General features: G+C 40.8%; 9 protein-coding genes and 1 pseudogene across 22 annotated transcripts; 4 read left to right on the top strand and 6 right to left on the bottom strand.

The window, feature by feature from the left end:
* Window positions 1-2278: 2278 nt before the first annotated feature.
* Window positions 2279-11057, top strand: LOC103708365 (uncharacterized). 4 transcript variants are annotated; one of them, XM_026805142.4, is made up of 4 exons: window positions 2279-2554; window positions 3320-3423; window positions 8375-10646; window positions 10717-11057. In XM_026805142.4, the coding sequence occupies exons 3-4, from the start codon at window positions 8656-8658 to the stop codon at window positions 10883-10885; spliced, it is 2160 nt and encodes a 719-aa protein (XP_026660943.3). In that variant the 5' UTR covers window positions 2279-2554; window positions 3320-3423; window positions 8375-8655; the 3' UTR covers window positions 10886-11057. The 4 variants fall into 4 exon arrangements, with proteins under 4 accessions (XP_026660943.3, XP_026660941.3, XP_088561092.2 ...); XM_026805140.4 differs by having other exon boundaries at window positions 8372-10646; XM_088704966.2 differs by having other exon boundaries at window positions 3317-3423.
* A 1114-nt stretch (window positions 11058-12171) lies between these two features.
* On the bottom strand, window positions 12172-20485 carry LOC103708366 (plastidial pyruvate kinase 2-like). Its single transcript, XM_026805143.4, has 12 exons — window positions 19955-20485; window positions 19245-19532; window positions 18549-18714; window positions 17527-17661; window positions 17232-17342; window positions 17031-17119; window positions 15406-15468; window positions 14078-14253; window positions 13201-13303; window positions 12953-13101; window positions 12644-12752; window positions 12172-12508 (listed from the first exon to the last, which is right to left on the bottom strand). Exons 1-12 carry the CDS (start codon window positions 20204-20206, stop codon window positions 12401-12403), a joined length of 1749 nt encoding a protein of 582 aa, XP_026660944.3. The 5' UTR covers window positions 20207-20485; the 3' UTR covers window positions 12172-12400.
* Window positions 20486-24900: 4415 nt separating this feature from the next.
* Window positions 24901-41554, bottom strand: LOC103708367 (uncharacterized). Of its 2 annotated transcripts, none has more exons than XM_008793266.6 (14): window positions 40717-41554; window positions 40546-40632; window positions 36871-36980; window positions 36617-36667; window positions 34616-34787; window positions 34162-34482; window positions 33795-33998; window positions 33212-33700; window positions 32896-33105; window positions 31983-32171; window positions 29787-29950; window positions 28414-28566; window positions 27298-27376; window positions 24901-25663 (listed from the first exon to the last, which is right to left on the bottom strand). In XM_008793266.6, the coding sequence occupies exons 1-14, from the start codon at window positions 41149-41151 to the stop codon at window positions 25226-25228; spliced, it is 3102 nt and encodes a 1033-aa protein (XP_008791488.3). In that variant the 5' UTR covers window positions 41152-41554; the 3' UTR covers window positions 24901-25225. The 2 variants fall into 2 exon arrangements, with proteins under 2 accessions (XP_008791488.3, XP_088561091.2); XM_088704965.2 differs by having other exon boundaries at window positions 34616-34811; window positions 40717-41355.
* A 6029-nt stretch (window positions 41555-47583) lies between these two features.
* LOC103709018 (phosphoesterase) lies at window positions 47584-64115 on the bottom strand. Of its 3 annotated transcripts, none has more exons than XM_039131180.2 (14): window positions 63579-64115; window positions 63372-63467; window positions 62508-62570; window positions 62148-62420; window positions 61971-62036; window positions 61054-61116; window positions 60175-60246; window positions 59932-59988; window positions 56339-56415; window positions 54185-54266; window positions 53848-53964; window positions 53510-53637; window positions 52682-52751; window positions 47584-47903 (listed from the first exon to the last, which is right to left on the bottom strand). In XM_039131180.2, exons 1-14 carry the CDS (start codon window positions 63921-63923, stop codon window positions 47856-47858), a joined length of 1557 nt encoding a protein of 518 aa, XP_038987108.2. In that variant the 5' UTR covers window positions 63924-64115; the 3' UTR covers window positions 47584-47855. The 3 variants fall into 3 exon arrangements, with proteins under 3 accessions (XP_038987108.2, XP_038987109.2, XP_088561089.1); XM_088704963.2 differs by lacking the exon at window positions 47584-47903 and adding an exon at window positions 49213-49468 and having other exon boundaries at window positions 63579-64099; XM_039131181.2 differs by lacking the exons at window positions 54185-54266; window positions 56339-56415 and having other exon boundaries at window positions 63579-64099.
* A 2688-nt stretch (window positions 64116-66803) lies between these two features.
* On the top strand, window positions 66804-75579 carry LOC103709017 (calcium-dependent protein kinase 1). Of its 3 annotated transcripts, XM_008794172.6 has the most exons (8): window positions 66804-67917; window positions 70562-70705; window positions 70802-70954; window positions 71609-71724; window positions 71836-72003; window positions 72836-72963; window positions 73048-73147; window positions 75137-75579. In XM_008794172.6, exons 1-8 carry the CDS (start codon window positions 67215-67217, stop codon window positions 75218-75220), a joined length of 1596 nt encoding a protein of 531 aa, XP_008792394.4. In that variant the 5' UTR covers window positions 66804-67214; the 3' UTR covers window positions 75221-75579. The 3 variants fall into 3 exon arrangements, with proteins under 3 accessions (XP_008792394.4, XP_088561087.2, XP_088561086.2); XM_088704961.2 differs by lacking the exon at window positions 75137-75579 and having other exon boundaries at window positions 67067-67917; window positions 73048-73935; XM_088704960.2 differs by having other exon boundaries at window positions 67104-67917; window positions 70562-70954.
* An 825-nt stretch (window positions 75580-76404) lies between these two features.
* Window positions 76405-82588, bottom strand: LOC103709016 (protein ABIL1-like). Of its 2 annotated transcripts, XM_088704964.2 has the most exons (10): window positions 81958-82207; window positions 81639-81686; window positions 81244-81326; window positions 78770-78920; window positions 78594-78693; window positions 78414-78506; window positions 78230-78314; window positions 78047-78099; window positions 77807-77907; window positions 76405-76914 (listed from the first exon to the last, which is right to left on the bottom strand). In XM_088704964.2, coding segments are annotated over exons 3-10 (744 nt in total). In that variant the 5' UTR covers window positions 81246-81326; window positions 81639-81686; window positions 81958-82207; the 3' UTR covers window positions 76405-76755. The 2 variants fall into 2 exon arrangements, with proteins under 2 accessions (XP_088561090.2, XP_008792392.4); XM_008794170.5 differs by lacking the exon at window positions 81639-81686 and having other exon boundaries at window positions 81958-82588.
* A 4277-nt stretch (window positions 82589-86865) lies between these two features.
* LOC148702570 (uncharacterized) lies at window positions 86866-89038 on the top strand (annotated as a pseudogene).
* Window positions 89039-96119: 7081 nt separating this feature from the next.
* Window positions 96120-96806, top strand: LOC149752931 (secreted RxLR effector protein 161-like). The gene has a single exon (XM_089925671.1). It carries the CDS (start codon window positions 96120-96122, stop codon window positions 96804-96806), a length of 687 nt encoding a protein of 228 aa, XP_089781797.1.
* A 1820-nt stretch (window positions 96807-98626) lies between these two features.
* Window positions 98627-119294, bottom strand: LOC103709015 (S-type anion channel SLAH2-like). Of its 4 annotated transcripts, none has more exons than XM_089925600.1 (8): window positions 102615-103167; window positions 102338-102461; window positions 102051-102242; window positions 100983-101640; window positions 100492-100564; window positions 99794-100368; window positions 99399-99430; window positions 98627-99310 (listed from the first exon to the last, which is right to left on the bottom strand). In XM_089925600.1, the coding sequence occupies exons 3-8, from the start codon at window positions 102146-102148 to the stop codon at window positions 98980-98982; spliced, it is 1767 nt and encodes a 588-aa protein (XP_089781726.1). In that variant the 5' UTR covers window positions 102149-102242; window positions 102338-102461; window positions 102615-103167; the 3' UTR covers window positions 98627-98979. The 4 variants fall into 4 exon arrangements, with proteins under 4 accessions (XP_089781726.1, XP_088561084.2, XP_088561085.2 ...); XM_088704958.2 differs by having other exon boundaries at window positions 99794-100564; window positions 100983-101540; window positions 101620-101640; window positions 102615-103165; XM_088704959.2 differs by lacking the exon at window positions 102615-103167 and adding an exon at window positions 119075-119294 and having other exon boundaries at window positions 99794-100564.
* A 7914-nt stretch (window positions 119295-127208) lies between these two features.
* Window positions 127209-135610, bottom strand: LOC103709014 (S-type anion channel SLAH2-like). 2 transcript variants are annotated; one of them, XM_017843293.5, is made up of 6 exons: window positions 135504-135610; window positions 130287-130493; window positions 129374-129931; window positions 128174-128944; window positions 127902-127933; window positions 127209-127805 (listed from the first exon to the last, which is right to left on the bottom strand). In XM_017843293.5, exons 2-6 carry the CDS (start codon window positions 130476-130478, stop codon window positions 127481-127483), a joined length of 1878 nt encoding a protein of 625 aa, XP_017698782.3. In that variant the 5' UTR covers window positions 130479-130493; window positions 135504-135610; the 3' UTR covers window positions 127209-127480. The 2 variants fall into 2 exon arrangements, with proteins under 2 accessions (XP_017698782.3, XP_038987107.3); XM_039131179.3 differs by lacking the exon at window positions 135504-135610 and adding an exon at window positions 131905-132094.
* Window positions 135611-141834: the final 6224 nt, after the last annotated feature.

The raw sequence follows: 141834 nt of genomic DNA, 5'->3' as shown, positions 1-141834 counted from the left end.
GGTATACATGAAAAAAATATAATTTATAAGGATATACACATAAATAATAAATATACGATGATATACATATAATTTCATATGTTAGGCCAAACATTATTACAGCATAGTTCCAAGAAGAGCACCATGCAGGATGCATCCAGATACTTCACCATTTGAACTCTCCTAGTATAGGAATGTTGTCTTTTATCGCATTACACCTTTCCAGTGGAATGATTTCCATGTAATTAGTTGCCCTCGTCACCTGTATAATAATTTTCATCTCACACAATCCGTTCTCATATTACTTGATTCCTCATCCTTGAGTAATTTTAATTATAAGCCTGCTGGATATACCATGAGGGCAATTTACCGTAGTCTTTTCTCGAAGCTTTGCCGATGTGTAATAAATGTTATCTATACATGCACACTGAGTTTGGCATCGACATTTAGTGTTGCACTTTTTATATCAAAGATTGAAAATTTTCATAAAAAGATGGGACGACACAATTTATCTCACGATATGCACAGTGTTTTTATATGTATTAAATGAACAATGAGCTTCTCAAGCATGTGCCTATTGAGCACCACTAAAAATAGTAATTAGCATAACGTTTTAATCCATGTTAAGACTAAGGTGGCAAGTGTCTCCCGTGCAACAGACAGAACTTTTGAGTTTATACGAGGGTCGTTGCGCCGCCCACGATCTTTGCAGCAGATAGGCACGACCGAATGATCGGTAGCCATTCAAACTCTTCGTGGAGTTGAGGAGTTCATATGCTTGCGGAGTCGGCCATAACTTCACGGACTTATCTCTTTAAAAAAAGACAAAGCAGAAGGTTGTGATCATGATCTTCTATTCTAATTTTTTTATTTGGCATTGGACTGAAGTCAGCTGAAACTGCGGACTTTAATCCAAGATGCCCCTTTCATTATCAGCCATCAAAGCTGACAAAGCTTGACATATACCCGAGGGTGGGGGGCAACAAAGAGGGTGAGGATAAGCAGAGATCAACGAGTAAGCGAGGATTCGAGGCGCCAAGAAATAAAAATAGAAGAACGGCGAAAAAGAAATGGAAGAAACGGTGGGGTCGGCGCCAGTGACGCGCGGGCCCCACAGGCGGCGCACCACGGACGGTGACGAGCCGCTGCCGACGTGGTACCTGACATTAGGGACAACGTGTCGTGGCCTCGCGCTCCTCTCGCCCGATCGTATCGCCACGGCCGGGCCCCGCCGACACACCGTGATGAAGCACTACAAGGCCCCAACTTTGCTACTAAAAATGTCGTTGCTATCGCGGCTGATATTTTTTGATTGTAATCAGACAAAGCCCCATAAAAAGACCAGTGTGATTAGGTCACGTGGACAAGTGACATGTTGGTTATATGGTTGGGCTTCGTAGGACCGAACCGGGGGAAAAGCCGCGGGCTACAACGGACCGCTCATCCTAACGTGCGCGTCACCACCCCTCCCCCCCCCCCCCCCCCCCCGCGACTCCCGAGCTTGATCTTTGGGTGGTTCTATATACACCCCCCCTATTGCTCAGGACACCCCCCAAAAATTAAAAAAAAATTAAATACTCTCTACACCCCCCCCATTTGCTAAGGACACCCCTAAAAAATTAAAAATTCCTAAATTACCCCCCACCCTCCCCACCCCCTCACCTAAATTGCTCTCTACACCCTCCAAACCCCCCCCCCCACCCCGCTCTTCCCCTCCAAAACATCTCGCCAACGCCCAAAACCCCCCGTTCCCCCTTCTCCCTCTCGTCGCCGGCATTCTTCCGATCTCCGACCACCTCGCCGGCTTCTCCCGGAACCACCTCGCCGGCTTCTCCCGAAATTTTTTTTTTTCACGGTTCGTGCTCCGTTCGGCACTGGATCGCCGAACAAAAGGCTTCTGTTCGGCTGAACAGTGCCGGACAGAAGCCTTTTGTTCGGCGATCCAGTGCCGAACGGAGCACGAACCGTGAAAAAAAAAAATTTCGGGAGAAGCCGGCGAGGTGGTTCCGGGAGAAACCGGCGAGGTGGTCGGAGATCGGGAGAATGCCGGCGACGAGAGGGAGAAGGGGGAACGGGGGAGGAGGGGTTTAAGGGGGGTTTGAGGGGTGTTTTTTTTTTTCTTTTCAAAACGAAACGGAGGGGGGGGGGGGGGGGGGGGGGGGGGTATGAGAAAATTTCAAGGGCAATATGGTAATTACACTAAAGGTTAGTTTGGGTTTTTTTTTTTTTGGTTTTTGGGGGGTGTCCTGAGCAATAGGGGGGGTGTATATAGAACTACCCTTGATCTTTTTATGTTTTTTTTCGTGGTCCCTTCTGCCCCCCAACTCCATTCTCCCGCTTGCGCTCCCTCCTCCTCTCGCTATTTTCCCTCCCCTCTCTCTCTTTTTTTGTCTTTTTTTTTTCTTCCTTTTTTGGGTCCTCGTCCTCCTCCTCCTGGATCGCCTCCTTCCCTCTTCGCTCACTGCTGCACTCTCGTTCCCTCCACCGCCCCAAAACCCTAGCTCTCATCGCTCGCTTGGGATCTCGGCTTGCTGGAGTTCCTGAACTCGTTGCGCGTCGGGGCCTGCGATTCGAGGTGCGCGTCTTCGTGGCGTGTGGAATTATTGCTTTTACTCTTTAATGTGTTTTTATCGAAGATTTTACACGGTTCTGCTACTCCTGCGAAGAAATCTGTTTTCCATCGCATGTTTCTTTTTTCGATGAATTACTTGTTTTTGAGGAAAAAAATCTGATTTTTGCCCATTTTTCTTGAAAATTGATTTTTTTTGTTAATGGAATTCTCGGTAGCCGCTGGGGTTTTGATGCGAGAAGTCATTTAAGTTTGGATTTTTTTTTTCTTTATTCTTGATAGGTCATAACCCAATTCCTTTCAACATTTCGCTACTGTTCTCCTTTCCTTTATGATTCAAATATCAGAATTTGTTTAGTTTTTGTTTTTCGTCCAAAAGTGGAAGAATTTTGGTAAACAATTAATCTGGTTTTTGTACTGCTGTCTTTTGTTTTCCACTGTGCATACGTTTTTTGATACGGTTCATCTCCTTTTGCTTCTGAAATATAAGTTTTTGATTCATACTTTTCTTATTTTTCTATCTCTGAGTTTGCCCTTTGAAGAGAGTTTCCGAGGTGGCCTGTATGGCCGTTAATCTTATTGTGATTCAAAAGGGGAAGGTAGTAATATACATGGATTCGTCAACCTGGACGGTGTTTTGGTTTATATGGATGATATCTATGAAGTTAATAGGATCCAGCTAAGCTGTTCATTGCTTCATTGTAATTTGGTTTCATGAGCTAAATGATTTTAATGCACTGCCATTACTCATTCACTTGTTTTCTCCAGCAGTATAAATATCCTGCCTGTGATTCTGTATCCTTTCAACACAACCCTTGCACAGCAACAGAGCATCCCGAGGTCTGGGTGGCTTCCTCCATTTGATTCACACCTTGGTGCGTTCTGTTACACTAATCTCTTAACATGCTTATCTTTACACTAGTCTGTTAATGTGCTTCTCTTTTTCTTACTAGATTTATCCGATACGCTTAATGAGATTCGATTTTGTTTCAAAATTCTCACAATCATCCTGTAGTGATCTCTATGTTGGTTTGCCTCTCTTTCTTGTTTCTTCTTATTATTCTTCATTTTTTAAGGCATGGGTTCTGGATCGGGTTTGTCTTTGTTGCATTATTTTTTATTTTTGGCTTTTCCTAATGTTTTGTATGGGTTTTGAATTTTTGTATTTGAATGACTCGCTGGTTTCTGTTACATTTTTTTGTTAGTGGGATACTTTGTCTTTTTTATGTTAATCATTTTGAGGTTTGAATCAGTTGACACGAGTCTTATTTCTTTTTATTCATCTTAGAACACTGCAGTGTGTATGGTTTTGATAGCTCTATCACAACCGTGGTTCGAATGCTTCATTATCATCTATCTTTTTGTTGCTTGAGTATCATGGACCTGTGTTTTTTGATCTGTGGTGTTCTCTCTCGGTACTTTTGGTAATTGTGCATGTTGATAGTTGATCTTATTGAGTAGGTATATTGGTATATCAATTATCAAAAATTTCTATCAACTTTGTAAAAGACACTACAAATCGTACCCAGAAAAAGGGTGGACTTATGACCTCTTTTCTCAAAAAACAAAAACAAAAGAAAAGTAAATGCAATGTGGGTTCTACTTTGATTTCAGTGAAAAGTATGAACAATTCAAACCTTAAAGCGTGAAATTTTAGGGAGAAGTGGCACCAGGGTAAATCCTTAAAACTTTCAGTAGTCGTGTGATTCTTTTCAATCTTTTAGATTATGATTCTGTTTCCTTGTTAAGTGGACAGACACTCCATTAAATTTTCTAGATCTTATTGCAATTACTTTAGGTATTGTACTTCACAGTTCTTTCCCAATTTTATTAAACTAAGATTATATATTTTTCATCATGGATCCATATTCGCTTCCATATAATGCTAATTGTTCTACTTGCTAGATTATGCCTTTTTGATCATGTCGCAATTCCCTCCCACACCTCTTTTATCAAAAACCTTTTTTTGTCTTTTTTTCATTTGTTTCTTTTGTTGCAACATAGTTGGTGCTGTCTGTCTTATGTGATTTAAAATTTTCAATATGATTTAGAAAGCCAAGGGCATATAATATAAGTTAGAAACAAACAAAGCTGAAAGCATAGTTTTAACTCTTGGTTGATGCTCTGGCTTTTGGCTGGAATTGATGAAACAAGTGTTTGTTTTGGAGGTCGCTTCTAAAATATCATCAATTTTTTTCCCTTATCAAGCTGCTTAACATGTGCCTTCATGCATGCTTTTGCATTTTCTTTCCATGTTCCCTTGTATGATGATTGCAAACTCCAAAATGTCAGATGGCAAAGGGGTGTTGTAAGAGCATCAACTTTTATCCAATAATATGATAACTCCTTCCTTTCATCCTAATAATCCATAAACATCCTCTAAGCTGATGATTCTCAAGGATAATTGACATTATTTTTTATGCCATCAAAATCTGAAAATTGATGAGTATTTTGTAAAAATCTTGCAACAAAACATGTTATATTTCTGCCAAGGAGAAAGGAAATCTTAATGCTGGAGGAGTCTTCTTTGAACTTAAGGACAATACTTCTGAAGAGTTGAACTTGATGTCCACCAGAGTAGTGCATTTTGATATGGTTAGATCTGCAATGTGTCAATTACCGTTTAAATGGTGTATCTGGTTGTTTGTCTTTTCTAGAAGTGCTATTTTAGAGACTTATGTTAAATTTGAATTTTTGGAGATTGAAAGTTCTAAGTTTAATTAAGGCGCAGATTATTTCCAGGTTTATGCATTATGCTTGTTGGCATTTATAAACTTTTGTAATTTATTTGTTTTACAAGTCCTCTAGAGAAATCTACCATCCGGATCAAAAGTCTGAGGATCTTGAGTTGGTAGAAGTCTATATAAACTTTCAAGACAAGTAGCAGTCTCAGACATTGGATCTTTAATGGAATTTCAGATTTCAGTCGATTTGCATTTCCAACTCTTCTTTTTTTTCCTTGTTCTTTTTCCCTCCTCTTCTTTAATTTCTTTTCTATAGTCTTGGTACATCATATCTTAGCCTTATATTGGATTTTGCAAGGATTACTTAGTAGTTAAGTTTCTGTTTTAGTTTTACCCCTATGCTCTCAGAGCATAATCAAATTATTTCCTAGTGGCATTTACTGCTTGATCTGCCTTTATTATTTTCCATATTCTCAGGTTGATTAAGATATTCGCATACTTTGCCCACAATGTTTATTATATCCATACCTTTTATTAACCATTCTAGTTTATAGGCATAATTAATGGTCGGTGATACTGCTTGCAGTTTGATGATGGTCTTAGAATTAGTGGAACATAGTGTAGCACAAAGTGTAAAGTACTGGTACAGCTACCCATACAGGTAGCTTACTTTTATGGTATGATATGGACCCTGGACACATGATATGCCTGCTGGTGCCAGCATAAGATAACCGAGATGTCGTATTATGTGTCCGTACTGTATGGTGTTGTGGGCGTAACATTGTCGATACTTACCTATATAACATAGTATGACTGGTATGGGCCGGTATGCATTGGCACTTCAATCCATGGTGTAATTTCTGTATAATGAAGTTAATGCAAATTTTGAAGATTTATGTCTTTAAGTTATTGCCATCACACCGTTGAAGATATTCCATTACTAACCATCGTAATTTTTGTTTCATTTGTGAAGCTTTTGAAATATACAAATTATTGTTCTACTTTTGTGAAACTGGAAATATTCATGCTGTTTGATGAAATTAAAGGGGGTCTCTGTAGCTCGTATTAGCGAACCCATTTAATTTGGTTTTTAGCTGTCCTTTTTTTAAAAAATGTTTGCGAATGGTGTCCAATGCAAATAATCCTTGTGATATATTATTATTTTGTTGTTTCTTGTTCTGTATATCAAGTGTCAATGTATTTGACTTCTTCTATTGCAACTTGAAGTGATACCATTTTAGACATTTTGGTTAAAATCTAGTTTGATTTTGTTGTAACTGATAATTCTGATTCTTGCATTATTAAATTTTAGGATGTGTTCCGGTTTTTGATAAGAACTGCTGGCTCTTAATCTATTTTGCCTAGAAGGAGGGGTTTATATTTCCTCGCATAAAGGCCTGTATGCAAGTTTATGTTAGTTTATTTGGTAATCTTAGTTGTTTTCTATTGCACAACGTACCACATATTTAGGTAACCTGTGCCAATCATTGGCCAGCATGGTAAATACCTGTACTATACCATTTTTAGGTGTGGCACTGGGATGCATGACATGCAACCAAATGCATGGGCATGGTTTGTGCTGCAGGCTTACGTTATCTTTAGGTTTAATTTTAGTTTAGAGTTTAGACCATTGTAACCTCTTTTTAAGTGCGTTAAGAGTTGTTTTCTGGAAAAAAAGAAGAAACATTGGACAAAAGTAATCTACAAGATCCCAGCTCTGTTAATTATGGCATCTATGCAAGTTAATTGTTTTCCAACATGTGCATCACATAATTTAATATTTGATGCAAGACATCCATTTTTTTTCATGAACAACAAAACAAAACTGAAATACCAACTAGTAACTTGTACTGGGAGTAATACAATGAATGTACTGCAAATAAAGCAAGTTTACCACCAAAAGTTTCTAAGACTAGTAATACCATATCTAGACTACTAACACACTGGTGTACCAAATGAACAAGTTTAATTCATATGAAACTTTGAGCAATATCCATAAATCATTTAACAGATAATGATACATCATATGAGTATAATGTTTTCGTAGGAACATACCAGATGTACAACTACTCAATCTACTACTACTTTTTCTTCATGACATTGATATTCTATTATTGTTTCCATTTTGTTTTTAATCACATTAACAACATATACACATTAATGAATCCATATATCTGCTTGGATTTTGATGTATAAGCTTATGACAACCATGACCTAGTTTCATACATGTATAACTTAAAAAAGATTCATGACACACACTAATCGCACAAATAAAATTTGTGTGAAATAAGTGAGACTAATAATAGAGTGATGTTTCTACATCATGGACGTGTCTGATTCCTAGATTGAGCCTTCAAAACCTCAAATGAAGAGGCTTTAATTTTCAAAAGAGACCAAAATAAGCTGAAGTGGTTAAGCATAAAGAGGCTGCTTCACATTAGTCTGATACATATTGCACCACAAAATTTACACCATTTGCATTGTTTCATTCTAATTGACGGGCTACATATTGTACGAATAATACCAATACATACTGACATGACATTCCTAGATACTGGTCCACATGGCAGTGAAGCTATGTGCTGACTACAGAAATTTTGATTTATGTTGGAATATACCTCTTAAAGAAATTCAGTTGTTGGCATGAATCTTAAAAAGTGGCTTTACTTTCTCATAATAGAGAATGTTCTTTTCCTTTTACTTCAGTTTAGTTAGTTTTACTGCTACTGCTATCATTATCATTATTATTGCTGTCAAAGCACTCCAGGATTTAGTTGTACTATGAAATGGCAGGTGTAAGCAATGCCATAACTTGAGCGTGCTAACCAGTACTGTTGTTATCATTGCTGTTGTTCCTCTAGACCCCTGAATTTAGTTATACTTTAAAATGGTAGTTTTTTTTTGGAATAATTTATAAATATTGCAGGATTTCTATGTATTAAATTAATAAGCAAGCGTAGGTTGAGATAAGACTTGAAAGGTTTGATGGTGGGCAAGAATGCTTTTCTTTTCTCTCTGTGATATATTTTTCTTTTTCGGTTACATTCAGGGTTATTACTGAGCTAATGCATGCCCAAGGATTGATTGACCTTGATTTTATTTATGCTGCTAATTTGTCCTCCACTTGTTTGTTCTGCAGCAGGACTTCTTGGCTTCTCTGCTCTTGTTGATGATGATATCAGTGGCTGCGAATCATCATATATTGTAGCCTAACTTCAACAGCAAGTGCCAACCACATCGTGTTTCGTTTTCTGAAATGGATCGTCGTGATACATCAGGATTTGTTAGCGGAGGTGGCAAGCATCCCTTCAGATATTTCTAGCTTAGTTAAATATTGTTAGGCATCAGTCCCGGCAGTCACTCTAACTGGTTCTTCTCAATTAATATCTGGTTGACATAAGAGGTCTTCTGCTTGTAATAGTAATGAATGACAGCATTCCTAAACCAGGATTTGCTGCCAACCTCCTCTCTTTACATGCTTTTGGCTCTTGGAACAAAGTTCGATCTGGAGCTGAATCTTGCATGGATGTTACATTACGGCTTGATTCCCCTGGTACCTCCAGTCTGTATAGTTCCGACACTGAAGGGACAAAGAGGAAGCGGAGTGATATCAATGGATTAGAGGGTCCTGAGCACCCTTTACTTGCACTTGGTTTAGGGCGGTCACCGAGTTCCTCGGACATTAGCAAGGTTAGCTCAACAACTGCTTGCAACATGTCTTCAGCGAAGGAAACTGATGAGGAATCATCAGCAGATGTGGCTTTGAATTTGCAGCTTCATCTTGGCAATGAGAATATGCCCAGCCCTAAGAAATCCTCTGTTGCTACTCCTAAGGTATCGGGAACTGGGGCGGTGTATGATCTCCAGCTAAGTCTATCAACTGGCCCATCTGAATCTATTATCACTGGTATCACCCCAGTCTCAAATCAACTTCGGAGCAGCTTGGACACATCAGTAGTGATCAATCAAGTGCCACCAGTTGATGAAGGATCAGCATCATCTTGCTGGGTATTAGGAAGTTATATGGCACCGTCCTTACATACTTTAGAGCCAAGTAGCAGCTTTCCTTCCAAACAAAAGATTCATGCTCAAGCTGATCCAGTTGCAGTTGTCCCAGACCTCACATCAACCATTATACAAACAGTGAACAGCCCAGTTGCCTGTACTTCCGGGGCTACTCATCCGCAGCAATGCTACGCTACCACAAAAGCTTGTCAGTTCCAGGGATGTGGGAAACGAGCGAGAGGTGCTTCTGGATTATGCATAGCCCATGGTGGGGGACGAAGATGCCAGACACCTGGCTGTCACAAGGGAGCCGAGGGCAGGACCATCTTTTGCAAGGCCCATGGAGGTGGTCGGCGATGCCAATACCTTGGCTGCACAAAGAGCGCCGAAGGCCGCACTGATTATTGCATTGCCCATGGTGGCGGTCGGCGCTGCAGCCATGAGGGCTGCACCCGAGCTGCTAGGGGAAAATCTGGTTTATGCATCAGACATGGCGGCGGCAAGAGGTGTCAGAGGGAGAATTGCACAAGGAGTGCAGAAGGTTACTCTGGCCTCTGCATCTCCCATGGAGGTGGAAAGCGCTGTCAATTTTCAGGATGTTCGAAGGGCGCACAAGGGAGCACAATGTTCTGTAAGGCACATGGTGGTGGAAAGAGGTGCACATTTTTGGGGTGCACCAAAGGCGCCGAAGGGAGCACTCCTTTCTGTAAGGGACATGGTGGAGGGAAGCGCTGCTCATTTCAGGGTGGAGGTGTGTGTCCAAAAAGCGTGCATGGTGGAACCCAGTTTTGTGTTGCCCATGGTGGCGGGAAGAGATGTGCAGTTCCTGGGTGCACAAAGAGTGCCAGAGGGCGAACAGATTCCTGTGTTCGGCATGGTGGAGGCAAGCGATGCAAGCTTGAAGGGTGCGGGAAGAGCGCGCAGGGGAGCACTGAATTCTGCAAGGCGCATGGAGGAGGCAAGCGCTGCTCATGGGGCCATGTATGTGACAGGTTCGCTAGGGGCAAGATTGGTCTCTGCGCTGCAGATACCGCCCTTGTGCAAGACCATTGTGTTCATGGTGGGAGCACACTGGGATCTTCGGTTACTCACTGCCCAACACTGGTTAAGACTCAGAAAATGAAAGATATCACAGCTGAAGGAGATGTATTCTTTCAAAAAGGAGATGCATACTCAAGGATGGGCAAGGATGGAGAAAGTTTTGTAGGCTGGAGTGGTTCTGATATGAAAAATATTATGCCCCATCTGATCCCTTGCCAGTCTGGGTCAGGGTCGCTTCCAGAAGGAAGGGTGCGGGGAGGGAGTCTAATGGCGATGCTGGCTGGCGGCACAGGCCTCCGAAGCAACTGCACAAGCCAATTGGTTGGTGGCACCTCCGAGCAGGGTGTGTCGCATCCCAGGATGCACAGGTGGGTATAATGGCAAAGCATGCTTTCCTGTATTGTTTCTTGTATGAGGTTTTGATCTTAGTTCTGGCAGTGTGTGGTCGGCCTGGGTAATATTTGTTCAAAGTGACTCTGCTGCCTGGGATGGAGGAAGTCATTACTTCACATTCATGAATTGTACGTGCTTGAACTTTGATGTGATCCTAAGGCCCTCTCATGCAAAAAATAAAGGGAAAGTTAGGGGAGGAAAACTCCTAGTGTAGACTTGCTAGTTTTTCTTTCTTTCTTTCTTTCTTTTCCCCAGTTACTGTAAAAATGGATCTTATGCGTATGGATGTTTAACTTTGTCTGCTTCATGTTGAGAACATCTTACTTTCAGTGCTGTGTATCATATATGGAGTAGAGCTAGATAGTTATGATTCTTATTTATTTAAAGTGGTTGTTTTCAGTGCTGTGTATATGTTTTAAAGTGGTTGTTTTCAGTGCTGTGTATATGTGTGTGTGTATTTTCAATGCTGTATGTATGTTGATGTTTTCCGTGCTGTGTGCTGTGTATGTGCGCTCGTGTTGTGTGCATGTGTGCGCGTGGGTGTGTGTGATAAGTTTGATATGTGTATGTTCATGATATGTTGGTATATGTTTGGTGTGTGTATGTATGATATGTTTGATATATGTGTGTCAAATGTTTGATATATGTTGTTCAGTTTGTGTGTTTGATACCTGTTTCAAATGTGAAAAGCTCTAAACTAGGTAAGTCTGGCTCCTTAGCCAGACATGTTGTTCAGTTTGCACAAAGATTACAGCATTAAACCTTCAGCAGGAGGATTTTTTGAACCTGATGACGAGATGGCCTGTTAATTTTCTCCAGCAAATATGGTTCTTTACTTCTTTAGCGAATTCCAAATCCTTGTGTGTTATATTTTGATAACTTAATTTTCTTTTATGCATCCCGCATGAACAAACATAGTATCTTGCTGTTCCAGCTAGTTTAGTATGAGACCAGCAGCATTTCTTGCACTCTAGATCAAGAAAACATATCATTATGTTATGCTGAAGTAGCTGCTGTTTCCTGTCATGACTGGCATGCTTCTCTTATATTTGCTGTTCCAGACCTCCTTAATTTTTGCAAAAGAACTGTCTTTTTTTTACCTGAAATTATGTAGTATTCCCATGAGAGGAGCAAAAAAGTCTTCTTGGTCATCTTAGGAATGGTTGGCTAAAGAACAAACGGACGACATCAAGTATCACATAACCCCCTTCTACTTGGCTGAAGACCTTTATAATCCATTGCAGCTTACCACAGCAACCATAAGACGTTGCTATCTTCTGTTGGTTCAGGTTGAGTTTTGGAATGCCTCTAATATATGATATCCTGGTTTGATCTATTCTATTTTCTTGAGTACTTCTAAATGGTGAAGTCAAGGTTGGAGAGGTGTGTCCATCCTTAATTCATTCTCCTGCTTGTTCTAATGCATCATCTTATGGAAGTCCCTTATTGCAGTCTCATAGATCCCCTCTAATTAAGTAGTCATCAGTGCAGAAAGGAAAATTAGAAAATTAATAGCATTTATATTCATATGCACGTCTGAAATGATCACTCAAAATGAAAGCTGAAAATTGTCCACCCAATCAAAAAATCTGCAACAGATTCTAATGTAAATTGAACACGCTAATGTGGAAGAAACTGCCTTCGCACTGGGGTAACACTGGGGCATCACCTAGAGTTTTTGCAGTTTCTTGCTTAAGATATTGCTGATGGAAGCTTATAGTTCGTCACACTAGGCCTTCCTAACCTGGATGCTGTGTGTGGACTGGGACCTCCAGATGGGTCGCCTGCCACTCTGAACGAGAGCTACCTCTTCTCCTTCCTTTATCATACCTTGCTTCTGAATTGCATACAATTCAAGACATATCAGAAATTTGCAAGACTTGGATGCATAAAAAATAAAGATATTCTCTGCATAAGAAAAAGATAAACCAAGATCTGAAGAAGGAAATGGAAGAAAACCAGCTGCAGATACCTGCAAGTAAGATAAGGCATCGGCTAATGACTTCTCTGCATCATCTGAAAATTGCATACTTATGGAGCAAACGCCTTGGTACAGGGACAATCGCTGTCTCACTCTCTCCCTGAAATAGCCACCCATTGAGATTGGTCATTTGATTGACAAATTTGCATTAGTTGCTCACAGAACTAATACAATTGATTAGATTCATGACTTTCAGAAAGATGACAAAAATATAACTAGATGAGTAATGCTGCATTCTCATTTCCTATAAACAGTAGAATTCGCAACTATGAATTTAAATACTAAAGGTGCAGGACGCACTCATCTGTAAAGGCAAATATGGTCCCAGAAGGCCGAAAGTGGCTAAGTAGGATAGCCATGAATCCGGTCCTGGTGAAGACTACAATTGAGGTGCCAAGAGTATTTGACATCATTGTTGCATGATATGCAAACATTTCACTCATGTGATTCTACACAAGGCAAAAGCTCGGTTAAAGTCAAGGCCTAATCTAGATAAATGAATTGAAAACAGTAAAGAAACATAATAGAGAAGATGGTGAACTTGTAACCTTGAAAGCCTGTCCAAGATTAGCTGGTGTTTCTCCTCCGACCATAGTTGCTTCAGTCCTCAAAGCCACTGTATGCATCACCTTTACAGCTTTTAGTGGGTTTCTGCATGAGCATGAGCGCCATATAAGTAGCTGCTGATGAACATATTATAGCAACAACAAACTAGATGGTGAAAATCAATTTAATGATTCCTATAATTTTAACCTGCAAGCCTCAACCCATTTTATGCAGGATTGAATTGAGAAATAAATCAACTTAGATATTGAAAAATACTTTTTAGTTACATGAGAGTGCAGAAAGACTTTAAAGAGATTTCCCTGTTCTTGTAATGGTTATATGCAACAAACTATGATATGTAAGGCAATGAAATTAAAAATTGAACCAAGTGACTATGATAGAGAAATTTTTGCAGAACCATGTACACATCAGGCACAATCTGGAAAACCAGAGATTTTATTTAAATAGCATTATTGATGCTTTAGCTTATATCTCTGAAGCTGAGGAAGATTAACTAGGATTCAGAAAACAGCAGCCTCCAAAATGGACGATGCAGAATGCATGCAACAAGACAAGAAAGTGCGGAAATCAGTTAAAGTGTGTACACAAACCTCATAAATATTAGCTCAACATAAAATTTTATGAAAGAAACTAATGATATTCAATATAAAAGCATGATACACTTCATAGTTTTAATCAACTAAAGAATGTTCAAGTTAGAAAATGGTAGCAAGGGCAAGCTAAAGAGATCAGAGAAATTTGTTAGCTAAGTACTTGTATTAATCTTTATACTTTGTAAATGCCATGTACTGTTATCCATACTTAACAGAGACAGCTTAGCATTAAAAAGGAAAAAAAAGAGAGAAGGAAACCTCATACTTTCCATGAGCAGTTTCTCCAGAGAGCATTACTGCATCTGCACCCTCACGAACTGCAATGGCAATGTCTGAGACCTCTGCACGGGTGGGTGTAGGATGAACAATCATGCTTTCTAGCATGTTTGTTGCTACAATTACAGCTTTCCCCATACTCCTACACAGTCTAATTATTTCTTCCTGCAAAAAGAATTTGAAAGTTTCGTGTTAACATGGTCATGTATTATCAGATAATTTAGGTATCAACCCTAGAATTGATAAACGAAGTGTAAGTGTAAACAGAGATAGTGATGCTGCCATCTGCTATCATACTAAATGATGCGCTTCAACTATGAGGGGATTGGACCCCAAGAGATGTCATGGATAACAACATTTGGAAGATCGGATTGTCAGTTTGTTAGACAAGTCTGAAATACTAAAACATGCTATCTTTTGTAAAAGAGGAAAATGCTTTTAATGCATGGATGAATTTGTCTACTTGTTATGCATATACAATTATATGGATGAGAACAAAGCAGCAAGATCAGTCACTTGGACAGCAATTCCCTCCAACCCCCCCCCCCCCCCCCCCCCCCCTGCTGAAAAAAAAATCCACAACTACCTATATAGTATATAGAGAGAAATCTTGGTTCTCAATCTAGGCAATTTTTTCCTCCTCTTTCAAAAATGCTTGAATTGCTTGCTCTAAATGAATTTTATTAAAAAAAGTGGAGGTGAATTACTCATTACCATAATGTAGTTTGTCATCCAAGACTGCACTGTGACAATTTTTCGAAGTAAAATTGAGATATATTTTGAAGTACCAGTAGCACTTATTAAATGTAATCATAATTTTGTCAGTATTGATCAAATAATCTTGTCCCCCACCAAAAAAAAAAAAAAAAATTCACTGCCCCCATGATTTGTCATTTTATAGCTTTAGTGAGAAGCAATAAGCAATAGTTGGTGATCTATTAAAGAGAGAACTTTGTATGTTGAGCAAGTGCTTTGTTGATTTAAATTCTACTAAATGACAGATATAGATATTGCTTTTCTTGCTTAACTTGAGCAACTAATATAAGGGAAAACTATTCTATTAAGAAAACAATTATGCCAAAATAGACTGCCTATATAGTAATTTTTGTATATTTAAAAAAAGATTAAATATTCATTATAAGGACAATTGATTTTTTAATTTTGACCAAGACATCGCTTTTGCATTTCTGAATATCCACTGGAATTTTCTTTGGCATGCAAACCAATACATCGCTCAATCTTTTGCACAGTGACCAATTCAAACAATTAAGAAAGCACATAAATTGAGAATGCTGATGGACGATGGACAACAAATACCTGCAGCAGTGGAACCTCCTCAATAGGGAGTTCAGCTCCAAGATCACCTCTGGCTACCATAGCCTACAAAAGATTGTGAAAAACGAAAGTAAGAATAACACCAGAGTTTCCATCATGTAAAAAAAAAACAAAATACACAATATTTATGAATATGTCAAAGTTAAGAAAAGCAACCTGTGGAAAGGAACATTTGAATGCGCATGACATAATTAAACGTGCAAGTTAAGCTATGCACATACTGTGAGACTTTACAAATACACGATGACAGAATACAAAAAGAATGTGTTTTCTTTCTTAATACCAGCTTCCCTTGTATGTACACAGGTTTGCAGCATCCTATTTTATATCCCACATTGTTAGATTGTCTTTCCTTGAAAAATGGTTGGGTAGTATGATTCTCTTTTTATCTTTGTCAATGCTTTCACATGTTCTCTAAGAATTTTTATGCAAGGTGCTAAGCATGGTGTTAACTCTTTGTGCAACAATACTCCCAAAAAATTTTAAGCCTAATTTGGTTTCCCTTTATTCTTTTTCTAAATGTATCATAGGACCATGGACATAGGGAACTGTCATCTTGGATTAGAAACTTTCAGCATTCACCACGTTTTAGGCCCCCAAATTTGTTCTATGAGAGCTGCATTCAATTACCAGGGTACACATACATTTTTTTTTTTTTTTTTTTGGGGGGGGGGGGGGGGGGGTGTTGTTGGCTCATGTATTAAGGAGGAAGGGCATGAATGTAAAAGATACTTTCACTGTTGAATGCCACAGAGGACTAGAGAAGACCGGTGAATCATGAAAAATGATGGGACATGAATTTAATGGTTGGTTGTCCTTATCAGTAGAAAGGTGGTGACTAAAAGTGGCAAGCAACCTAAGATATATGGAAAAAAAATACTAGTTTCTAGGTCTTTGTAAGCCATGTGGAGTGTAGACAATATACTCTCCTCTAAGAATTCTATATTCTAAGCACCAGGATTGTAATCTATTAGGAGCATACAGCTTTTCGTGTGTATCAACTTCCAAACTCTTGCTCTTGCTGTTGTACATTATCAAAGTCTAGAACTACATTTTTCACCCATTGTAATTGTTTGCATGCTTAAGAGCGCTACCATGCAATCCTCTACCGAACTCCAAGATAGTATCTAACCAACACATATCCTTTTTCCTGCCATACATAAAGCAACCTGATCTCCAATCATAATCAAAAATGTCACTTAAGTACTGGTGTCCACTCCTACTTTCCACAAGGAATCTGAATTTGTTGCTTTGATCATTCGAAGTTGGCATAAATAATGCTTCATGGTCAAGAGCTTACAATTCCAAGTTATGGAGGCTGGCACAATAGACTGTGGCCATCCACCAAAACTAGGACCTCTTTATGTATGGATGGGAGTTATTGGATGTATCAAAGACCAGGCATTAATAATGTTAAGCGGACCTATCACCAAAAAAAAAAAAACACACACACACACACACACATCACATTCAGAGTATTTGAAGAGATATGCCAAATCAGCAAGCATTGTTTGTTTGCAGCATCCAGAAAGAGATTTTCCACGCTAATGGTTGCTAATTTTAGAACTCAAACAGCGTAATGTGAGTCACCACATTCAAATGCTTACCCCATCGGATGCAGTAATTATAGAATGCAGATTTGGAACAGAATCTGCACTTTCAATTTTCACAATCACATGTATATCAGCACCACAGCCTGGAAAAAAGAAACGAAAAGAAAACAAAGTATCATGCTTAGCTGCCATTTTGAACCACAATGTGGAGAGTCATGTTAGTTTAGACATAAGAAATCCTATTTGAGCAATTACTTTGGAGATAATCCTTCAATTCATGGACAACTTTTGCATCTTTGACAAATGAAACTGCATAAAAATCAACTTTGTTTTCCACTCCAAATTTTATATCATCCCAGTCCTTATCTGCAAGAGATATGGAAGGAAAGTCAAATGGACCAATAGAGCAGCAAGTGTCTATTTGGATAAAAAGCTTTGGTATGATAGTAAAACCTAAAAAGCTTGCATATAATAGTAAACCCCAATATATAGAAAAGGAAAATATAGTTATATCAGGAGAAGGATATAACCTGATTCATAAATTTCTCACCAGTAATTGATGGCAGGTTCGCACTCTTTCCTCGGACATTTAAATGCCGCCTGGACTTAAGTTCACCTCCATCAACAACTTCACATTTCACAGAATCTTCAGTCTTTGACTTGACCATTAAGGACATCATTCCTCCTGAAGGATGAAAAGGGATGTAACTAGTACTCAATTATCAAACCAACAAAACTCAAAGCTAATAAAAAGATCTTCAATTTATGAAGAAGTGCTTGGAATTAATTCTTGTGTCCATCCTTCCAGTTAGGAAGACCTTCATTTTCAGCTACCCAAGGACATTTCACAAGAAACCAATACTAGCGTTCCAGAGATAAGTACAAGTAAAACAACGAGTAACAGGTTAGTTGTGGTGTGGAACTAAATTATTAAACTTTACTCAACAGACCTTATTTCAACTATATGGTTGGCTTTCAGAACCGTTCTCTTCAGATACTTCCCAGTTAGATGTCAAATGCTCCATTAACATCAGCTTGTTAAACTTGTTTTACATGAGTTCCACCTGTGTAATTATAGGTATCCCCACCTATATTATGAATGCTATACTAAAGTTGCTAGCCTTGTCATATGAAAGTTCTCAGATATTATTGCACATAAAAAGTACATCAACAGTCTGGAAAGCATGTGTATCTTTGGTGCTCCAATAAACAGAGTGTTCTAATTAAAAGGACATTCGGTAATGAGTTCAGAATTTAATCTTTCGATAATAATTTCTATCTGCATATCATGATAACTTCCAATATATTCCAAATGAAACATTAAGTTTCATCCATTTATGTGCTATGAAATGGAGACGCATTATGATCTTCACAAATTCGATATAGATAGGGATCTGCACCTCATCTTTGTTTAGTGTCTTTGTTTTTTAAGCACTCTGGCATATAGACTTCCTCTTACCATAAAAATGATAAAAATCAGCCTAGGCCTATATATATGGATGGTTATGTACGTACATCTCTTATATTTTTATCTATTAATGACTGCATGGCAATGTAATCAATTTAACATACCATCCACAAGAAGCATATCTCCAACTTCTACATCATTGACAAAGTCATCGTAGTTTACACTGACACATGTCTCTGTGCCAACTCCTCTTGTTATCGTGAAAGTGAACTCCTGACCACTAGTTAATGAAATTGGCTGCGGCAAGTCACCGCTCCTAACCTCTGGGCCCTGAAGGATAAGATATGATGAGAGAAGAAAAATCATATTTGAAACATTGATGGGTATTATAAAAAAGAAATGTGGAACTAACTCTTTCATGCATTCATTCTTGGAATTATCATCGTTATGAGTCAAGTGAGAACATATAAATACCACCATAGTTATATTATTAGCCCCCATTTGAATGCATGGACACATGAACACTAAAACATGAAAATAAGAGGGTATTACCCTCATAGAGCATATCTTAGGATTTTACTAGGGACCCAAATTGCCCATCTCATCAATCTCAACAAATTCAAGAATTGTGAAAGAAGCTGGATAACTGTTTGGAGCTCATCTAGAAAAAAAAATCGAGAGCACAGTTTCTCTTCTTTTTTGCAAAATACTACGAACCAAATAAGTACTCATCCTTCAGGAAAGCACAGTATGAGAAGTACCCTAGTAATCTTGAACCGATGGTAGTGTGATTTCCGAACATGAGATCAGCTCCCCCATGTGGCAAACTAGAAATTCTACAAAGGAAAGATCAAGCTTACCTTGGTATCAAGCATGATTGCAATCACATTGTCTTTTGATTGAGTATTGTACTCTTTCACCAGATCAATGACCTTCTGATGGGATGCATGATCTCCATGAGACATGTTCAGCCGAGCGACATTCATGCCGGCCTCAGCAAGCTTCCATATCATCTCCCTTGTGTTGGTGGATGGGCCGATAGTGCAGATTATCTTTGTCTTGCGCCTCGCGTTCGGCTTGGACCATACTCCTTGCGATACCTCTCCTAACTGTTGAATGCTCTTCAGGTGCTGATATTTTGCTTCTTCCTAATAACCAACAATCACCATTATTCCTAATTATCTCGGAATCACTAAAATCAACAATAATAACAGGTTTCTTAATAAGGAAGCATATTTCCATTAAATTTTTCAGCAAGCAGATTGGTCAGATCAATGATTAAATTAGCCATACTCAAGTGAAATTTTCAAATTTTAAGCAGAAAATAGTTAATCAGAGAACACTGAGAACAGTGAATTTCACATCCATCAGAATGGAAGAATTATAAATAATAACAATTAAAAAAATTGTACCGAACTGGAGAAATCTAACAGATGAGAAAGAGGGCAGGCGAAAAAATCGCAGCTTTTAAGTAAAAAAGAAAAATGTTTAGTCAAAACTATTTAGAGAAAAAAAAAATCTAAACTTGTTGCAAGAAAGAACCGCAAGAAAAGAGAAGAGAACGAATCACCTCCGGGACATCCTCGGGAGTGACAGGAAGAACAATCGCCTCGTCCCGAGGCACCCGGCTCGCCACGGCAACAACTGGCGAACAGCAAGAACTGCCCTTGGTGCTCCTCCGCTCCTTTCCTTGGAAGAATCTCGCCGGGAGCTTCGAGGGCTTGATCTTATCGAGAGAGGGGCTATTCCGGGCCCCAGATCCGGAGCTGGAGCAGAAGAGGGCAGAACCTTGGACGGATCGAGTGGCTACCACCTGTGCCATGGCCACCAACTCCGAGAGAAGAACAGAAGGGTACAAGAAGAGAAGGAGAAGAGAGGGAGAGCTTTGGAGGCGTCAAGGCACGAGGTGGAGCTTTGGCTTTTGAGTACCTCTCTCTCTCTCTCTCTCTCTCTCTCTCTCTCGTTGGAGAGATCGCCGTCGAATTAGAGCTGGGATTTAAAGAAGGGGGCGAGGCTTCGGTCGTATCGAAAACCGAACGCCCCCTTCTCTCTCTCTCTCTCTCTCTCTCTCTCATCTGCGTCTCCGTCAGTTAACCTATTCAAAAATAATGACTCCATAATTACAGATATATCCCTAACATTCGAACGTTATTACGCCACTAATGTTTACGGTGTGCCGCCGGTCCCGTAGACAGCTCCACGTGGACACCGTGAAGTTTCGAACTTTCAAAAGGGTTGCCCGGCGCCGGTGATATCCACGAAAGGGGTACTGGAGAATATCCGAAGGACCGCCGGATCAGTGGATCAGACTAGTTGGTCCTGGGGAACAAGGTGATGGTGGAGCCCACCTAGAATCCAGAGCGGACGGTTCAAGATGGTTAGATCAGGACGGTTACGTTCCACTGTTTGGACGGTAGAGGGGAACTTTGGGCGGATCCAAAGCGTGATCAACGCCGTGCGGACAGATCGCCAGCCATGGGAATTTATTTAACGCATCCATGCGGTGGGGCCAAATCTTGTTAACGCTTAGTTTGCCACGCGTCACTCAAGCTTCGTGTTTCACGCCATGAACTCACCGGACGTGTCTCAAGTCACAAAGTCCTTGTTCCATGCAGCATGCAGAGAACCTCCCGCGTCGTGTTTGGACCTGATACCGTGTTCTCTTATCCTGCGTGGCAGCCCGCTTATTCGAATATAGCCGTTGTGTAGGAATCTTGTGTGCATGTCACGGATACAATTATTTTTTTTATAAAAGATAGATAATATGGAATGAAGTAGAGCAAATTTTGCAAAGAGGTATGGTTTATACATGTAAAATAGAGGTATGGCATCCAAATAATGTTGCAGATTTTGTTTAATGCCAGTGCCCTCTTGTCCTATGATTGATGCTAGTTTATAGCGCCGATCGGTGTGCGAGCAGTTTATATTTATATATGTGAACAATATCATATCGGCAATTCTGCCTTTGATTCTGATAATAAACTAATATTCTGTTTATTGTATGTCCCATGCATTAAATGTCACAGTCTCCTGTTCTTCTGAGAGAGTCTCGTGTACAGGTTGTTGGAGAGGTTTTGGTGTTGACATAATCGCTTTAGTAAATATTATGAATTTGTCTTATTAATTCATTGTAAGACAGCCTCAGTGCTTAAGCATTGTTCATCATTGTTATCAAGCATCTATAAATTCTCTCAGGTTGAGAATTTTTAACATCCTAAGATATGGTTTGTAACTGTTGCCTTATTTGGCTGGAAACTAGGAATTTCATGTAGAAGAGTTTTTTATGTGCAGGTTGTTGGAGATAACTTCTGAAGATTCTCTCATGTCGATTATGGAGGAGGAAGAGATAAAAAGAAGGAACTTGAGGGCCAAGGAACTTTGAACGCCATTCACAATTTAGTGGACCATTTACTTGCCTTCGTGGTATGAATTTTGGCCAACTGCGAGAAGGCAAGCGGGAATTATTTGCATTCGAGCCAAGCAACTGATGTTTAGCTGTCTTTGTTGTTGTTGTTGGTGTTCTTGTTGATATTACTCTTGTTATTCTTTATTGCTGTTAGGATGGCTCTGAGAGGCAATCAATTAATCTTCTGCATGCCCTCGGGAAATGGCTTGCTAAAAGTTCATAAGGTTCAGTGTGGGCCATTAGAAAGAACTTCATGGGATCATGGAAGCCTTTCTTTGCCAAAGGACAATAATTTGGACTCGTTATACAATTTCCCATTCAGTTTCTGTCAGGAGGCTGCAATGGTAGGTTTATTGAAGTAAATATTTTGCACTTCTTGGTCTTAGTTGCTCTGACCTACAGCTAATCAGTTTTGATGCAGTCCATTCTTGAAGATATCAAGAAGGAGCACAATCTTCGGAATGCTGATGCCATTACATTTTTTCAGGTTGCTTATTTTGTTTTAGCTTTGAATACCAGAAGGCCCGAAGTTCAAAGGCGAGAATAGAACTGAGGGTTTGAATTATGTCCTAAACTGCTGCATGTACTTGTTGCTTCAGACAAGTTTCGAGCAGAATTAGGTTATAACTACTTGTTGTGCTTAATGCTCCTTGTAGAGTTGTTAAATTAACTTGGATTTTCCATTAAAATTATACTCTTTAGAGAACTGCGACATCTTTTGTCACTATTCTCATCTCAATAAATGCTTGCTATTTATTAAGGACTTATAAAAGACTCTACACTTTGGGGGAGATTTTAATGCAAATTGCATTAGAGGAGGAAAAGAAGCATATAAATGTGGAATAATTTTTTTAGTTTACACTTTTCAGATGTTTGGTTGGTCTCTTTGTTTCAGTCATGATCTTGTTGGCCAAGGAGCACCCCGTAACATTTTGCTGCTGTGTTTTGTGTGTGTGTGTGTGTGTGTGTGAGAGAGAGAGAGAGAGAGGGTGTGTGGTATTCTGTTATATGAGGTCTAGAAAGTACTGACTTATTAACTTGTGTTTGAGTCTGCGTAGGAATGGGCATTGCTATGCAACAAGATATGATGGTATTTTTCCCCCCATTTATATGCTGAATCTAGTTAACAAATTGAGGATTTCTGCACTCTTCCAATACGTGAAGTCTTATTGAAAGTAACGACATCTTCAAAGAGCCTAGGTGATGCCTTACAGGTGTCGATGTTGGTGAAGGATGTTAATATTCTTGCTTCAGAACCTATGACAGCTGATTATGAGATTCCCGTGGTAGTTTATCTCATTTCGCTGTATCCATCATTAACTTTTCGAAAGCTTGCCTTAATCTCATTTCACTGTATCCATCATTAAGTTTTCAAAAACTTACCTTTATGGTCCATGTCCATCAACACTAAGAGTGTCTTTATCCGTAAAATCTTTATCCACAGTCACAATATTGAGGTTGACAATTAGCATGATAAAGCTGATTGTTTTGTCCTTCGGACGAGCTCTTATTCATCCATTTGTTTTATCTTTTTTTTCGATGTTATTTCCTAACAAGCAGAAGCCCTATTTATCTTTAACATGAACCTTAAGCTTTTAACTTTTTGAAACTTTATCCACCCTAAATCCTATCCCACCACTTGTATTTTTAATATAAACCCTAATCAAACTATTCATAGGCCTGTGCAGGAAGTGTGTGTTTTCTTGGACCAGCTAATTCTAATTTCAGTATAATAGACCAGTTTAAGAGGGTATAATGGTGTTTCGCCCCAGAGTTTATTAAGAAAGGACAGTCTTCTGGTCTACATTTACTGGGCAATATTTTTTTATCTTGCCAATGTCAGTTAAAAGACATCACTGATTTGCTATCTGTATCCTGATATCGGGAGCTCATTTCTTGTTTCCATGGTGGTTCGGCCGTGTACATGTGAAAAATTAGTGAATGTTAGTGAGATTTTCTAATGTTGTGAAAGAGGAGTCAATGAGAAAGCTGGTTCATTCAGTCTAACACTGATACAGCCATACTTATGTTAATATGTACATATATAGAACTTTTATTTATTTTTACATAGCATGTTCAAGTTGCAAATACCGGGCGCATGCGTACAGACACGTCCTCTACATGCGAGAGGTGGTGAAGCTAGACCGTGCCCACATCCGCCGGCGGTGGCCTTTTAACTCGCGAGAATTGGCGGGAACTGGAACTCTGTAGCTTTAGGCAATGAAAGCTTGCATAACCTCTGGCCCACAAGGAACAATCGAACAAACTAGGGAGATGGAGAAAATGGCTGTAAAGTATCAGTCAAATTTCAATCCCAAGATGTCGTGATCGTGCACTTACGTGTGGGAGAAGAGAACTATTTTTAGGCAGCAATCAAGATGGCCGTACCTGGTGTAGCTGTTTAGGAATTATGCCTACTTCTGTCAGCAACCCTTAGAAGATGCATGAGATGCTCGGTCGGTCCACGGCATGCCATGGTGATCTTTACACCGCAAGCTCATGAGACCAATAAAAGGAATAGGGGGCTGTCCAGGGGCCTTAGCATTAGTATGTCTCTTTTTTTTTTCTTTTTTTTTTTCTTTTTTTTTTTTTGAGTAGGCTGTTCAAATCAGTACCTAATAAAATCGTCTACAGCATACCTTCCATGCCTCCCGTGTGGTTGGCCACATAAGAGCATTAGTATGTCTTCAATGCTAGCAGACTAAACTGGAGTCTTTTCAGGAGAGGATTTTGTCGGATAAATCTTTGGACGATGGGATTTCTGAACACATCACAGCGGGATGAGCATCTCAAAGGCACAATCTGAGCTAGAAGTAGGGTGGAATAACTTCAGCAAGAAACAGTCCTAGTTCCTGCAGGCTTGGTGAAAGAATATTGTTATTACATTCAATGTCAGGAAATTCCCCAGTTGACTTGCCGTCACTCCGGGCATCTGGGATGCTACCTGGGAGAAAAGTAATAACACACTAGTGTAACCGCTAATCCGTCCCTACAGGTCCTAAAGAGACTTCAAGCATTATTTGCAAAAGAGACCCCTGCAGACTGGTTACAAATAACTGTACTGAATAAGCAAAAGGTCAAAAAAATCCAAGAGCCTCGCATGAACCCTATTTTGAAGAACAGAGAAGTTCTCCATTTGGGACAGCGAACCAAGTTCCCAAGGTCTGATTCATGTTTTCTTTTTTTTTGTTCTCCCTCTACCAGCACAGTAACAATGGAGTGGTAAGGAATGATATAATTACATCTTTAATTGCCATTGGATTTGCTCCAAGACTCAGCAATAAGAATACAATGCTGCAAAAACTAAAAACAAAATGAAAAAGAGTACAAATCTAATCACATTTGTGCACCCTGCAATAACTAGGTAGGGGGAAAACAAAAAATAGGAAAATGGGGAAAAAAGAATCATTAAAAGATTTGTATGGTAAATAATGATCAAAGAGTTCTCGTTGTGTTCAAATCACCAGTCTCCTCGCGTGGTGGCTTTATGTACTTTCCAAGGGTTTTTTGGTGTGCTCGCTTCCGTATTCTTCGAATCTTATCTATACTCCGCTGTTTCCTTCTTTCCTTCTGCTGCTGGCGCAAGTTTCGCTCCCTCTCATACATACCCTGCCAAAAGACTTCACCAGTTGAAGGCCACAGCCATCTCCGATCAGGGTGATCGGAATCTGATTCCTCTGCCAAATCCTCATCCATGCTCTTCAAGGTGGCATATGAGAACCATCTGATCCACATATGACCCCTCCGGTTCTTCAGCTTGTGTTGTTCATGCATTGCTCCAGTCTCAGGGTTCACAAATACCATCCGCCGTGCACTGTGGTATGCCCATACATTCACCAGAAGCTCTAGCACACGAGAATAGCAGTGGCGGTCCTGTAGCATACGGTAATGATATAATGAATTAAAGCTCCCTGACCTTTTGCTAAAACAAGTCATAACTTTACGCCAGGGGCGGCCCAATACATTTGGGGGCCTAAGGCGAATCCAATGAATGAGGCCTCTTTTTTTTTAATAATAAATTTTTGTAATAAGTATAAAATATTTAAAAAAATGATATGAAAATAGATAGCTATCAAGTACGCTATTTCAACAAAGATACATGAATCTAACAAAGATGGGCAAGAAACCTTTTTAATTTAATATTATTTTTGAATGGAAGTACAGAAAAGTAATTATTCTAAAGAAGGGCCATGAAACTGATTAAATAACTGAGATAATGCTTGGCAATATTGTTTATCATGTCAAGCAAGAGCAGAATAGGAAAAAGTCATCCCATGGCACTTCATGGTCAAGGTAAAGAAAAGAATTTGTCCAGAAAGAAACCTCTCTATAAGAGAACGTAGGGGCATTATGGGAAATTGACTCCATCTAATTAATAAAAGTCCCATCCCACCATCTCCCCTTCAAGTAAGTACCCAAGCAGCAACCGCAACATCACAGCACAGCAGCCATTCAACCCCCTCCCTCCTCTCTCGACCACCCAAGAGGGGAGAAGAAACCGAGAGGAGAAAATTAAAAGAATCTCCACCCTCCAAGAAGTCCATTTCCAATCCCCCTTCTTCCTGATGGCCCAGCTGGATCAGGAGTAATGTGAGGGAAGGAAAACCAAGACCAAAACCAAACAAGAGAAGGGATGAAAGATAAGAGTGGCTTCAGGCGTGTATCAAGCCAACCAAATTCCTCCTCTCTCTCTCTCTCCATCCAAAACAAAACTACCGTCCCCAACTTCCTAAATTTCCCCTCTGCAGGCCAGGAAACTCTCCACCTCCCTTCCATCAAGGGGGAAGACTCGTAGCCAGCTCCTATTCCCATTTTATATGGGGCCTTTGCTTCCTTTTGGTCACGGTCAGACCCAAGAAACTTCTCTCTCTCTCTCTCTCTCTCTCTCTCTCTCTCTCCACCTCCCAGGGGCCTTAGGCGACCGCCTCGGTCGCCTAAGGCTCGGGCCGGCACTGATTTACGCGTACGGCTTTATGTACAAGAAGCTAATGATCCACTATTCCTATCAGCTCAACTTGAATGACAATATTGGGAAACTGTATTTACATACAGGAGGATTTTCTACATAACACCAACATGATCACTTTGCACCAGATTTCTTTAGGTGTGTTTCCATCAACATAGATTTTGGATTTTTTTCTTATTTATTAGAAGTGGAGCCAACTACCTAGTTACAGGATAAAAGATCCAGCCTTTTGAAACAATTATAGATAACAAAACATCTCTTAAAGAACAATAAATTTTGCATTAAAAATAGCGTTAACAGCAAGTCAAAGATGCAATGGTTGTCTGCAGCAATGAAGATGCTCTCAAAGTACCAATGAGAGGACCGGTAACTTGATAAAAAAATTCATTAGCTCTTTATCAAAACATCTCAAGATTCTCATAAAAAAAATTTAGTAGCATTACCACTAGAGAATTGTTCAATCGATATTTAAGGGATAATGCTCTAACACATACACACACAAAAGTTAAAAACATAAAAAGCTATCATAAGGAATCATTACCTTAGATACACTCAAATAACAATGCCCGCTTTGATGGTGCTCATCGTACATCTGTGCATCCAATGCGTCTACAAACATTCTGGAAAATAACCAGCAAGAGTTCAAGCCAAGTGGCAATAGCTAGCAACTTGAAAATAAATATCCTTACTTTGCACATCATATATCATGGCCTGACTAATCTACACAATCAGCTATTATTTCTAACTCCTTAATGAAATCTAGTAGAAATTAATTTGATATTTGTTAGTCGAAATAGATTGACTGCAAGTACAAAGAAAATGATGCCACTACCAATCAATCTCTTTAGGAAGATATATAAAAGATATCCATCCTCCAAGTAGCAGTTTGACAAATGAATATATTAAAAAAGAAATGTCCAAAACTGGTTTGGCATTTTTGGGTTTTTACAGGGAAAAATTAATATTTTAATATAAGGAACTCTCACTCATGACTACCATAGAATTTTTTTTCAGCCACAGAAGCAGTTTAAAAAATACATAATTTTCCCCATGTGCCAACAGCTGCATATAATAGATATCTCTATACTGCATTAGCAAAAATATGGACCATTGTACAAATAGTTTAAACTATTCAAGAAAGCACCGCAAGGACTTCATAATGTTTTGCCCATAAGAGAATGTTCTGCCAGTTGTTTCACACTGATAACAAAAGACAAATGACTCCACTTTATTCAATTATCATGGCTCGTGATACTTTGTCCATTTTCCTTTCCAATCAAATAGACTACAAGGGTAGCAATGGGCGTAAAATGGAATGACACACAAAATATTATATCTTCTTAGATAAAAGTTGATCATTCAGACCGGCATAATCAAATTGTTAAGCTTTACTAAATCAGCTATAGATGGTCAATGAGCAACTAAACTTTAATTCATTTTCCTTCCCACTTCAAAAAAATAAAAAAAGAAAGGCAAGTTACCAGCTAAAAGAAGAGATTCATTGGAAGGCAAAGAAGAATATGATATAAGTACAATCAATTTATAAATGCATTCATTAAAAATGGAAGTATATTAGTGAATCTGTGGAAGAAGCAACTCAATTTCTGCAATTCTTGTCTAAAGTAGCGTAAAAATACTTGAACACCAAATTATGTACCTTGAGAACATGACGAACTCAAGAAAAGACCTTGTTGGTAAGGCCCAGCTATACATAACAGACCAAGAATCTCCATCATCAGGCATTTGTGGCAATGCGTTCAAATCATGCTGTGCACCATACATCCTCCGAAGAGCCTCAGAAACAGCAAATCTATAACGAGTCAAAGAAGTGGAGAAAAAAGCACCTGATTAGTCTTTAAAAATGTCTTAGTATCATGCATTTAATTAGTTTTAAAGCAAGCATAGTAAAAGATGCATGCTTAGCTTACGATTAATCATCATGATGGAAAACCCTGATGCTATTGAGTACAGCTGCATGTTTAAAGTTTTAGATAATATTGGTAATTAGGCTGCAATGTAGCCTAAGATCATCGCAAACACAGATCAAAAATACTAAGGGTTAAGGTTGATAACCAGTAAATAGTAATCAAGCTACAATAAGAAAGGCTTCATAAAGACACTCATGAATGGTCAAGGGTGTCAAGTAGTGCAGTTGAAAAGGTCATCGCAGGTTGGTAGCAAGGACCTGGGTTTGAGTCCTGCCCTCACCCCGATGGTGTCAGGGATTTTTCCAGCCTAATTTTTGAAAAGAAATGAACAGTCAGAATGCAGCCTATCAGTTATGCTTATGCTTATGATATTCAGATTGCAAGGATGATTTAACACAAGTGAAGAGAACATGTCAATTAATAGTTGAAATGTGTATCCTAAAATGAAATACCGACACATGCTGAGGTTTCTAACTTTTGAGTAACCATTTGATATGCATCATGCTACTACAACAACAGACTCGCTGTTCATATTGACAGATCACTTATCAACTTTTCAGTATCTACCAATGACAGGGATATGCCAATTCATCCACCTTATTACATCGAACATTGATGAAGATGTCTTGCACAGTGACATTAGCAAGTGATAATCTATCTCCTCCGTCTTTTTGCATACATTGTTTGAAGCAGGTGTCTTGAAGGTGATATTGCCCAGAATGTTCTAAACTGCTAACTTTCCCTTTCCCTTTGCTATTCTGAATTGGCATGTAGGTTTTTCTTTATGCTGAGACTCAACAAGAAACTACTGTTTATCACATCACCTATTTAATGGATTTATGCTGACCTATGGATGCTTGTGACAATGTCACCTGTTTCTGTTCTTACTTGATTAAGTGGAAAGATTTTCAACATGGATAAATCTCCTGATATTGAACCCCACCCACTTCATTATTCAGAGTAGCATTAACAAAAAATTACACTACATAGAGACTAAGATGAGATGTTTTTGACCAACAGTGGAAAGAAGAGGTGTATAAGAAATGGTATACAATAATCCTGAGCATTTTGGTAATAAGAACATAAGAAAACAGTATATGACCTGCAGTTTCCTGCATTTATGGCATCACAAAATGTCCAAAAATCTACTTGTAGTGGATTTCTCGGATCCTTGTCCATTCGAACCCAAAAGTAAAGAGTATCCCCATGCCTCTTGTCTTCAATGGCTTCTACAAGTGCAGTTTCAGCTTTCTTAGATAAGCAAGCCTGTCATTAGAAAAACCAGATAGCAGAATGAAAACCATGCAGTTACACGGCAAAAAGACTAGTGATTATACAAGTCCAACTATTATTTCAGTCATGATTCTTGCCCATACCATAGCATAATCTAACCAATTAAGTTAATTGGTTAAGACTAAGTATTTGACCAAGAGTCTGAGGCCTGATGTTTCCATGAAATGGTTCCGCATAAACAAAATCATGGATTTAAATGCAGGTTGGCAAGTCAAAACATGGCATAATACATAACATGCCAGTGCCTTACCAACATGCAGCATTGACATGGTACCAGCAACATGCCAGAACTTCGCATGCTCTTGTACCAGTGCATGCCAAGCACTTGCATGGTCAGCACAGAACACCACTGGTATGTGATACTTCAATTCTAGAACAGAATAATATCCACATGGACAGGTGATGAGTAGCAACTTAAACACAGATTTTATTTGAGAGATACAGGAAATATATACAATAAAGAAATAAGAATTAAATCAAGCCAAAACTCAAATTGTGGCTCAAGCTAAATGACATAAAAATTGGATTCATTAGCTCATGTAGTTCTTTAGTATTGCTATGAGCCAGGGACTTCTTTACATTTTGGTTAAACTTTAAAGAATATATATATCAATGGCATACTCATATATAAATTTTATCTCCTTTGATCAAAAAAGTTAAAATTGAGCAACCATTGGCAAAGAGAAAATAAAAGATCAAAGTGTCACAGAAAAAGGAAGATACAAGGTGCAGATATAACTGAATGGCAGGCAAAGACAAACAACCCAACATAAATGATTTTAGAACTTACAGCCATCAAAGCATATACACGCATGTGTCAATTCTTAATCTTTTCTTAAGCAACATGAACCCAAAATGAAAGATATATTCATGAAGAGGACTCATAACATTGTGGTAACAGAGTAAAAAGGGTAATATTATCTATAGCAACATAAATCATTAGTAAGCTTTAATCATTAAGTCTAATCCCATTTGTCGAGGATTAGCTTCAAAACATGAAGTTGGAGAATGTTTCACAGCAGGCTCTCAACATGATGTCAGCCCTCTGAATTAGTACAGAATTTATTGCTATGACAACTTTTCATAATAGAGGGGATTATGAAACCTAGAAGGCTAGTGGAGGTAAAAGGATCTAACCTTGCAATTCTAAGTCAGTTCAAAGGGTGTTAAGATGCCTGACATGCTACACAATAATAGCATGGCGAGTGCATCAGATTTTACACATAAAAACCAATGCAAGCACCCTTGGTAGCATGTTATTCTGACATTTTAACACTGCTTAAGAATAAGGTACTTGCATTATCAAAAAAATCAATTATGTGCCACATGTGAGAGTTTCTACTCCCATCATCTATGATAAAGAAAGTAAGTGAAGCAGCATGGAGCTAGAAATCAAGCACCTGCAGTCAGTGTAACTTGGATAAGATGAGAGTGCAAAACTAAGAATACACCCATATCCTCAGCTGCAAAAATTTGGCCTAGGTCATTTGACCATAGGTCAAGTTGCAGCAATTTGGCCACTTGTTGAAGCTGGATATGCAGACCAAACAGTCAAAATAGCAAGACTAGGAACTGCTCCAGTTACATGCAATAACAACATTAGGAGGACCACAATTGCAGTAATAGGACCCTCAGTCCAAAAAAAAATTATCACATATCCCAAGTGGCTAGGCTGAATCATGCTCTAGATAGAATAGTTCTTAAATTAAACTGAATATTTTTCTGTTTCACTACTTTGCTTCTTGCTAAGGACTAAAGCTAATACAGTCTGAACACATTATAGCCTTTTGTAATTACTACTTAGAATGCTAGATGGCTTTTTATATCTACAACTTCTGTACAACACAACCAAAATTCCAAACTATTTTAGTGAGGGAAAAGCAACAGATGATTCTACTAAAAAAAAGCAAAGAGTGATAAAAGAACTGGAGAAACATGCATTATGATTTAAACATTAAGTACAGAACTTTAGTTAAACAAATATATATATTACATTAGTACATACCTTCCTTGCAGATGCTCTCCAAGACTGGAATCCAATCCAAGCATTCTTGTGTATACGATCAATCCGGTTAGCTAAAGCAAAGAAGGCTCCATATTCACCAAGTACATCTCGGTAGTACACATTGCTGAGAAGTGGAAGACGGGAAGAAGCATCTATATCATCAGCTCCAGGTCTTCGGCCTTTGGAGGACTACAATTAACAAGTTTTCATGATTAGATGGAGGAATGACAGTTTTTCCATTACAAAGCTAAGAAGAAAATCATAAGATCAATAAATTACAGAAAAGTGCATAGCATAAACCAAATTGTTGGCTGTATTCCTGCAGATGCAATTATATGGGAGCTGAAATTTTAACAAATGTGTTAAAGAATAAGTACTAAAATAATCAAGGTGCTCATTACATAGTAAACAGATTTTGTATGATCTACCTTGCTACAAATTTTCATACTATCTCGACTTCCTGTATATTTATTCAGTTCAAATAACTTCAGAAGGCTGATGTGTAAGTAATTTATGAATTACTATAGAAAAATACATTATCCATTACAGATGTGTCATTCATTTTTTCTTGCGGCTCAAACAATTTCAGAAGGCTGATGTGCAAGTAATTTATGAAGTACTACGGAAAAAATTTATCATACATTACAGATACCACATCCTAGCTTGGGTTGAAACCAAAATGTAATCCTTGGATACATCATGATGGTTAAATAAACCTGAAGTATTCAACCATTTGGATTTCTGTGCACATTGTTTTCTATTCATTATTTATGAGATACATACCACATGGCATTGTAATTGTAGTTTGCTCTTTAAAGTGTAATTTCCATCTTGCTTCTTGTCCAAAATTTCTACTATATCCTTGAAGCGAGGTTTTGATGCCAAAATCAATTATCTAATACGAAATACTTACAAGACCAATTCCACGATAGAGTGAGGTATGATGCAGAAAAGGCCAAGTTCCTTCCCCAAAATAAGGTTCATATATACATAGGGGCTGCCCTGTCCGCTCAAGCTCCCTATCATCCCTCTCATGCAATTCATTCCTTGTCCTGTCGGCCCTTTTGACATTCCGGTACACTTCCTCCCATGTTCCATGAGGCTGGCCACTCCTGTCCTTCAACTGCATCAAGTTTCAACAGAATATCCTCTGAGAAACAGGTGGTTAAAAAGTCCATGTAAACTGTCAATAACAAACTAGCGAAGATGTATTGACCCACACTGGTTACCTCTTCTTCTTCTAATCTCCTTCTGAAACTAGCCATCTCGATTCTTTTTTCTTCCTCCCAAGCTATTGAGGAGAATGCTTCATCAACCATCAAGGTAGTATTAGCTGAGCTTTCCATTTGACTATGATTCCATTGCTCTTCAAGCTTGTCTAATAATATATAGCTTCTGAAACTTCTATTTAAATTTTTTGTGTCTGCAACATTTTTGAACAGATGCCACTGCCATTCTTCTTTCAGTCTTAAAGGGATCTCTTCAGCAGCCTTGGGAGATGCAATTTCTGATGAAAATTTGAGAATATTTTCTAGTAAAAATGCATAGCCTTGGATACTTTCAGAAGCCATCAGGTTTCTGGCATGAACTTTGCCAATTGATGCAATTTTCCGGGCAGATAGAGACAATTTTCCATTTGAAACTGCTTGAAGTACAATCTCGGTTAGCATGCCAATATTCTCCTTTGGAAAAAGATACCCATTTACCCTATCATCAACCTAAGTCATTAACTGGTGAGTCAGTAGTTTTCCAGTAAGATGTAATAATAAGCAAGCAGAATATTCAGAAGAAAATCAGTACTCAATAACGTACATATCTTCTAATCATGCCCAGATCAGGAGCAATAACCAGTTTTCCAAGATTCATAGCTTGCATTAGCACTTTAGGAAAGGACTGCTCCTCAAGAAATGAACCATATATTACAAGGTCTGCTATTCCAAGAAAACTGTTCATGTCTTCATCAAAAACAACATGCTCCACAATGCCTCTTGGATAACCAACTTCTAAAGCAATGGTCTACATCAATCCATACAATGTCAAAATTGAGTAAAAAATGAGAAATGGACAGATCATTGCTTGCAAAAATTTAAGGCACAAGCATCATTTTTCAAAACAGTACCCTTCAAAAATAAGAAATAAGAAAAAGAAAAAACTGATTATGTTGAGAAAGATAAAACACCTCTAGAGCCATCTTGTATGCGCTAGTTGAATTCCCAGTCAAAATGCCAACTTTTAGTGGAGAATGAGAAGTGTTTTCAGATGGAAACTCTTTGAGCAGTGGTGCCAATGCTTGCAACATGAGTGCCTGCTCTAGCCACATACCACTGTATGTAAATTGACTGCCTATAATAGCAATAAGAAGATCCTCTGATTCATAACCCATATTAACTCTTAAATCATGGTCACTGTGGCTAGCAAAAAATCTATCTGCTCCCCATGCTTCAGCAGGAGAACCCGGAATAACAAAGTAGTTACCCGAATCAAATCCTGAATACATCATCTGGAAGCATGAATAATATCATAAACATTAGAATATAGATCAAGCACAGTTTCAATTCAAATTCTTGCCTCCACAAAAATGAGCAAAATTAAAAGCCCAACATACAGCTTTGGCATATGGAAAAATATATTACCGCCAATAAATAGGTTGGAAACACTACAACAGTAGCTCTACTAAGAACTTGTTTCCAGTCATTTATAAGCTGAACCTGGCCATTTGTTGCATATTGACTAAGACGAAGAGCTAGGGACCTTTCATGTATAGTCCATATGATGGGTATAGATTTGAAAGGCTCCTGCAAAAGACTGTAAACCAGAATAAATTTTCTACTTCAAGGTCAGATCAGCAGCAGTACAATGATTTTGTTAGAAATACTTATATCACCCAATTATCTTATTAAAGGACATGTTCCCTTGCTGCTTTCAGATCATCCAGTGCATATATTATGAAGCATTCAATTGGACAATTAGACATAAACAAGTAAATGAATAAAAATATGTGTGTGCATTTATGTACATATCACATACAAACTTGCACAAGCTGGATCAAGTAGTTGACTTAAAAACATTCGAGTCCATCTATCTTGAACCTCTGCCTATGCCGACACCTGAAATTTGACTTATACAAACAAGAAATTGGTCAACAAAGAGAATTTGTAGATCAGTTCATGTTACTTGAGGAACATCTACATCCAGTACGTCTATTCTTAATAATTATACCAGTAACTAACAAGACATACCCAAACCTTTTGGAGTGAAAATCATAAATTAGAATTTACTAACTATTCCAACCAAAGAGGCATATCCTCTAAATGTACGAGCTACTTCAAAGTTTTTACATGTTATACCATGAATTCAGCTGGCACCTCTCTTTCATTCCATCACAAACGAATACAAATCCCTCGGGTTTTTTCAGGTATAGTTTGCTTTTGTTACATGACACTATATTGCTTTTCCTACTACTGTCCGAAGCTTGCTTAAGTTCTTAGAATCAATAGGGATACTCTTAAGGCTGTGTCTGAAGCTTATCCTTTGTTCTGTTTTGTAATTAGAGCTAATAAATAAACCAATCTAAGATATCATCCAGGCCATTATGAAATAAACTTTTTCAAGAATCCTCCAGTTTATGTTATTACATAGCCAATCCAGAATTTTTCACTCTTCCCTGTTTAATTGGTTTCTACCCTCAGTTTCCTACCATTGGCAAGAATCTACCCAAAGAGGACAGAAGGCAAGGTGTACTAACTTCTAGACCACAGGGCAAGAGTAACCAAATACAAAATGTACTAACATATTTTTTTTTGAACCAATCATAAATATTCCTTTACTTTTGTGGAGTCATCAAAATTGAGTAACTATTCTCTTTAGCTAAGTTTAGAACTATCAAAGCAGGTCTCTTAAATTCTGCTAACTTCATGAATGTACTCTTTTTTTTTGAGGCAGCTTTGTAAAGTAAACAAGAATTCATTTTATTTCAAAGCATATCCCTAAGTTTTATGGAATCAAGTAGATAAGAAGGGTTGACAAGTTTCACATTCAGGGGGTCAATGGATGCCTGAATTATTATTTATAGCGAAGAACTATGTATGTGTACTGGAAACCAGAAGAAGGTGCAAATATTAATGCAAGACCGCATTCCTAAATCAATCGTCTGAGATACATATTACTTTTGTGCTATAGTTGCAAGAATACATACAGAAAAGGAAAATAATTGGAGTGTCATCAAAATGCAATTAATTGTTATAACAATGATGGTCCAACGATGAAAAGCAAGACTATTTGCAATATAAGTCATCTGAAAATTGTCTGTAATATATTCACATCCCAGCACTTGTGCACATGTGTGCATAGACGCAAACACAAGCATGCAAACAGGAAAGAAAAACAATGCGTAATGCAACTAATTGTCAATAAACTATGACAGTCCAAGGATGAAAAGCGACTGTTTGCAATGTAAGTAATCAAAAAAATAATCACAACATCTTCACACACACATGCGTGCACATATATCATGCTGGTACAATCTTACTTGAAGCTGATGCCAGCTACATACAGACACAACATCAAAAGCAGAAGAGTGTTTATTGAGGCACTAAAGAGTAAAAGTGACATCTGAAGGTTCCAGATATATTTACCATGAAAGTACAGGCTTTGCCTCAAGAGAACTCACAAGAATGCCATTATAGCTGCACACAGCATTTATAAGTGAAAAGGAAAAAGATCAGGAAACAATTATTTAGTAAGATGAAATTCAGACATAGTTTAGGTGAAAAGAAACATATCATTAGCTAAATAAGAATGGGATTATAATAAAAGCTACACTTAAGCTCAAGAATAACAGTAGACAGCAATTCATTTTGGGAAGTTCTCAATCAAATGCGTAGCTTACTCAAGCCAATCAACAGCAATCTCTGCTTTTGTACTGATTGGCAGAAAATAAACGTGTATTCTTACAGCTCTCCAAGCAGCAAGAGCAGGGCCTTCTTCAAATGAAAAAACCTGCATTATACATAAAATGACACATACATGATGTGAGAACAACGACAATCAGTCAGAAGTCATGAGATAAATTTTTAGTCAATAAACTGATAGCAATTATATTGAGAGAATCCTGCTACCCAGATTAATACATACATGCATATCTATGATATTTTACAAAGAATTTGGTAAATAGTGTCCATTAGGAAAACCAGAGGTTAGTAACTTAAGGATAGGACAAAGAAATTTCATAGAAAAATACATATCTAACACTCTCAACAAGCACAAGAAATAACAACACATTATATCCTCAATTTGTCCAGTAAAATTCCTCTAATTAAATAAGAAAGCAGATATTCTCATAAATAGCATTCAAAAAAGCAATAATTCCAAATAGAAAACTGAATAATGAAGCATGTCATAATTGGTAAAAGGTTTCTATTTGAATTTTAAATTAAATTCAGGCATTCATCTGTTCCTGATACAGAAGGTGATACAATTCACCTAGAGAATGTATATAATACAAGTAAAAAAAACCTTTGTGTTTTTATTTCAGTTGTGGGGAAGATTGTTAATTTAGGTATTAGAAACAAAAAGTTTGATTTTGTTCTCCTCCCATAAGGGATTCAAGCATTGAACAAGTTAGTTTTTCAGACACTCACATAACTCTGCTTTATTCCATTATAATTCTAAGCTATGTGATGTCTGATGCTAGCATTTGTTAGCAACATGAATCAAACACTACGTTCGATCTTTATTTGATCTTCAATCTAGCTATTTTATTTTTGAAGATAATGTGACCTGGTATTTTCGCTCTGCTTGCTAGCAAGAATCAAGCAAGGGGTTGCCTGAGATTAGACAAGGGTTCAAACTGAACCCACTGAATAATGCCCAACAAACAGCTCAAGAAACAGCCAGAGGGTTCATTAACCAAGAGATCAGCCATGACTCTTGTTGTACATTACCTTTGTAACACAGTTGTAATAGAAATATGATGTATAGTTGCAGTCTGGCCCATCTAGAAATGAACAACAAAAGTGCCTTATATCTCCATGAGAATTCTAATTTTTCCACCAAATTCTATTGCTTTATTCCTTTTATGGTATCAAAGCTCAAATCTCTACCTTATACTTCCTTCCTTAGGTCCTGTCTAGTGACCATTCTACTCTTATATCCTGGCCCTTGAGTTCATTTCAGATCTCCATAGCAGCACAATGATCATTCCATCCATTCCCACTTCAATAGCCTCACTCCTGTTGCAGCAGTTAAGCTTGATAAGAAGAACTTTCTTATTTGAAAAAATCAAATGATACAGATCTAGAACTCTCAAGATATGCTAAAGTTTGTGATGGATCATTCCCACCATTAGAGGAGAAGATTGAAGCCAAACAAAAAAAATACACTCAACTTGCAAACATGCTAAAATATGGCAGCAAACAGATCCATAGCTTCTCAACTGGTTGTATGCAACTATGATGGAACCAATGTGGCCAAAAATCATGAATCTTCAAGCATCAGAGGAAGTCTTTGACACTAAAGCATATATTAATGTCCCATTTTGCAGTCCCCTCCTAATATCCGAAGATCCTAATGCAAACGATGAAGAAAACATGTTATATTGACCATGTTGAACAAATCAAGCTTGTAGTGGATCGACTTTTAGCAATCCAGAGAGCGTTACATTATGTTGATCTGGTGAGGCAGTCTATTCACCAAATGAATATGAATCATTTGATTCTGAAAGCATCATGAAGCTTTATCCTTTAATTGAAATGTTATTTCATCAAGAAGTCGAGTGCATGCACCCTAAGATCAATATGCCAGGCCAATCAGCTTTTGTTTCAACACAAGGTCAAGGTCTGGTTCCCATTGAAGAAAGAATAGATCTAATTATAAAGGCTCGCAGATTCTAATGATTGTGATCAAGACCACCATACTCATCCACGATGCTTTACTTGAGGAAATTATTCAAAGTTCTTCCAATTGACATCCTGATATTTCAGCGAAACCAGAATCAAATAGGCAGCATATTCTTTAGGGACAATGCTAATATGTGGAAGGGGGGGATCATATTTTGCTTACTTCTAGTGCTGATAAAGTCTGCCAGATAATGTCGCAAATGATTTTTCCTCTTGCTCCATTAATACACCCATCAACTAAATCTCTTTGTTGATTTTTGTCCTTGAGCCAGTCACTGATTCATGGGCATTGTTATTGCCAAATTATGAAAGCATTTGGCATGTCTTCCTCCTTCAATCAACCACACAATTATGGATTTTCCCTCCTAATCAACTCCCCCCTTTGGAGTCACTTCCCATGTTCTAACTTAGGATGAAAATTATCTCCGTTCTTCTCAACCCTTGAAGAGGTCTAAAATTGTCTCTCTTTGTCGTTTAAAGAATGGGTCTCTTCTATATTTTTTATTTATTTCTCTAACATCTTCAAAGACATTGTTTCCAACAACAAATAATTCTTTTAGAACATTGTTTTCTCAACAAGATGATCGTCGGGCCCCGGTCCACCATATTTCTCACACCATCGCCTAATTTAGTTTGCAAGTTTTGTCACTGTAAGATTCACAATCCTCCCCAATACAGTGCAGCAGGACACATCTTCATGGAATGGACAAGTCCAGGTGCAACTGTTACTCAACCAAAAGCAACAATCCTATCAATCTCAGAGATTGCCACATTTCACCACAAAATAGTTAGGTGAAGTATGTCCTCCCTCAGTGTGTCACGCATCCCTGGATTTATTGCTCCACTTGTAGCACCTAATAAAAATAATTGCTTTTTGTATCTTCCATGGAAAGAGAATATTCTTACTCCACCAAAAGCAAAAACTCTATCAATCTTTGATACTGCCACCTTGTACAAAGATTATATCAAGTAAGCTATATTACCCTCATGGTGTTTTGGCATGCCTGAATTACTGCTACACTCACAACACCTAGTGAAAGCTAATTGTTTCATGTGTTTTTCATAGAAAGAGCATTGAACAACACAATACTACAAGAAATGCTCAAGCCAACTGGACTTGGATTGCAACATGTGCTTTTTTTCTTACAAGTTGAAGCCAACTTTGATGAGTTAACAACGGTAGAAAAGGATAAGATAGTTCCTGTTGTTTTTTTCAATATTGGATGTTAAACATTCAGAATATGGTTGCATAGATCATAATGATCTTCATGATAAGGAAGGAAAAGGACAGATACAACATTGCATGGTCCCCTCAAGTTTCAGTAAAATTGCTCCGGTAAAACTTCCCAACAGTGTCTTACACTTTACAAAAGATGCAACATCATGCAAGAATAATCTTGATATAAGCAATCACTCCACTGCAAACCACTTTGAGCAATAAGTATTTCCACCAAATTAAAAAGAAAAACAAAAAGAAAAGATCGAGTTAATTAAACCAAGCTATTAAAATGTCAAAAATTAAAATGATAAAAATAAATTATATACTACATCCAACTTGATTGTCCTAAAGACTATCTATTCCAAAGAAATATTCAACTTTCAAACGTGGTATAATTTCCTTATGCACCACCCAATAGAACCCCAGAAAATCTTTTTCCGACACATACCTCAATATCATAGCCAATCTCCTTCAAAGCAGCAGCAATGCTGACCATCTGCAACTGCATGGCATCCGACGACAGATCCGGAACCACCTGCAAGCGAAGTTCCCACACCAATCACATCAAACAACACAAAACTCTCACAAAGAAAGAACCATCGCAAAAACCAAGACCCACCATCGCCAGCCGCGGCTTTAGAAGCCCGACCTGCTTTACCGGCCTCCCCAAAGCCATCAATGACAAATTCGCCTCCTTCCTCTCCTTCTCGAACCTCTCCAGCAGCTTCGACGGCACGAACCTGATCCCCTCCCCAAAATCCAACTCATCGATCCTTTCCAGCACCCCTCCATCCCCCTCCCCCGAACCCATATTCAAACCCAAACCCCCCGATTTCTCCATCACAGAACCGGGCAAGAACGCCTGGAAGAGAATGACAACAAAGAAGAACGCGGCCATGGTGCAAATCCATTGCAGGTAGTCGACCTTCTCGAAGAGGAGGAACCGAGCTAGCCTGGATCTCGGCCGGTGGAAGAAGGACCGCACGCCGGCCGAGGGCGACGACCGGAGCAGCGGCGCCCTCTTCTGCAAAACCCCCGTCTCCAGCGAACCCATCTACGCGGCCACCACCACTACCACCATGCTAGCTCCGATTGAACGAGTCTTGTTCGATTTATTGATCCCTTCTCGCTTCGCAGCGAGGGTTTCAAAGTTCGGCCGCAGCGGCCGCCATTGAAGAAGGGAGAGAAGGCTTTGAGTGGAGTAAGAGAGAAAGAAGACTACAGCGAGCGAGCGAGCGACCGAGAGAGAGAGAGAGCCGGGGTGGGATCGGGGAACACTGGAGACTAGGGAGGATCGACGCGAGACAGCGGAAGAACCGTGTGACAGCGGATGTACGTGAGTACTTTGGACCGTCGATCAAGGGTTTGCCTGGCCTGTGATTAGGATTTAGGTGACAGCTGCTACGGACAGACAGGGAGAGGAGAAAGAGGGGGGGGGGAGAGAGAAATCTTTAGACAGAGAGACGGTAAAGTAGGCCTACATATCGGGATGAGATCTCGTGGTATTCCGGGAATGCCCCTATATGGGGCCATTTTGGTCATTTTGTTGGGATCGGCACATGGAATGTCCGGCCCAGGGAACGGGCGCTTCGACTTTACGGCCGGCGTTTCACTTGGAGAGAGATCCGGTTCTCCGTTCCGGAAACGCATGGGGACTGAAATTTTTCTTTTTCTTTCTTAACAACGCCACCTCAAACATACTGGAACATGGATACAACCAACAAAATCAAAAATGAGCAAATAACACAGACTGGGATATAGATGCACGATTTCCCCAAATAAATCCTCCTGAGTAGTGGGTTGCAAATGAGGTCACCCAGTCAGCCGCTGCTCGCCTCTCTATAGACATGTGTGGACCAAGAAAAACCATTCCCGTCTAAAAGGCTGCAAAAATCACGTAGCAGCAAACTCGAACTCACATCGAGATTTCGGCTCAGATCCACTCTATCACCATGGCCGACTCACCCTCAAGTATAATGTGGTTTGTTCCCAATACCTGCCTCGCATAGATGACTCCCTCTCATGCAGCTTTGAGCTTAACACAGACCACAGATGCGTCAAAGATTCGCCGGCCTCCCGCAATCAGTCTGGCCTCGTAGTCCTTAATGATGAAGCTAATACCTCCAGTACATTTTCCCTCACCAACACTGCCGTCAAAATTTATCTTGAGAAAATTAGAGGATGGGAGCTCCCAGAAGACTTGTACGGTTCTGGACGCTATAGGAGCGAAGGGGACTCCAGATTCTCCGATCATCCCAAAGGGTGATGGGGTGGCGGTGCAGGAGATCTCCTCCATATGAAGAATGGCCCTGTTCGCAACCGACCTCGGATGTACTCTGCTATTGTTAAAGATCCGGATATTTTCATCTAGCCAGCAGTAGTAGCGAGGGCTGAATAACGACGTTCCCGTGGCAACCCCTGTAATATTTGTTTGCCCAAAATGCCCTTGGGGGGCGGTGGGTGGTTTTGCTCGTCGCCTAAGAAGATTAAAGATGTACTCGCATTATTGCATGTAAGTGCAGCCAATCAGAGCCGTCGAAGCAGTCAGCCAGTAAAATTAAGGACGCGATGGATATAAGTACAAAAAAGAGATGCAGTATTTAATGTACACATGAAATAATTAATCATAAACAAAGCTGATCATAAGCCGTACCTGATGCCTTTTTTTTTTTTAATTAAGGGAACAGCCCTATTTAAAATGTTGATATAATCTTTTTTTTTAAAGGGAACAGCCCTATTTAACTCATAGCAGCGGTCTCAATGATAATGGTCCAGAGCATCCATTTAAAATATATTACTTTCAACAAAATAAAATTTAGCAAGTTTATTAGCATGGCCTATTCTCCCTCCAATATCTTAACCTTTTAAATAGTCAACGGTGCAATCAAATCTAGATCTAAAATGTGTATTGCCTTGCTAGTCATTTAATTTTTTTACTAGAGAATACCAGAGCCAATTCATGACAAAGACATCAAAAAATTAGATAAGAAAGGTTATTATGCTCCCACATTCTCTGATAAAAAAAAAAAAACTATATGAATTTATTAATTTAAACCGGTTAATATAAATATTTTTAAAAAATTTATTTCGATATTTTTTCTCATATCTATTTTCTTTTAAAACAAATCATATAAATCTCTTTTTACATCCTGTCGGTCTTCCACTACATCCCCCCCCCCCCCCCCCCCCCCCTTTTCTCATATCTATTTTCTTTTAAAACAAATCATATAAATCTCTTTTTACATCCTGTCGGTCTTCCACTACATCCCCCCCCCCCCCCCCCCCCCCCTCCCTTTATCCAATATAAGTCCAATTCTATCTATAAAAATTTCAAAATATTGTTAACCTGCTAAATCAGCTAATATATTAAACACATCCTTAAATAAAATAATTGTTATTTTTGAAGAAAAAAAATCATCCGAAGCAAATTATTTTAAAAAATATATTTTTTTTTTTATCATCCTCCCCAAGTGGGATGAGTCAACCTTCTGCCTCGCCCTGCCATAATAATTTTAGGGTTCTCGTTGGAAAAAGACACAACCGCGCCATTCTCCCATAAATGCTTCACGCCTGCACGCGCCCTACGTTCTCTCTCTTGATGGCCGGATGGAAAAAGAACACCATGTGGCTTGGTGCGGACTTCTTCTCCATCCTTTTCAATTCGGCCCTCGACGTGCCGTCCTCTATTAAAAAATTGAAGACGTAACTAACCGGGACCCAAATAGAAAATGAGGACCGCGACGGGAATATCCAGGTGACCCGATTTGGCAACATCAGCGTCCCGAAGGCGGGACAAAACAAACCGGAATAGCGTGTCCGTGGTTGATGGAATTGGAATTGGCCCAGAGTCTGTGGATTTAGTTGGACTCAATTACTCGTGTTCATTGATGTCCGACAAGGAGGCACGGACTACGGTGGATTTGGACCAACATATCCAAATCCCCAAATGTAGCTTTCGATTAGAGAATAAAAAGGTGACAATAACCGGTCAATTCCAATTTGGCAGAGGATAATTATTGGGCTTGTTCAGAAAGTATGGGAGACCATGTCATGGGGGACTGAATTGACCCGTTACCTACCACTTGAGCGGCCAAGCTAACATCAACTTCGGCACCATTGCCCATGCTACGTGTAAATGCATTGCGGTACATGTATCACAAGGAGATGATGTTGTCTAGGTCCACCATCAATTCCGGTTTAAACCACAACTGTCCACGTTACATGACCATAGTCTTGAAACGAAACTAAAAATTTCTGGTAGATAAGGAGCTAGACCTCACCGTCAGAGGAGGCTGGCGAACCGAACGTGTGCCGATTTGCTCGAACGGGGAACCAACGACCAAAGAGGTCTCTAAAGTTACCGGTAGTTTGGACGAGCCAAAAAAGACAGAAAGGAAAGGGGTTGGTCCCAGAGGAATTGGTTGAAGGGAGGGGTAAAAAACAAAAAGTAAGGCAGGGAATTGGTGTAGGAGATTGGCGTTATTAACGTCTTGTTTGAATTTTTTATAAGGATGTCTTAGTTTTTTTTTTTATTCTTCTTTTACTGTTTTGGCAGAGTTGGGATCATGGCTTGGCCCTGCAACGTTGGGTTTTGCAATCTCTTATTAAATCATATAACTGCCATGGTCTCTCATCACTCATCAGTTGTTCTCATTTACAGCTATCAGAGATCCGTTGACGAGCGCCATGACGACCGCCACCTCTTTAAAGCGCGATTCCTGGTGGCCGAACCACTGCACTGCTAAGTGCTAACGATTTACAAAGAAAAGTAACGCGCAAGTTAGGAATCAGGAGCTGAAGGCATCTCCACTATCACCTACCTTTTCTTTTTGAGGAAATATAATTGCCTGCTTGAATGGCATCCTTTTGTTCATTTGGTGAAACAGCAAAAATAGACATGAACATGATGCTCTATTTAAAGAGGATCTTTGGCACCTCCTCTAGAGACATGGAAAGAAAGAGAGGAAGAGAATGAGAGATGTCCTCTTTGAGAAGGCGTAAGAGACAGCTTTTTTATGTAGCTCATTATTTTAATATTTTTTTCTTTTTTATATTTTTTTTTCGGTATTTTTTTCTGCTATTTTTTTTTTGTTGTTTACTCTGAATCTTAGACAGGTGTGGTAGATCTACTTAGAATAAAGTACCATTCTACAAAGCTATGAAAGTACAAATCCAAAGTTGAAATAATTGAGGACTTATTGATGCAGCTGGCACTACATGAATAGCTAAGAGCATGAAAGCTCGCAGGCTCTCCATGTTTCAAGCAAAAGGCTCTGGTTGTCCAGACAAACTATCTTTAAAAGATGGCGTCGCATCTCAAGCCTCTCACAATATCAACGATGCATAAATGTCCCTTCTGTTGTGTTCACAAGAACACCATGATCAGACTTTAGTCTATGCGCCCCAAGCGCACCTCACAACACTGTGATCAGATTTGCAATAGTTGCATTTCATGACATTTATTTTTACTATTGAAAAGGTAGGCATGAAGATGTCTTTTCTTTCCTTTTTTTTTCATTTGAGGGGAGCATGGAGATGTCTAATCAAGTTTTATTAAGGTAACGAAAATTGGACCTCAAAGAGAAAGAGACAAAACTATACAAGTCTGGATGAGAAGATCGGGAAAAAACCCCGCTCCTCACGCTCCAAAACTCCAGCAACGAGATTACCTCAATCATGTATCTTAATTCTGAGCTACCATTTTCAAGTCAGATGCCTTCAGTTAAACTTATATATCTTTCTGCTAAATTTAACGCTAAACTTCTGGCCGCGGTTGGCCCTATCTTTGTTCGTGCTCCGAATAAATGTCAGAGAGAGAGAGAGAGAGAGAGAGAGAGAGAGAGGAGATAAAGTGATTTTAGAAATTTATGGACCCTATACGTGTCATATGAAAAGAGAAATATCACATATATTTGTATGTGCTCTTACACGTGCGCACATAATTAAACAACCGAAACTCACGTACATTAAGGCATGCCTCATCTTAGTTATTGCTGTTCCAAGTCATGCAAAGGGTGGTGCAGCGTCCACCGACACCTAACTTAAAAACAGCACCGCACACTCAATAGGGAAGCAAGGTGGGGCCCCTCGCTAATGCCCACCTTGGTGCCGTCTCAATTTCCCAGGATGGTATATCGTTTTGCGATTCGAGGGCCTACCCGACGTCGTCGTATTTTCCCTTCCCACACCGCGAGCGAGCGGTACGTGGAAAGCGATTTTGTTTGGAATATTTGAGAATATGCTTCGGCCACCTTCCGTGATCATAAAATGCCTCCGCACACGCAAGAGTTGGGAGGTAATTCTTTTGGTGGCCTCGACATCTCAGGTTACCCAGGTGTAATTAAAGATTGGAAAAGAACGGGCCTTTCAAGGTTTGAAGAGAAAGAAGCTAGCAGTCTAAATGTGATAGCCAGTATGTAAGGAGTGGAGAAGTAATTCAAAAATTATGAACACAGCGGATTGGTTCAGATGTGCTTCAAGAGCGCTTTGCAATCAGCAAATGCCACCATGATGGATGGCATCAGTGTCGTGCCCATGTAACATGGAGCGAGCCTAACAGATATATATGTTTAACCAGAGCACCAAAATAGAAGGAAATAGTGTGATTGATAATAGATGAGTTGCTGAAGAATTGATTGAAGTTGGGATCATTGTGATCCAAAGGACGGAAGCAGCCCCAGGAGCAACAGTTCGAGTTTGTCTTCAAACCCCAATGGTCCCAAAGAAAGAAAACGTGGTGTCGTTGAAAAATGAAGGGGACAGACTCGAACAAATGTCCCACGGCCGGTGAAAAAAATGAACAGCGAACTCCATTAGATACTTTTTCTGGTCACGGTAATAGCTGAAGGGACAAAGTACATAGCTACCAGCTAGATCTGATTTACCAAAATTGGAGCAATCTCACCTACAGGCGAAGAAAAGTAAGAACCTGATGCCACGACTGAGATGGCTTGAACATAATAAGTGAACATGTGAACCTGTTTCCAGCTTATGAAAGATAGCGGTGAAGGCCTAATGTGCATTACCTAAAATACTATGCAAATGTGTTAGCTTGGCAGTATACTCGTAGGTAAAGGACAACAAGATGGACAAAGAAAAACTCAGCTCACAAGTTAGCCCCCCCAAAATCGCCCTTGGCTAACCAAAGGTTGAAAGAAACGTATGATTAGCACCAGTCAAGGCTGAAGTGGTGAAAACTGAAGAGAAAGGTGGGATCAGTATTTTCATGTAAGTTAATTTGACCACACCGGAGTTCCCTTCCCTCTGTCATATAGATCATACAGTCCACTTCAATCACAGCAGGTCCAGCTCCTTTTGCGCCCAAGCAGCTTGCCATTCCCATTAATATAGACTTGGGGTAACTTTTTTCAGTAAAGAAACGGAAGGAGAGGAGGGGGGTACTGCAGAGCGAGCTTTCCTTACTACTTGTTATCTACAGATAATAGATTCTATTGAAAGTTCATAGGAGTAATATGGATCCACAATATTTCTGAACACAGAAACAGTTATCACATATCTCTAGTTTTCAGTTCTTCCTTGTTACTTTAACCATCATATTACAAATCATGAGCAAGTTTGCTGAGATGAGATATGCAGATGAACAGCACAAACCTATGGAGATGAGCAAGCTGATCAGCTCAAAAAAATATCTCCAGTTAGGTTAGACTACTTTTTTCCAAGAGTCTCAAAATGTTACTCCGAACACGGAGACCAAAACTGGAAATGAAAGCGAGAACTATAAGTGTGGGATGATGAGCGTTAAGTGCCAAAGAACTCCTCGGGGACATGAAATTTCAACCCCACTGCCTGAAATTAAATAAACCCAGAAATAAAGGAATTAAGTGTCAGGAGCATGTAACACAAATATCGGATGCATTATCTCATCACAATAAAACAATGCAAATAATTTCTCCCAAAAGGAAAAGAGAAGCACAGAACACAGGAGAACCAAACAATCAGGGGTGCAGGGACTTTGATAACTCATGTTGCATCTTGACATACACACCAGGAGCAACAGGCCATTATCATCAAAAAAAATTTCCATCTGTCACATGTCAAGGATGCTAATAGACTGCAATTTTACATCCTTCTGGAATACCAAGTCATTGAACTTGGAACTGAAGGCAAGAAATTGAATAATCTCAATTAATACAGTAACAACACATTTGTTTCATCAATTGTTTTGCTCGGGTAATTCATCAATTGTTTCAGCTCGAGTGAAAATGCTTTATGTCGAAATGCTTTTGTCTATGTTAGATTCTCCGGTCGAAATACGGGAAAACCCCATTAAATTTTCGATGGAAACGGAGTTTTGCGAATTCTCCCCGGAACTGGAAGATCATTTCGAGATCTTCGAGCATATTCGCCTTCAACGATTCATATACACTAAGACAAAAGTCTTATCCATTTGTAGATGGAACTTCGACAGCAGCTAGGTCTAGAGGGAAGTTGTGAGCATTACGTTCATGCATTACTTCCATAAGTCGATCGTGCACCTGTCGTGTGACCCGTTGGTCCTAAGCAATGTCTTTCGCGAAGCAAGGGGGATTATTCAGAGCAGGCTCAATGGACAACGGGGATGGAATAGCTGTTGGATGCGCTACGGAATGAATCGAGGAACTGAGGACATTTCCAATACCGAAAAAATCGGCATTTTGCACCTTCTAACATCTCGAGACGATAATTTGCTCGTCACGTTCCTTCGCTGCTCTTTCCTGGATTCTTCGTCGATTCCTCTTCCCCACCTTTTCAAAGATCTCTTTAATGAAAGCATTTTCCTCCTTCAGAATCTTCAATTCCAATTTTAGAATAGAGCTTTCTTGACCACCGAAGTCCCCGATCATGCTTGTTAGGGTTGAATGCGCCAGGTTTCAGATTCAAGCAGCTCGTTGCTACAGGATCAGTCAAGCTAAGCGAAGAGAGAAAAGCGGCAGTCCTTCCAATCAAGCACATCAACAGATGCCGCTTCCCATATCGGGTAAAAATGCAAACCGATAGCTGCAGAAGTAGGAGGACCCTCAAAAGGATCCAACCAAAAGCATCAGACAGGTACGGCCAGGTAAGGCATGAGTCGGAAGAAATTTCCTTCCATCGTAGAATTCTTCGCAGCAAGAACGCAATAGAGGACTTTTTAGGTTTTCATAGATGCGAATCCGCAGCAACCAACCCATATGTCTTTCGTCTTCTTTCATCTAGCTATTGCTCAAGCTAAAGCAGCCAATCGTCGAACAATCTGATCTAACATCTAACTGAAAAAGTTCCTATCCGCTGCTATGGACAGAATGCATCTGACATTGGTCATTTTAGCAATCGGAGAAAACGTTTCATCATAGTCTACCCATTGTCCCTTGGCTACCAGACGCGCTTTGAACCTACAAATGGTCTTCCACAGATGTAAGGAATAAATAACTAATTGACTCTAAAGAAAAGTTTAAGACAATAAGTACTAGGCTCAGGGTGAAGGCATAGGAAGGCTGAGGTACTAGAGGCAGATATTTGGCTGAAGGTGCTTGCTCGCTGCATGGGCATGTGATGTTAGTTTACAAGAGTTGAAGCACAAAGGATGCGTAGTTTGTTGGCCAAGGTGGCTATTGGCCAGGGTGGCCGCGATGCAGAAAAATGCTATCAATTGAGGCATTTGGTTTTGAGATGCAATGAGGCACTATATGGCTCAAATGTCAGCTACAAAGGGTGTCGAGGTACCAGAGTCTCAAACGCGAGGCAGGCCATTGGAATAGCTTTGTGATGGCACTATAGACTCGAGGTGAAGACAAAAGGGCAGTTAGGTCAAATTGAGTATTGGAAGAGATAGCATGAACAGTGGTTCTGCAGAGGTAGATTGTTGGGAGCTTGGAGCGAAGTCTGCTATGTCAAGAGACTTAAGCAAATTGTGAAATGGCCTTGATCAGATATCAGGGTCTCATTGGTAGCATTTGTGGATCTGCATTGGTATAGGATGATCTGGAGAAATGGGGGTGACTCGTTCATACTTGGGATTGACACAGTGTCGTAGGAATGGAAGGCATGGTGCTGTGCAGAAAAGGTCAGAACTCATGTTGAGGGCCACTCCTAGATCTAGATGGTCAAGAGTTAAGCTTGGATGCATTCCAAGAAGTGTCATTTTTGCGTTGCTGGAAGTGGATCTTAGCCACAAGTCGAAGTCTTGCAAGGTGCATATTCAAGTTTGGCCGCTCTTAGATCATAGGGGTCAAGATTTAAGCCTTGATGATAAGTCTAAAAAGTGCCGCTCCGCTCAGTTTTTGATGGAATTTGAAGGTTAGAGGACTGAGGATGCATTGGCACAAGCAATGGCCGTTGTTAGATTAAGGCAATCGGGAGTCAAGTGTTGGAAGAGTTCTAGAAATGCCACAAAGTTTTCAGTTGAAGTTGATGGTTGAAAGACTGCGAAAGGTCGAAAGACACAATGGCCGCTCTCAAATTAGGGCAATTGAGAGTTTGAGGAGTGCCATGTAGTTTTGGGTCAAAGGATTGCAGTGAAGAGACAACAATAGAGGCCAAAGTCAAAATATGGAGCAGTTTGGAGTTCCGTGGAAGAGTCAATGTGGTATGGATGATGGAATCTCAATGGTGGAGAGAAGATCAAGGACACCACGGCCGTAAGGCTCTGGCATGAGGAATTGTGATTGCAAAGTATGCAGTGGAGTTTTAGTTGTGGCAACCGACATGCAGTAGTGCTTGTTGGGTGTCGACGAGAATGTTAGTAATTGTGGGGGCACATTGTCACGGTCATGACTGCAACCTCTTTGCAGGGGGCGCCGGCATGGGTGTAACATGGTGCGGCGGAGGATCTTGCATGTGTCAAAAGATGCAATGCTCCTCGATACTATAGAACCCCCAGGGTCACCATCCAGTGGACGTCTTGCTGGGGTATTGCAGGGAGCAACGGATAGGTGTGGCACAGCATGTCCATGGCATGATATCGAGGGACTCAAGAAGCTTGATATTTGTCATGGCGGTAGATTGTCAGATATATGTGCGGATTCCTCATGGATTGAGGAGGGGCACAGCACTTTGGATGCGTTTCCGACTCCCTCAGGCTCGTAGGACACAGGTCCGTTGAAGCCCTCCTCAGTAAAGCATAGGTGTGTATTCTTCATATTCTGTACAAGGGATTCTAATTCCTTTTAGCTGTTCTTTTCTAAATATAAAATCTATTCTTCATTCACCTCACCTTAAGAACCAAACACAGTTTAGGAGTCTTTGAAATATTTGGAACACAGATGAAGTAAAACTCTCCACTTTTCTTTCTCTAACATCATTCCTCCCCTTATGAAAGGATGCCTACATGAAATAAATTCCAAATGTGCAATCCAACGAAAATCTTTGGGGCCTTCACTTGTCTTGGGTGTAACATAGAGAACGACAAATAATTATTTGTTTAACATGGAATGACAATCTTGGGGCCACTTTCTTAGCTTGATAGACCTTCACTGGGCACTTTGATACTCAGTTAAGTGTTTTGCAAACATTGGCTTTAGGATGTTTAGAAAGACGATACAAAATATGATGCTGATAGAGGTTTTACAGCCTCAGATATGTTTGGGACATTTTAAGCAAATTGAGATAGTTTGAACAAAATGACTGACAGCTTCATCCAATACAGACAAAATTAAGAATTTAAGATAAGCAGCCTGCTATTTTTTTCTTTTTCTTTTTGATGCTTTTAATTTTCTTTCAAGAAAAAATGATCAAGATTTGGTTAATGCATAGTTTTAACCAACCAAGCTTTTTAACTTTGACATGAATCAATAAGGTATCTGGATCTGAAACATTAGCCTCAATAAAATACCCAATGCAAGAATGTTTATACAAGTTTCTACTTGTCGTAAGTTTGGGATCAAAGAAGGGTGTCTCGTATGTTTACGCATATGCAATGATGTACAGATATGCGATCATTAGATGCTAGAGGAAAAACTGCATCTTTTACCCTTTCTAAAAAGTGAGAGAAACTGGATTTCGATCATAAGTTTGGGATCAAAGAAGGGTGTCTCGTATGTTCATGCATATGCAATGATGTAAAGATTTGCGATCACAAGATGCTAGAGGAAAAAATGCATCTTTTCTCCTTTCTAAAAAGTGAGAGAAACTGGAATTCGAAACACTAAAGCTCCCTACACAATTTTGTTGGTGAAGAATATATTAACTTATTTTTTTCATGTATTCTTAAAAACTTTAGTACTCAAGGTGAATGAGGAACTGGATGAGGACAACATGGATAATTTAGTTGATAATCCTATTGGAGATAAGAATCTAGACACAGACAAGTGTGTGTATATGTAGCGTTTAAATCATTGTCAATGCTGACTGAACATTTGTTTGCTTCATTAGAAGCCATTTTAAATCTTATTCTGTTACTTAGTATCAAATACTGATAAGGCATATGCTAACTTAGCTATTTAATGTTATTCAGTTGCCTATAACTCATGGAGTTAATTGCATTTTAACTTGGCCATTTAATTCAGCTGGTTAGAGTTCATCAGATAAGCAAACAGATTTAGTAAGGCAACAACAATGGAACCAGAATATTTGAAATTAAAATAAAAGGAAAAGAACTCTTATTTTACCTGGGCAAATTTAATATCAGCATCACTGTGATCATTGACTCTCCCAGCTGCATCACCGACATAGAAGGATCTGCAGATAAAGAAAGGCACTAGTAAAATATTCTTTTCATCTTATACACGTACAACCAAACAGCTGAAGGAATTATTCATAAATGACGATGGAAAAATATGAATCCTGAAAGCTCTTATAAAACATAATATATTGTTACTACAATTTTCTTTCAATTGAAGCATTTAGTCATTTTAGATAGTATTATATGTACGTCAGTTCAATTTATGGTGCTTTTGTGGGGTTAAGAGTGTGAAATGACTGTCTGTTTTAGAGTGGCCAATAATTGCAGTTTGCAAACTTTCAATGAAGGGCTAGCCATGCAAATGTGGTTGGCTTAATGGATCATACCATCAAGGTGTGATCCATTAAAGTTCGAGAATCTTTCACAGCCAGCTATCAAAATTAAAGCTAAACAAGATCTGAAACTTTCTGTAAGGGAGGCCTCGCATAAAACCTAAAAGGCTACATAGCTGGCACAGATATCTATCTTAACGGATAAGAAGTTTACAGCATGGGACCATGGAGAAGCCCTCTGAGGTGAGTTCAGATGAAAATGCAAAATGAGCAAGCTTTGATATAAAATACTGAATCCATCTATTGGCACAAGTTGTGGCCAAAGAGCTAACATAAACAGAACCGCCCAAGAAGAGTAAGCAAAACTACAATTCTAACTCCCTGTATTATCAGATTGCACATGACCTCCAAAGAAAATTAAGAAAAGAATAGTTTCAGATTAACGAATTATGTTGTGTTGAATGATAGGAGAGAAGAATAACTGATCCATGTCAATCGCAATGCCAGAGTTGAAGTGTTCTTCCATTAGCCTCCACATTCCAGGTTTTGGTTTGCGAAAGGGATCTTCAGTTCGATCCTTGCTTGTCCCTAGCCCGCAAGCTATAAAAACCTGCACAGAAATGAAGTTCAAGTATGCTAAAGATTTCAGCAGCAGTATAGATGCGTGAGAGAGAGAGAGAGAGAGAGAGAGAGAGAGAGATGATTTATGAGGTAACAAAAAAATTTGCAAAACTTTGAATTTAAACTAAACATAAAAATAGAGGTCAAGGATATATTATGGGAAAAACAAGAATTCCAAGAAAAAATTTATCCAGTGTACCTGAATTGGGACTTTAACATGCTTGATAAAGTTGTCAAGTCTCCCTATTTTGGAATCCACAGCTTGTTGTCGTTTGTTCTTCCAGCGCTCAATGTTTGATTCATTGGTAAAGATAACCTAATGATGAAGAATATATGTCAATAAGACACCTTCTTTTCAAAATCTTAATAGAAAAGGATGGATAAAGAACACATAAACCACAAGCAGGTTCCCAAAATCAAGGCACCCTGAGTGCCTGCCTCTCAGAAATTTACAGGTGGCTGAAATACAAATTTTTTTTTTTTTTGCAAAAAGAATGTGAATACTTTATGGAGCAACATGAACATTATCTACCAACCAGCTTGTAGCCAGTGTTATACAGTCCTTGCAGCTTCTCAGGAACCGATGGATACATCAGAGACCAAGCATCTGGACCAATTCTGCACCTTAGGCAATGTTAGGTCTAAATTCTTAATCTATGGTTAAATCTTTAGATCACAAAACCTGGCTGCATCAGAGAATTATCAAGGATTGTAGCATACAAAATTGATTACGATCAGATTTTATTAGTCAATTAGTATCTCCTCCACATCTAGTTTTAAACCATTCTCATGTTTTCCATGAGTCACTAAAATGAGGATACACTGCTTTCATAACGAGAGAAGTAATATATGCCATAAACGGTGTTAAGTTAGCTGTCATTTTCTTTCAAATATATGGCTTCTATTCAGATGCCTGTATATTTTCAATACAGACCAGTATCAACAAGATGTACCAGTCATGCAGTCATCTAATTTTATACTTACTAAAAAATACATGCATTAGGAGAAAACTTATGAGAAAATATGGCAATAATGCTGGTTGCAATATGGTTAAGCTCTCAGAAAACCAGATGCACACGTCATCCTGACAAACTTATGATAACTTCCTTCAACCTTATCCACTTAAACCCAAGAAACAAAGTAAAACAAGCAATTCTACTTTTTCCTCAGCCTAAACTGATTTGTCAAATATATGCATTCAGAACAAAATGAATAGATGAACAGCAGAAGATCAATGTCAAAATATGACTATTCTAGATACCTATTTCACCATGAGTTAAGCAGAGATTTGCAAAATGATTTTTCTTGAAACACTTGAGGATATTCTCCATCTTATTAGGGGAGTTGATAAACTAGCACAAATGTGCCTAATCCTTTCTAATTAAATTCTCCCAACAAGGTTCAAAGGGAAGTGCTCTGAATGGAGGACTGAAACGTTTTTGCACCACTGCAAGAGCACACCTTCAAATGGACTGTAACCAAATTTGAATTTCTCAAGCAATCATTTTTAATGGAGGCATTCTCTCTAGTTGTTTCTGTTCCTGGAAATAAATAACAGTCCATCACTTCTTACATTGCAAATTCAAAAGCAAATTTGAAGGACCACTCAAAAAAACTAAAAACATATTTTTCAAACAATTTTTACCTTGAGACTTCAGACCTTTCATTATTTTTCAGCATTTAGCATGGAAACCTTGCTTACCGGTCCATCTATGGATAGTGAGAGGAATAGATGAATTTGAGTATTTCAAAAATAGGTATATGCTATTCTTAATATTAAGGGTCTGTTTGGCTTTTCCTACAAGATTGGGCTGAAAATCCCTTAGAATTCGTGGAGTAGGCCATCCATTTAAGCATAGCCTTGTACAACTAAAACTCCACCCAACCCAAATCCCATGGGAAGAAAAAAAGACCTCCATAAGTCTTTTTTTTTCTTCCTGCAGACTAAAGGCTAACATCTGGATTGGGTTTGGACAGGTTCTTAGAAAATGAAAGCTAGATTAGATAGGCCAACAGACCCAATTCCTGCATGATTTTTAGCCCAATCCTGTAGGAATATCCAAACAAGCCCTAAATGTTGGAATTGAGATGATGATTTCCTCTTGGATTAAGACATTAGAAGAGCTCAAGGATGTTTCCTTTGGTTGAGTTCGAAGATGTCTTCATATCTTTATTCACAAAGGAAATGGAAGATAATTTAAGCATGGATCATTAGTGGATATAAACGGCAATGCAAAGTGAACAACATTAAAACTCTGTTAAGATTTGGTTTAAGTTGGAATCTATGAATGGCAAGCTATGCATAAGAATGACTACTTTTGCAGCTCTGTTGAAGGTGTGTTAGCATGTCTTCTCAGGGAAAAAAAAAGAGGGAAAAGAAAAGAAATGAAGGTGCATTAACTTCAATGCTCCCAAAGAAAGATAAGACTTTACCTTGTACCTAGGACTCAAATAAGCAAGTTCAAGTCATAAACATTGCCAAATTCTATAGAAAAACAGAGGCCCTAATGTATTATTTCTGAATTCACTTGGTAAATTTCTGAAAACATGGAAATACAACACTACAACATTATCACATTTGTGTTCAATGCAAAGGCTTCAATATATTTGTAAAATGCTAATGCAATTATGACAATAACAAATCAACAGACCATCAGCTCAAACATCAATTCTTAAGTTAAACATCATACCGTTTCACAGATGTATTCACAAGACATCCATCGAAATCAAATGCAGCAATTTTTTCAGAATCATGAAGACCTTCTTCCTAGTCACATACAGGAACCAAAAACACAAATGATATTATATCTTGTTAAAAATCCCAGGCTATTAGTTTCAGTGGAAGGATGAAAAACTATTAAGGAAAATCAATTGATAACATCTATTGCTGAAAAATAATTTGAGACTACTTTTAATAGAAGGCCATAACTAAGGCAGTGATGAGTATTAAAAACAAGCATCATAAAAACAAGTCGTCTTTGGCTTTTGGATTTGGTACAACAACATTCCCGAGCCTATGTTTACACAACCTTCCCTTTGTTACTCTTATGAATGGGCCCGCTTAGTGAAAGAAGTGCTAAGCAGCGATTGGGAGCCGGAAGTCGAAGGGCGAAGACAAAAGCTACAGAGGCACGGCAACATGTTGAATTCTATTAAATACCACACAACCACCAAACCAACAAGCGGAGGTCTGAGCGGCAACATGGAACGCCGGGAGAATAGCGTGGACACGCCACGTTCTCCATCATCCACTATGGGCGAGACTGGTATAAGGTTGAGTTTACGTGCGAGGAGGACTTGCTTTATGTGCTGTAGAACCGACCTTGGTTTATCAAGGGCCAGATTTTTTCCCTCCGAAGGGGGACCCCGGCCAGAGCTCGAGTAACAAGTGTTCTTGTATGGGTTAGGCTTCCCCCTTCAGATGTGGGATGCAAGAATCTTGGCTGAGCTAGTTTCTGTGGTAGGTCAGTTTGTTAAAGTGGATCATGCTTCCTTGGAGGGGACACATTGTGTCTTCGCTCGGGCCTGTATGCAGCTGGATCTCTCTCGTCCCTTAAAGAGGTGCCTTGAACTGGAATGGGTGCCTAACCCATTCTTCTCTTCCTCAGGGGCTAGGAGCACGAGACCTTAGCCCTGGGTGCCTGGAACAAACTAGCTCCCTCAGGGAAAGCGAACTAACTTCCACCTGTTGACTATATATTGCCTTCTGCCGATGGCAACTTCAGTAGATTGTTACACTCGTGCTTGGGAAAAGACCGACCTATGAAAATTTCCATCTTTCCTTGAGGACGCGAAGACCCCAACTAGGCTTGTTGATGAAAAATGGAATGGTATAAAATGAAATTATAGCAAACTCTATATAAAGGAAAGCAAACTATATATATATATATATATATATATATATGATGGAATAATTCAACCCACAAAAATTGTGATTCATTGTGAAGTAACATGATATTGATAAAGAAATTCTAGCATTGAAATGAGAATGTATACTATTTAAGATCTATAGAAAATAAAATACAAGTCATTCAGTTCTAACTAAAACTAATAATTATCTGAAAAAAAACTAAATTTTATATTTTAGCCAATTAATTAATGTACATAGTTGATGAGATTTGACAAAGTTAGCTCAGGTAAGATATAACTATAGGACAGGATACTGTTAGATATCTAATTGTAAAGTTAAAATAGATAAAGATCAACGTTCATATAAGAAATGTATGATAATTATGCCATCTAAATTAAAACATGAACATGCAGAAATTGGAATTGTGTTACCTGACATCATCCTTGGAAGTCAGAAGAGTTTATTAGTTGTTGCATATTATAGATTATCAGTTATTTCCATGAGATCAACTTCGAACCTCAAAAGATAATTACACAATAGAGGTTATTCGTTTATAAAGTATTGGACAATAGAGTTACTAATCCACCAGGATTTTAAATTGACTATTTATTGAACTGGTATCCCCTACGGAAAACAAACAAAGAAAGAGAACAAAAAATGTTGAGGCGTTGAACAACTAAATGATACAGAATTTATCAACAGTATATGGACACAACGAGTATCAAGACGGAAATTCCTGAATAGGCATCCACAAGATAAAAAGAAACGAAAATCACCCATCTGTCCATCATAAGTATATAAAAAAGCACATGTATATTCCAAGACATAAGAAGCATGAAAACACATATCATGCTTGTCTTCCCTTAACCGAGTGTTGGATCACCAATAACTGGCCACTTAAGGAATGATACCTTCTCTTATGAGTGCATCATATTTAGCTTAACATGTATCAACCATTCTTTCACCAAATCTAATTACCTTCCATGTCCAAGATGTCCAAGATGGTCAGACGCCATGTTATTATCATCTATCAAGACTAAATTGCCTCTTGCTGTACAGTACCAGATTGCCTATACATATGGTCTGGTAGTAGAATAATAAAATTTCAATGGACAGGCATAGTACATAATGCCAACTTTTACGAGCACCTATTGAATAAACAGAGAGAATAAAATGATAAATCTTCCACACAACTGGCAGAGTAAAAGAATATGATTCCAAGAACTAGAAGAGAGAGTTTTTTCTTAAATTTATTCCAAGTGAAAGCAGATCTGGTCCTCATGATCTCCTTTGGAAGTCAAGACATCTAAATACTCCTAAGATGTATACAAATGTATAAAATGAGATATATGATCCCACCAAGGTACGTCATCTTGGTACAAGTTCCCGTACCGGTGCCACCCTGTTATTATGTCGATACGCCCATTACGAGAGCCGGTTCATCATACCGAGTATCAGTATGCCTCTTGTACCGCATACCAGTTCGATACTAGTACAGTATGGCACACCCCGTACCGCCCAGTTCGGTATGGTATAGCATACCGTGATCCCCACATGTATAAAATAATTTTCTGTGCCAGTATATCATAACCAATCACAAATCACAAAGAAAAGTGATTGTGTAATATATAAACATATATATAAGCTTAAATGATGTGACCGCACTATCAAATGAGGAATTATCAAACACCCACACATGAGATAACCATCCACCCAAACCCAACTCACTCACTTTCACAAGATTAAATCATCCATCTTTTCGCTATTTTAACATGATAATCACAGCCATTCATCTTCACTATTTTTATACATGAAAACAATTATCCACCCAAACCAACTTTTCTTTCATAAGAGAACACATTCATCTGCAAATTACAATATCAACGTACCTGTCTGCACAACTTTCCCTTGTGGAATAGAGAGATCCACCCAACTTCCCCCCATGAGACACTCTCGTGTGTATACCATCTAGTTTCAATAGTTAGTATAGTTGTATATTCGATATTGTTTTATAGTAAACTACAACCTCTAGTCCTCTATCCAAACAGATATAACAAATCCATAATCAATTCTGCATCACAAGGAGGTAAACAATGATATTCTAAGGGTTGCCTCTGATGATGCATCCATAACCAACATCCTTGTATCAACCATCAGTTGTTCACAGGTCTCTCTTTGTTTTTCTTCCTGATAGTGCAATCTTTTCCAAATCCCTCCTCACAAATCTTATCTAGGTATTTTACATCTTCCTGTCTTTTCTGACCCATCCAAACATTCGTACCTTAGTTTTTGTGGCAATGTTTATTACAAAAGTTGATTAAATGTACTTCTTGAACCTCATACATTATACATGGTCAAACAATTAGCAAGCTGGTTGATGACAAAATGAAATCACATTAACAATGATAATCCTTAACTTTAAAATAATCTTACTCGCTCACGAAAAATGAGCGTCTTGAAGGTCTTCCATTTTGGTGAAAGGGTGGCATCCTGGACCAAAAAACAAAACATAAATCACCAGGCAGATTGATGCATCAAAGGAAAAGTTGTCAAAAAAAAAATCATTATAGTTAGAAAATGCATGCATACAAACAATAACAAGTTATCTTCCTATAATATTTCAAGTAAAAGAGATGCATATGCATTACTAGTATGCTTAAAGAAAGGGGGGAACACCTTGTATTGATCTTTGATATCAGATGCAGAAAAGGCCATCTTGAAGTCATCCCTTTTGCCATCTACAGGCAACTGACAAAAAACATATGGATGAAATGATTTGTTTACATCAGTAATAACTCCAAAAAAGATTTTACATCAGTAACATGAAAATAAAAGGTATGTGCAATGTCAAAGCCACAGGAATAGCAAGAATATAATTAATACTCACCAGGTGGCTGTAAAGGCCAGTCATTTATGACCAACCTATCCAACCAATGAAGGGCCATTGTGTGCTAGACCTAGATTTATAAATAAACTCAGTTTTATATGTGGACAAGCAAAATCTCTAATATCCTTTTTATTACAAGGAAGAAGAAGAAGAACTTGTACCGATAACAGTTGCTTGCCTTTTTTTAATGGTTGTACCATTTCTGCTATGATTTTAATTATCATGTATTCCTTAACAAATTATGAGTTTCTATTAGTCGAGTAGTTGTTCCCTTATATATAACTTTTAACGGTTCACAATATCATAAGAAGAAAAAAGACAAGAAAGAGGTAATACATATAACACTTTGACAAACAATTATTATATATAAGCCCCATGTCTCGCACATGCATACACTCATCCACCCAACAAAGCAATCTGCATGCAATAATATATTTACTTAAGTTGACATCTGAAAATATAAGTTATCTTACTAATCCAGTTAAAGACATAAGAATGTGTAACTTTGGCTCCTCTAAACTCTTTTCTATAATTTCATTATGCCCAGCTTGACCTGTACTACAAGTCTATAAGAAAAAGGATAAGTGGATGACAGCAAAAAAAAAATAATCAAAGACCGTATAAGCACCATCTAGCTATATTCTAGTTCAACAGTAGAACATGCTGACCTCTGGTTTCTTCAAATCCTCTTCCTCTAACTCTTCAATTGCACTGCCATCTCTTTTACTAACCTAAAATAAAGGAAACAACAGAAATAAGTTAAATTAGCATTATATAGCACATACTTTAATGGGCAGCTTGCGGTGGTAGACTTCACCATGCTTCTGCTCTCCATGTCACCAGACTCATGACACTGTAATCTAAAAATGCTAGTAGAAGACAACAAAATCATAAACATATCATAGAAATAAAATGACAAATAACTGAAGCACGAGAATATAAGAGTTTGCATAGTTCAGCTGTATGCCTACATCCATGGGGCAAGAGCTCTGTCAAAATTGAGTTAAATCAGAAAGGATAACCAGGTATGAGCTAGAAGTTACAAGCTATATTCCCTAAACACCGACACAGATATTTACCCAAATTCATGACACCTTCGCGACATGATACGACCAATAAATAGGATGACCTAACTAAGGCATTAATCTGAGATGGAAAGAAACATTTTTTATTTTATTTCTTTAAAATCAAAGAAAAAACTCATCTTCACTATGGCACGTAAGAGAACAAGGCTATCAAATACATTAATGTACAAGAAGGCCTCCTTTTGTTTCTTCAAACATAAAAGCCCACATGTTTTTATGGAAAATCATCTATAAGGCACATCATGTACCTTCTCCTACTTTGTTTTCTCTGATCTGTTGGTAAAGATCCTCCTTTCCATCTCTATAGGAGGTCCCCGTTGCTATTAATCTAAAAGATGTTCTTAACAGTAAAAACAGTTTTCATTTTCCTCAGAAGGTGATGCTTCACAATCAAAGATATCAGAATTTTTATTTTTTAGTGAAATTGACGAATACCAACATATTCTATGTAATACAAGGAGATGGTGAAAATTAGAAGTAGAAAACAACAGAAATCATACCTCCATGGCAGTCTGGCTGGATGATGCAGCAGCCTCTAGCTTCCTTAATGCATCTTGGTCACAATTCTGAGCCCTCCAGCACATATATCGTAAGAAAAATATAGCATAACAAAATTACATGGATATCAAAGAAAAGTAATTTTAAATCAATCAATAACGAGAGAGGGATTGCCCGACCTTTAAAGAAGAAAACCCAGTTATCTCCTCCGCAGCAATATGCAGGTGGGACTGAGTCGGAAAGCAGTCTATGTGATACCATTTCACGAGGTCAAAGCCTCGAGGGTTTTTTCTTAAAGAGCCCAGCCTCAGAGAACCTGCAGCTATTGCCTTCCTGCAGTTTTTGCATGAAGATCGGTTGGATTTGGCATACTCCGCAACTACTTTATGGGGGACCACTGGAGAATTCTTTTCAGTGGACTCTTCATCCCCACCTTCATCTGTGTTTGAGAGCTAAAAAAGGAAAGGATAGCAGCAACAACATCAAGACCAAAACAGCATCTGACTAGTTATTCTATTTCAACAGGAAAGTATGTCAACCTTTTGTTGCTTTGAACCCTTTTCCTCAAACTCTTCGGCTGCATCCCCATCTGTTTTACCAATCTAAAATAAAGAAATAATAAAATTAAGCTAAATTAGCCAAATATATCACATGAATTTAATCAACAACAAGCCACACCTTCAGAGACTTCTCTACGCTTCTATCAGTCTCCACTTTACCATGCTACTGACACTTACAATGCTGTACAAAAGCAACAATAGAAAAAGACTCTGCAAGAAGACAACCACTTACGTGGTTCAGCAATATACCTACATCAATGGAGTAACATCTTTGTTTTCTCCAGTTGAATTGGAGAAAAAAACAGGGTACAAGATATAAGTTGGGCCACAATATCTAACATTTGACATGGAGAAGATGGCCACTTCAGACTTGATAGAACCCATGGACACTGCAACTGGATTCATCATCAAACCAAATGATGACCACCAATATTTTGATTTTTTTTCAATTTTCAAGAACGAAATTCTCTTCCATGGCTTTTGGAAATTGTTGTACAAAAAGACCTCCTCATAACAATCCATACTTTTTTTTGTTGAAATCACTAAGCGGCACCATGTGCCTTCTCCTATGATCTTTACTCTGATCCGTTGGTACAGATCCTCCTTTCTTTAAACTTAACAATTAAACAAATAATAGGTCTCTGCTGCTGTTAATCAGACAGGTGCAAGAGACCGACTTCTTTCATCAGACCAGTTTTATTCTCGCTTGAAAAACAAAGCTTCACGATTGAAGAGACTAAAATTATCACGACTCAACAAGATCTAAGCATCCCCAAATATTTCTTTCATTCAGAAAATACAATGAAAGGAGTAACACTTAAAATAGAAAAGAAAAATTCAAACCTCATTAACAGTTTGTTCGGATGATGCCGTAGCCTCTAGCTTCCTTTTTTTTTGCTGAAAAGCCTCTAGCTTCCTTAATGCATCCTGATCAAAACTCTGAACTCCCCAGGAAATAATCATAAAGAAAATATTGTAGAAAAACTACATGGACATCAAGAAATAAGTCTTTCTTTAGCCAGTCAAGAAAGGAACAGGGATCGCTCAAACCTTCAAAGAAGAAAACCCCAGTATCTCCTCCGCGGCAGCAAGCGGATGATCCCGAGTCGGAAAGCAATCCAAATGATACCATTTCTTGAGGTCAAACCCCCGAGGGTCCTTGCTCGACGAGCCTACCCTCAGAGAACCCGCGGCGATGGCCTTCCCGCAGTTCTTGCAAGAAGAGCGGCCGGACTTCGCGTACTCCGCGACCACCTTGGGCGGCGGCGCCATTGGAGAGAGCGAGGCGAAGGCTAGAGGAGGTAGGCGAGCGCGAGCGCTGGCCGCGAGGAAGGGGAGGGTCGAGATTTTAGGGCTTTTGACAAGAATGGAGAGGTAGGGGAGGAGCACGAGCATGGGGAGAGGGAAGCGGTTGCTAGGGTTTTATAGCCATATATCCGCCGGGGGGAGCGGTGGAACGGTTAATGGAATACAATTTCACGCCATTCTCCGGTTCTTGGATGCTTTAGGCAAGGAAGAGAGAAGGGCGGGAATGGCGACGTCAAGGTCTTGAGCGGTGTCAGGGAGGGCATGGGAGAAGGCTTGGGCGCTTTCATCATTTCATAGCGAAAATCCTTGATGCCAATCATTATAGAAAGACGGCAATACACTTGCCGGCTTCAGATGCCATGTAGCGGGAAAGATCAGAAAACGTGGAGCACGATCAAGGAGGCCCATAATCTTACTAAACTTAAATAAATTCTAAATAATCTCGTAGATAATTTTTTTAGCTCCCTGATTTATTAATTTACTAATCTTGTTAATTAGAAAATCTGTACATCAAAAAATATTTGTCAACTCCCTATTGATTTTTTTCATAAAAAAAAAAGAAGGCAATTGGTGTTTCAAACTTAAAAATTAGTAGACTGTGGCTATCTCAACTTATCAATGTTCAAAATTGTAGAAAGGGACAAATCCAGATTTAAATTTCTCGGCAGCTATCACTTTTCTCTGGGACACAATGAGGTATTATGTTTTGCTTCACTTAGTAGTCCATGAAATAAAACAGCTAATGCAGCAATAGAGTTGTGAATAGGTTAGTTGTTTTCATAATCCTTTAGATGCATAAGATTGTTGGGATGTATTAAGATTTTCTCTAGCAGATGGATATATACTATAGTTAATATCTCAAATTAATTACAATGAATATCAATTCCCTTAATGAGCAAGGTCCCCAAACCAGTTCTATACATATTTTTTTAAAAAAATAAAAGGAATGTTCTCACATATAACCTCCCTTGGATACAAATATTGCATGTCTCTAATGTAAAACATCTCAGCAATGATTGAAGCAGGTGTCGAAGCTCCAATAGACCTTGTGATCCTCCTTTTTTTTTTATTTCTTTTAGGAGTGGGGGGAATAATTCAACCATTAGCATCCATACGAAGAATACCAAAAAGCTCAGGTGGGGCTGACTAGGCTAACTCCCAAGAGATTGCCCTGAAGTGATTAGTCATAAAAAAAAACTTACGTATAAACATGAATAGCCTCAAAGAAGCTCAACGATGTGATCATCCTCCTCCTCGTATCCTCCAAAATGGGATGAGAGACATTAGGATCGGAGGTTAAACAACCAGCAGGTAAGCATTGGGATATAACAAGTTTTTTTTTTCTTTTTCTTTTTTTTTATGGTTTAAGAAAATGGGAGCAAGTTCTCCATTGTCAAGTAAGTCCGAGTGGCGTCAGCCTGAGCCTACCATATGACAAGGCCCGCTCTTTAGTTTCACAGCGAGGGACAGAAGGTGAAGGACCAGCTCTGCTGAAACAGAGAAGAATAAAATAAAGGTACTCACGACCCTTCCATTTTTCCTTGTTATTGTGGAATATAAACGAAAAGGAAACATTCTTGTCATCTTAGTTCAGCTCATCCAACCTGCAGACATATCAGAATTTGTAAGAAATTTGGAGCCAGATCATGGATTTGTGAGCTTTCCAATGAAGTTGCAACGATATACTCTACAGATAATAGTCATAGTTTTTTTTTTATGATGAGAATCATTAGGTTTTTATGAAAAGAATAGTGAAAATATTTGAGAGAAAAAAGAATGGTGCAGATGAAGTAGGTAATATGCTGATAGGCATATTGTCCAGTGGCATTGCAGTTTTAGACCAGCTAACATAGCGAATGACATTAGTTTCACAAACATGCAAGAGTTTGCTTGGATCACCGCCATCTAGCTCGATAAAGTACTAGTGATTCCCATTAAACAACGGTAGATGAGATCCAACTTCCACTCTGGCACTCCAAAAGCCCATCGGGGATTCTAATGGGCTGGGCTTGGTCCGAACATACGTACAAAATTTCCAACGGCCCTAAGGCCCGAACAACATTAAAGTTCACCCTCGAACGAGGCCTTTTAAATAATGTAGTTCGATTCTTGTGAATGGAACCAGTTAATGCGATTTTATTGCGCATGGGTCCAAAGTTGACATGAGGGAGCAACCGGATTTTAACGACCAGTGTTTTTGATGGACTAGAAAATATTTTTTTGACTGTCTAAAAATATTTTGGACAATATAATAGTATTTAGTGAAAAAATTGAAAAGCTATTTTAGCGCGCTGAGAAACTATTTTAGATTTATAATTCTTTTTAAGACCAAGATACCCATAATAAAATTATATAATTACACTTAGTGTCTCTTTATATTTTTTTCAAAAATTAATCTCTAAAAATATTACATTAATAAAATATTAATATATAATCATAATAATGATAATCTTTTATATCAAAATATTGTATTATATTATAAATACAATATTATATTATATAATATCAAATTATGTTATTATATTATATTATAATAATTTTATATTATATCATATATTTATATATTAATATATATTATATTTTACTATATTATGTAATATTTTTTATGGCCATTGTACTAATTTTTTTAAATTTATTTATTAAATATATATTAAAATTTTTAAATATTTTTAAAATAATAAATATTTTTTATAAAAAAAGCTCTGCTTCCCTGAAAGCTCGCTCGCCAAACAACATAGTAGCATGTGCTTCAGACGACCTCCATCTTCCTGGAGGGTGATTCGGCCACAATGATCGGCTGGGTCCGACGAGGCATGAGCAGAGATGGAGATGTTTATCCTCTGCTCTGTGATATGTGGTTGATGGTGAGGGAGGGCATTACATTTCAGGCTATGCATGTATATCGTGAGACTAACAGGGCAGCAGACTAGATGGCGCATATATAGCGAACCACTCAGGAGGTATCCTGTGAGTTGGGAAGGGTGAGATGCCTGTTGCATTAGGAGATCTTTTATTTGCTGATTCTATTGGGCGCGAGCACATGGTAGCTCTCCAAAATAGGAACCAGGCCGCCGTGAACCACAACAATAAAGACCTACTTGGCCAGAACAGTCGCGGCCACATCGCAGGCACTCCGACCGCAGGAACTCCATCCACATGGCACGTGGAACAAGGCAATCGATCGGACCGCTGTCATTAAGACGCGATACCTCGGCTCGCGCGAGGCGTGTAACCTAATGAAAAGGGAGCCTCCACTACCCTTTCCTCGCCGTTTTCTCGCCCCTCTCCTCGACACTGCTGCGCTGACTTCCGTGTCCTGAAAGTCTCCCAGAGATCTTCACACCACCACCCCGGAAACCGACCCCCGAAGACGACCGGATGGGAAACCGCGGCTCCCGGCCCTTCTCCTCCAACCGCCCCGATGACTCCGGCCGCGGCGGATCCGACCGCCCTCCCCCTACCACTCCCCCTCCCCGAACCCACCATACCGCCGCCTCCGCCGGCGGCGACGGGCCTAAACCCGTCTGGCCCCGCCCGGCAGCGTCCATCCCCCGCCCTCTCACTCCCAAGGTCGGTCGCGTCCTTGGCCGCCCCATGGAGGACGTCCGGGCTTTCTACACCTTTGGCCGCGAGCTCGGCCGCGGCCAGTTCGGCGTCACCTACCTGGTGACTCGCAAGGAGACCGGCGAGCGCCTTGCCTGCAAGTCCATCGCCACGAGGAAGTTGATCCACCGCGACGACATCGAGGACGTCCGGCGGGAGGTCCAGATCATGCACCACCTCACTGGCCACCGGAACATCGTCGAGCTCAAGGCGGCGTACGAGGACCGGCACTCCGTGAATTTGGTGATGGAGCTCTGCGAGGGCGGGGAGCTCTTTGACAGGATCATCGCCAAGGGCCACTACTCGGAGCGAGCAGCCGCCGCGCTCTGCCGCGAGATCGGGACCGTCGTCCACATCTGCCACTCCATGGGGGTGATGCATCGGGATCTTAAGCCGGAGAACTTCTTGTTCTTGAACAAGGGGGAGGATTCGCCGCTCAAGGCCACCGATTTCGGGCTCTCCGTCTTCTTTAAGTCCGGTAAAGATGCCTTCTTTAATCTGCTTATGAGTTGGAAAAGCACGAGAGCATATGGATTCTATTTATAAATTACAAAATAAGCAATAATTAATGCTTAGATTTAATCGCAGATTGATAAAAAAATGTAGTCTTTTTGACTTTTGAGCATGATCGGTACCAAGATCAAGGCAGTCAGTGTGATTTCAATCACCTTTCTACTTAAGTTTATCTTTCTTTTTTTTTGACGAAATATTTAAGTTTGTTTTCCATAAATTGGATATTACCTCTTTCAATGTACTCCTCAAGTTTTCTCTCTTTTTTTTGGGCGGGAAAAAAAACAGGAGGTGAACCAGTTCTTTGAGCACTAGATAAGATTGGTTAATGCGGGACAAATTACAAGTTGGATTAACCACAAGTTGATAAAAATGCAGTCTTTTTTTAACATAATGGATAACATGTTCAAGGCAGTAATTCTTTTCCTTCGGCAAATAGCATACATCAGAGAGCACCATTGCTGGAAGGCCAATAACAATGGATGAAATTATTTTTAACTTTAGGATATGCACGGTGTTTTCATTGCAAGAAGTTCCACATTCAACCCAAAAACTCGAATAGAGCAAGTTATCATTGCTTTCAGTTGTGGAATGGAGAAAGCTTGTCAGATAGCAGATTTAGATAAATAGTCACCAACGGATTATTATTTTCTTTTTCATGTGCCTATGGTTGAATATAAAGTCTTTTAGGTTCTGTTTTTGAACTTGAGGCAAAGCTCGCAGGAGGTATTTGAGCATGTCAGAAGCCACTTCTTCAGTCCTTATAACTATGGGAAGAAGAAGAAAAATAAGGTTAACGTTTCTTAGATAATTGCAATCTGAGGCCTGTACTGTTGGAAAGAGCATGGAATTAAATTTTCAACTTATCAGCAATGGCTGATGTTAGAGTCTAGTTGAGGGAGAAAGATCAAATGTCAAGCAACCATCACATCAGAAAATCAAACATGAACCTGAAATACATAAGGTGAGAGATGCTAATTTTTGGTATTTAAAGCAGGAATGATGTTTGTTTCACTTTGAGCTTCATTTTTTGCTTATCAAATATTAATCTCAATCACTTTGAGGGCAAGAAAACTTATGATCCTTCTGTTCTGAGATCTGATGGTGAGATCTGCTTGGCATCTAGTTCTTCATTGTTGTATCAAGGTCTTGTCCAAAAATCTTGTTACTCAAAGAGAGAGCTGAATAAAAGATTTCATAATCCATGGATTGCATTTCAAATTTGCTGTCCAGAAATATAGTTTGTGCTTTGTAAGTAAATGCATTTCTCCCAATTTTTGTAGATTCCTACCTAGTCTATCGGAATCTCCAGGCATTAATCCATGGTTGTGTGAGCTTAAGTCGTGTAGCTAGTGAAGTTAATTTTCCTTTCTACTCGGTATCTATTTCCTGATAGGCTCCTTTTGCATCCAAGGTAATATTGTATCAACTAGGAATGTGACACTAGTTTTTAGAAAGCTGATGTTAAAAACTTGTAGAAAGTTCCCAAATGTTGATGATAAAGCTTGCATTCAAAGGTCGCTTTGTCATTATCCAAAGAAAAATAATTCTTATTAGAAAATTGTGTTGAGCATTAGCTATATCCGAACACTTCCTCTTTAAGATGTTTGGAAGCAAGGTTTTAAATCCCGTTGGACGGAGGTGTCCCTATTTCTCCATGGAATGGGATGCCCCACTGTCCTGCCTCGTTTTGGCGATAGTCCCAGTCGAGAGTCTCGTAAGAAATCCTCTGTCTCTCTCCCCTTCTTCTTTCCTTTCCTTTCCTTTCTTTTTCTTTCTTTCTTACCTTTCTTTCTTCTTTCCTCCCTTTTTCCTTACCTTTCTTTCTTTCCTTTTTCTTCTTCTTTCTTTTTCTTATCCCTTCTTTTGCTTCTTTCTTTCCTTTTTCTTCATCTTTCTCTGTCCGTCCTTCCTTCTTCTTTCATTCATTCATTTTCTTCTCCCTTCCTTTCTTTCTTTTCTTTTTCTTTTTCTTTCCTTTCACTTTTCCTTTTCTTCATCTTTTCTTCCTTTCTATCTTTCCTTTTTTTTCCTCTTCTTTCCCCATATAGATGAGTTTCGAAGGCCTGGTCCCATTTTCTCACAGAAACAGGACAGGACAACCGGGACATCCTCTGTCCTGCCGGGACTTAAAACCTTATCTAGGAGTGTTGACAGTTTTGGACACTTGGACAGGACATGACATGAAATAGCTGGACACTGCACTTTGACTTGTCCGGCTGACATCAGCAAAAAGTATCCAACAATTGACATTTGTTTGGGAGAGTCATGTAGGAGCCTCCTAGTTTTAAGTGTTGGGTACTTTTTGAGTGCCATAAAGGTTTTCTGGACATTTCAAGTGACTGCACATGCTGTTTTTAAGAACTAAGATGTTCAAAACCTTTAAAATTTTCAAGACTGAAGGATTATTTTCTTTCTAGTATTCTATTCCTTATGCTCATAAATTTTCATTTTTTCCATTATATAAACTTGAAGTTGTGAAGCATTGAGGTAAATGCATGGGAGAGCATTTCTATTATTGTGACATATGTCAACTATTTTCCACCTGGCTACATTGAACTTACGAGCTTTTGAGGGTTCTAACTGTGCTAACAGTAATCTGGCTGTTGCAGGAGAAGTATTCAAAGATCTTGTTGGGAGTGCATATTATGTAGCTCCTGAAGTATTGCGGCAGAATTATGGACCAGAGGCTGATATTTGGAGTGCTGGAGTGATACTATACATTCTTCTCTCTGGTGTTCCTCCTTTTTGGGCAGGTCCGTACATTATATTCACAAACAATTTTAGATGTACCTATTGTAACTTAAGGAAATCTGGATCAAGAAGTTCTTCTTTTTTTCCCATTTTCACAGAGAATGAACAGGGCATATTTGATGCTGTTTTACGTGGGCATATTGATTTCTCATCTGATCCTTGGCCTTCTATATCTAGTGGTGCAAAGGAACTAGTCAAGAAGATGCTAAGGCAAGATCCGAATGAACGGCTCACTGCAGGTCAAATCCTGAGTAAGTATTAAAATTTTAAGCATACTTACAAGTCCAGCTTCAAGGCATAAAGCTTTTAACTCCATGTGCATCGACATAAATTACACATCAGCACTGGCTGAATGCAGCTTTTCTGTTTTATGTAAATTGGAGAATTACTTTTGGTGCATTGACTGCTACTGCATTTCCTTTTTCTTCCATTAGTTATTTTCAGGAAATTTTAATTTATTATCATAACATATAAAGATGATGACAGTATCACATCGATTATATTTAGCAAAATCTATTTAGAGTTCTGATCCCAAGAAACATTTCTGTGTTGGTTTCTCAGCAGAAATTATTCGAATTCACAGGTTAGATTTTTTATTGATAACTAATATAATTGCCATATCTTTTTAGAGAACTTGGCGGCTTTAAATTCTAAAGTTTCTCCAATCTGTGTGCAGTATGCTGTTCATGAGCATTTCCAGTATTACTCCTATATAAGATCTCCCTGTCTAATTTGCAAGATGTTCTGGAGTCATATTTAATTGGAAATCAAAAACTAAGAATGAAATCATATAACTATGTTGATGACAAAATGAATTCCTGCTATGTAACTTCCTAGTATTTGTTTTTCCCCTATTCTTTGATATTTCAGTTAACTCAGTTTGGCAATTAACTATATAATTGTAGATCATCCATGGATCAGAGAAGATGGGGAAGCCTCTGATAAACCACTTGACATCACAGTTTTAACTAGAATGAAACAGTTCAGGGCCATGAACAAGCTCAAGAAAGTAGCCTTGAAGGTGATTGATTGCATCTAGGTTGCTACATTATCTATTTGGATGCATTCATTCCAATATAATTAGCCTCTGATAAACCACTTGACATCACTGTTATATTGCATTCTTGCTCAGGTAATCGCAGAAAACCTGTCAGAGGAAGAAATTATGGGTTTAAAAGAAATGTTCAGATCTATGGACACTGATAACAGTGGGACAATTACTTTTGAAGAACTAAAAGCTGGTCTACCCAAACTTGGTACCAAGATTTCTGAATCTGAAGTTAGGCAGCTGATGGAAGCGGTATGGTTTCTAGTCTTTCTCCTTCAGGATCATTTGAAGCTTTTTATGCTTTCTCTATAGTGTTTTCCCACCTATCTTCTTTTGCATAGAATCTATATATTTAGATGGATAAACTGGCAATTCTCTTGAACTTCAAGGTGAAATCAGTTCCAATAGAATTTACTTTCTTGACTAGAACTTTATCAAGCTTATAGAGAGAGTTCTAGCTAGCACATCATATCATATCGGGCACATTTGGGTCTCTCCTCCAATAACATTTATTAACTAAAATGGGTTGAAATACGATGTTCTTATGTTGTAACTCATTTTGTTAAGTTAGATTCTTTGCCATCTATTGAAAAAGCAAATGCAACTCTGATAGCTACATTTAGCGGAAGGTTTCAGTCTTCTACATCACTTGTCCAAAAAAAGGAATGGCCCAATGCACGAGAGTCCAACCATTACGGGTCCATGGGGGTTTGATATATGCAGTTTAACCCCTGCATCCATAGAGGTTGTTTCCATATTTCAAACCCGTGACCTCCAAGTCACTGTAGAGCAACCTTACTGTTGTGTCGAGGGTCACCCTCTTATACATCAATATTCAACATACAAAGTATTGTGTTTGCATTCTTAAGCCTTAAGAATGTTGGTTCTCTAGAGTTATATTTTTGGAAAGACATGCATAGCTTACTTGCATGAAATGATTTTTATGAAAGGCATGGATTTTTATCCTGTTGCCTACGGACCCTAATTTATGTTAGGACATGCTTATTGGTTTCAATGATGTCTTCACTTTTTGTTGGAAAATGGTGTGGCTGTAATCAACATAACTGCTTGGTTTTCTTGACAGGCTGATGTGGATGGAAATGGGGCCATTGATTATATTGAATTTATAACAGCTACAATGCACATGAATAGAGTGGAAAAGGAAGACCATTTGTATAAGGCATTTGAATATTTTGATAAAGACAAGAGCGGGTAACCTTTAAGTGTTGAATGTTATTAACTATTAAATATTAAATTAATTTACTAAGCATTCGTCTACACTTTTTTTTTGCACAGGTACATCACAGTGGAGGAACTTGAGCAAGCTCTTAGGAAGTACAATATGGGTGATGATAAAACAATAAAAGAGATCATTGCAGAAGTAGATACAGATCATGTAGGCCTGCTATCACTTGTTTTTTCTTCTTCCATATTTAAGATAAGATCTAAGTTCCGGTTAATACATGATTTCACATATGCTGAGAAAATTCCTCAAATATTCTGAGTTGTTCCAATTTACTTGACAGAGCTGCCGTTTGTTATTGTAGAGTTCTGATGAAAATAGTCGGGAAATAGTGACTCTTATTAACTACCCATAATACTTCAATTTATAATTATCACTTATAGAAATTTATGATACTAGAATGAAATAATAAAGGGGAAAAATGATTAGCTTGTCATATAAGGAAATTATCCCTCAGCTCCCACTTTCCACCTGCTGGTAGTCAACCCACCAATCATAGGTGGCACATTGAACCAGAGTGAGTGACCAAACACTTAACACACAAGCTTGGTTCCTGAATTTGTGATGTCAGTCAATTCCCATATCTCTTGCTTTGAGATGCTGATCTCTTGATGAGCTCTGATCTCTGCTAGTCTGTGTTCATGAAACTCAATGGACTGAATGAAATCAAAGCTACCGCATATATTGTCTTTTACCAGTCCAATGTACAAGGAACCTGGGTTTATCAAAATAGCCTTTTTCTGACTCCATTCAGTCTTTGTGAGGCTGTGTTGGTGCGAGTTGAATGCAAAATAAATATATGGTTCTTTATTTTAGCATTATTTCATCTTTTTGGCTCGCAATTAGGATCTATATATCGCCTGACTTGTTGGTAAGGGAGAACATTATAAAGCCCACTCAAATTAGTGAAAAGGAGATACCATAGTGAGAAAAAAAACAAATATGGGGAAAAACAGAGGAGAGGCCAACCAGCAAAGGTTCCACTCTCTATACATAGGCTGCCTTGATCCATGTGGATGTACTTGTATGAATGAAGTCCTTAATTCTCTGCATCCAATTTTTATGCAAAGAAGATTTATATTTTTATTCATTCTATGTCGCCAGCAAATTGCATATAAGAAAAAGGCACCACACTTTTTGTTTTTTGATAAGGCTGCACACATTTTATTGAAGTACCTATCTAGTCATTCATCACCACCTTTCATGTGCCGATGTTGTTAGTTGTCAATGGCTATTTTTTTGAAAGGTACTTGATGTAGTAAATTGCCGGCAGTGATGCATTTTCCTATTATTGTCTGGTTTGGTTATATGGGTGGTATTGTGGGGCCCTAAGTTCAGTTGAGATTTTGGGACAGCAAAACAAATGATTTGGATTAGTTTCTGTAAATGTAGAGGATGCACTTGCAATGTTCAGGTGAAGCAGAAGGTACTTCCTTCATGAACCCTTACTATTTCCTCTACTTTTCAATTTTAGAACATGAATATTGCCCATCCTGAGGTACATTCCTTGTTTTGTTTGGTCTGCTGTAATAAGCTTCAGCTTGTGAACATTTGAAATTGAGAGAACTTAAATTTAGTTGATGCATCTTTTCCATAATGGGTCTCTGAAACAGCTAAACGTTTATCTGTCAATGCTACTACTTCAGTAGATCTAGTACTTGAAGAGTATGTTTGGTTCACCTCAGTCCCTCCCAACTGGTCAAACTTTTCACAGGTATTGGCAGCAGAAGCTGGTAAAATTATGATAGATTCTGTATTTTAATCTCAAAAGTTGTATTAAAATCTATAACCATAGACAGCAACAAATTGAGACATCTCTTCCTCATTCAGTTGGCTGGAGAATTTCTTTGTTTTTTTTCAAAAAAAAAAGAGGGGTTCTTTAGGGCTTAAATTGCTAATGTCCCTCCCTCCCTCCCTGTCTCTGAGAAAGGGGATTTCCATGTTATGGCTTTTGCAAAGGATGGGTTATTCCAGCAAAGTACATGGTAATGCTTGCTAAATTTTTTTTTTTGTAGTTTTTGGATTTTGAATCTGTTGTTGTTGTTGATGATGATGATGATATGCACACAGCTCTTTGCCTTTCGCTGGATACTTCTGTTTATTTGACTTCTTCCAAGTAATCGTTTCCAGCTCATGTTGCAGGATGGAAAAATTAACTATGAGGAGTTTGCGGCCATGATGAGGAAAGACAGCCCAGCGATAGTTCCAAACCGGCGCTTTAAATGAGAGTTGCCTTGTTCATGGCCCAGATTAAGCAAGTCGGAGGTTTGATTCTCTAACTCCTGCACAAAAGGAACACAACCGAAACTCTTGATTCATTTCCAGGGATGGATTTAAGTAATGGCTGCAATTTCTGGGTGTTTAGCCTCCTGTAAATCAAGCAGTCCAAACACAAGACACTAATTCCAGCATTTTGTGTGATTTTTACTGATGCCTTGTTGATTTTGGTGCTTTGCTATAACCCTCTTCATGTGTAACTGTGATTGAAGGTCATTACCCTATTTTCTTGTTTTATCTTCTTTGAACAGACTGGTTCTGCTTGCACCTTTATGGGAGAAATTGGTTCTTCTTTTGGCCTTTTCTCAGAACTGTTTCAATCGGTCTAGAATTTGTCATCCGTGGAGGGCTTAGGAATAAGCTACCGACTTTTATGGTGGGAATCCAGCTACATTTTTTTTTTAAATTTTGGAAGCTGCATACATTTTAACATCACCAAGGGCCTATATGGTATTGCATTTATTTTCTGTTTTTGTTTTCTAAAATCAAAGAAGAAAGTGAACTAAACTGAACAACATTTTGGATGGAACTTTTTTGCTTTCTGAAATTGTTCGTCAAATCTTTGGAGATTTTGGAATCAAAGATCTATTTTTTTAAAAAAAGAGAAAAAACAAAAGTAAAGAATTACAAAAGTTTTGTGCATATGCTATCTTCAACATCAATCTCCATGATATTTCACTAATTAGTAAAGAAACAAAAATATCAAAGATGCTAAACAGGCTCTTTCGAGGCTAAAAGTACACTGACTGCGAAGAATGGAACTAAATAGTAACTCCAATGAAAATACTATCCCCCTGCCAAATAAGAAACATCGGGACATACAAAAAATAAAAATTCGCCAAAAGCATACCTAAAAATAAAACTAAATTTATCTGGGTAGCTGCCCTGGGTGCAGAGCCTTATACCGATCTTTTGTTAATTAAATCACCCCTAGGGACTTTCTTCTTGCTGCCCTGGGTGCCCTGCGAAGAATGAAAATACTACCCCTAGGGACTTTCTTCTTGCTGCAGAGGTTACTGAACTGCAGCTTCAAAATCCTTCAACATAAATTCACCAAGAGGCCTCTAATACACCATATCACCTGCAACATAGCCTTCAAATAAAACTAAATCTATAAAACTAGTCATGCAAGATTTATGTCCACGAATATAAATACTTGAGAATTCCGTTACATATCTTGGCTGTTTCGGACATCTTGACAGAGTGACCTGTGCTTCTCCAAAATAAAGAGAGATTGAAATGCTACACAAGAGATACTCCTAACCTTCGCAACACCTCTTCAACTAGGTCATGCCGCAAAAGACAGACATGTAATAGTGACAAAGAAGTCACACAACTATAACCAATTAATAGATAAATCCATCCAGCAACCACAGAATATTGCAGAGATTACAAGCACTTACTACACCGCTTAGGACTATGTGCAAGAAAACAGAGACGGGGGAATCTAGCAGATCAAATTTGTCGACTTGTGAAGAAAACCATCATGTGATGGAAGCCTTTCTTGGCTTTAAGGATTTGTTTTTGGCAAAAAATGCTGACAGCATGCTCTTACTGCGAACAGGAGGCCGGTAAATTTGAAGCCGTCCAGGATTGTCAAAGGATCTGAATGCGGTTAAAGGTTTTGAAGGCTCCAAAGAATCCTGACAGGAAATGAAACGGCAGCTTATTAGATGCAGGCATAGCTTGCCACCATAGGGAGCTTATCTCCAGTAGAAACATAGATTTTGTTATGTAATTACAGAAGTAATAACAAGTAAATTGGTAGCAGCCTCTTTTATTTCCTTCTTTTATATAAGAAAAATTCACATTTCATCACTTTTAAGTAGGTCACCAGGTCAATCACACAAGCATGGGCACGTGAACTTTATACTGATACAATACATGAGAGGAGTTACAGAAAGCAAAAAAGGAAGTTACTTTGAGAAAACCATTAATTTCATGCATAGAAGTTTCTGATATGTGAAACACTTGCAGATCAAAAACATAGCTTATGAAATTAAATCTCAAGTTAATTTATTTTCTTGTATTATTTCAGTGAAAGACGAGAAAATGTGATATTATCCAACTTTAACCAATTACGTTTTAAGAGACATGAAATGTCAAAGCCAAAGAATTTCTGCGGCAGTTCGTCACATTTCCTTTTCTCATGATAAATTTCTTCGGTGATGTTTATAGGAAATTCTCTATGCATTTAAATTTATATTTTGTAACAATTTTTTAGGACAAAGATGTGGAGCATCTGGTTCATTTGCTCCAAGGTCAAGTGAAAGGGAGGTAATACTAAGATTACATGGATGGAAACTATGGGAAAGTGTTTCACTTGTCAAGCAGTGATAAAATGAATGGGGCCTTGAGTGAAAATGATTGGCAGAAAGGGTTCGAAATCCCAAGCAATTGAGAGCGAGCAATGTTCCCAGTGGCCACACTGATTTTCTTCTGATGCATTTGAACATTTGTAGATAACATGCAAAATAAATTCCCTCAATAATGGATCTCCAAAAGGAAATTTATAACAGTGATTAAATTTTTTACCCTAATGCCAAACGAGCGCAAAGCCATACTAGAAGTGGGATTTCCACCGGCTGACTGAAGATGAGTTGATAAGGGCATTGGTGCAGCAGTGTCTTGTTTATCTGAAATTTACACATTCACAGTGATTCATTTATGACCTACAAATACAGAAATTAACTCCAAAGCTATGGAGCTATCAAGACATAGTATAAGAAGAAAGGAAGCAACATATTGAGTTGAAAGCTCCAGAATGGATGATACCAAGAAAATGGAAGGCTTCAGAAGTTATCTTAGGAGCTATAATATCTCCAATGCTGCAACCAGAAAAAAGAAATGCTTTTAGCTCAAAGATAAGAAAGGACAATTTATTTGTGGTTTCTATATTCCTATGAAATCAGTATGAACAGGGGTGAGAGGATAATAGAAAAGCGTGCTGAAGCTTGCCATGATGCTGCATGAGGTGTTCCATCCGATGCGGAGTTGGTTTCGGAGGCTAGATGCCAGGAAAGGGTTTTTGATGCAGGGGTTCCTTTAAGCCATTCAACATGATATTTACCATGAATATGCAAATATATGAACAGAGATAATAGAAGTAATTGAATAAGCATCAAATGCAGAAACTAAGCACCTGGAGGATGAGGACGAGGTTGTGGTTGGACATGATTTAGATTCGCATCTTTGTGTAGCTGTGAACTACTTTGCACCTGTCTACTAACAGAATCTAGCTTGGGAATTCAAATGAAAAGTTAAAAATACACTGCTTCTCATCATTCCTTCAAAAAAAGATAATATCAGTTGTTAGTCATACTTGGTAGAATGTAATGTTTGTGATGTCTTGGATTATTTGTCACCATTCGCTGCTGCCTAAGACCCTCTTTGTCAGTGTATGTTTCGCAAGTCAGAATTTGCTGAAAACAAGACAATAGCATTAGTTTCTAACCAAAATGTTTTGAAAGAAAGTTCATGCTATCATGTTACTCTTGCCTGGTTCAGACATGAAATCTTTAGCTCCAGAGTTGAAATATCCAATGTTTGTTGTTCAAACAGGTCTGTCAACTTGTAAGCAACAGTACCAAGGTGATCTACAGCATTGACGAGGGCTCGAACAGCATAATCTTTCAGATTATCCAGTACCCTGATAAAAATAATGTAGTTCCGTTTTCACAACAAAGCAGGCGAACTGTGCATTTGGAAATCTAAATATTTAACACAAAATCAATAGATAATTACTGTGGCACCACCACCGTAATTTAGACAATCATGCAAACATTTTATGGATGTGAAAATTCTGAATTTTGCAGAAAAACTCTAGAATCCAAAGAAGTGCATCGTTTCTGTTCAATCATAAAAATTCAAGAGTACCTGTGATTGTCAACCATATTTAGATTTATGTTTTGCACATTACTGGGTCACTTTGCTTGTATGTTACAAATAAAATAAAAAGAGTAACATTCTTACAGACGACTGAGGTTATGCTAGCTCAAGAGAACTCCGATGACTTATAAATTTTGCTGCAGATCAGGATGCTATCTTAATTCAAGAGAAATAATATGCAACCAGAAGTAAGAGGCTTGATTAATGCAGTGCTCAGTGATCCAGAGGCAGTAAAATTCTATTTTGCATGAATACATTTATTAGCTGCATGTACTGGTAAGACATAAACCCTTAATATTCTCAAATTTACATTGTGGGAATCTGAACTTGCACCCTTAGGACTACTTCATACCAAAATTTACAAATTTATGTTATGGAGCCAAAAAAAAGTTTGATTTCTTAATTAATTCAATCAATCAACACTAAGCACTTTCTAGCATTTAAAAAAATCAAGGGTCATAAGCACGAATTTAAGTAACAGTGCATACTCTACAGTGTCGTGTAATACATACCCTGCCTGATGACCAAACAAATCATTCCATATCTAGGGGGAAATATAACTGTGTCAACCCACAGTGAGTATCATGTTAACCAAAATGTACAGGCTAATATGCTTTGGTGCACTATAGTACTTTGTTATGCATATTGATCTGATCCATACTTATTAGATTCAAACCTTCTTAACATGTTTCCCTCCTTTATAAGATTTTTATAGCAAGTTTTTTTTATAAAAGAAAAAAAATGTCAACATGTAGTTTGGAGCTTTACTAGCCGGAATCTTATGGTGATGCACCTGCTTTGGAATTTTTCCGGAACCTCGAACCTGCACCCACTTTCTAAGTGCTTCTTATACTAAAAGCATTTCTAAAGTATCCTCTTCCCTACACCTGCCCCTGCTCCCAAGTTTGGGAACTAAGATTTGGAGTTGTTATATGGAGTATGATGTTTTCATTGACATTTATTGGAAATAAAAATGCCTAATTTAGTATACACTAAGTATGATGTGTCTATTAAAATCAAAAATTAATTTGACTCTATCTAATCAACATTATAAGACAGCCAAAAAGTTCAACTTAAGAAAATTGAGCATAAGCCTGTCTTTTTTCAAGTATTTCTCCACAAGGCTGCAAATTTTTGTGCTTATAGATGCTAGGTGCAGTTTTATTCACTTATTAAGTTAGTACGGATTATTTTATAGGAAACTTAAGTTAGTATAGTTAACGCTTTCTAAGAGACATATATCTAAGGAGGACTAATTTATGTAAGTGCCATGTACCAAACTTAAAACCATGCATACTACACCATTTTCCTTATTACAAAACTTTCTTCACAATATTTCGCATCGAATCGTAGCTTTGAAATACTATGAGAAGGAGCAGTAAAATTTAAACTTTAAGAATAAGCCTACATGCTTGAGGAGATCTTGACTAGAAAAAATCACTTTAAGTGGGACAATGTTGATGGAAGGCGTTTGCTGCAGACTTCAAGGGGAAAATCATGACTCATACATTAAATCCCAAAAGCTCATGAATCTTCATTAGCAAGTTTCTTATCTAGCAAGTAGTCGTCCTACATCCTTTCTAGAGATGTCTTTATGCCATCATAACTGGCTTCTGATTTTGCATAAAATGACTGATACTCAAATCCCATCCTAAATTGCATTTGTAGGCTGGTCTCTGGGATTATATTAATGCAAGTGGAGGGAGAGATGGAGCTTAATAGGATATAGAAGATAAAGAAAGACAACATGTTTGATTACACTATACAAATCAATTTTACCATCGGATCCAATCTAAAAATTGACGCTCAATCTTGAGATGGTGCATTGCATCATCTTTGTTCAATTGCATGCTGATCATAATGTCATTCAAATAGAAAAACGTGATGGTATTTTGATGAACAGCAAGCACATGTCACTAATGGTAAACTTGGTAAACATTCTTCCATTCCTGGAACTAGAAGAAGGACTTAATATTTATGATTCATCCATGAAATAAATATATATCTTGATTCTCAGGAAGGTATACAGATAAAGCATCAATACGAAGGATTTAGAAGGAAACTCATGGAAGAATAAATCTTACATCTGTTTCTGTTCATTGTGAAGGTAAGACTTTTCACAATACTCAGCAGCAGAGTAAAGCTGAGGCCTCAAGTTCTTCAGTTCCTGCACCCAGTCAATAACAACAGCACATGTTGCTCAAATTATATATACAAAATTATAGAAGACGATAACATTAATATTTTTCAAGAGTGGTTAACACATTAAAAAAAGATAATCTTTTCGAGAGAAAAGAAAAATAAAAGATATCATACGTAAAAAGAAAAAAAAAAAGCCCGAAGAAACAATAAAAGATATCATAAAAAATTTACGTACACAACCCCGGCTCTTTTTCACAACAAACTCCATTCAAAAGAAAACCAATAGATAACCCATCCATGACCGTGTAAAGACCAAGATTCCAAGGCCGCCTCTTACCCTGCTTTAACTTGTCCAATTTAAGAGCCAACGAGGAGTCGGAGATCACTGGGGATGCGAAAAGAAAAGTAACAAAAGGGCCAGAAATTGATATTCCAATTGAATCACAGAAAAATCAAGCCCTAAGCTTGAAGAGAGACGGTCACAAGGAGGGATTCATCATACAAAGAAAACCAAGAAAGACAATGAAACCAAACCAAGAAAGACAAGGAAACCAAACCAGTAAGAAAGGGGGAGCAGATCCGACCCAAAGAACACGATCAGATCTGGGCCTAAAAAACCAGAAATCAGATAGGACTTCGGAGGAGAAGGAAGGCACCTGCAAGGCCTTGACGAAGCTCTTGCTCCTCTCCATGGATACCTCATCGAAGGTCATGGCCGGGTTCTCGGCCCGCCATTGCTGCATTCTTTGTTCCCCCCCTCCTCGACCCTCCGCTACCAAACGCGCGATCCGGCGAACTCGAGACGACGAAGGAAAAGACGGTAAGAAGAACAGGCTAGGTCGAGTTCGTCAAAGTTTGGATTCTTTTTCTTGTTTTGGGAAAATGGGAAGAAAATTTTTAAAAGAAGAAAAGGGAGTGTGAGAAACAGAGACAGGAAGGGAGCCAAGCCGAAGCGATACCGGGACAAGCGGGGAACCGAGATTAAAATCTTTTGGGGCCCAAATCCCACGACCAAAACGGATCCACTGCCAACGTGTGGCAACGTAGTTGGTCCTTACGGCACCGACCGATGAACTTCCACCAATCATCACGTGCCATATGGCTTCGTTATATTTTTCACTCATGGTTGAGCCTCGTGATTCGAAAGATCAATGGAGAGGCCGAGAGGCGATGGCGATGGTCGTGAGGTGGAAGTGGGGTTGGTGCCGCTTGATGAGGCGTTGATGGGTTGGTGGACCAAACGGCGTACGGTCGGGACCGACGAGCTGGCGAGCGGCTCGGCGCCGCAAACGGCATGGGGGGCTTGCATTCCGGTGTATATCACGGCACAAAGATACGAAATTGGTTCTATTGGCCAATGGCATTGCGTCCTCGTTGGATGGTATCTAATTCCGAGTGCATGTCACGGCACAACGACACGAAATTGGTTGGTGCATTGCATGGTTATGCAGTAGCATCATCATCATTGAATTCGGGCATTCACAAGAAGTTTGCATCGAAAATGACATGCTATATTGCTTCTTCTAAAGATATCGATATGCTTGGATGCTACGTCTCATAAAGAGCAACTTAGACATCAAAGCATAAAGAAATACTCATTTGGAGCATACATTATTGAATTACGGTAGCTCTTAATTTAAATAAGACAACTTGATAGATATCCGTTATGAGAAGACTAGATGGATGGGTACACCGCTGAGGACGACATAAGAAACATGTCCTTCAGCATCACAAGACCATGTTGGCTATTGGTCAATGAAGAAATAAATTAATTTTGCCAGTAAAAGTTGTGAGAGGCATATTGAGATAGCGCCGAGCGAACTTGAGATGGGTGCTTATTCTTGGATGCAACTCGCAAAGTATCTAATATATAAATCAAGACAAGACGAGGGGCAACAGGTGTTAGACTCATAGATCTCAATATACCTGCATGTGAAATTTACATATAAGTCAATACTGCAATTCATATACAAGCTTGGGATTCGTAGAAGTTGTAAATATTTTATCAAATGTCACACATAACTAGTATAGTTCTTCCTGTTTTTAGTGGAAGATGCACCAAACCAGAAGAGTTACATTGAAGATCGCACAACTTTCGGGTCCGGCTAGCGCTACTTTACCCCGCGGGTAGGTAAACCACGCATTCATGGAGCTATAAATAATAGGATAAAGCTCCACCAAATCCACCTCCTTTAGGTGGGGTTAGTTTGCCCCCTACAGGACTCTCTGGGCCCCACAATGAGGAGCCAATCGGATAGAGCTGCTTCCTTACCTAATCAAGCTTCTCTAAATCATCTGTTTGATGCTTCCCCCATCATTTTGCCCCACTCTCATTTAAAAAGCTTCCATTCTAACTTTTCTCTTTGCAAAATATTCGGTTCCCAGAAAAGAAAGAAAAGGAAGAAAAATATCATCAGCAAAAAAAAAAAAAAATTCTTATATTTGATTGAAAATTTTAAAAAATGGATTGGAAAATACTTTTTTTAGATATAAATTTTTCACATTTTATAAAAGAGAAGATCCTGTATACGCTATAGACCGAAAATTATGATGATTTTTTTACTAAAAATATTCTTAAACCATCATAATATTCATAATAGCTATTTTTAATAATTATTTTTAAAACTATTAAAAATATATATTAAAAACCACCATAACATAAAAGAAGAATTTAATTATTAAAAATTATAAGAACTCTAAAAATTCAACCCAATAAATATTTTAAAATATATATGAAAAAATTAAATTTAAAATAACTGTTAAAAATTATACCTGCGACGTTCTATAACTATTTTATACAACTTTATTAAGGGCATAGTATGTGTTTTGCTCAATCAAGTATTAACCATTCTATAAAATATTTTTTTTTATGATCAGCTAAATATATAAAAATTAATTTTTAAAATATTATATATCTCGGCGTAGCTTTCTCGAAAAAATTATTTCAGTGGGATAAAATTCGCGGCGAACCAAATTCCGAGGCATTGCACTCCAGCGAATGGCTGTCGGTTGGGTGGGGCCCAGGCGAAGGGATCGCCATCACTCCAGCGCAGCAGCAAGTGGTCCCCACTCTCTTTTACGGATGGGATTGGCCAATCATGTGGGGTCCCGGAGACTGTCGCCGCCACCCGCGCTCGAGCACTACTTTTATGACTCCATCACGAGGTGGCTGATCCTTTTCTTGCTTGGCCTAAAGCCCAAGGGAGAACCTTGGCTCCAAGTTTGTGGGTTATAGCTTTCACGGGGGCATTGGTTCTCTTTTGCTTGCCTTCAAAGATAAATTTTCGTGTAAGGCACAGCAAAGTTGTTGCTTTACATCGTCCAAAGGAAAATTAATGGCGGACCATGCTCTAGGTATAAAGAATCTTGGAATTCTCCTATGTCTCAAATTTAGAAGTCAGAATTGAGTAGAGGATGCTAGTTAGACTTCAAGTTAATTAGGTCCGAAGAATAGCAAGATTTCTTCGAAGAAAAAGATAAAATAGCAAAAGGAAAGAAAATAATACGGAATTGGTGTTTTTAAAAGAAGAAAAGGAGAAAAAAAAGTATGGTCGATGAAAAAACGAAAAAATGGTTCTTGTTTAGTTGGTGTTTTAAAAGAATAGAGATAAGGAAGTAGCATTTCTATGAAAATAATATTTTTATATTTCATAAAAAAGAAAAAGCTGTAGTGGAAATGAGAAAGGTATCCTTAAGCCATTAAAATTCATTAATAAAGTCTTTTCCTTTGTTATGGATATAATAGGTATTTTATACAATTTTTTCAGAAAAATAAACGCTTATCAAAGCATAAGCCACTTTAGAATGTATCACTTTTACATGATCAACCAAATATGCCAAAATTATTTTTTAAAATATTATATTTCGAAAAAAAATTTCAAAAAAAAAATTCAGTAAGAAAATTTTTTTTCTGTGAACCAAATAAGTTCTAAATGTCAACTCTAGCTACCCTTGCCACCATCATCATCATTCACCATTGTTTCTTTTTTTACCACTGTGGATCACGTCCTACATAGTATAATGGTTGTATCCGTGAAGAGATTTTGGCGGTGGCCGCGGTCTTTCTTAAATTTCTATATGTTTCGGTGGCAATTACATCTCATTTCATTACCCCGTAGATAGAATATCTTCACGACAAGCTAATCGTTGCTTTCGGCACGGCCTGGGGATTTGGATTGGAATTCTTTTGTCCAAATGCCTCGCGGCCGGCCTGCCCTTTTAGTATGGAAAGCTCACCCTTGAAGGCCTTCAGCTTTATATCTTATTTATGTCTTTCACCGACATTTGAAACATATGCCACAAGCGTGCAATACTCTTTGCGGCGATACTTGTCAAGGAAAGCTCTCTCACGAGGGAGAACACTGGGCGGCCTGGTCCAGGTCGGTGGTGATCTCGGGCTGATCTCGGGCTTTTCCTGATGTGCCCTATGTCATTCAAGCCCATACTGCTATAAGTTGGGCTTGAGCTGGCTCCGAAGTAGTAGGCCTAGGTCAGATTTCTGATTTCAGCCCAAACATAATCCAAACATAGTAATCTATTTGGTTGCTGAAGTAAAATAACATCTTGCTTTTATTTTTATTTTTTTAAAAAAGAAGAGACTGCATGAGTACTTTTATATTTCCATATATGAAATTTCAGGGTCTATGTTACATCATTTATGTTTATTAAGGCTGCAAATGGATCGGGTCGACCCGAGACCTGACCTGGCCCGACCCACGTAGGCTCGATCCGAATTGTAGGACCTGCGGGTCCGGGTTGGATCCTAAAATTGAACCCGAATCATTTTATGGGTCGGATCTGGGTTTACCGAACGGATCCGACCCGACCCGAATAGATCCGAAGAGAGAAAGAGAGAGGAGGAAAAAGCAAAAAAGAGTTTTTTTTTTCTTTTTTTTGTGTGGGTCGTGGCATTATTGGTCCGTCAGGATCTTCTCTCCATCTATTTCACTGTTGATACCTCTGGTATCTCGGTAGCTGGCTTTTTTTTTTTTTCTTTTCTGTTTTTTTGTTTCTGTTTTTTTAACTTTTGCCGGGAGGAAGTGTGGGAACACTTAACTGAATATGGGTCATGTGCCAGTTTTCTGCAATGGAATTGGATTTTGGAAGAAGGTCTGGGATTTTTTTAGTCCTTGTGAGAGGGGAGCTGGGAGACACCAAGTTCCGTCCAATCAGTCATATGGACAAAAAATAGTGTGATATGAAATTTGGCTTGTAGACCGACTTACTTAGGAAGTCAGGGGTCATCTGTCCTAACTCGAGGTCAATTGCAAGTCTTTAAGTCATGGGTCACCCAGCACCTCATAATTATGATATGACCAAATTAGATTTGTCCAAATTCTTTCCCAAAAGTATAAAAAAAATGGATCCGATTTGAACCCAACTCGAACCCGGATCCAATCCGGCCCGACCCGATCCGATCCGATCTTCAACCGGATCGGATCTGAAACCAAAATTAGGATCCAAACAAAAAATCGGATCAGATCGGGGTCACCCAGGATCCGATCCGACCCGATCCATTTGCACTCTGATGTTTATGTTGCATGTGGGCTGATCCAAGCCCAAGCTGAGTTAGTGCTATATAACATATTTGAAGCCTAAGTTGGACTTGGCCCAACAAATACTTGGTCATCTCTAATGTGGGCTCCTTCCAGCCGGTCATGGGTGAATAGCACTCCATACATACATACATGCATACGTATATTGATAGAAAGATTCAAGACTAATGCAAAGGCTTTCTACCTTTTTTTCTCTCTCTCTTTGCTTGTCCATACAGCATTTTAGAGTAAAGATATTAACGGAAGCTCAATTTCGAGCTGGAGTGCAACACTATTTGTAAATCAAAGCATGATTCTTCCTCTAATATCATATCCAACCTTCTAGCACACTTGACATGCAAATTTTATAAGCTTTATAACTTGTCTAATAATAAACCAGAAAGAAAAAGGTAGCGAATCTAGATGGTTTAATCAGTGCAGTAAAGACCTGATAGGGAATGATTTAGTATTTTTCAATGGTTTAAATAAAGTCCAATATTTAAAGAATGAAAAAGAAATTAAAGCAGGTGTAGAGATCAACATATTTCTGTTGAATGAAAAGCAATATAAATATAAGGAATGACAACAAATACAGCATTAAAAGAGGAAGACAGAAGATCAACTCATCAGAATCAAACAAGACTTCATTTTTCTGCTGGATCAATTTAAGCCTAAAGACTCAACTAAATCAATTTGACTGGATAAATCTAAACCTCCCCAAGAAGATCTAGCCATCTAGAGCTAATAAAGGAGCATCATGGTCATTAGATAGATCCACGTCACTTGATGGAGGCATATTTGTACTTACTCATCATACCATGCTATTTCTTTAGTCACCCTTCCTATCATCATTCCCATTCACATTCCTCAACCTCCAAACATTGGAATTGTAGCTCCATGGAGCCCTTACGACAGCAGCTCTCCATTGACAGCTTCTCCTATAACTGGTTGCTCAGCATGAAACCTTCTATCAACTCTCTCGATGATGGCCTTCGCTTCTCTCTGGACACCCCGCAGGATGCTGGTTCCTTCATCGAAATGGACCCCAAGTTGATCTCAATGCGTCCGAAGGCCGACTTCATCGACTTCGACTTCAGTCTCCCTAGCTCGCAATCTCCGGTCCTCGTTCGCGCTGACCAGATCTTCTCCAGTGGCCTGCTTCTGCCCCTTCACCTCATCAACCCGGCCACCAAGAAGCGAACTCGCCTCCAACTCCTCTACGAACTCTCTCGACAGACTCATCCAAGTCATTGCTCTCTGGGAGCAACCGGTTCGGTTCTCGCTACTTCTACACTGTCCCAGGTAGTCCTATTTCTCTGAATTCTTCATCACTTTTTAGTCCAGTGCAAGGAGCGCCCACGTCACCATGCTGGAGCTCATCCAAGGACAACCTCTCGAGAGGCAACGATAGCAAGGTACATTTCTTGGGGGGCAGCTGCACGAAGTCTTCCAATAAGTTCTTCCAAAGGTACTTGAGTTTCCTGATGCCTATGCACAAGAAGTTCAAGGGCTTGAAACCGATCAGGAGGGCGGCAGGCTCTCAAGTCAGCTCTACGAGGTGCTGCATGGAATCGATCGGAGAATCCCCGAGGACTAGTGATGCTTTATCGAGCTCGAGTGTTGTCATGGCAGGAGAACATTCGATGTGGGAACTGAGAATGTTATCCATGATGCCATCTCCATTGCAAAATTCGATTCGCGAGTCCTTGGGACGGGTACCTTATTCTCATCAAAAAATAAAAAAGAAGAGAGAGACTGGTAGCTTGATGAGATGCGCTTAGAAGTTGTAGTACAATGCTGGTTTAATTACTTTTATTATAGATGATATTTATGGCTTTTTTTTGTTATGAAATTTGGCTCCTGTTCTGCTAAGGACAGAAAAGAAAAATTTCTAGTGGTGCATATGTTTCTTGCCTTTGCTTATTATAATGTGGATTCCAAGGGTTCTGTAGATGATGACCTATAGAGGGAACAAAACAAATTGTTTTTATTCTCAAAAAAAATTCTAGCGACAGCTACAGCTCTCTCTCTCTGCGCTTAGCAATTAATACTTGTGAATGGACCTTCAGACGAGATTCCCATACAAAATTCTAATTTCTCTCTATTGATAGGCCAGAGCTCATAGAGGGCCTTAAGATCTATTAACTGGTTATCAAAGCATCCATGGGATGCTCAATCTAGCGAGTTACATTTAAGCCTAACACTGTATAGAGTGGAAGTCCTGGTCATGAAATTCTAACCAACAGTTATGAGACTAGATGCTAGGACAGATAGAACGAATGGATTAATATCATTTACAAAATCAGGAAGAATTTATAGCTATACTGTTCTGGTTTGTTGTAGCTGATGATTCACTCACATTTACAATTCTGTCATTTTATGATCATTCATGAATTGTATCTAACAAACTCTCATCTCGGTTGAATTTTCTTGTTTATCTCAATCTACAGTGATGATTAATATCCCTCAAAATGCCAGTTACATACTATGGGCTGACAGTCCAGTTTGCTGGTATTGAGATCAGGTTGTCCTTGTTTATATGGACTTGAGAGGATTGTCCTTTATTCTCATATGCATAATGTTCATGGGTTTGGCCCTAGGATTTGAAATGTCCTTCCAGTCTTCAACAATGCAAAGAGACCTGGAAACGAGGAGTACATGATTGTTGCTTTAGCTATCATTGACTTTAAACTAATAACCAAAAAAGCAATCCTGTTGTCTGATGCCGTTCCTGGTTGGGCTTGCGACAGACAATAAGTCAATAACCAAAAAAGAGAGAATGACACACTACCTACCAATTCAAAGGAGAAACACAAACTAGTTCACGTTGTCCAGGAAGAAACATTTCAAAGATGCGATTTTCTTGGGAAATGACTCTGGGCTCTGATTATCATCAATGAAGAAAAATGTACAAAGATATTTTGCTAATAATTAATAATGAAGAGATTTTACAAGAAAAAAATCCACTATTTTGATTTTTGCAAAAACAAGATCATTTTTTAAACAATTTGTGCCCTTGTGCGAAGAAAACAATATATACCTTACTGGATTCTTATGCCCCTACCTTCAAATGCATGCATATGTTTTGGTCATCGATGCACTTATTTGCAATGGAAAGCAGTCATGAGTGCAGAGTTATAGTAGTCTAATAAATTCCAAAATGGATCACCCCAACCCCAACAAAGAAAGGCCTACTTTGCCCAAACAAAAAAAAAAAGAGAGTAATTTTTCTTTCATAATTCCATACTAAGAAGATGGAATTGATAAGTGATTACAAGAGGAACGGGTGTCGGTGGACGGTGAAAGAGACGAAACTACATGTAAGGTCTGAATAAGCCTGGGATATCCTAATATGAATCAAGATGTGTGGTCTCATTGACCGTTGCCCATGTTCTCAATTCAATCTCTGGCGTTGATTGTGAATCGCACTGGAGCCTTCCAGCCGGTTCATTTTCATCTGAAAATGATGAGAACATTCATTGGGAGGCTTGACATTAGGTCCACAACTAGAGGCTGGTAGGAGATGTGGCTCAAGTTGAGAACATATGGTTCTCATGGAAGGGGGTGGGAAAAGGGGAGCAAAGAAAATAAAAGATGTGTTTCTATTCTTCACCAGTTTGTTATCTTCTAGCCAGTATACCTGGCATTGCTCAAGCACCTCTTCATATTTTGTGTCTTACCATTGAGAATGAGTGGCTTCCTTGTGTTGCAGTGTTGGGTTTTGACCCACATGACCACATCGTGGTCAGTTACAATCCCGTGAGAAGTGGACGCATTATCCTTGATGGTAGGATAACATAACGGGTCTCACCCTCTGCCTAGTAAGTGAACACAGAAAAAGGACTCCATCGCCTGGGTGTTCGAACAGGGGCCAAGAGGGAGATACGAACAAAGATTTGATCATCCAGAAAGAAAGGAAGCTTTAAGCAATCAGTCTATCAATGGATCCAGGTATGCTTTGCTTCTTAAAGTTTGGTTCTATTATGATCCTCTATAAAGATGTTTTTACATGTGGTATCAGAGCCTGGTTCATCCTAGAACCAGATCACAGTAAATGGTAAAACCCCTATTTTGACAGTCCCATGGATAGTCTCCACGGCCGCAGGGATGGATCATCCCAATGTTGGATCTAGCCGGCCATGGCACCGAGAGCCGACACGGGATCCAGCGTCGACTCTCGGCCATGGCTTCCATCCCAGGGCCGGATTCATGGATTTGAGAAACAACCAAAAAAAAAAAAAAAAAGGAAGAATCACCCTGCTGACGCCGGATCTGGCCGGCATATGCCGCCGTGAGCCATCAGAAGATCCGGCGTAGCCGCCGGCCATGGTCTCCCTCCCACTCCATAAAAAAAAAAAAAAGGGAGACGGGTCGGAAGATAAAACTCACCGGATGATCGCCGTCGGTCGGCGTATTCCTGCGGGTGACGCCGTCGGGCGGCGTTTCGTCCGGCGTCGGGCCCATTTCGGTGGCGCCGTCGGGCGGCACTTCGTCCGGCGGCATGATCGCCTCCCGCTGCTCCTAAGAGCCGACGGGTTGGGTTCGGCGGAACCCCAACCCGCCGGCGTTGCCTGCTGGCGTGCGACCGCCGGTGGGCTCGCCATCGGGCGGCGAGTCCACCGGAGGGAAGCGGCGCGCTCACCGCCCCGGCGACCGGAGGCTGGCGGGCTGGGTTCGGCGGAACCCTAGCCCGCCGCTAAAAGAGGAGGAAGACGGGTCGGGATCGACCCGTCTTCAGTTCTTTTAAAAAAAAAAAAAAAATAATAATAATTTATTCATAACGGGTTTTGGGCATGAGTTTCGACCCGAACCCGGAATAGATAACCCGTCTGGGGCATAACAGGCATAATGGGTTCGGGTTTTTGGGTTTCGATCCAAAACCCGAGTTCGTTTAGTCAATTGATGGGAAAATTTTCAGTTAAGCCCTTATGAAACATTTTATTGTTTCATACAGCCCTCCCGGGGATGATAAAAGAATGAAATGTTTCTGTTTAAGTCCCTGTGAAACATACCAATTATACTGAAGTCTTAGAGGGCTGTTACAAGTTGAAAATGTTTCTATTAAGTCCCTATAAAATATTTTATTTATTGTGAAGTCCTTAGAGGGCTGTTAAAGGATGAAATTGTTTCTGTTAAGCCCCTGTGAAACATTTTATTTATGCTGACATCCTTCTAGGGCTATAAGAAACAAAATATTTTAATTTAGTCCCTGTAAAGCATATCACTTGTTTAGAGGTCCTCAAAATATGTTAATTTAGTCCCTATAAAATATATTATTTATGCAGAGGTCCTTGTAGGGTAATGTGATAAAAATTTTGTCATTTATTTTACATTTTAGCATACTTGATAGCATGATATGACACATGTACTGATTGTGTAGATTAGTAAAATATTAAATATATGTTTTATTTTAATTTGTCATATTATGAATTGTCAATTATGTGCAATGTCATTATTTTAATTTGATGTCTATATTATGAAATAGTTTGGTAGTTGCCAAAGTAACCCAACTAGAATGTTTAATAGACATCAAGTCATCAAATACTCTAATCCCATGTATTAAGATAATGACTTTGCAAATTATGACTTACAGTTTTTCAATCATGAGATATTATGGATTGGCCCAAAGGTGCACCACTTTCAAATGATTGATTTGCTGAGTTAGGATAATTAATGAGTATCCTTGATTTAATAGGTTTTGGATGCTCAAAGGCAACAGACCTATTTGAATTTTGGACCTATATCATTAATTATTCCTAGGTGAATTGGGAATCACCATAATAGTAATTTAGTATTTCATGATTACTACCCAAAGGTGTATTATGGTAATACTATTTATGTTATTCATCATTATTGCTAACTCAAAGTGTTAATGTTGTAAGCATTTTCTTATTGTTAATTTTCTTATTGCAGTATCTATTCCTATTTCGCTTCATTCGCAAGCTTCATCTGTTACGATCTTTAATGGAACTAATTTCTCAGAGTGGAATGAACAAGTCCAGTTTCACCTAGGTATTCTGGATCTTGATTTAGCACTCCGATCTGAGAAACCGGCTGACATTACTGATTTGAGCAGCTCGGAAGAAAGGTCTTTTTATGAGACTTGGGAAAGATCGAACAGATTGAGCATTATGTTTATGCGGATGAGTATAGCGAATAATATCAAGTCAACGCTTCCTGAATGTGACAGTGCTCAAGCATTATTGAAAACTGTGGAAGAACGTTTCCGATCTGCTGATAAGTCTCTGGCTGGGACATTAATGGCTAAACTAACCACCATGAAATTTGATGGTACTTGTGGGATGCATGAGCATATCCTTGAAATGACAAATATAGCAGCTAAACTGAAGGCTCTAGGGATGGATGTGAATGAATCCTTTTTGGTTCAATTTATTTTGAACTCCTTGCCTCCTCAATTTGGATCATTTCAAATTCACTATAACACTATTAAGGATAAGTGGAATGTGAATGAATTGACCAGTATGCTTGTTCAAGAGGAGACAAGACTTAAGCAACAAGGATATCATTCTGTCAATCTTGTAAGTCATGGAGCCAGGAAGAAATGGAAGAAGCCAAGAAAGGGCATGAAGAGTGGACCATCCAAGGGTAAAGAGCCTCATCATGATACCGAGGTTCATAAGAAGAAACAAAACAAAGATAGATGCCATTTCTGCAAAAAATTGGGACACTATCAGAAGGACTGCCATAAACGCAAGGCATGGTTTGAAAAGAAAGGTAAGCCTTTGGCTTATGTATGTTTTGAATCAAACCTTACTGAAGTTCCTTCTAATACTTGGTGGTTTGACTCAGGTTCTAATGTTCATGTTTCTAATACGATGCAGGGATTCCTTACAACCCAGATGCAAGATCCAAATGAAAGTTTTATCTTTTTGGGGAATGGGGTTAGAGTTCCTGTAACAGCTGTTGGAACCTATCGTTTGCTTTTAAATACTGGTTGTCATTTAGATTTGCTTCAGACTCTTTATGTTCCTTCTATTTCTAGAAATTTAATTTCTGTTTCTAAACTTGATATTGAAGGATATTTCTTTAAAATTGGAAATGCTAGTTTGCGTCTTTTCAAAGACAATGTCTTTCTTGGTTCTGGTGTTTTGTGTGATGGATTATATAAAGTAAATCTTGATAATCATTTTGCTGAAACTCTTATGACCTTGCATCATAATGTTGGAATTAAACGAAACCTGATAAATGAAAAATCTTCTAACTTGTGGCATAAAAGATTGGGTCATATATCCAAAGAAAGATTAGAGAGATTAGTAAAGGATGAGATTTTGTCAAACTTAGACTTTACTGATCTCGGTATGTGTGTAGACTGCATTAAGGGAAAGCAAACCAAACACACAAAGAAAGTTGCCACAAGAAGTGAAGAACTTCTTGAAATTATCCATACAGACATTTGTGGGCCTTTTGACTCCCCATCATTTGGTGGAGAGAAGTATTTTATCACCTTTATTGATGATTTTTCACGTTATGGTTATGTCTATTTGTTGCATGAAAAATCTCAGGCAGTGGATGTCCTAGAGGTATACATTACTGAGGTTGAAAGACAATTAGATAGAAAGGTGAAAATTGTCAGGTCTGATAGAGGTGGTGAATATTATGGTAGGTATGATGAAACAGGACAACACCCTGACCCATTTGCTAAACTCTTAGAAAAGCATGGCATACGTGCTCAATACACTATGCCGGGAACGCCACAGCAGAATGGAGTAGCTGAAAGGCGTAATCGTACTCTTATGGATATGGTTAGGAGTATGTTAAGTAATTTTCCTTTACCCATGTCGTTGTGGATGGAAGCCCTTAAGACCGCTGTATACATATTAAACCGGGTTCCTAGTAAGGCAGTTCCAAAAACTCCTTTTGAGCTATGGACAGGAAGGAAACCGAGTTTAAGACACCTGCATGTTTGGGGTTGTCCGGCGGAGGCCAGAATTTATAATCCACATGAAAAGAAATTGGATTTTAGAACGATTAGTGGATACTTTATAGGTTATCCCGAAAAATCCAAAGGGTATAGGATTTACTGTCCTAACCATAGTACAAGAATTATAGAGACCGGTAATGTCAAATTCATTGAGAATGGTGAAACCAGTGGGAGTGATAAACCACAAAATGTGAAAATTCAAGAAGTTAGGGTGCAAGTCCCTTTACCCATGACTTCTAAGAAAATTGTTGTTCCTACAGTTGTCACACAGTTTAATAACAATGAACAACAAATTAATGATCAAATACTCCATAATGAAGTTATCACCACTGAACAAGTTGTAGAAGAACCACAAGGGATGACATTAAGGAGATCTCAAAGAGAAAGGAGATCTGCCATTCCGAATGATTATATGGTTTATCTACAAGAATTTGATTTTGATATAGGGACAAGAAAAGATCCGGTTTCTTTTAAACAAGCCATAGAAAGTATTGATTCTATTAAATGGATTGATGCCATGAAAGATGAGTTGAAATCAATGGATCAGAATGAAGTCTGGGATGTCGTTGATTTGCCCGAAGGTTGTAAGACAGTTGGGTGTAAGTGGGTCTTTAAGACCAAGCTCGACTCAAAGGGTAATGTTGAACGACATAAAGCCAGACTGGTGGCCAAAGGTTTCACTCAGAAAGGAGGCATTGATTATAAAGAGACCTTTTCTCCTGTATCTAAAAAGGACTCATTTAGAATTATTATGGCTTTGGTTGCACATTATGATTTAGAGTTGCACCAAATGGATGTAAAAACTGCTTTTCTGAATGGGAGTTTAGATGAAGAAGTCTATATGGACCAGCCCGAAGGTTTTCCATTAAAGGAAAAAGAACACATGGTTTGCAAATTAAAGAAGTCAATATATGGTCTTAAACAAGCTTCCCGACAATGGTATCGCAAGTTCAATGATACCATCATTTCCTTCGGTTTTAAGGAAAACACTGTTGATCGGTGTATATACCTGAAGGTCAGTGGGAGCAAGTTTATCTTTTTGGTCCTATATGTTGATGACATATTGCTTGCCAGTAGTGATCTTGGCTTATTGTATGAAACTAAGGTTTTTCTCTCAAAGAACTTTGAAATGAAAGATATGAATGAGGCAACCTACGTGATAGGCATTGAAATATTTCGTGATCGATCACGTGGATTGTTAGGGTTGTCTCAAAAGGCATATATAGACAGAGTTCTAGAGAGATTTGGTATGGAGAATTGTTCAGCCAGTGTTGTTCCAATTCAGAAAGGGGATAAATTTAGTCTCATGCAATGCCCACAGAATGAATTGGAACGTAAGTAGATGGAAAATATACCTTATGCTTCTGCAGTTGGTAGCTTGATGTACGCTCAGACCTGTACCAGACCGGACATCAGTTTTGCAGTTGGAATGCTAGGAAGATACCAAAGTAATCCAGGGATGGATCACTGGAAAGCTGCAAAGAAGGTGATGAGATACTTGCAAGGAACAAAGAATTACATGCTTACATATAGAAAGTCAGATAGCCTTGAGGTGATTGGCTATTCGGATTCAGACTTTGCTGGATGTGTGGATAGTAGAAAGTCAACGTTTGGCTATTTGTTCCTATTAGCTGGAGGAGCAATCTCATGGAAAAGTGCCAAACAGACAAGCACTGCTTCGTCCACCATGGAAGCAGAATTTGTGGCATGCTTTGAGGCCACGGTTCATAGTTTGTGGCTGCGTAACTTTATCTCGGGACTTGGGGTTGTCGACTCTATTGCCAGGCCGCTGAGAATCTTTTGTGACAATACTGCAGCCGTCCATTTCTCCAGAAACGACAAATATTCTAATGGTGCCAAGCACATTGAGCTTAAATATTTTGTTGTCAAGGAGGAAGTTCAGAAACAAAATGTGTCTATAGAAAATATGAGGACAGAGCTCATGATTGCAGATCCTTTAACAAAAGGTTTACAACCGAAGACTTTTAAAGAGCATGTTGAAAGAATGGGTCTTAGTTGTAATCCATGATATTAGTTGAGGATTGTATTATGTTTATTTCTTTGACACTTAGATATAATTGATTATGTTTCTGTTTTTCCTGTTCTTCAAATATATGTACATGTATGGGTTTGAATGTATGATTACAGGAATTGTCTTTGACAAAGACATAATGTTTGACCATTAAAGATACTTCTCATTTATGGACTATGGTTAAATAATTTGCTAGTGTTGTGGTACTTGGAAGGAACTGTGTCATTATATTGATGTGGAACCGCCTTGACTCGCATTAGTAAGTTGTTTAATTATGGTATTATGATGACCCAAGTGACTATATATGGATTAGAATGATGCGCGCCTAATGTTTATATCATTTCTAACTAAAGTATGGTCATATGGGTCAAGTGGGAGAATGTTGGGTTTTGACCCACATGACCACATCGTGGTCAGTTACAATCCCGTGAGAAGTGGACGCATTATCCTTGATGGTAGGATAACATAACGGGTCTCACCCTCTGCCTAGTAAGTGAACACAGAAAAAGGACTCCATCGCCTGGGTGTTCGAACAGGGGCCAAGAGGGAGATACGAACAAAGATTTGATCATCCAGAAAGAAAGGAAGCTTTAAGCAATCAGTCTATCAATGGATCCAGGTATGCTTTGCTTCTTAAAGTTTGGTTCTATTATGATCCTCTATAAAGATGTTTTTACATGCAGAACTGAGAGCCCATGTTTTGCTCTTCCTGTTGGGAATTCAGACCTCAGCATCACACCTGGAAGCAGCAGATAGTTATGAGTATTCAACTATCATCCATGTTCTGCAAAGAAAAAAAAAAGATACTGTGTCATAATATTATGATATTCAGAGAGTCATCTAGATTTGCAATTCGGGATATACTTGAAACATTAAGAACGACGATCCATGTCTAAAACATTCCTCGCAGAAGTTTTAAGAATGCTCTAAAAGATATATGTTATCTTTACAGTATAATTCTAGAGTTGTTGATTGATCATATCGGATCAAGTTGAAAAGGTAATGATATGGTGGTTGCACAGCATGTTGACATCCTGCCGATGCAAATAAGAAGTCACTAAAATATCATTAACAGATTATGCATATCAACAGATCATGAGTCTGCTTCTAGCTAACTGGATGTTGCTTATATTCTGTATGCGAGTCATCTTTTGCTTTATGAGTTACAGAGGGGTAGGGGTTGTATCTTTCGCTTGAAAGAATGATTCACCCACCTTTGCGTGAATCTGCCAATGGATCGCACAAACGTCGCTTTGAGAGCTGTGTGGGTTGCGATGAGACGGACGACATCTCAAAAGAAGATCAATCATTCTTTCGTGTGAAATATACAACCCGAACCTGTTAGAGGGTGCTATAAAGGAATTAAGCCTTTATTGGAACAAACCAGCAAGAAGAACTCATATAACCTTAGGCTGTCGTAATGTATAACTATTCCTACCAAAACGATAAGAGGAATATGTTATACCATACCAGGTGCCTTGTTGCAATGTCCAAGCATACCTGTTAGCCACGTCAAACAGCATGATACCAACACCATAATTGACGTTGTTAGATTTCCTCTCATGTCTACTGAAACCATTCATGAAGGCATCAAACAAACGTAAGATTGCACCATTAAATTCATGATGCAAAGACAATATGAGCCTTTTTTTGGATGAATTAACTCCTATGGAATGAACTGGAAATACTGAGAAATTAAACTAAAGAAGAAATAAAGAACAAATACATGTAATTTTGTTGATGATATATCATGTACTTAACCAACACAGCCTGAATGAAGTTTGATGGTAATTTTTTTGTTGATGGAAAATTGTGTCTGATGGTTAAACTCTTCAATAGCAAACAACTGAACTCCCACCAACCAATATGGTAGGAAAAGTAATTCATACAGTTTTCCAATAGACTTGTAGATTGACTAATTTTTAAACTCATACAATGAATGCTGCTGATTGCAAGACTTATTTGAACCAATGAACAGCATGCATATCTTCTATTAACAAATTCTATTCCGTACAGAATGCTTATGATACTGTCTTCATCTCTAAATTATCTACGCTGTGGTGAAGCTAACAAAATAGCAGACAATGTTCTTGGGATCCGTAGTTCACTCGCCGCAGATGAAGATTTGACTGTAACATAGTGCACCAAAAGGGTAAATAGGCCAAAAAATTCAAAGCTCGAGCTCTGGACTGTTTTTTGGAAGAGAGCCTTCTGTTTCTTTCATGTCTGAGTTTGCTGATCTCAGATGTGCGAGCTTCTTACTGAACTTTAGTCTTTTCTGTGTGATAGCAATAGAGACGTCATTTGGGAAGAGGTCATGGAGGATGAAAGCATGGATAATGGTGGATACGAGCAGAGCTGTTACTGTGAAGGTAGCGATTGCGGAGAGTCCAACAGAAAATGACCGAGTTAATATATTTGTCACTGCGACTGAGTAACTAATGGTAGCAACTGAAGCGCTAGTCATTGGAAAAGTGTATGCCCACCATGCCAGTGAAAACCTATTGAAACAAAATAATGTAAGAAACCATAAATAAGAGGATAGAAAGCAGTAAATAACCAAAGCAAATTCTTGAGAGAGAGAGAGACCTGAAACCTCGGAAAAAGTTAATTCGCACAGCCTGCAAATACACAAGAAAATAAGTTAGATGACAATCTTCTAAGAAGTCCCTACTGATAATTCGGACCGATGCATAGATTTATTGGCTTTCCCATGTTTGGACCGGTGGAACCAAAGCATAAAGCACTATCTGCTGCATAATTCTCAAGCCATGGTCTGGAATCATGGTTAAAGACTCTGCAGACTCGGATTTGAAGAGCATCATTTGAATCTTTTACAAACTGATTCTGATCTCGATAGAAGGAATAATGTAATGGTCCTTCCCTATTAAGCCTTCTAAAGCAAATGAACCAACATATTTAAAGGAAAATATTAATGCACTAACTTGCATGAGTCGCTAAGGATTCAACAGAGAGACTCTTACCAGAGAGGCATAGAGGAACATGGCAATAAAGTAAGCTATCCTTGGTCCGTAATCAAAGTCACCACGAATCTTTGCCCATGCCACGCAAGCAACACTGGGTGCTGCTACAAATAAGAAAAAAACTGGGTGAAGCTCCCTTGGGAGGGTTTCAGTAGTAGGAAGCCTCTGGTACAGAGTTACAAACAGTACTGTATAGTGAGCCAATCCAACAGCAAAGAAGAAGATAGGTCCTTCTTTAAGTCCCATAGATGCGCCAAGCAATGCGCCCACAAAGTTGCCCACGATCGATAAATGGTTTGATGGATTTGCCACCTTTGAGAGCCTTCTTTGGCCCCCGGACATCCATTGGCCATAAATTTTGAGCTCAAGGCAAAATATTGGAGCCATAAGGACATACCAGAGAGCAGCATGAAGGTTTACTGCAACTGATGGTGGCACACCAAGTGCCAAGAAAAGGCCCGCTATCCAGGGAGCAAAGAAGAAGTTGATACGGACCGGATGGTAGTACTCTCGTCGAACCGCTTCAAAGTAAAAGATGATTTTCAGAGAGTAAATGAGGGATACAGTGCCTATCACTGCAAGTGATATACACCAAAGCACGAGATTCACTGTCAAGTTCACATGTAGAAAACTCATGGATGGAGATGTAGCTAAGGTCTTCCAGAGGATAGCTTGGCTGCTTACACCAAGGCACATACCAAAGGCAGATATTGGGAAGCGAAGAAGAAAAGGCCACTTCTGGTCCTCAGGAAGAACTGATACCTCTGATGCCTGCAGGGCATGGCACAAGTTAATTATGACTAATGTTGCTGAAATAAATAAAAGAACAACCAGAAGCAAGGACTCTTGGGGAAAAGAAGAACTCATTCATTGCTATTCAACCTTAAGAAACAGGGGGTTGCTTGAGAGGAAGAAAAAGCACTAGGAAGCCATTGAGAAGTGATTGACGTATGCTTATTGCAAGACTGACATCAAACAGCTGTATATCCGAGAATATTATCTTATACAAAATAAAACCTGCATATATCACTTTCTTTTTAATGTTTAGATTCACAAAATGAACTGAGGGATGGTCTTTTATATTCTGTTAATGATGAAAAGGCGGCACTGATGGACAGAAACTTTAATAGAGAAGCAATAGTAACAGCTAGAATATGGTGTGTCCGGGAGGTTGCATAGTAATGCATACCCTTAAAGTGTCTAATTCAGGCCCTTCTAAGGCATCGAAGTAGCGTTCTACTGCTGGCACAGCCTCGATTTCCATAATATCTGACTCATTAGCCTCCACATCTGGTTCCTGCAGCTTTCCACGTAAGTTGGATAACTGCCTTTCCAGTCTTCCAGACCATGTTTTGAAAGAATCAAAGTGTTTGTCCCTCGAACTATAGCTTCTTGGCAACCTTTGCTGATCCTCGAATGGACCGTTAAATTTTCCCACTGCAGCTGTCTTGTCATATGAACTTCCCGCTGGTATGGACTTAGAATGGAACATCCCCAGTTTTGCTGGTCCTGAGTTGCTAGTTGTAGAGTCTGAAGGTTGATTTGGTTGTTCATCAATGGCAGCCGATCCAACATTATCCCCAAATAAAAGTTTTATAGCTTCTCCAATACTTATTCCAGGAGCAGAAGCAGGCAAGCTGATAGAGATCGAATTTGACTGATGGCACTGATTTGCTTGAGCTGGCAAATGCAGCGGAGGTAATTTGATCGCGTTGGCCTGATTAGGTATTTTAGGAGTTTCCGATCCCTGAATTGAAGCCACTGTGAGTTTGATGGGCCAAAACATAAACTTGATAATTAGTAAAAAGTTGGGGAGAGGAACTAACCCGGTTCCTTCTCTCCATCCTCTTCTCCAAAACAAATGACAAGTTAAATAACACAAGCACAAACTATTATAAATAGGCACAACAACACTGGAGTTCATATTTTATAACTATGGATTTGCACAAGCATGTACAATTACAATTAAATAGGCATAAAGGCAAACGCCAACTTTGGGATATACCTTTGGGTAGAAACAGAATAACAGTACAGAGAGACAGTGTCAAGCTTAGCATCAGAAAGTTATTTTGGTGATGTGAAGTCGTGAAGACATGTGCAACTAACAATGTGGATCGATATTAAGTATTAGCGGCTTAGCAAATTGTCAGAAAGAATTCATTGAGATGTCATAGAAATTTAGACAGAAAACATGGGAGAGAACAATTAGAAGAATATGGAGACTTATGCGACTGCTCGCTGAAAGAAAATAACCTACTTTTTCAACAGCTGCATCTTCTTGAGGATAGGGAAGGGTAACCGACTGAGTTCCAGTGCACTCAACACTTTCAAAACCAGCAATTGTCTTGGATGCATCACACGTTAGAATATATGGAAGTTCTTCAGGGAACCCTTGCTTTGTTGAAAGCTCGACTTGGAGATCTTTGTTTTCCATTGGATATGATAATTCCTACACCACACACACAAACAAAGTTAAGGCATTGAAACATTTTTTTCATCCGGGCATCATCCATTTCTTCCAATTTATACGAAGCTTGTCCTCACCTGTCTCCAAAACCAAAACTTCCCGTGCTAGCCGAAGAATTTTAGGTCCATTACCTACCTAGCTCGAGTATGGTTAACAACCTGATTGGGTCTCTACAAACCTTGTTCTCCACTGGTTATATCCCTGAACCAACGACCATCACCAACTCCAAAATATTATTTTTACAAAAACCATAGACAAATCAAAACAACAACTACAACAACATTTATTATATTCTGATCTACCAGAAACAGAGAGACCTTACTACAAACACAACACATGCCATTAACTAAATACCTGAAATGGTTTCCTTTACGAGCATATGAAGACACGAATAAAATTATATCATCTCTCTGTTTTGTTCGGGCAGCTGACAGAAGTACAATGAAGGCAACGATAACCAGCGAACACAAGAGAGCGTTCGATCCACTCCGCAGCAACGTAAGAGAAGAAGAAACGGAACACCGCGACTGTTTGACTGTCGTCGGTATCGTCTTACTCTTCCCCCAATGCGGAAGGATGGACGGCGCCGCCGCCTGTCTTCCAACCCGTCGCCATTGCTCTCCGCTTTCATGGAGAAGCGGAGAGCTTTTTATTTGTTTCCGAACTTCAACCGGGAGCAAGGATAAGGTAAGGGGAAGAGACAGGAGCGAAGCTTTAGGCCTAGCTCAAGCTCGGTCGGTGCACCATGTAAACAAATTGACTTCATGCCGGCAATCACGACCATTAATTTATTGCTCTCACTGCATGCGTCGGCGTCGCATGCATGCTACCAATCACGACCATTAATTTTTATAATAATGCATCAAAATACGTGCTTGATAAATGAGGCTTATAAAAATTGGCGGTCATTATTGGTTGCATGGGCAGATGGTGCATCTAGGCAACAATTTCTCTCTGTACGTACTTTATTTTGAACATGCGTATATAATTTGAAGGTGTCGACTTATTTTGCTTTTTGTCTTTTGGTTTCTGAGATAACTATTTCTCCCTGAATGAATTATAATCTGCAGATATTCTCTTATCAAAATAAATATTTTTGAAGTTAAACTATAATATTAACTTTTTTTTATTAATTATATTATTATACCTGTTACGGGGGAAATAAGCCGCCATGCCCCACGTGACCGGCACGCGCGCCCAGGAAGACTACGGCTGCCCTTTGATCCAGCAATCCGACCCCGAGTCGGACATCCTCGGCTCCGCAGCCCGACCCCGAGTCGGCTGCCCTTTGATCCAGCGCTCCGACCCCGAGTCGGACGTCCTCGGCTCCGCAGCCCGACCCCGAGTCGGCTGCCCTTTGATCCAGCAATCCGACCCCAAGTCGGATATCCTCGGCTCCGCAGCCCGACCCCGAGTCGGCTGCCCCTTGATCCAGCGCTCCGACCCCGAGTCGGAGATCTCTTGATAACGACAGGCTATTCCCCAGAGGCACGCCGCGGCCTCCTGCTCCACTACTCCCTGCAACGGCTGTATCCGATGCTGCTCCACGATCTCCTGCATCAGCCGTACAAAGCGGAGCCCCACTATGCCCTGACGTGGCCGTACCCGGTGCTGCTCCACGACGCCCTGTAACGGCCATGTCAGTGGCCACACCATCGTGCCCCACGATAACGAACCCCCCTGAGAGACCCCCCAGCCAGGTATATATGCGGCTGGGGGGAGAAAGGGGGGGGGGTGAGCAATATCTCCCAGAGCACTCTCTTACTTGCGATTATCACCTCTCCTCCTCCTCCAATCTCCTCTGACTTGACCGTCGGAGGGCCATCACCACCCTGGTGGTGGTGCAAGGCTTGTTTGCAGGTTTCTTGGCGGAAGGTGGAGCGCAACCAACACCAACCAAGACAACTCAGACGGAACCCCGTTCACACCGCAGTGCCAATCGTTCTCGGTTTGGACCACCAGCAACAGTTGGCGCTAGAGGAAGGGCCGAATCTTAGAACGATCGTAATGGCACGGCGAGGTGGTCGTGGAGCTTCCAATGCTTCCGGTCGCGGAGCCTCTCGTGCCTCCGGCCGAGAGGCTGCTGCGTCCCCAACGCACTCTCAGCAGCACTCCACCGCCCCTTCTCCCATTCAGACGGTCGAAGCTGCTCAGTTCGACCAGCTAGCCCAGCAGGTTCGCACCCTCGCGGAGGCAGTGCAGAATCTGCAGGGTGTGATCTCTCGGGTGCCGCAACGGGCTCAGGAGCCGCTGCCCCCCGAGCACTCGCCTCTTCCTCACAACCCGCGCTCCTTCCTCTCCCATGGAGAGGAGCGCCGGCGCGAGGAGGATTCTCGAGTGCGGTCCATTCTGCCATGACCTTCTCATCGGAGCTGTGCGGGGTACGAGAGGCGGACCCGGGCGCGTTCTCAGACACCCCAGTCCTCGAGGGGCCCGCACTCCAGTCGGTCCCCCTCGCGCCGCTCCTTGTCCCCCACCCACCGGTCGCGCTCCCTGGACCGGCGGGTGGACGATCTCCACAGACAACTCCAGGTCCTGAAGGGCCACTCCAAAGATCCCTTCGCTGACTTGGAGATCTCCTCCCAGCCGGCGCTTGCCTCGAGGATCCTGCGGACCCCGAACCCGCCGGGGTTCAAAATGCCGGCGATCGAACCCTACGACGGGGCGGCGGACCCGCGGGACCACGTGGAGAGTTTCAGGACTCTTATGCTCCTCCATGGAGCATCGGATCCGCTCCTCTGCAAGGCCTTCCCGGCGACCCTCCGTGGCCCGGCAAGGGCATGGTTCGCCGGCCTGGAGGCTAACTCCATCCAGTCCTTCGACCAGTTCACCCGCTTCTTCATCAGCCATTTCGCCGTCAGTAGCAGGCGGCGACTGGTCTCCGACTCCCTCTTTGATGTCCGGCAAAACGAGGGAGAAAGCCTGCGGGATTATCTCACCCGCTTCAACAAGGCTACACTGGAGGTCCGGAACCTGAGCCAGGAAGTGGCTCTCTCAGCCCTGAAGCGTGGCTTCCGGAAGGGCAGACTCACCTTCTCCCTGGACAAACGCCTGCCGCGGAGCTTCCCGGAGCTGTTATCTCGGGCAAACCAGTATGCAGACGCCGAGGAGGCAGCCTCCCACCGGAACAAGGAGGCCGCCGAGGTCCCTCTAAAGCCCGGGAAGAAAAGGCGAAAAGAGGCACCCCAGAGGAGGAGCCCGACGCCTCAACGCCGGCGCAGAAGCCCGTCACCAGCAAGGAACCACGGCGCCACACGCCCTCGTTCTCCGCACCGACGCTTCAACCGGTACACCCCACTCCTGGCCCCCCGGGCCCAGATCCTCATGGAGGTCAAGGGGCGGGAGGACCTCCCGGTCCCGAGGCAGATGAAGAAGATCCCTGGGAGGAGGCCTTCTCGGGCGTACTGTGAGTACCACCGAGACCACGGCCACAATACCGAAGACTGCTTCCAGCTTCGGGACGAGATCGAGGCTCTCATTCGCCGAGGGTGTCTCGGTCGATATGTAAACGACCGACGTCCCCCGGCAGACCCGCGTCCGGCCGACCCGGCCCCTCAGGAGCCTCGGGAGCAGAATCGACCCGTTGCGGGAGTGATCCACACCATCACTGGGGGCTGCTCTCGGCCCGTGAGGAACGCAGGGGGCTCGGCGGAAGCATCAGGAGTGGCCATCGCGAAGAGGCAGCGGGTCGGAAATGTAATCGCTTTTTGTGATGAAGATGTAAAGGGGGTTCAGACTCCCCACGATGACGCCATGGTGATCTCTCTCACTATGGCGAACTATGATGTAAGGCGTGTTCTTGTGGATAGTGGAAGCTCAGCTGATATTTTGTATTACGAGGCCTTCCAAAAGATGAGCTTGTCCCGACAATTGTTGCACAAAACATCCACCCCCCTCATAGGATTCACTGGAGACGCTATCTCGGCCGAAGGTGTCATTGAGCTGCCTGTGACTGCGGGCGTTGCACCCGCAGAAGCCACGGTGCGACTCGGGTTCTTGGTCGTCCGTGTCCCCTCGGCCTACAACGCTATCCTCGGACGACCCGGACTGAACGCCCTTCGCGCGGTGGTTTCTACCTACCATTTGCTCATGCGGTTCCCCACGGCGGCCGGGATTGGAGAGGTCCGAGGTGACCAACCAACCGCACGGCAGTGTTTCCTAGCAACTCTCAAAGGGAAGAAGCCCATGGAGGCCCTAAGCGTCGAGTCCCTTGACGCCAGAGACGAAGTGGCCTTGCGGCACGGGGAGCTGGCCGAGGGCGTAATCGAAGTTCCCCTCGAAGAAGGCCGCCCGGACCGCACGGTCCGGGTCGGTGCCAACCTCGACTTGGAAGCTCGGCTCCGGTTAGTGGAATTCCTCCGAGCCAATGCTGATGTGTTTGCCTGGTCGGCGGCCGATGTACCTGGGATCGACCCGGAGGTCATTTCTCACGCCCTCAACGTCGACCCGACCCACCGACCAGTAAAGCAAAAGAAGAGACACTGTGCCCCGGATCGGATCCGGGTGGTCGACCAGGAGGTAGACAAACTCTTGGAGGCAGGTTTCATAAGGGAAGTGAGCTACCCCGAGTGGCTGGCAAACGTCGTACTTGTCCGGAAGGCGAGCGGGGAGTGGAGGATGTGCGTCGACTACACCGACCTGAACAAGGCGTGCCCCAAGGATAGCTTTCCGCTTCCGCGAATAGACCAACTGGTCGACGCGACTTCCGGATATCAGCTGCTGTCTTTCATGGACGCCTTCTCCGGCTACAACCAAATAATGATGGCTCCACAGGACGAGGAGAAAACGGCCTTCATAACAGACAGGGGGCTGTACTGTTACAAGGTAATGCCCTTCGGTCTGAAGAACGCTGGCGCTACTTACCAGCGCCTCGTCAATAAAATCTTCAAGGAGCAGATCGGCCGGAACATGGAGGTGTACGTGGACGATATGCTGGTAAAGAGCCGCCATGCGGATCAGCACATTGCGGATCTGGAGGAGACCTTCGCCACCTTGCGGAAGTTTCGTATGAAGCTAAACCCAGCGAAGTGCGCCTTTGGTGCTTCGGCCGGGAGGTTCCTCGGCTTCATTGTCAACCAGCGGGGGATCGAGGCCAACCCGGACAAAATCAAGGCCATCCAAGATATGTCCCCTCCGACCAAAGTGAAGGAGGTTCAGGAGCTCGCTGGGAGGGTCGCCGCGCTCGGACGATTTGTGGCAAAATCGGCCGAACGCTGCCAACCGTTCTTCAAGGTGTTGAAGCGCCCGAAAGACTTCCTCTGGACGGCTGAATGTCAAGTGGCGTTCGACCAGCTCAAGGAGTACATGGCGTCTCCTCCCCTGCTGTCCAAGCCGCAAGAGGGGGAGATGCTCTACCTTTACCTGGCGGTCTCCCCAACCGCAGTCAGCGCAGTACTGGTTCGGGAAGAGGCAAAACTTCAGAAGCCCGTATACTACACCAGCCGAGTCCTCCGGGATGCCGAGACGCGGTACACGAAGGCTGAAAAGATCGCCTTCGCGCTGCTGACTGCGACCAGGAGGCTTCGCCCCTATTTCCAGGCTCATTCTGTCACCCTTTTGACCGATCAACCACTGCGGCAGATCCTCAGCAATCCTGAGAATGCGGGACGGCTGGTGAAGTGGGCAGTAGAACTTGGTGAGTTCGACATCCGCTACCAGCCCCGGCCCGCCATCAAGGCCCAGGTGCTCGCGGACTTTCTCGCTGAGTGCACTGTGCAGGAGGCGGAACCTAGGCCGCCGGAAACACCCAGCCTCGATCTCCCGATCTGGACGCTCCACATTGACGGGTCGTCGAACCCTGAAGGTGGAGGGGCTGGGCTGGTCCTTACCAATCCCGATGGAGTGATAGCCGAGTATGCCTTGAGGTTCGGATTTCCAGTGACCAACAATGAGGCGGAGTACGAGGCCCTAGTCACGGGACTCAAACTCGCCAAGGAGCTCGGCATCCGGCGTCTGAAGGTCTTCACCGACTCCCAGCTGGTGGTCGGGCAGGTTCGAGGGGAGTTGGAGGCACGGAGCCCGACCATGCAGAGCTACGTCCGGAAGGTGCAAGCACTCATTCCCGACCTCGGCAGTATTGACATTCAGCAGGTCCCAAGGAGCGAAAATGCTAGGGCCGACAGGTTGTCCCGCTTGGTGGGCGCTGAGGCACACAACTTGTCAAGGGCGATATACCTGGAGACCCTAGATGCCCCGAGCATCGGCGAGGCTGAAGCGGTAATGGCAATTGATCCGGAACCATCTTGGATGGACCCGCTGGTAGCTTACCTCGCCGAAGGGATCCTCCCCGAAGATGAAGATCAAGCTCGGCGACTTGTTATGAAGTCCGCCCACTACGTACTCTACGAAGGGAGGCTGTATCGGACCTCGTTCACCGCCCCCCTCTTAAGGTGCCTCCGCCCTTCGGAAGCGGCTTACGCCCTCAGCGAAGTCCACAAAGGCATCTGCGGATCGCACCTGGGGGCTAGGTCCCTGGCACATAAGATCATGAGGCAAGGCTACTATTGGCCGACCTTATTGGAAGACTCAAAGGATCACGTACGGAAATGCGACGCCTGCCAGCGCCACGCCAACATCCAGAGAGTCCCCTCTGTTCCCTTGGCGCCAATCACCGCCCCCTGGCCCTTTGCACAGTGGGGAATGGATATCCTCGGACCATTCCCCATCGCTTCGGCCCAGCGGAAATTTTTGATTGTCGCCATCGACTACTTCACCAAGTGGGTGGAGGCAGAGCCACTGGCCACCATCACGGAGGCGCAAGTCCGGAAGTTCGTAAAGAAGAACATCATTGTCCGATTTGGGGTACCTCGGGTCCTCATCTCGGATAACGGTCGACAGTTTGATAACAAGCATTTTCGAGACTTCTGCGAGGAGTTCGGGATCGAACATCGGTTCACGTCCGTGTCGCATCCCCAAACCAACGGCGAGGCCGAGGTCACAAATCGGACAATCCTCCAAGGTATCAAAGCGCGGATCGGACGGACGGGGCAAGCTTGGGTCGAGGAACTCGAGAATGTCCTTTGGGCGTATCGGACCACGCATCGGACTCCTACCAGGGAGACGCCTTTCAGCCTAACCTATGGCACGGAAGCCGTTGTCCCCGTAGAGCTCGGACTTCCCTCACCTCGGGTAGCCGCACACCGACCCGAGGCCAACTCGGAGCAACTCCGAGGGAACCTGGATCTCTTGGAAGAAGCAAGGGAAATGGCGCAGGTTCGGATGGCAATGTATCAGCGGAGGGTGGCCCGATATTACAACTCCAAAGTCCGACCGAAGCTTTTCAGAATTGGAGATCTGGTGCTGAGGCGAGCTAAGGCATCTCAACCTACGGAAGGTGGGAAGCTAGCGCCGAATTGGGAAGGCCCGTATAAAGTTCGTTGGGTAAACCGACCTGGCTCCTACCAGTTGGAAGCCCTAGATGGCCGAGAAATTCCAAGGGGCTGGAATTCCGCTAACCTGCGGATGTATTACCAGTAGAACAACAAGGCCAGAAAGACAATTTGAAAAGGTGCAACACTTTTCATTTCAATAATTTCTGGTTACAATGGCGTGCTCGTGTGATTACAAGGAATTCCCAGAGGGGAATTAGGGAGTAAAGAAAGCAAAGAAGAGGTGGAGAATCCGTGGAGCTGAGGACCGAGGATCCCAAACCCTCAACCCAAAGCAGCTGCAATCCCACCGGAAGTGGGTGCTTCTAACCGGAGGCGCCATCCAGCACCTCACCAAAAAGACGAGGAGCCGCCGCAGAAGAAGCTCCCGCTGCCCCCAGGGGAACGCCGCCTCCAAAGGATATTCCCATCCTCCCCAGTGGTAGGAAAGAGAAGGAATTCGAGGGGGAAGAGCATATGGAGGCGCGGTCCCGGACTGAGCGTCTGGTGCAGAGCTCAATCGGGAGGCTGAACTTCAAGGAGGGGAGATGTGATCCCGGATGAAACGCCTAGAGCGGAGTTCCGCCGGGAAGACCCTCCTTGTTGATCCCAGATGAAACGGCTAGTTGGCTGAAGTCGCAAGGGGAGCGCCTCCCCTTTCCTTCAACAGGAGTCTCTCAGTCATATGCCAAGGAGGAGGTCCGCGATCCATGGCAACCTGAACAGCTCCGGCTTGGCAAACTCCATCGTACCTGCACCTGTATTTATAGCCAAACTGCGGCCCCCTGGTCGTTCCGATGCGGGTGGCTCCAATAAATGCAGGCGCATTGAAACCGGAGCCGTTCCGGCTCCCGAGGCGTATCTCCCCGCGATTTCCTAAGCGTCATTCTCCTTAAACCGCATTCTTTGTGCAGGACAATCCGGGTGTCATGTACCCCTAGGTCCACATATCTCCGCTCGCGCCCGGGCCGTATCCTCCTCGAAGAACCCGCGTATCGCGGCCGCTCAACTAACACTCCTCGCAAGCAGCAGCTGGCGATCCGATTTCCCAGGTAACGCATTAATTAGCGTTTAATGCCCTTCTCGTGTTCCCCCAGGCAACGCTTAGAGAAAAGGAGAAACATGATCGCGGCTGGCCACGGAGAAACCCCGTCGGGCAGCGAGCGACAAGCGCACGACCAGCGAGCAGAATTTCCCGAGGCTCGGCCCTCGGATGCTTGGCTAGCCCGATGATCATCCCGGGAGCAGACTAGCCGGAAGCCCCGACCGGTCGCCTCGGCTTGCGCCAGCCTTGGCCGACCAACGAGTGGAATGTCCCGAGGCTCGGCCCTCGGATGCCAGGCTAACCCGATGATCATCCCGGGAGCAGACTAGCCTGAAGCCCCGACCGGTCGCCTCGGCTTGCGCCAGCCTTGGCCGACCAACGAGCGGAATGTCCCGAGGCTCGGCCCTCGGATGCCAGGCTAACCCGATGATCATCCCGGGAGCAGACTAGCCTGAAGCCCCGACCGGTCGCCTCGGCTTGCGCCAGCCTTGGCCGACCAACAAGCGGAATGTCCCGAGGCTCGGCCCTCGGATGCCAGGCTAACCCGATGATCATCCCGGGAGCAGACTAGCCTGAAGCCCCGACCGGTCGCCTCGGCTTGCGCCAGCCTTGGCCGACCAACGAGCGGAATGTCCCGAGGCTCGGCCCTCGGATGCCAGGCTAACCCGACGATCATTCCGGGAGCAGACTAGCCTGAAGCCCCGACCGGTCGCCTCGGCTCGCGCCAGCCTTGGCCGACCAACGAGTGGAATTTCCTGAGGCTTGACAACCCTCGGATGCCAGGCTAACCCGACGATCATCCCGGGAGCAGACTAGCCTGAAGCCCCGACCGGTCGCCTCGGCTTGCGCCAGCCTTGGCCGACCAACGAGCGGAATTTTCTGAGGCTTGACGGCCCTCGGATGCCTGGCTAGCCCGATGATCATCCCGGGAGCAGACTAGCCGGAAGCCCCGACCGGTCGCCTCGGCTTGCGCCAGCCTTGGCCGACCAACGAGTGGAAGGTCCCGAGGCTCGGCCCTCGGATGCCAGGCTAACCCGATGACCATCCCGGGAGCAGACTAGCCTGAAGCCCCGACCAGTTGCCTCGGCATGCGCCAGCCTTGGTCGACCAACGAGTGGAATTTCCTGAGGCCTAACCCTCGGATGCCCGGCTTAGCGCCGGAAGAATTTCCTGAGGCCTAACCCTCGGATGCCTGGCTTAGCGCCGGAAGAATTTCCTGAGGCCTAACCCTCGGATGCCTGGCTTAGCGCCGGAAGAGTTTCCTGAGGCCTAACCCTCGGATGCCTGGCTTAGCGCCGGAAGAGTTTTCTGAGGCCTAACCCTCGGATGCCTGGCTTAGCGCCGGAAGAATTTCCTGAGGCCTAACCCTCGGATGCCTGGCTTAGCGCCGGAAGAATTTCCTGAGGCCTAACCCTCGGATGCCTGGCTTAGCGCCGGAAGAGTTTCCTGAGGCCTAACCCTCGGATGTCTGGCTTAGCGCCGGAAGAATTTCCTGAGGCCTAACCCTCGGATGCCTGGCTTAGCGCCGGAAGAATTTCCTGAGGCCTAACCCTCGGATGCCTGGCTTAGCGCCGGAAGAATTTCCTGGGGCCTAACCCTCGGATGCCTGGCTTAGCGCCGGAAGAATTTCCTGAGGCCTAACCCTCGGATGCCTGGCTTAGCGCCGGAAGAGTTTCCTGAGGCCTAACCCTCGGATGCCTGGCTTAGCGCCGGAAGAATTTCCTGGGGCCTAACCCTCGGATGCCTCGCTTAGCGCCGGAAGAATTTCCTGAGGCCTAACCCTCGGATGCCTGGCTTAGCGCCGGAAGAATTTCCTGAGGCCTAACCCTCGGATGCCTGGCTTAGCGCCGGAAGAATTTTCCGAGGCCTAACCCTCGGATGCCTGGCTTAGCGCCGGAAGAATTTCCTGAGGCCCAACCCTCGGATGCCTGGCTTAGCGCCGGAAGAGTTTCCTGAGGCCTAACCCTCGGATGCCTGGCTTAGCGCCGGAAGAATTTCCCGAGGCCTAACCCTCGGATGCCTGGCTTAGCGCCGGAAGAATTTCCTGAGGCCCAACCTTCGGATGCCTGGCTTAGCGCCGGAAGAGTTTCCTGAGGCCTAACCCTCGGATGCCTGGCCTAGCGCCGGAAGAATTTCGGGAGCCAGGAGTCAGCAAGACGCTACCGAGAGTTAAAAGAAAAAGAAGGACGAAGGCGAGATGAAGAAACATTCAACTTGCATTAATTTTCATTGTTTCAGGGCCGAGGCCCATACAATTTGGCAAAACGCCGGTATACAAAAAAAAAGAAGACAACGAAAGGTACAAGAGGTCAGCTTGGAGGAACTCCCGGGTCGGGAACGTCGGGCTCGTCCGCAGGAGGTAGGGAAGCAGCAGGAGAACCAACAGGCAATGGCGCCGGAGAGGAGTCGAGAAGGGAGATCTCGCTCAGGTCAACTTCGGGGTACTTAGCCGACACCCTTGCCAGGCCCTCCTCGAAGCCTAAGACAAAGGCTTCGGCCCCCGCGTCCGACGCGTCACGGACAAACTCGTCGGACTGACGATAGGTCTGTACTGCCTCCGACATATCATGAGCGAACTCGGCGGACTGGCGATAAGCCTCTACCGCCTGACGCCCGATTTCCGCACTCCTCTCGGCCAGCGCCGCCTCTGCCCGCTCCATAATCTGGGCTTTCGCCTCCAAGACCTTCGCCACAATCCGGCCTTCCGCCTCGGTGGAGACCCTCAGCAGCTCAGCCCGAGCCTCCTTGTGCTTCGCTTCGGCAGCAATGCGAGCAGCCTCAGCCTCCGTCAGGCGCGAATGAAGCTCCTGATCGCTCGCACGGGACTTCTCCAAGGCCGACTCCAATTCGCCCAGCTTAGCTTCAAGAGACCGGGTTCGGTTGCGGGCGTTGTCGGCTGACCGCTGGGCCTTCTCCCACCTCTCCCGGTAGTCGGCAGCCTTCCGGGACTGCTTCTCGGCCCGCTCATCCGCCTTCTTGACCTCGCCCTCGAGACCCGAGGCAACCTTGAGCTGCTCCTGAGCCTCCAACAGTTGCTTCTCGAGGGCAGCAAAGCCGAGTGCCCGCTCTTCGGCCTCCCGGAACCTCGCCTCGAAGTCCCCGGTCGTCCTGCCTGCCACAGCCTGGCCTCCCTTTTCCACTGCTTTCAGCCGGTCCTCGGCCTTCGCCAGAAGCCCCGCCTGTTCCTTGTAGCACTCCTCCAGACGGATCATGTACTGGGCGAGCTAAGAAATAGGAAAAATAAGGGAGTCAGGCGGAGAACAACAGAGCCAATAAATGGTGAAAAGCGGCCAGAAGAACACTCACCGACATGAGACAGACACAGCTGGCAGCCCCAACGTCAGAGACCTCCAACTCCCGGACCCGCCGACGGTCCTTCTCCAGCAGCACTGTTTCGATGAGATTTCGGGCACCATCGGTAGTGAAGGCAGACCCCGATTTCTCCCCAGAGCCGGACGGTGGTTCTGCAGCCTTACCCCTATCCATCGCCTGGGGAAGAGTCCGGCCGATCGCGCTCGGGGCGGGGGTCACCCCAGGAATTGATAGGGTCCCGCTCGGTCGGGGCCTCGGCGCGTCCCTCCTCGAGTCATCAGGAGCCGACCGAGTCGAAGGCCGGGTCGGGGACCGATCACGTCCGACCCGTCCGTCTCGGGCAGGCTCGGATGATACCTCCGGAGTAGCGGCAATCTTACCACCGGAGGGCTGATACAGCGTCAGCTGCCGGTCCGTGCCCACGACGTCTCCCTGATCGGTGGGCCCGGACTCGTCGGTCGGCGTCGGAGGCACCTCCTTACGGGACTTCTTCGCCGGTGGGGCCCCGCTCGGAAGAGCTCGTTTCCTCCTCTGGGCTGCTTCCAGCAGGGACGCCCTACCAACAGCCTTTGTCTTCACCGACCGCATGACGTCGTCGATCTCTGCAAAAAGGACGGGATAGTCGGAGACGGAGAAACCAAAGGAAAGAACGGGACGAAAGAAGGGAAAAAGTCAAGAAAGAATCGGTGGCGGACTCACGGTCGGTGGGGACCGAGCTCAGACCGACATTCACCAAAGTATCCTCGGAAATAAGGCGGGCCACCGGAGGGAGCTGGCCCTCGGCAACCAACCCCTTCAAGGCGGCCAAGCCATCGGACTCCTCCCTTGACAGTCTCGATAGGCCGATCGGAGACTTCATCGGGGTCTCCCAGGTCGCCCTGATTTCCCAAGAGGGATCTGCATCAACAAAAAAGAAGCGCTCCTTCCATTTGTGAACGGAGGTAGGAGCCTCCTTGACAAGGCCGCATCCTCGCCGCGCTGCGAAGCACCACCACCCTTTGTCCTGGGGGTGGCCGCTCAGGCTGTAGAACTCCCAAAAAACATTCAGGGTGGCGGGGATCTCGTGCATACGGCAGAGAACCTGGAAGACCGTCAGGGCCCGCCACGAGTTCGGCACCAGTTGCGTCGGTGCCACTCTTAAACCCCGTAGCACCTGCATGACCAAGTCCGAAGGGGGAAAGCGGAACCCGGCCTGGAGAATGCCCTCATTGATGGCGATCTTCCCTGGAGGAGGATGGGACATCCTCTCCTCAGGCCCCGGGAGCGTGGCGTTGCAGGCCTCGGGAAGGTGGTACCGAGCCACGAGTCTGTCTAAGTCTGTGGCGACCAACTCCGACTTAATTTGGTCTGCTCTCACTTCGCCCATTCCTAATGGCCAATAAACCTACGGTCAGGACGGGGACAGGAAGGGGGGAAAGACCGGAGCGACTGGAGTACACTAGTATAAGAGGGGAAAGTATGGAGAGCCCTAAGTAGAAGAATGGGGAAAACTCACCGGAAAAGAGGTAAGAACGGCTCCGAGAGCGCCAAAGGAGAAACAAGTGAACAGTCCGACGGCAGCAACAGCTGCGCAAAGGGGAAACTTGAAAATATCTGTAAAGAAGAAGACGGACGGGGAAAGGCCCCCGATTAAATAGGCGGAAAGGCAAGTGACGCCTCGATGACGCCAGAGGATGCCTGGCTGCCGAAGGGTCGCTCGCGCCCCAAAGGCGAATCGACACCATTAAGGAAGGATGTCCGCCGAAATCCTCAGACTGCCAGGTCAGCAATAACCGCCATACGCCATAAAAAGGGCGGGGAGCTCGAAGCGCGCGCGCCTCTCCGAGGAACGACGGCAATCCCGAAACATCACTCCCTTCACCTGTTCCCCTTCTGGTTCCAGGCTCGGAAGTGGGGGGCTACTGTTACGGGGGAAATAAGCCGCCATGCCCCACGTGACCGGCACGCGCGCCCAGGAAGACTACGGCTGCCCTTTGATCCAGCAATCCGACCCCGAGTCGGACATCCTCGGCTCCGCAGCCCGACCCCGAGTCGGCTGCCCTTTGATCCAGCGCTCCGACCCCGAGTCGGACGTCCTCGGCTCCGCAGCCCGACCCCGAGTCGGCTGCCCTTTGATCCAGCAATCCGACCCCGAGTCGGATATCCTCGGCTCCGCAGCCCGACCCCGAGTCGGCTGCCCCTTGATCCAGCGCTCCGACCCCGAGTCGGAGATCTCTTGATAACGACAGGCTATTCCCCAGAGGCACGCCGCGGCCTCCTGCTCCACTACTCCCTGCAACGGCTGTATCCGATGCTGCTCCACGATCTCCTGCATCAGCCGTACAAAGCGGAGCCCCACTATGCCCTGACGTGGCCGTACCCGGTGCTGCTCCACGACGCCCTGTAACGGCCATGTCAGTGGCCACACCATCGTACCCCACGATAACGAACCCCCCTGAGAGACCCCCCAGCCAGGTATATATGCGGCTGGGGGGAGAAAGGGGGGGTGAGCAATATCTCCCAGAGCACTCTCTTACTTGCGATTATCACCTCTCCTCCTCCTCCAATCTCCTCTGACTTGACCGTCGGAGGGCCATCACCACCCTGGTGGTGGTGCAAGGCTTGTTTGCAGGTTTCTTGGCGGAAGGTGGAGCGCAACCAACACCAACCAAGACAACTCAGACGGAACCCCGTTCACACCGCAGTGCCAATCGTTCTCGGTTTGGACCACCAGCAACAATACCTATAAAAGCAAACGTATACTGTACGTACCTTCCTACTGAATAAATTCAATCTCCTTAAATAAATATAAAAATAATTTTATTTATTTATACTTTAGCTTAAATGAGAAGCATAAGCATATATACCATTAGTTCTGCTCGGTTAAGCTTTTTTTTTCCCTTTAAATTTCCTCAAACACCAGCAATTAACGCAGGAACAGCTCCTTCAGCTTTTTTTTTTCGCTTTGAAAAAAAGGGGGGGGGGGGGGGGGGCAAAAATGGCCGGGTGTAATATAATTAAAGGCCAGGAGAATGTTTGATGCGGGCAAAAATGCCCGTGTGTTGGGCACCTCGGCTGATTTTACTCATACCCTCCCCACCCATGGACCCGGCTCGGTTATTCCTCTGGGCTTCGGCACGAATACCACGTGTGAGTACGTCACACCTGGCACCACCGAAGCTACCAGCAGAGCTATACGCCCTTCCAGACCTCGTGTCCGAGTAGAGAGCATCCGGTCTCCACAATTTAATCGACGCCTGTGCATTTCGAACTTAGAACTACTTGGTTAGAAGTAAGACCACGCTCCCATTGGGCTACCATCTCAGTGGCACAGCTCCTTCAGCTTTTAGGGCTATAAAATTTAAAGAAAAAGATCTTTGGCCTGGGAATAACTCTGACTAAATGCTAGAATTTTTTCAAGCAGAACTTGATGACTGGTCCTATGTGGACCAGACTCTAATAAAAAAAAAATCTCACTGACCAATTTATTTTTTTTTGGTCAAATTGGTATTTTATATAGCTCTAAAATGGGTACAGTCAGCTAAGTCAAAAAAAAAAATGATGTAAGAAAAAAGGAACATCAGCAGCTCTAGTTCGAATAAACTCTCCAAAGTGCCGAGCAATAAAGGAGGTAATTCAATCTGCAGCTCTATTTATCTTCCGAAATACATGTGCTACATGGAATGACTTTACCTTCTTAACCTCCAATCCATCAAGTACTTTTTTTTTTTTTATTTTTTAATCTCCTACGCCAGCATACACGTCTGATCTGGTGATGGATGGAGAAGGGATGGATTGGAAATTAAAAAACCAGTCCACATCCTCTTATTCGTCCACATGGTTCCACAGAAGAACTGCATATTAAAAAGATCTTTTTTGCTACTTCCTCGTCCATTATTTTATTATTATATATTATTGTCGTGGATTCATTAATTGAACCAGCATGGTCGACCACGGTGAAATTTGACAAATAATAGTGACGTTACCAATAACCTAACACTTTCACTAAGCTTAGAACCAATATTTGACACATTAGTATCCCCAAAAACCAGAGAAACAACAAGCTTATTCCCTGCCAGCCTCACAAGATCTTGGCCGGAGCAAAGAAAAGCGCGAGTCCACTGGTATCAGACACTGTCCATCCCTAATTTGCATGGCTTTCGACGCAGAAGGAGAGCCAACATACGTTCGCCAGTAGGATACCCCATTCCAGCTTTTGCTTGGATATCCTTGGCTCCTAAACCCTAATACAGCCCTGCGGATGGATAATAAATCCAATCCGCCACGGCGTGCGGGATCGTTTAGTCTTGTATCAGTTGTGTGCAAAAAAAAACTCAAGCATGACCAAGAACCAAAATTTAATGATGTCTTCAGATTGTTTTATTGGATGAGATCCTGACTGTTATAATAGTATCAAAGAGAATCTAGTTTATGACTCATATGAACTAAAAGACACTACAAAATGGAGCTGATTTGGAATTGATCATGAATGGATCATGGCATTTATAATTTAATTTTGATTGGATTTAGATTTTACTTTGGTGAAAACGTCAAGGTCTTAGCCAAAAGATTGCGTGAGGACACATGTGGCTATGTATTTAGTCTCTGGTGAATTATGCGTTGGAGAGATCTTGAGTGCTTATATAGACTATATGTTGGTACTCATATAGATCAAGAAGCCTAAAAAAGAATTCAATTTATGACTCATATGGATTAAGAGACGCTACAAAATGGAGCCAGTTTGGAATCGATAATGAATGGATCATAGTATTTATTATTGAATTTGATTGGATTTAGATCCTTACTTTAGTGAAAAAGTCAAGACTTAAGCAAGAGAATGCATGAGAACATATGCGGACATATATTTAGTCTTACATGGATTATGCATTAGAGAGTTCTTGAGTATTTATATAGATTATTTGGGCACTTATATGGGCCAAAAAGCCTAAATAATACATTCCAGCAAATCTATTTAGAGGAGATCATAGATTGTTATAAACCGCGATGTAAAAATATGAAGCCTCATTCCAAGTACAATCAAAATATACTTATTCCGAGATCAATGAAAGATATCTATGAATATTTTCGAGCTACAGAGATGTAATTCTTACCCTTTCGAAGGAGAACTGGTTCCTTCTGGAATATCCAACGCTATATACTCGGTGGTCAGAGCTATCCTTGAGGCAAGATAAGGCCACGAGGGTTTGTTATTCCCGGGTTTCTCAGTGTTTCTCACGAACGAGGAGCAGGTGCTGAGGAGAAACCATGCACAATAATGGACGAGGTTTGAACCACCCCTTCACTCTTGAGACACAACCTACGTGCTCTTCCATGTGTTGCATTTATAGGCAGCTGAGAAAAATTCAAGCATAACGGGTACTGCCAATCGGACTGCGACAAATGGAACTCCCTTTGCGACACCACTGACGCATCTATTTACTATTTGTCAAGGCTTAACCTTGAAAAACCTAACAAGTAGGACCCATTGGGTGTTAGCAAGTCAAAGAATGCCACATCAGTACAACTACATATGAAATCACATGTTCCAGAGTTCAACAAACATTTTCCTTGATAAGTTGGGAGCATGCATGCCCTGTGTTTACTCTCTTTCAATCTCCATCAACATGATAGTTTAGTTAGCGTAAAGCTACGATCATCTTGCAAGCTTTTGATTAAATCCACAGAGAACGATGCTTTTTTCTCTTTTTTTTAATGAAGATGGAGAGCAATGTTTTGAAGGGGACATCGATCGATCCTTGCTTGCGAGCGCCCACAAAAGTCAAATGCAATAGGTAAATTGGCTTGAAGTGTATATATATATATATATATATATATATATATATATGTTACTTTCAAATGAGATATAGTGTATATACGTACATTTAGCAGTTCCTCTTTTAGAGAGAATACTACTTAATCTTCAAGTAAGAGATGAGCATTCATTTTTATCCTTATATTCCCAGAGGTGGAAAGCCAATGCTGACCGTCTGACTACATCAAAGCAGTAGTTTTGGTAGAAGGCAGCTCATAGAGCACTGTGTCATACCACCTCCGGCAACACCTAATCTTTCACACCATTTTTCCAGTCTAACATGCCGGTAGGCATAGATGACAACGACAACTGGATGTGAATGAATTGAGAAGTCATGCACATGCATTAAATACTTATCTTGGGTCGTTCATATTTTTCAATCTTTGCAATTTGTATAGATATTTATTCAGAAAGAAAAATTAAAGTTAGTAACCATCTTTCATTAGGAAAATGAAGGAAGAGATACGTATTTAAGAGATACAAGGAAGAACGGGATTACTAATGTTAATGTCGTTGCACCAACAGTAATTATTTCCTTTTATTCTATCTCGTCTTTTAGAATTACCTCGAGGTTGAGCGTCAAAACTTCTCACTGGCTATGATGATGCATTGCACCGCCATCCATGGAAATCCTTTGGTTCTCTAAAGAGTTGTTTATTGACTTCACAAATTGATTTAGGAAGAGTACAAGATGATATAAGCATGGAGCTGAAAATGATGGCATCCGTGCTTGATTTGGCTGGCACCAGTTCTATTGCAAATTGGCTGGCTATCATCTATCATGTCTTTGCACTCAAATGAAGAACACTTCCATGTTGTATATTGGAGAACTACATTTACAAATATTGCAGTTTCAGCATGACATAACGGTCCTATTATGTCTTTACACCATAAGCGGAATATACCTGAAAATGAAAAATATATAGATATTCTTTTTTCTTCTAGATATAAACTAAGCGCACGGGCAAACCACAACCGTGAAACAATACTCAAGCTGCAAGCAGGGATCACTTTTATGGAACTAAATTCTACATAAATATATATCTATGCCTTCAAAGTTCCAGGACATATATGAATTAATTTTGCAAAAAGGTGGCATCTTGTCGTTGGCTTTAGCAGACATCTTCGATCAGATGCAGGTTGTAGAACCATTACGCCACCTTAAACAAGATTACTTATAAAATAATATGTTAGAACTATCAAAATAATAATAATAATATGTTAGAGGACCCCACCTAACTTAAAGACAGGACCGAGGCTGGTGCCAAATTTCTGGTCCCCAAACTATAACTATAGCCATGCACGAAACATGGTCCTCGATTCCAAGCATCAACAGTAAATGACGAGAGAGAGTATCACAAGGACTTCGTAAAAGACTCCTAAATGATGCATGAAAAATGAGGAAAACGCTCACAGTACTAGGTTGGAAAAACAAACGAAGAAGCTGTAGAAGAAGTCGCGACGATAACAACAATATATTAAAGACTCCAAACGCCAATTCACGCATACCATTTGACTTTATAAACTAAAGTTGTCCGAGGGCTGCTACCAGAAATCCAGTCCCATTTGAAACACCGTAATGGGGTAAAGAAAGAATTAAGAAGTAAAAACACGACGATGAAAGATTGAAGAACTTGAAAGTGAAGCTATTGGATGAAATTTAGAATGTCAAAGCTAGCTCGTGTGCAGGATATATTTTGATGCAACACGCAAGCCACCGGAAGACATTTAATATATGGATGCGACACGCAAGCTTCGGCTTGCAGGACTGATGCCAGTTGGACTTGGTAGACTCCGCCACGAATCGAGAAGACTTAAAGGCACCCTATTTGCCAAGGAAACAAGATATACGTGCCAAATTTGGTCCAAGATGCGTCGCAAAATGTTTGACGAGATGGCTAACAAGGAGGCGAGAGGAAGAAGAGGAGGAGATGAGACCAGCGAAGAGCATTCACACGATATCAGCTGGGATGGGACCCAAGAGTACCGTGGGGTTTTCTAGCCAACCGGAGGGTGAAGAGATGAAGTGGGGCAGGGTCCGTATGACGCCCAACCCACCGGCCGAAGTGGGCGGGGCCGGCTTTTCGGTCATATACCACGGGCGGCCCAAGTGGTTGGTGTGGGTCGTGTGGGATGACCGGCCTACTTGCTTCCCTAAGCGTCTCTTTTTTTTTTCTCCTACTCTAATATAGGTGTAGCCAGCAGAATCAAGAGCTACAATCTGGCACAAATGTGAGAGCACCCTGATATGGCCAACGGACTTTTTCGAGTACTGCGCAATATAGGATGTGATCCAGTTTGCGGCTCTATTCACCTTCCGATATACATACACTACCTGAAAGGCGTTATAGTTTTGCTAGATGGATGTTGCATAGCAAGGAACTTCCATCCGCCCTCCACCTCTTCTTTCATATCTAGTCGATCACTATGATCGAATCTTCCTCAAAGATGATGCGCTTAGCCCGCCCTCCATCTCGCTCTGGGCAGCAGAGCTTATTTAGATGGATAAAGGGATGGAGCCTGAGTTAGTAGGTGAGATTGGGTCCGAAAACACGTAAAAGATGCTGCCATTTCTCTAGCAGATCCGCAATGTAGGTATAAGCACCTAACTCCTCTTAAATATTTGGTTTTATGTTATATTTTCCAATGTTTTTTTGGTGCCAGCAAAGATGTTTGTCGGTGACAAGACTAGATGAGCAGCTAGGAGAGATCGTCCAATAATGTTTCTTTCAAGGAATCTGAAAAATGCGTGCTTTTTTTTTTGTGTAGCCGTATTTGCTACTTTTATAAATATTTTTTTTAATATATAGGCTCCAGTTAGGTTCGTATATCTTTCGGACACTGTTGAGAGCATTATTAGGATAACGCCACAATATAGTAAGAACTAGTATATGCATATGCGCAGATTCATTTTTTTTTATCTTTTTCAAATTATTCTTGAAATACAATCAATGGTATAATTAATTATATTTAAACGATTATGCGGGTTAGTCAAAAGCATCGTTATGCTATTACAATATTGTAAGAGTTATTACTTGCGGGCTATAGTATAGATCATATTAAATTTCGAGATCAACGTTATACTGATTAGTCCAAGATTTATTTACTTGTCTAGAGGTGAAAGTACAATCACGAATTAAGGATGGCAATGCTTAACCATTGAACTTGATTAATTTGATTCCACCTATTATAGATCAGATTAGGTTATTTATTTAATAAATGAATGGATTTGTGATGTGTTTAATAAAAAGGACGGATTCCGATTGACGATTTTTTTATTTACACTATTTTCGGCATGATCTATATCCGATTATGTCATGGCTCAAACCCAGTAAGTGAGTCCAGAATGCGACATGCCCGCACACTCCCTAGGGTTGAGCCCTAGAAAATATATTAGGCCTAAAAATTTAATACAATCTCAATATCCGTAATAAAAAATGATTTCAATTTATAACGAACAACAAAACTGGTCCAATTATAAAATTTAATCATCCAACCAATATTAGTGTTGCTCTATCTAATCATCCCCTCTACTTATGATCTCAACCATAGTTAAATACTATGCAACCTGCAAATCTAAAAAAAAGAAAGAAAAAAGGGTTGTGAGCTTTATAGCTCGATAAGCATTTCCGAACCGCTACACCACAAGTAATGAGAAAATAATACCAGATAAATGAATATCGTATCAATACTCAAAAAGCTCATAAATGATATGCATATAAGTTCTCATTATTATCTTTTAAAAGAAACATACATATATATATATATATATATATATATATATATATATATATATATATATATATATATATCAAATGTAACCAATTGTTCAACAATAATTTCTTATGTCATGTTACCTGTTACTTATTAACTTGATTTTTAGATTTTTATATCAATTTTTTTTTTGGCTTTAGACTATCCGACATACGTTATAATCCATGATGGCTTTATAACCCAACTCAAGGCTGATATCACATGTAAGCCCGTGGTGGCTTTATAACCTAGCTCAAGGCTGTACCACATGTAAGCTCATGGTAGCTTTATGACCCAGCTCGAGGTTGATACTACGCGTAAACCTATGGTAGCTTTCCATGTGTCAATGAAGTTAGTCTAAACCATATCTTATCCGTCTGATTTGCCTATTAGTCTTGTTAAATTAATTATCACATATACAATAATTTTTCTCAAATTCATGATATTTTTGTTCATATAATTATGTTCTCAACACCTGACGAGCATGATGACCACATAAAGATATTTGTATTGGAAATCATATAAAATCATATTGTCACATGCCAAACCAATACAAATCTCACGGTGCAAATCCGGCAATACAAACAAATAAACAAATATATATATGGTGATTCAAGTACAAGAATTCTTAAGAATTCTTACCTTTATCGAAGACTGACTAACACAATGATCACTGACCCGTTTCAGGATCAACGAGCTGAGGTGCAGAGTACCTTGATTAAAACTTTTTTGTGCAGATAACTCTTCATCTACAGAATCAAACTCGATTATCAAAAAAAATCAAACAATGGACTAGTAATCTAGACCACCTACCGACGTCTACCAGGAGTCCATCACCAGGTCCCCCAAGACCCTATTACGATCTACCCGGGTCAACTAGAGAGAGAGACATCAAGAGAGAGAAAAAAGAGAAAGAAGGAAGAGAGAGAAGCTAGAGAGAGAAAATAGATAGAGGAGAGAGAAATAGAAAAGAGGGAAGAGGAGAGAGAATTTCTCTCTCCTCTCTTCACGAAGGTCCGACCCTTTCTCTCTTCCACCTTGCAAGTCCAAGGGGGTGGCGGCTATGGTGGCCCTCCCCTCACTCAATGGTAACCACGGCAGCTGCAGCCCCGGCCAACCAGCGACCGACTACGGCAAAATAGGGAGGATGAAGGCTAAAATAGGGGTACCCTATTTCTGATGAAATTTTTCGCGATTGCCAGCTAAAAACAAGGTGAATCGAAGACTAAGATGATAGAGAAGAAGGAGAAGAAGTGAAGGACCCTCACTTGGGTTCGACAAAGCGTCCCAGCAGCTCTCCGGTGATGAATTGAGGAAGAAGGATCCAAAAGAGAGCTCGAAATTGTGGTGATTTCTCTCCTAATTTTTGATGGATTATCAAAAGAGGAGGATAGAATCCTCAAATAGGCAAAAATCCTTGTTCGGTCAGGTTGGGCCTCGCTTATTTGGTCCGGCACACAAGCCCACAAGCTGAGCTAATCGGGGTCGGGCTGGGCCTGGCCACTCCAGGCCGACCCACGAGCCCAAAAATCTGGATTGTTACAGATCAGATCGAATCCGATTGCCACCTCTACTCCTAATAACTCTACTCTATCTTATTTAAATATCCCCTATATGCAATACTTTTCTCTCTTATTAATGATAACGATTTTCTTATTTTTATAATAACATATTATTTTACTAGAATTTAATAAAATCTTAGAGTAATCTAATGACCCATGTGAGATATTGGTACTAATTTAAAGTATTTTTCATTAATACCAGCATATATTAAGCAAATATGATTATTAGTAATGCCATTAATTTTTACATTAATTTAGCAATACTAATGAAAGTTCATAATTTGATCTGGTTTGATAATATTATATTATTATATTTTTATAAAAAATTATTCTAAATAAGAGCTCTACTTATCATAGCTCTATTAATGCCGTTATTAAAGCCGTCCACATACAACCAAAGCTTTCATTTTATTATATTAATTTAATAATACAATAATTTGAATTAGTAAATCACTTCACAACTGTGCTATTTTTTCACTCTCCACTACCTGCTATATTGCACGAGTCTAGTTTAAATAAGCAATCAATAGAACCCTAGGCTTTGTGATCTGAGAGTTCACTCCTCAGACTCTGGCCATTTAGGCGTATAGACTGCGGAAGAGTTCCCAAACATCAGCAGTCATCGTAGAAGAACTATTTAAAACCGTCAGTCTTCTGTTTGTCACCGTTTGCTCCCCTTCTCCACCCTTTTGTTTTATGAAGAAACTTTTCCACCCTCTTGAGTCGAACGGTACTCTAACTTAACCATCGGTTCCACGGTTCCCTTCGTGCGTGCGCAGCCTCTTTGACAAACTTGGTGGCAGAAGCTGACCGAAGGCTAGAAGATGATACTTTGTAGCTGGGAATTTCAGGACGGCAACACAATCAAAGGCAGTTTGGACTGAATATCTAGAGAAATTTCAGGTAAAGAAGAAACGTTGAACTAATTGCTGATTCCGCTTGGTGACAAATCATTTCCTCAATTAACACAGCGAAGTCTGCATGTTAAGTTGAATTCTTCAAAAATTATTCTTCGAAAATAAAAGACAATGACTTGGGCAGGTTCGCACCGGTGCTAATGTGCCGGATCCTATCAGAAATTTTTGAAGTAAGAAATTCCTAGGTTTTCTAAAATTCTAGACCAAAATCCAAGTAGCAACTCAAAAGGAGAATATTCTAAAAATAGAAACTTACCAGCGTAGAGGAAGGCAGGCTGAGATCCGCAACCGAGGAGGCCATCGACCGGAAAAGGATGGTTGGCCGGATCTTCAAAGAGCATCGCGGATTGGTGGTGAGTAAGGGCATCAAGGAGGAGGATAAGGGGGAGGAAGTTAGCAAGGGAGAAAGAGGCGCCGGTGAGGGGGAGGAGGAGAAGGAGACCTGCGTGGACGGGCGGAAGCAGAACTCGGCGGGTTGGTCGGTTGATTTGGGCACCGAAGAAGAAAGGGAGTTGAAATGGGGATGATGGAGGCTGGGTCGGAGAGATTTGAGGATTTATGGAACTCGACGATGTTTATAAGCGTTGTCTGTCCTTAGGCTTCTGACGACGCTTATAAGCATCGTCTTATTTAGTTTATTCTCAAATTAAGACGGCGTTTATAAGTGTCGTCTTAATATTAGTTAGTATAAGACGCCGCTTATAAGCGTTGTCTGCTCCTAGGTTTCCGACGACGCTTATAAGCGTCGTCTTAGTTTTATTTCTAATATTGGTTTCCGACGATGCTTATAAGCGTCGTTTTAGTTAGTTTATTTCTGAATTAAGACGACACATATTAATATTGGCTTCCAACGACGCTTCTAGGCCTCATCTTAGTTTTATTTCCGACGACGCTTACCAAAAAGCGTCGGAAGATCTGTTCGGAGAAATTTTATTCTACTTCCGACGCTTTGAAGCATCGTAATATACTGACGCTACTTAAAAGTGTCGGCAAATTTTGGCGCGGTGACTAAATTACCGACGCTTCTTCCTAGCATCGGCAGATCATAGTTGGGGAAGCCTATTTTTTTTTGTAATGAAGCTTTTGTGCTACACCCCTTTTCTTTCTTCTCAAGAATATTTTTTTTTACTATATATATATATATATATATAATGACAATGATTCCTACCAAGCGTAGTCTTATGGTTGGAAAGAGTTCATGAATTTGAAACCCGAACGTATTGCACATATATTGACTTTTTTTATGAAACTCATACAACAAACATAACAACATGCCGTATGCAACACTTGAACCAAGAGAACCGCATGAACAATTTTGTACAGAGTGCCTTCTTTTCTGGCGCAATCTTCGTCTCCTAATTATCAATGGATGCTATCATGAACAAAATTGCATACTGTAACCTTTCCTCATTTACGGAGGAACGGGATCCCACCATGACATATCGCACAAATGGTATAAAGATGACACGACGCTCATGATTGTGGAGTGTTTCTTGAGACAGAAGCTTCAATGTCTTTCATGTCTGAGCTCACAAATCTCAGTAGTCTCAGCTTCTTTGCAAACTTCGATCTCTTCTGGGTGATGGCAATCGAGACGTCATTTGGGAACAAGTCGTGGAGGACAAAAGCATGAATGATGGTGGTGACGAGCAAAGCTGTTACTGCGAAGGTAGAGATTGCGGAGAGTCCGACAGAAAGTATCTGAGTAAACACATTTGTTACATCCATGGAGTATTTAATGGTTGCGATGGAAGCACCAGTCATTGGGAAAGTATATGCCCACCATGCTAGCGAGAACCTATTGAAATTATAATGGAAACGTAAGGAGCCATAGACAACAGGATGGCGGCCAAAACAAACAAGAGAAAGCATAACGAATGAAAGATATTGATACCTGAAGCCTCGGAAAAAATTAATCCGCACAGCCTGCAAATACACAGGAAAATGCGCAAATGAGTTAGATGACCAGCTTGAAGAAGTAAAAATCCGCACTGATAAATTGAATAAATGAACAGATTCGCTGATGCAATGGTACTCAGTTCCTATTGCAAATCTGTAATCTAATGCAACCAAGGAACTTCTAATAATGAACAAATTAGAGCAAAATGTTTTTTATAGTGCACCAACTTGGATTAGTTGCTGAAGTTTGGAAAAGAGCAGACTTACGAGAGAGACATAGAGGAACAAAGCAATGAAGTAAGCCATCTTTGACCCGTAATTAAAGTCCCCACAAATCTGCGCCCATGCCATGCAAGCAACACTGGGTGCGGCTACGAACAAGAAGAATACTGGATGAAGATCCCTTGGGAGAGCTTCATTTGTAGGAAGCCTCTGGTATAGAGTTACAAATAGTACGATATAGTGAGCTAACCCAACGGCAAAGAAGAAGATAGGTCCTTCTTTAAGTCCCATAGTCGCGCCGAGCAATGCGCCCACAAAGTTGCCCACGATCGCTAAATGGTTTGATGGATTTGCCACCTTTGAGAGCCTTCTTTGGCCCCCGGACATCCATTGGCCATAAATTTTGATCTCAAGGCAAAAGATTGGAGCCATAAGGACGTACCAGAGAGCAGCATGAAGGTTTGCTGCAACGGATGGGGGAACACCGAGTGCCAAGAAAAGGCATGCTATCCAGGGAGCAAAGAAGAAGTTGATGCGTATTGGATGGTAGTACTCTCGTCGAACGGTTTCAAAGTAGAAGATAATTTTTAGAGAGTAAATGAGGGACACAGCGCCCATCAGTGCGAGCGAGATACACCAAAGGACGAGATTCACAGTCAAGCTCACATGTAGAAAACTCACGGATGGAGATGTAGCCAAGGTCTTCCAGAGGATAGCTTGGCTGCTTACACCAAGGCACATACCAAAGGCAGATATTGGGAAGCGAAGAAGAAAAGGCCACTTCTCGTCTTCAGGAAGTGCTGACAGCTCTGATGCCTGCAGATAATGGCACAAGTTATATAATTATGAGTAACGTTGCTGAAATGGATGAAATAAAGCATGGCATGTTGTATATATAAGGTTTATTTGCATTGCGGTGCTATATAATCAAGAACTCTTGGGGAAAAGAAGAACTCGTTCGTTGCTATTCGACCTTAAAAAACAAGGGATTGCTTGAGAGGAAGAAAAGAGCATAAGGAAGCCATTGAGAAGGGTCATGAAACAGCTGTATATCTGAGGATATTATCTTATACAAAATCAAATCCGCATGTATCACCTTCTTTTTAATGTTTAGATGGGCAAAATAAACTAGGTGATCGTCTTTTATATTCTGTTTATGACGAAAAGGTGGCACTGATGGACAAAAACTTGAACAGAGAAGCAATAGTAACAGCAAGAATATGGTGTGTCCAGAAGGTTGCATACCCTTAAAGTGTCTAATTCGGGCCCTTCTAAGGCATCGAAGTAGCGTTCTACCGCTGGCACAGCCTCGATTTCCTTAATATCTGAATCATTAGCCTCCACATCTGGTTCCTGCGGCTTTCCACGTAAGTTGGATAGCTGCCTTTCGAGTTTTCCAGACCATGTCTTGAAAGAATCGAAGCGTTTGTCCCGCGAACTATAGCTTCTTGGCATCCTTTGCTGATCCTCGAATGGACCGTTAACTTTTCCCGCGGCAGCTGCCTTGCCGTATGAACTTCCCGCTGGTATGGACCGAGAATGAAACTTCCCCAGTTTTGCTGGCCTTGAGTTGCTAGTATTTGAGTCAGAAGGTTGATTTGGTTCTTCATCAATGGCAGCTGATTCAGCTTTATCCCCGATCACAACTTTTATAGCTTGTCCGATACTTACTCCAGAAGGAGAAGCAGGCAAGCTGATAGAGATCGAATTTGACTGACGGCACTGATTTGCTCGAATGACCGAATGCAGCGGAGGTAATTTGTTCGCATTGGCTTGGCTACGTATTTTAGGAGTTTCTGATCCCTGAATTGAAGCAACTGTGAGTTCGATGGGCCAAAACATAAACAGAAAGAATTCGCAGAAATGCTGTATGAATTTAGACATAAAGCATGTGAGAGAAAAATTAGAAGAATATGGAGACAATATAACACAAATTGTGGATGTTACCATCGCTGATAATATAACCTGTGAATCATTCATAAAATTATCGGTATCATCTTCTATAAATTTAAAACAGAGTTTCCCCTGTTGAAGTAAGTGTCACGAATGCATTCAGGGGTTGGTCAATTTTTCAGACAATCTCATGACTATGTGGATCAACTACATGAAAATCTCAAAATTTAATCAACGGAAAGACAGCAAAAGATATATAACTTACTTTGCCAGGCATTGGGTCGCCTTGGGAAGTGACAGCAGCAGCCAGCGGAGATGGACAAGTCAACCCACTGCCGCACTCAGAACTTTCAAAACAAGCCATGGTTTTGGATATGGCACGCTTTGAAGGAGATGGGAGTTCTTCAGGGGAACATCGCCTCGTTGAAAGATGGACATGGAGATCCTTGCTCTCCATTGGATACGACAGTACCTAAATCACGCAAGGAATAATCAGAGTTACGCGACTTGGCTTCCACAAGAAGGTGATTATAGTAAATTACAAACAAAAACAAATACATGGGGCATGAAACTAACAAAAAAGCAAACAAGATCATGCACAGTGACTTGAGTTAATCAAAATTAAAGTATTTGATTTATAGAAAGAAACGACAAACAACAGAGCATATCAACTGCTTTCAAAAGTGTAAGTTGAATTGATGCTCCATAATTATTATGAACACAGGGAACCGAGAGGAAACCAACAAGCTTACAGATGGATCATCAACTAACGAATATAAATTTCAACCATGAACTCAGGCTAGGTTGGACATGGCACAACACATGCTACTCCAGCGCTGTACATGCAGTGGCACGGCATCGGCTGCATGCCAAGCATGGATACAACTGGCATGGCATGATACATAACGTGTCAATGCCCGATTGGCTCATGATACTTCAATAATTGGTTCTACGTATCAGAACCTAACGAATCAAACCTGAAGAAAGAGAGGAGCCTAATGACGAAGGTAAAGAAGACAACTACCCGATTACCTGAAGTGGGCGCGCAACCCTCTTCCTCTTATGCCAAACACCCCTTTCCTCAAACTTAAATACCTCTTCTGCTATGACGAACACCCCTTTCCTCAAACTTAATTAAATACCTCTTCTGCTATGACAAACACCCCTTTCCTCAGACTTATATAGAAACAACGCGACGACTGGAAGGTGCTCTTTTGCTACGACCAGTGGTCGAATTTGGAAGGAGAAAAGGAGCGAAGAAAAAGAGTTAAAGCTCACTTTATGGTATTTGAAGGGCAGTCACCCATTCACAAAGCCGCCGGACTTCAACCCGTCGCTTTCTTTAGATTCTAGTCGCCGGTAGCCAGCCGGAAGAGTTAGAAGTTCTTTAATTAGGACAAAGGGTGAGAAAGTTGCGCGGAGGAGAGACCCGCAGTTGTGGAATGGAACTTTGGCTGGTCTAGAACTTGGAATTTAGAAGGGGAGCCGCAGGGCCAACGGTGAAGATAACTTTGTCCAACTCTCAGACACCGCGACGGATGGACGTAGGACAGCACACGAACGGAGAAGATCTCCGATCAAGATCCGGGGAAAGGAAATAGAGGTGATGGAAATGGCAGCTTAATTAACAACTGAAAAATGAGAAAAGAGCCGTACATCTCCATCCTGCGCGAATGCCGACGCATGAGGATGACCGGCTACACTCGTTTGTCTCTTTGATTGTAAGGAACAAGAGACGCAAACGGAGGCTGGTAGGAGTGGAGTGTGGAGATGAAGCACTCCAAAATCCAAATCCCATGCATGGATAATATAATGGCTAACCACTTAATCTACTATTGAGAGAAAGAAGTCCAGCTAATTAGCACGACAGCACCAATTCTTACTCTTTGGAAGGAGAACTGGTTCTACTTCTCAAATCTCCGAAACTATATTCTCAAAGATCAGCAACTCTGCAAAAAAAAAAGTGGGGACTGAAGGCTTCTTGATTCTGGTTTTTCTTTTTAATAGCTCCAGGCACCAACAGCAGTGAGAGATAGAGAGAGAGGCCCAGGCGAGCACATACACACAAGAAGCACTCAGGGCGCTTTCGCTTGTGCATATATAGGCGGACAAGGTGGCAGTGCTTCCAAGAAGCTGAAGTAACCGGTCCAGAGGATGGCGAATATCAAAATAAAAATTAAAAAAAAGAGCACTCGACGAGTTACGCGGTTGGTACGGTGTATTCCCATTTCTCCCTTTGAATTGGCATTTGATTAACCTGAGCGATCATTCTGAGCGTTTTTTCCGAGCTTCCGTAGCATTGTTCTATATATGAATGTGGGTGCCCTTACCTGGACTCCACGTTGTGTGTCCCCTTGCACCTGTGTACGGAGATGTTCCTCTATTTGTCAGGCCTTACGCGGTGCGACCGGACTGGTAGGCCGGACTGCATCCAGAAGCATGCCTAAATTCTTAACAAATCACGGTGTCCATGATCGGCCACAATAAATCAGTAAGTTCGCTGGTCCAGATCGATTTTAATACTATTTGTAACAACTCAAAACTTCATTTTAAAAATTATTAAAAATATATTATTTGAATTTTTTAATTCTATATAAGTATCTAAGATCTATCAAATAAATGATCAATTTAGGACTAAAATTAATATTAAAATCCTCAAAATTTTATTTTAAAAATTAATATTATAATTAAATAACCAAGCAGGAGAAATTATTAGATGGATCCATAGAAACAAAGAGCAACTAATGCCACGGTGAGGTACATGGAAATGAGGTTCAATTTATGATTCCTTAAACTTGTAAATAAAAATTTTATCCTGCACTTCATTGTCATTCATGTAATTCCATATTGTGATTTGCTCTCATCACATGCGCATTCCATGTGATGGTGTGCATTGATTTCATAATCACATCCACATGTTTTACATGAGTCGAGATGGGATGCTTCGTGGAGTTCTTGCAAATTTGCTAGAACTCGCAAACTAAACCATGAACATCGGAGAAAAAAAATTGCTTTATCTTGTGTACTATTAAAAAAATATTACCCATCTATAGATGCTAGCTATGATAAATACTGATTTGCAAAATTTATTTTTGAGCAAATTGTATGGGAATATATGGTTTGCAATCTTGCTTCAAGCATGTCAAGTATCAGATATATAGCACTCACTATCCACCTACCTCTATGGTTGAAAGCATGGTTGATTTATTAAATTATCAAAATAATTTTTTTTAAAAAAATTATTTTGGTTTTCTCATGAGTCAAAGCTCGAATTTAGATGGAAGTGTGAGGCGACTAGCAGCGCACCACACACGTGTTTCTACCTTAATACAGATAGCGCTGAAAATGGATCAACTATTGATATATCTATATTTATATTTATATTTTTTAATAAATATAAATATAGATATAGATATTAAATGGATATCAAAATTAATATCCATATTTGTTCTAAATGGATACATATACAATTCGAATATTAAGTGTATCTATATTTTTTTATCTGAATATGAATATAAATCGGATACCTTTTTTCAGATATTAATCAAATTTGAGCAAAATTTAAGAATAAAAATGGGCAATAAAGATATGATCATTAAAAAAAAGATTCAATTAAAACAAATATAATTTTAACAAATATTTATCAATAATAAAAACTAATAATTTTATAAAGAATATACTACCTAAAGTTGATTGTTATTGAAGTAGACGGAATCTATGGCGCCTCCAAAGCATCTCATGGTTGTCGCTGGTCGCAATCACTAGGTAGAAACTAAGAAATGGACATAATCTTCAAAACCCTAGTTGCTTGAAGATGATGAAGAGGGAAAAAAGACGAAACAGACGAATAAGAGGTTTGAGCCTTTCGGGCATGCGAGGTGATTCGAATAATTTTATTCGAATCAGGTATTCCATATTCGGGTTACTATCTTAAGTGATGGTTATCCGATATTTAGGTTTCTTTTAGTTTAGATTTGGTTAATTACTTAATTGATTCCTTAATTTAATTTAATTTAAACTTAATATTTTTATTTATTCTTATTATATGGACATTAGGATGCATCTACATCTGTATTCGTGTCTAAGAGTTTTTTAAACTGGCTATTCAAATACGTATTTAGACCGGATTGAAAAAAAATATATATATCCGTTTCTAATCCGAATCGAATACGAAAATAGGCATAACCTGACGACTCACTTTCTGCTTTAAAGCCGGTGGCCGCTGGGGCCCTCCATTGTCTCCATAACTTGAAATAGACAAGCAACACTGTATAAAGGCATCGCGGCATCAGCCATACGTATATCCTTAAGATACTGACAAATTTATAGTTACTATATTTATTTTTAATTCGTGCAACGTTAATGCTCGACCAACCACATGCTTTTTAAGCAAGCAGGACAATGATGGAGTCATTTAAATGGGACTCATGTACCAACAAACATAAGAAAGGAATTAATATTATTTGATTTAGTTGGCACATCTAGACTGGGGCCCATCATAAATGTTTGTGGCCCACTCTATGACTTATCCGGTGTAGTCGCTATCTGATTTACCGGATGCTTGGATGGTGCTGATGTGACGTACTCATAGGTGAATTTTCTATAAATAGTAAAGGATATGAGTAAAATTTTTCTATCCACATCGAATATTCTCTAGCGAAGGAAAGTCTAGTGGAGGTTGCAACGCGGGTGAGATTCCCGTGTAGAGAACCTCACCCCCTCTTCCCTTTTGTTTACCAAAAAAAATAAATAAAAAAATAATAAAAAAAAATGCCAGACTTGCAGTCACCTATGCCCATGACTGCAATACGTGACACACGTTGTAATAGCCCACGATAGCAGGAGGGTTCCGTTTCCTTCAAAAAGTTTTAAATTCTTCCAAAATAATTATTAAAAATATAAAAAAATAAAATATTGTATTTTTATATGTAAATTAATAATGCAGCGGATTGAATGCTATCTTATATGACCAACCATATAAAATCTATATTATAAATTTTCTGACAGATCTTTCTAATCAATTTTCTAATATTTTATTTTTAAATTTTTTAAAGATATATCCATACTCAATTGATATAAGTCATCTAATTTACTAAAAACAAAACGAAAAAAAACAAAACAATCGTTTAGGAGTTCAAACTAAGATCGATTCATATATATCGTCTGACCATAGAATCTCTAAGGAGTTTAGGCTGCTTCTTTCCTATCACAGTTGCCATGGTAAAAAAAAAGACTAATTAAATTGAATAATGTGAAAGCATGACCATAGAAACGTCAAAGATAGCATGAGCTCTAGCATACAAATATGATACGCAATAATAAACTATAGAGGTATGGTTTAAATTTTTTTTAGAAAGGATGAAGTGTCTCATTCTCTCATCTGTTCATATATAAGGAAAATATACAAGAAATACCACTACCAAATCAAACAATTGACTAACATAAAAATTCTTTCTGAGAAAATCTGATCAAAACTACTTACCAAGCTTTCTTAGAGAAAGAAGATCAGAGGAGGGAAGACATAAGAGTTCCAGGAGTTGAAGGAGGAGAGAAAGATTTGGGTCCTGGGCCAAGGCCGAGGGGTTGTATAAGAAGGTAAAGAGGGAGAAAGTGGGGAAGGGTCGACCCAATTACCAAAGCAAGGTAGGTAGGTGCGGGTTGAGTCGGATGACCGATTCTATTAGTGGGTTGCCATTTAAGGGTGTACCGAATTTAGGATCTAAATCCAAACGCACATTTCTCTTTCTTGCTTTTCTTTTGAAAGCAATCTCGGATCTGCAACGATTCCTAGAATATTTGACATAATTTGTGCTACCTTTTTCTTTAGAACGTGTTCCAATTAGGTCTCACGCTTCTTATGTCACCTTTCAGAGTATTATTTACGATAAGATCTTGATGCTTTAATAATTGTTGTGGCTCAAAGTATGACAGTGATTTATGTTGGTGTAAAGCTAAAGCGTTATTTATTTATTCATAACTACGGCAATTCCGTTTTAATAATCTAAAGCTTGAGAATTTTACTGGTACATCATGGAAGCCTAGGCAATTTACACTCTTATCTAAGTATGATGGATCTATTCAATGTCAAATATGTGTGAACCTGCAATTCGCTGATGTAAAAAGTAACCAATACCAAAGATATTCTTTATTTTTCTTTGTATTTTGCTACTATCGCTGTATTCAAAGTATCAAGTCATTGCTTAGAGTCTAGCATAGCAAGTATGAAATATATAATGATCAATTCTATTATAGTTTAGTATGCTATCACACTACCATATTTTTATAAATCCAGTGATTCACTTATCTTCTCGATGAGGAAAAAAAGAAAGAAGAGATCATCAAAGCTTAAACAGATCCATTATAACCGACATTTTGATAACTCGCCAAAAATCTAACAAGCTATAAAATGCTAATATTAAAATATTAATGATCACTCCAAGAGAAATGAGCAACAATATTGGATCATGAAGGAAAGTTAGAAAGAAAGAGTTCACCGCTATTTTGATGAAGTACTTAGCGATACGTAATAGTGTAACCGAGTAGATGGGCTTCGGTGGGAAAGCGCTGTGGCCTCTCCGGCCTCTTTATTTCCCCCCGTCCGCAGTCTGACGACGACCGAGGTGAAGTGACGCCCACGTGAGCTGGAAGACTGCATCCTTCTGTAATTTGACCTCATCAGTCATGTGCGACGACTGGCGACCACGTTTGTCCACATCACATATATACATCTTCTCCTTTCGTTTTTCCCTTTTATTTCGTTGAATTTTACGTCATCGTCCTTCGAATTGTTAATGTTGCACGCTTTGTCCTTCCCACATGAGCCGCACGCATCCATGCATACCAGAATCCGCGTTATTGCTCTTTCTTCCTTTCTTTTCTTTTCTTTTCTCTTCTCTTCTTTTTTTTCTTCTAAAAACGAAAATATTATACATAATATATACAAATACAATCAAAAAAAAATAAAAAACAAAATATTAAAGAAAATTCTGAGCAACTCTGTCTCTCCTACCCATAGATGGTCTCCTGAGTGATTGGCAATAAAGGAGGCGATCTAGTCCGCCGCCTCATTCGCTTCCCTAAACACATGCCTCACCTAAACAACCATCCCATCACACCCTATGGCTCGGATATCTCTCACCAATGGGTGGTAATCGCCTACACTGCCTGAAGCCTGTGATAGCCATCCAATGACTGTCGCGGAGTCGCCCTCCAGGAGAACATCTCTAGCCTGCAATGCATGACGCACATACCTCAAACCTGCTCAGGCTGCTCTCAGCTCCGCCCCTAGCACCGATATATTAAAAAGCTGGGAATCTCCAGCAGCAATCATCCTAGAGTCCGGACCCTTGACAACGAAGCCCGCACCTCCTCTCTCACCCCCCTACAAGATAAAATCATCGAAATTAACCTTGAGGAAACTCGGAGATGGAGGCTACCAAATGAAAAACACTATACGGGGCGCTCTACAAGCAGATGTAGAGCCCCAGGTGTCCTTGCAAGACGTTATTACTATTCAACTCACGAAAACTGTTAAAGAAAGGAGTTGGGAAACTATAGAAATGATCCACAGGTTTGATGCAGCCTCGATTTCAGGAATCGGGATCCTTTTGCACATTCTCAAAAACATACAGCTGCTTTCAACATGTATGCGCTGTGTTTACTACTAAATATGTTCTATTTGATTTGCCGTCTATTTTTTAGATGGATGACGTGATAGCTACATGAAGCTGTGCAGTATTCTGTGGTGAAAAATGTATACCACATAGCGCCGAGTCTGAGACTTTAAAGCTGTATGCTGGTACCCAACCAAGGGTCTCAAAAAGAATCTCCATGACAATGCTCACTAAAAACGTGGAACCTAATCATAGAGGAAAGAGAAATTCCGAGCAAAACCCATTCACCTCCGGCCATGATCTGCATGTTCACGGAACAAGAATCTTGGTACATGTGGCATCACATATAAGCATATGTACAAAAAAATATAGAATTACTATCTTCGTGATCAAGCAAAATCATCATAAGCAGTACTATTAATTAGATCAAAGTATGTATATTATATCAACGATTGCTGCTTCCTGGCATGCAGTTGACAACTGACCTACCGGTCATCGCCGCGTATACTGTTTTTCTTCCTCCTCATGCTCCTTCAAAAAAATACTAAAACGAAATAAGATGGTATAAGTTGCAATAATGTAATTATTTAGACTATAAAAATAAATTTTAACAAAACACCAGGCCTTGCTTCTACGAGAGATCAACTTTGGCATGCGCAGCTGGGACCATGCGTCAGGGATTTCATCATCTCTCCAAGGAAAATTCTGCAAACGATGAAGTAAGCCAGCAGAGACTTTGACTGCAACTGCTCGCGATCGGGGAACGCTTCACGATTCTGCCAGAAAACTTTGAAACCGGAAACAAGCGAGCAACATTGGTCATTGCATTGGTCTGAAATAATCCCATGCACTTGTCTTTGGGCTCAACTGGTCAAAAAAATATAATAGACGTGATGACCTTGCCATCTTAGAGTTCACTCCACTTTAGACTCCAGTCGTAAAAGCGTGTAGACCGTGGTAGAGTTGCTGCATATGCATCGGAAGCTATCAGCTTGAAAGGAACGACGTTCTTTTCCTGGAACCGCATGCAGTCATATATTTCGCGGCCAAATCAAAGGCATGATGCACGCAGGAGCGTCCGGTCAAAGATTGGATGGCTACTGTTGGTGAAGGGGAGAGATTGGCCATGGAATAGCATTGGCTGGTCTCCCCGTTTCGGAGTCCGCACCCAAGAACGTGTCGTGCCTGCATGGGATGCCTGAAGAGTTCCAAGGTTGGTGGTGATTCACAATGCTGTACGTGCTCGCTCCTGGAGAAAAGTCTAGTATTATATATATATATATATAACTCCCCTCCAGAAGAAGGGCCGGTCCCTTCTTGCCCATCGAAAATCGAAAATCCGTCCATTTTCCGATGCTGTTGCTCGACTTTCTCCGCCACTTTTTTACTTTGTAGTAAGCTTTTTTGTACAGTTTTTTTTTCCTGAATTAATAAAGTTTCTGATGCTTGATGGTTTCTAATTAGTAGGCTTCGCCTTCATTTACATCAATATATATATATATATATATATATATATATATATATATATATATATATATATATATATATATATATATATATATATATGCTTCTTCTTGTTTGCCGAAAGTACTGAAAAAAATTGGGCTGTATCTTTCATGCGAAAGAAGAATTTATCTTTCTTCATGCGAATCCACGATTGGATCGTGCAACCACCGTTTCAAGATCTATGTAGATGGATGAATAAAGTTTGGATTGCTTTCAAATGGGTGCGGGGTGCAATTCAACTTTGGATGTTACCAAAGGAAATCAAACATTCTTTAGTGCAAAAGATACAACCCAGACGCTTTCACGTTGTTTGGAAATTCTCCACCAAGTTTAAAGTGGCGCGCGCACGCGAACACAAAAAAAAATGTGAAGTAAATCGAGGCAGCTTTGTCCTTGCGAAGCCACGAAAGAATGCATAAAGCCATATATGATGGCCGTAAGTCATTGGAGAATTCCATGGTGGAAGAGAGAGAGATTGAAGGGAGGAGAAGTCGGCGATTGGGTTGAGCCCGACAATTAGGCTTCTCGGCGGGCCGAAGGACCATTCGGCCCATGTAGGTTCCAGCTTCCCTTTGGGCTTTGCTATTTTATGTGGACGTGACAAGAAGCACGTATTGCTTAACAATAAATGCCCAGTGGGCCTGGACAATGGCTTGGATATGGCTTGGGACATGCCCTGTATCCATGAAATGGAACCAATTCTCCCATCGCGTATAAGTACTTACTAGGTATAGAATAGATCTACTTCTCTTTGTTTACTGGAAAGGTTTTTGCTTATCGTGGACCTGATTTTAATTATTTTCAGTTGGTTTATCGGGTCAAATTTAATTAAAAGTTTTAGATATAGTTTTGCTTGGAATAGTTCCATTAAGTTCCAGCAAGATTAAGAGAACTTGGTCAAAGTGTGAAGAAGGATTTTTATTAATACTTTTGGATAAAAATTTGAAAAGTTTTAGATATAGTTTTTTTCAAGGATGTAATAAGATATTAATTATTGTAGGGGGCATGTGTCATAATATAATCTTTTCTTATTTTTTAATGATTAATTATTATAGTTATTCTATTAATAGAAAATCTTGTTGAGGTGAATTTACTTGTCATGGCTATCTAATGGAAACCTGGTCGGAAAGAAGTCAAGGAATATTCAAAATATCTCACGTTTATTAAGAATTTGATTACAGATATTAAAATCATATATCTTGGTTGGGCTTCTACAGCTGCTGATGAAACGATTGCTCATTTCATGCATTTCATGTATGCGTAATTACTTTTTAATTTCAAGTTCTCGATTAAATGAATGAATACAGAAGCCATTTTTTCTCTTTTTTTAAAAGAAACCTTACTTTGTCAAGGATGTAGAATTTGGTGGCAGTTTAATCAATTAATTAAACCGTAAATGGATCCATTAGTGTTGAGTTTATACGTATATAACTAATAAAGTCTACAATGATAGCATTACCGCGTAATGAATCCTCTTCATCTCCCCATATAGCTCACACAAGTATTCTGCTAGATCATTTGAACTGATGCACTAGCACATTACTATTGGGCATGATCCAGGTGTTCAAATATAGGCTGCATGGATGCCCAAAAAACACATTTCTTTTTCTACCATATTTTTAAATTTTAAGAAAGGTGATGAGTCATAAAGGGAATTCCGTTTGTGAAAGCCACAAACCTTTAAACTGTAATTTAATAACATGTTCATGCTCCCTACATCATGCTGATGTGTTAGACTAAGTCTACCTAATAATTTCTCCAAATTAGCACTCTTAAAGTATTCTTCTTTTCTACAAGATAGTGTTACAGATCGGTATTGATGTGGTTTCCAGTGACTCCTGTGAATTGGATCAAGTGGTGTTGGATAGCATTATTCTTCTCTACTGTGGCCCTTGGGCTGGCCACGTTGGGCCAGCCCATTGGCCCAACTGTGTTTATCCGTTCTTGATTCTTTTCAACCTCAAGATTCCGTTGTTTAATGTTACATTGATTGACGTTAAGATATTAATTGCATCATGAGGGCCTTGGGAAAGTAGGCGTTCTTGATTCTCTGATTCCTTTATTTAATGCCAGGGTATTCCATTTTAGCTTTATTTTGAGAAAAAAAAATTGATTTTCAGGTTTAATGGGTTTTCTTTTGATCATGTTCACAAATCACAATCTTCTTTTTAAAATACAATCTTTATTTGTATTCTGCCGTTCTTCTCATAATTTTCTTTTTCTAATTTATCTTGAATAAGAAACTCTGTTCCTGTGGCTCAAACTTGGGTCGGGTGCTTCAAATTAAACTTTTTTCTGATTGAGTGAATACACTCATCCTCCATGTCTTCTTCAGAAGAGTGGAGCTGGCAATAATTGGAATACTAAATACAAGTCATGCGCTCTCGACCCATATCTGCCTTCTCTTTGCATTTATTTATTCATGTTTTTGTCAGAATGAGACCGGAATTTTGTACATCGTGGATAACAGATGGATCTTAAAGGTGATTAGTGAATCATAGTAAAATGGTAGCTTTGTTGCTTTGATGATAAGGATCATTCTTGCTTTTAAATAGGATGCCCGTGATCCATGGAAATTGCACATTTTATAATCTGATTCAAGCTTTCTTTATTTGTTTTCAAAAATATTTTTTTTTTTTTGTTCTTTTTCATATGGACTTTGTTTCTATTGCTATAGTCTTGCTAATTTGATAG

Source organism: Phoenix dactylifera, chromosome 9 (assembly GCF_051530095.1).
Source record: "Phoenix dactylifera cultivar Ajwa chromosome 9, Ajwa_hap1_PhDact_Kaust_v1.1, whole genome shotgun sequence".
NCBI classification, from domain to species: domain Eukaryota; kingdom Viridiplantae; phylum Streptophyta; class Magnoliopsida; order Arecales; family Arecaceae; genus Phoenix; species Phoenix dactylifera.
Note: the sequence above shows the minus strand (reverse complement) of the source record. Positions and strands in the feature narration are given on the sequence as shown.

Bases quoted from the DNA above. Each gene is read 5' to 3' on its own strand.
- LOC103708365 (XM_026805142.4), top strand. From the start codon at position 8,656: ATGAATGACAGCATTCCTAAACCAGGATTTGCTGCCAACCTCCTCTCT. The intron at 10,647-10,716 runs GTGGGTATAATG...TAGTTCTGGCAG, and splicing joins TCGCATCCCAGGATGCACAG to TGTGTGGTCGGCCTGGGTAA.
- LOC103709018 (XM_039131180.2), bottom strand. From the start codon at position 63,923: ATGCTCGTGCTCCTCCCCTACCTCTCCATTCTTGTCAAAAGCCCTAAA. The intron at 54,267-56,338 runs GTATGATGTTTA...CCTAAGGTGCAG, and splicing joins GTGAATACATCTGTGAAACG to AATTGGTCCAGATGCTTGGT. The intron at 52,752-53,509 runs GTTATTCTTCTC...CTTTATCTGCAG, and splicing joins ATTGCGATTGACATGGATCA to ATCCTTCTATGTCGGTGATG.
- LOC103709014 (XM_017843293.5), bottom strand. From the start codon at position 130,478: ATGGAGAGCAAGGATCTCCATGTCCATCTTTCAACGAGGCGATGTTCC. The intron at 129,932-130,286 runs GTAAGTTATATA...GCTTCAATTCAG, and splicing joins GCGACCCAATGCCTGGCAAA to GGATCAGAAACTCCTAAAAT. The intron at 127,934-128,173 runs GTAAGTCTGCTC...GTGTATTTGCAG, and splicing joins TGTTCCTCTATGTCTCTCTC to GCTGTGCGGATTAATTTTTT.
- LOC103708366 (XM_026805143.4), bottom strand. From the start codon at position 20,206: ATGGCACAGGTGGTAGCCACTCGATCCGTCCAAGGTTCTGCCCTCTTC. The intron at 19,533-19,954 runs GTGATTCGTTCT...GTTGGTTATTAG, and splicing joins CTCCCGAGGATGTCCCGGAG to GAAGAAGCAAAATATCAGCA. The intron at 14,254-15,405 runs GTATTTGTTGTC...TTCTTTTTGCAG, and splicing joins AGGAGGTTCCACTGCTGCAG to GAAGAAATAATTAGACTGTG.
- LOC103708367 (XM_088704965.2), bottom strand. From the start codon at position 41,151: ATGGGTTCGCTGGAGACGGGGGTTTTGCAGAAGAGGGCGCCGCTGCTC. The intron at 36,981-40,545 runs GTATGTGTCGGA...TGTATAATGCAG, and splicing joins AGATTGGCTATGATATTGAG to GTTTTTTCATTTGAAGAAGG. The intron at 29,951-31,982 runs GTATGTACTAAT...TTCTAATGACAG, and splicing joins GGAGAGCATCTGCAAGGAAG to GCTTGCTTATCTAAGAAAGC.
- LOC149752931 (XM_089925671.1), top strand. From the start codon at position 96,120: ATGGAAAATATACCTTATGCTTCTGCAGTTGGTAGCTTGATGTACGCT.
- LOC103709015 (XM_088704959.2), bottom strand. From the start codon at position 102,148: ATGCATCCAAGACAATTGCTGGTTTTGAAAGTGTTGAGTGCACTGGAA. The intron at 101,641-102,050 runs GTAGGTTATTTT...GTTTTGGAGAAG, and splicing joins AAGATGCAGCTGTTGAAAAA to AGGATGGAGAGAAGGAACCG. The intron at 100,565-100,982 runs GTATGCATTACT...CATGCCCTGCAG, and splicing joins CTGAATTAGACACTTTAAGG to GCATCAGAGGTATCAGTTCT.
- LOC103709017 (XM_088704960.2), top strand. From the start codon at position 67,215: ATGGGAAACCGCGGCTCCCGGCCCTTCTCCTCCAACCGCCCCGATGAC. The intron at 70,955-71,608 runs GTAAGTATTAAA...ATATAATTGTAG, and splicing joins CACTGCAGGTCAAATCCTGA to ATCATCCATGGATCAGAGAA. The intron at 71,725-71,835 runs GTGATTGATTGC...ATTCTTGCTCAG, and splicing joins TCAAGAAAGTAGCCTTGAAG to GTAATCGCAGAAAACCTGTC.
- LOC103709016 (XM_008794170.5), bottom strand. From the start codon at position 82,044: ATGCAGCAATGGCGGGCCGAGAACCCGGCCATGACCTTCGATGAGGTA. The intron at 78,315-78,413 runs GTGCTTAGTTTC...AATGGCTTAAAG, and splicing joins ACCTCGTCCTCATCCTCCAG to GAACCCCTGCATCAAAAACC. The intron at 77,908-78,046 runs GTATCATCCATT...TGTAAATTTCAG, and splicing joins TGAAGCCTTCCATTTTCTTG to ATAAACAAGACACTGCTGCA.